Here is a 144,179-nt window from a genome sequence, read left to right as displayed (position 1 = left end):
ACTTTCAAACTATTTGACGTATCCTTATCATACTTGGCAGAAAGTGTGGGTACTATACAGTCTACTAAATTGTGATGAATAAAAGTTTCTAGCTACTACCAGAGGCGTACGACAAGGGATAGTTAATGGTTAACCCTTCCCAAATTCTACGCCACTGAGTGAATTACTATTTTAGCGAAATTTTTCGATTCTCCAATACCTTATAAGTACATAATATACTCTTTACTGGTAACGCTTAAGTCATTAGTTTTCGAGATATTGGATGTTAAAAATGAAACGGCATAGTTATTTTGATTCATTCATTCATTCATTTTAAACTTCCAATATCTCTCAAACTGATGACTTTATCAATACCAATAAAGCTACTTACATACAAAGTATTGGAGAATCGAAAAATTTCGCTAAAATAGTAATTCACTCAGTGGCGTAGAATTTGGGAAAGATCAATCATTCACTATCCCCTGTCGTACGCCTCTGGAACTAGCTAGAAACGTTTATTAATCACAATTTAGTAGGGTGTATAATAGCCACACTTTCTGCCAAGTATGATAAGGATACGTCAAATAGTTTTAAAGTACTTGGCAACAATAATTTTTAAATTTTTAAATAAAACACCCTGTAACTCAGTAAGTAGCCACAAGATATTTTAGTTAAATCTTAATATTTTTAGGTCTACAATCTACAACTTAGAGATTCGATATTCTTAATAAAATTTAGCCCTAAAAGGGCCCGTAGTAATATAACTACAAGGAAAAAAAGAAGAAGAAAAAACGACAAAAAAATTTTGTTAATTAATAAAAAATTCCCAGGAACCCAATTATCGAAACGGAATTTCAAAATACTTAATCCCCGCGACGTTACTAAAAAAACAAATTATAAACTTTGAATAATTTTCAAATGCCAGTTTAGGGGGGAGTTTAACTGAAATTTAAATTTATCAATACATTTGTCGAAAATATACATAAAAATAAAAATAATGAGATCTTAAGCAGGTGAATATTTCTTTGGGAACAACCGCGTTTTTGCAATTGAAAATATAGTAACATTTAAAAAACAAATTCAATATCTCAAAAAATATTAAATATTTTCCGACCAATTTTTTTTTACTTAATACTGGTAACATAGCGCAACTTAATCTGTAAAACAAGATATTTTATAGTGCTTATCTAAAACGCTAAAAATATTTTTTTGCAAATTTGTTTTTAAAGTTTTATATACAATTATTTAAATAAATAGGGGGTCAAATTTAATATAGTAAGTCTTATGTGAAATATTTATCCTTCAACTTTGCAGAAAAGAATCCCATAGACCTTCATTAATAAGTGAGTTACCTCAGCACTTAAAAAAGTATTTTTTTTTTTTGCAAAAATGACCCCTTTTTAATTATTTAAACAATGATCCCCTTGTATGATTTGGATACTTTCTTGAAAATATCTTTTGTACCCACCTAAACTTTGATATAAAATTTGTTTTAACCTGTACGAATTTACATTTTGATTTTTTTTTAATTTTTTTAGGCTATAATTTATATAACCTTTATCCACGTATGTCTTCAATTATTTGTAAGTAAACAATTAAAAATATAGGATATGCAAAAATATAGGATATAGTTCGCATTGTAGGAATGTCTACGACCAAATCACTTCACATATGTTCACAATATGTTTTAACATTTTTTTCTTTTTCAGATTTTACCTAATGCTGGACATCACATCAATGCAGATCAATCAGTATTGTTTAACAAACTCGTCTGTAAAGTATGTAAGCAATGTGATAATTCTGATACGTTTAGTTCCGAAGAAAAAGAAGATAACAAAAATTGTGATAATGAAAACGAATGGGATAAGAAAATAGAGGGACTAGTAGAAGACGACGATTTCAGTGGTATGCAAATAATAAACACGAGACTGTAAATGGAAACCTTAGATAAAATATACGAATCTTCTGCCTAAAAGTATTTTATGATGTCTGTAAATGTTTAAAAATGCTTTATTCGTCTTACATGTGTCGTAAGGTTACTAGTCCAAGCTGTGGGTGAAAAGTAGGTCGATTTCAGGATATAATTCAGGAATTTTTGAAACCTATAAGGTGTTGTAAAGGACGATGCCAGGAATATCTTCTACTAAAATGTAACCAAAAATTGTGTGCACTTTTTTATTTATGACGTTTTTCACTTGTTAAATTTGAAATTTTTAAAGATTTTTAATTTTGCAGCTTAGGATCAGAGCTGGGCAATACCCGGGTACAAGTACCCGAATTTTGTACCCTGAGTACATTTTGGGTACCCGGTACCCGAGTACATTTTCAATAAAGTACTCGGTACTCGTACCCGTAGCATATGGGTAAAATATCCGGTTCCCGCGTTTATTATACGAGTACATTTTCCGAGTACTTTTTGCAAGTATAAACTTGTCGCTGCATGTGGGAGAGCAAATTAATAGCAACACGCAAAAACGCCGTTTTCAGTATCAGTCCATTCGCAAAGTCAAGCAAACGCCTATTCTCTTATGCCATAATAATTACTAATAGCCCTTCAAGAAATGCTCTGAAGAACTGATGAAACTTTGAAAAATTAGTTATCTTAAAAGCCAATAAAATTAATCAGTGAGTGTGAGTGGTGTTATACTGATTACAGTAAAACCTGTGTTACCGGCCACCTGCAAAAATCGGCCACCTTTACGTACGGCCTGTTTCAAAATTCCGCAAACCAATTATATGTAATACAATATACTATATTCGCTTATTTATGACCTACTATTTACGGCCACCTTTATAATACGGCCAAATAATCACATATTTTTAAAGCCCATTTTATAGAAATTGAATGTGAATGTTAGCCAAAATAATTTTGTTAAAATAATTTTGTATATTTGTTGATGGAAATTCCCAGTATTATTTATTAGGACCTATTGTATCTACCTAAACAGGAGAGTAACCTTCATCTGGTCGGTGGTCACAATAGGTTCTTAAAATCCTAGAATAAAATGTCGTAAAAGTGTTGTAAAAGAGAAACGTTTGTCACTATTTATAAGTATGATTACAATTCACAACAGTTGGCCGAAAAATATGGTATAAAAACTCAAATTATCAAAGGATATAAAAAATAAAAGTGGGTTGAAAAGTTCTTTAAAAAAGCTTAACATCAATATGTTTTTCCCGTAGTATAGTTTTGTTTTATATTAGGATATTAAAGTAGTTTTAGTAGTTTCCGACGTTTCCGTTTATGTACAGAATTATATTTGCTTTTATTAACAAAATAAACAAAGTTCCAATTATCTTTTATGTATTTGTGGACTACAAAAACTGGAAATACCGGCCACCTTTCTATATCGGCCAATATAGTTCCTTCATTTTTAGTGGACGTTACTGACAGGTTTTATTGTATTAATCAATGATCAATTTTTAAAATTCTTTTTTTTTAAGTTGGAGTTGTACCTACGTTATTTTATGTTTTTATGACTCATAAATAAATATGTTTAGAGAGGCAGAGATAATTATCAGAGGTACCTTCTTACCTTTTTTCGGGTTCTATATTCAAATGTACTCGAAATAAGTACCCGAGAAATTCGGGTAATTGTACTTTGAGTATTGTACTCTTGAGTACTTTTTTTGAGCAATGTACTCGGTACTCTGTACTCGTTCCTCAAATATGAAAAGTATCCGAGTACAATTTATCAGTACCCGGCCCAGCTCTGCTTAGGATATTCATTTTAGAGAAAAACTTTTAAATGGAAAATTGTAGTAAATTAAGAAACCTACATGGTTTCCTTAAGAAACCTAAAATTTAAGCTATGGTAAGTTGAATTTCGATAATACGTTATTGCAAAACAGCCTGCGAAAGGTCCAAAATGGCCGTTTTTGCAATAATTGCATTATTTGTTGTAAAAATAACTTTTATTTATTTTTTAAGGCTTTAAAATGAACATTATTCAATACAAAACATAAAAAAAATTTGTAGAGCCCGATTGGTTACATTTTAGTAGAAGTTATTCCTGCCATCGTCCTTTACAATACCTGATAGGTTTCAAAAATTCCTGAATTATATCACGTTTTTTCACCCACAGCCTGGGGTATACTTACCTAGGCTTCTAAATGATGTTTTTCCAATACCCGTCCACATTGATGGCTAGTTCAATCGCTATGGCTATGATCGCGCAGCATTCTTCCAAATTCAAACAGTTTAGTAGGTGGTGTTGTCTTGTACCTCTCTAAAGGCACTGTGATCCTCTGTGTAACCCCATTTTTTTACATTATCTCGGGCCTGTTTCATAAATCTAGATCTACCTGAATACTGCAAATTCTTCTTCTTCTTCTTATTCTTCTTCTTCTTGTTCTTCCTAAGGTACCGTGCATTTCTGCATAGGCGTCTAACGTACATTGTCTTGTCAGGTGAGATGTTAGATATTCAGGATTAAATTATTGTGTTTTTAGCATCATTGATGCCAACATCTTTTGATGCCGTAGACCGCTCTTTCCTTCAAGTACCAGTTGCTGAAAAGTGTATCGTTCTCCTCGTAATATGTTCTCTAAGTATGCAGTCTTCTTACTTTTTATATAATAAAAAAGTTCCCTATTCTGGGGGCCCGCTCTTCTTAATACTTCCTCATTTCTGACTCTGTCCGTCCATGCTATTCTAAGCATTCGGCGTGGGCACCACATTTCAAAGACTTTAAGTTTGTTAATGGATCTGGCCTTAAACGTCCATGCTTCCAATCTGTACAAGAGAACAGGCCAAGCGTACCACTTTAGCATCTCCTATCTCAGGTTGAAATCCTACTTGCGATTAGTCAGAAATTTACGACGCCTCAAAAAAGCATTTCTGTCTTGTTCTACTCTGCTCTTTATTTCTCAGCTTTTTAAGTCTCAGCATCCTAACATTCGTTCAGCACACAACCCAAGTATTTAAACTGCCTTATAAACGATTGCTTCTTCAGCGACATACAGCGTTGTGTTTGAATAATTATTGCTACCTCTAATAATTGTTCTTGTCTTCTTGTAAAGCTTCACTTGCACTAGTGAGGTTATTTAAAAGGCATTGAAAATCTTCGATATTATCTGTTATCGCGTGTTTACTATGAAGTTTTCTTAGGACCTTACCCCCCTCCCCCTGAATTTTACCGTTGTGTGGTGTTCGATGTGATTCGATGTTACCTTGCTGACGTCATTGATGTTTTTCAAGACTTATCAGGTATGACGACTATGTTTTGACATATCTATCTAATTCTCCCAGTGATAAGGTTTATACTGTAGTATAAAAAAACGTAAAATTTTGTACAAAATTCGTATGTCACAATAGGTCATTTGGTTCCTTTATCTTCAGTTGAAAATATTTTTTGGTACAATGTAACAAAAGTTCATACTTTTGGACTAAGTACTCTTTATATAGGTACTTATAAAATACATTGATTTGTTAGATTTTTGTTCTTTCGACTGCGTTGGTTAAGAAACGCGAAAAGAATATAGTAATTTTTTTTTGTTCTTCTAATGACCGTGTTTTTCTTCTTATGTTGGTACCTAACCTTAAGACAAATTATTTAAAATTTAAAAAATTAAATAAAATCATCGAGATTTAAATACATTCTAATTAAGGCTTAAAAGTCTGTGCCTGTACCAACCAACCATTTAAGTTTTTTATCGGACCCCAGCTTGGGTTTTTCTTGAAGGCCGTTTAATAGTCCTGTCGCCAGTGGGGGTACAACGGCCTCCTTAATTCAGATGGACTTACCCAAGTTTTTTTATGTATATTGACCCGTAGAACACGAATTTTTTGGGTAACAGTCGATCCGGATGTCGATAAGATTGTTATAAACAAAGAACTTGAGGAATCACATAACAGCGATTTTTCGCCAAATAAAACATGTTTTTGTATTTTTTGGGTCATTCTAAGCAAAAAATGTTTTTACAAGTTTTTTCGTAGCATGCATAGTTTTCGACATAAACGCGGTTGAACTTTCAAAAAATCGAAAAATTGCAATTTTTGAACCCGAATAACTTTTGATTGAAAAATAAAATAGCAATTCTGCTTACCGCATTTGAAAGTTCAAGTCAAATTCTATCGGTTTTGATTACTTTCATTGCTAAAAATTAATTTTTTTATTGTTAAACAAAGCTATAAACACATAGTGATTGAATGATGTTTTCAATGCATTTCCCATTTGAAATCGAACGAGTAGGCGCGCATACACACAATTTCTACGTAGATTACGTACATTAAAACGCATGCATTGGGCACGGGAAACACTATGTGTTTATAGCTTTGTTTAACAAATAAAAACTTAATTTTTAGCAATGCAAATAATCAAAACCGATATAATTTGACTTGAACTTTCAAATGCAGTAAGCAGAATTGCTATTTTATTTTTTAATCAAAAGTTATTCGGGTTCAAAAATTGCACTTTTTCGATTTTTTGAAAGTTCAACCGCGTTTATCTCTAAAACTATGCATCCTACGAAAAAACTTGTAAAACCATTTTTTGCCGAGAATCACCCAGAAAATACAAAAAAATGTTTTGTTTTGCGAAAAATCGCTGTTATTAAGTTCTTTGTTTATAACAAACTTATCGACATCCGGATCAACTGTTACCCAAAAAATTCGTGTTCTACGGGTCAATATACATAAAAAAAACTTGGGTAAGTCCATCTGAATTAAAGAGGCCGTTGTACCCCCCTGGCGACAGGACTATAAGAACTACAATATAAAAATTACTGTGCCTCAACAAAAACATCTTTTGAGTCCTTTGGCTGCCTGGATTAAGACAAGAGAAATTATTAAATGAAAATTTCTCTGTCTTTTCTTCTTCAGTGACCACTTTTTTATAAATTTCTTCATTTGGTAATTTTGCGCAATAAATACCGGTTTGCTTACTTACTTCTTACTTCTCTAAATCTTGGCTTATAAAAATGTTAAGTTTCTATGGATTGATATGTCGATTAGTTTTCATTCGTTAAGAAGTTTCTAGTTAATATTCTGCAGTGTTGTCAGGAAGGTTGCAAATCTTTGAATATTTATCTTGGGTATTTTTGTGCGTTTTTTGTGTGTTGTTGTTTGATCTTGTATTACCTATGTAATGAAACATGCATACTTTTGGCACTTTAAGTTTTTGTTAAGCAAATCTAAGTGTCCCTGCAGGCGGGGATTGTAGTCACCGCCAGTCCCCCTACTTTCATCATGTGTAGGGGGATTTTATATTTCAATGTTTTTCCACATTTCCACTCAAATCCGTTCAGTATAATTACGTCCACTAAAGTAAAACTAGCTAAGAATTTAGGGGACCCCACTTCTGGCTGCCAGTACCAGCCGGCACTACCGTCTCCATCTACAGGGCACATAAAGAAATAAATGAAACTGAAAATTTAAAAATAATAAAAAATATGTTAAACTTAATTTGTTATAGAGAATTATCTAGGAAAATTCTAATTGAGGCTGCGAAAGCTGGTCTTTTGTACAAACGTAATAGCCTTCTTTCGTTAGAATGTTCCTTAAAGGCCATTAAAAATTAAGTAGTATAATGTATATATAGCTTTATTTTTTATATAAAATATTATTTTTAAAATATATATTTATAATTTAATTTAAATGTGATAGTTCCCGTGTGATACATTAGGATAAAACAATAGGGCTTTTCATTCACAGTCGCATTTGTTTCAAGCTTCTGTCATGTGTCACGTAATATGAATATATCTACGTCATACGTTATTTGTATACGCTCTGAGCTTCGCTGGTGTCGCTCCTAGCGGTTACTAATTCAACTTTTACCGGTAATTTTTAAATTTATTATTTAATTGTTATCGCTTATTATTTACAACGCAAAAAAGTAATTAAATTGTAATCGATTTTTTTAAGATTTTTCTAATCATTTTGACGTTCTATTGATAAAATATCAATTTCTTACTTCGGATACTTTGACAATAATCGTGTAGATGGCGCTAAGATTATAATAGATTATTTATAATTAGATATTAGGGAACATTAAAAAAACTTAAATTCAGTATTTAAAACGTAAGTATATTTAAGGTAAAAATATATACCACAGCTTTGACCAACTAATATTGTTTATAATTAATGTTTTTAATTTTAATTTTAAATTAATCACTTTGACATTTATGTCAAATTTCCAGTAAACGTTTACAAACTTGTCACTACTGGCGTTCGCGAATTTGTAAATATCCCCTCTACGTACGAGCTCACAGCGTATACATCAATGATACACACCAAAGACGTATGACGTAGATATATCAATATTATGTGACACATGACAGAGGTCGAAACAAATGACAATCGATGAAAAGCCCTATTGCCTGGATAAACTTATTTTTATTATTGGTCCACGTTTTAACTCTTTCGTATAAAAAGTATCAAAATTAAAACTACGTTGCACATCTTAAATAAACATTAAAATAATACATGTGTTGTTTTATTTAAATTTTAAACCAGTTAAAAATATACTTTGCTAGTAGAGACGGCTTAAGGTCGATTCTCACTATTTATTCTGTTTACTTTCCATACCCGTCCCATACACCTCCCATTAAAATTCGATTCTCACTATACCTCCCGTTTACTTTCCATACACCTCCCATTAAAGTTCGATTCTCACTATACGTTCCGTTTACTTCCCATACCCGTTCCATACACCTCCCATTATATTTTAACCACCATTCTCAGTAGATGTTCGCGTTTACTTTCCGTCGCCGTTTAAATATTGTATTTTGTTCCACTTTGGTAACATTTTATCCAAAGTTTTTGACAGGAATACGCGTATTTTTTGCGGTCTGAAAAAATGTGGACTGAAGAAAATTTAATATGTAGTATATTTGATGGAAATATTATGATGAAAACTAAACAATAGTAATCAGTAAAGAACCATTCAGACATAAAATAGAAATTGATGGCATCAGTATTGAACAATTAGTGGAAAATACCTTGGAATTACATTGTCCAGCTACGGAGACCTGGGCAAAGAAGTGAGAAATCAAGTACAAAAAGCAAATAGACTGCCAGGATGCCTTAATAACACTCACTATACGAAACTTCGGCGAAACCGACATATTAACACTGAGCAAGATGAAGTCAAGAATTTATAAAGTAATTGTAAGATCAATAATGCCATATGCATTAGAAACAAGACCCGATACAGCCACAACACAAAGACTACCCAGATAGCAATATAAACTTGTTTTAAACTTGAAACAAGTTTGATACATCATACATGAAAGTTTGCTACAGGTTTGCGATGGCAACTTTGCAAACTTGCTGCAAGTTTAAATCAAACTTGCTAGTTACAGTGTGACAAACTTGCACGAAGTTTGTTTTTGCAAAACTATGTATATTTATATCAAACTTGATATAACAAACTTGCTGAAGCTTTGTTTTTGTTTTGTTGCATGAAGTTTGTTTTTTCAAACTTGATTAAGGTTTGTTTTAACATACTAGCCACAATTTGAATAAAACAACGTAAATAAAAAATACAATACGATTTTATATATCCATTTATTAATCACTCAACTAAAATACAATATATTGTCTAAAATTATTTATTGAAACATATGTATTCACCACAAACAGGTGGGTCTATGAAAAACTGAAGGAAAGAAGCTTCAGCTTAGTAATTAAAGTAATAGTCTCGGAGAATTGTACGGTAAATGTTGTAAAAAACTCAAAGAAAAATATCAACATAGGATAGGACATAACCACAAATTATCACCGCTTGGCGCTTGGCAGGTTACTTTTCCCGTGTTGCCAGCTGTCGAGTAAGCTTTTTCCCTCCACACACCTTAAAAATTCCCGCTTTTATGATAAAATTCCCCCCTATGCTCCTATTTAAAAAATCTGGAAAATTCTCGCAAACAGGGAAATTTTCCTCCGGTGGCAACACTTTCGTTAGCATGGGCGCGACATCAGTCAGGGTAACGAACGAAACCGAACCGACCGTAACGCGTAAGTCAACCAAATAGATGGCACGCGTGGCGTGGCTTTGCAACTGTAAGCTTGCAGCAAAGTTGCTACAAACTTGAATCATCATCTTTGTCATAACAATATTGCAGCAAACTTGACACAAACTTACCTCGTCATATTTGACGCAGCAATTTAAAATCAAAGAAGAATCAAAATTGCCACAAGTTTACATGCTATCTGGGTACTGGAAACGAGACTACTAGAGATAAGAGTACACCTACTGAGAAGAATTACAGGAAATGTGCTGAGAGATCGAAAGAGAAGTAAAGACATACATTAGAAGAAAATGTAACGTACAATGTATAAACGCATGGACACTAAATAGAAAAAAAAAAGAATGGAATAACCACATAGCAGAATCACAAATCGGTAGAAGTATCGGCCGACCAAGCAGAAGATGGAGTGACAATCTTCCATAGAGGTTATCAATCCGCCAATGAACAAGCAGAATTGCTAATAAAGAGGAAGAAGATATTGGATGAAGAAAATATTTTAATTCCTTGGCAACAGCCGGCCAAAGTAAGCCGTGTTGTCTTTAAATGTATTATCACTGTATTTCTTATTTTCAAAATTATATAAGGCATGCCAGACAAGTTCTATAAATTCTTTGTCGTTCATATTACTCATCTCAACAACTTCGACTGAACCGCGAAGTAATAGCAATATTCACACTATCCATAGCGTAGCCGAAAAATACGTGGCTGATATTGAACGAGAGGCTTCGGGAATGATAGGTAAACGAAACGGAAAGTGGGAATATACTATATGATTTATATTTAATAATATTTTATGTAAACGGTATTCCACGGATATCGAAAGTCAACGGAGTGTATAGTGAGAATCGACCTTTATACGGTCACACTTTGAAGTTTTGTGCTAAAGGACCAAGGTATGCTAAATGCACAAAAAAGCATATCACTACCGGCAGCTACTTTAGCTCCCTCTGCCAACAATCGAGGATGTATCGTCGTAAAGAAAATACAAAAGGTAAGCCACATTCTTTAGACAAAAGCGCAACTGAAACTAAGTCAGATGTTGGTGAAGCGCAAAAAGTTACTAAAAGACCTGGTAGCATCACCAACGAAGAGATTTAAATATGAGCCGCATACGGCTCTAGCATTCATATCAAGAATTATTATTTCCAAAGACCTATTTTCTAAATTATCATCCATCTGTGTTATAGTAATCCCGTGTCTATCCAGAAGTACACCAGTGAGATTTTGTTTTGCTAGTTCTTCCATTTCTTTAACTTTATTGTGTAGATTAAATAGATTATCGCATCTTTTTTTATGGTCCTCAGTTTCTTTGCAGGTCTCTTCCTTTTGTCGCTTTATCATCTTCCTGACCTCGTGGTTAATCTCCCTTTATTTATCTTAAATTTGTTCCATCATATTGAGTATCTCGTCATTCATCCATTCCTCTTTTTTTTTCTTGTGAGAGTATTTATTATTGCTTTACGTGGTTCCAGTAAACAATGTTTCAGTCGATTCCAGTGCTCGTCAATATCATTGGTATTTGTTTGCTAGTGTTTATTCATATATGCGGTTCGTGTTGAAGGCATTATTTTATTTTAGCTTCTTTAGGCTTGCTTGTGTCTGTTGTAGGAATTTGTTAATGTCTTTGTTTTGATGTCCTATCTTTTTTCAATGACTATTTCCCACATAACAATTTCATGTTCTTAGTAGATTCATAGAACATACTTTTCAGAAAAAGTATATACTTAGAATATGCTTAATTACCATTGCGAATGTGCAGAGCATATACTGAGTATATACTACATTACAGTACTTAAACGTTCTATGTATATACTTAGAATGTACCACCGCACTTCTTTTCAGTATATACCAAGAACATACTTTTTAGAAGATTCTAAGGAGGTGCTATAAACCTTCTATTTATATACTTAGAATGTAATATCGCACATATTTTTAGTATATGGGAAGAATATTCCAAGGAAGTGCTATATACCTTCTAGTTATATACTTAGAATGTACTATCGCACATATTTTTAGTATATGGGAAGAATATTCCAAGGAAGTGCTATATACCTTCTATGTATATACTTAGAATGTACTATCGCACATATTTTTAGTATATTGGGAAGAATATTCCAAGGATGTGCTGTATTTCTCCGAAGTATGTTTTCAACATCACCCAACAATCTCATCCTAGGTTCTACTAATATTATTTACATATTCTAATTGCATATGAGAATGTAGTTATTACATTCTACAATATGACGTAAAAAGTACGTATAAAATATATAAACTTTAGTTATGTTATATAGGTACCTATGTATAATAATTATTATATGGGTAAGTAGCCTATATATAAAATATAAGTAATATATTTAGTTATTATGTGCACATCAAAATAAAAATGCTGCTTATATAATTACCTATATAATAGCCAAATATATATAATATGTATGTAAATTACTAAAATTTATAGGTATCTATATACATTATACATACTTTTACTTACTAGGTATTTAGGAAATATTGAAGTACCAATATGAATTTATTATTTTCAAGCTGCTTTCTTATGTTCTTAAAAATGTTTTAGTCCTTGTAACTAGAAATAATTCGTCTTCGCTTCATCCTTAACAGCGTAAACATAAATGCCTAAATGTACTCTGGAAACTATTTTCATATTTTGCCCTTTTGTTACCTATCCCCTTCCCTTGTGCAGGTATAAAATATGCAATGCAAGGGGTCAGAATGACAATGAATACCCGTTTCCGGATTCCCGAAAATTATAGGTAAAAATACTTATGGTATAAACTCAAATCAAAATGCTATTATATTCATTTCAATTGAAAACGAAACGAGAATTTTTCATTTTTCTTCAATAGAATTAAGTTTTAAACTTTTTTACCATACAATTAAAACGGTTTAAAAAAATGAATTAGATAGTTCAGTAGTACCTATCAAAATACCTAAATTTTATTAATTATTCTTAACGCGAAGTTGATGATCTATAGGCTAAAGGCCCCGTCTCACCATCAAATAATTTGATCAAACAGTTTAAGCAAACTTGACGTACGTGAGGAAGTACATCAAAGTGACGTCACAATTGCAGTTTTTTTGAAATTCTAAAAATCTGTGCTCTCACTATAGTCCTGTCGCCAGGGGGGGTACAACGGCCTCGTTAATTCAGATGGACTTACCCAAGTTTTTTTTATGTATTTTGACCCATAGAACACGAATTTTTTGGGTAACAGTTGATCCGGATGTCGATAAGATTGTTATAGACCAAGAACTTGAGGAATCAAATAACAGCGATTTTTGGCAAAACAAAACAATATTTTGTATTTTTTGGGTCATTTTAAGCAAAAAATATTTCTACAAGTTTTTTAGTAGGATGCACAGTTTTCGAGATAAACGCGGTTGAACTTTCAAAAAATCGAAAAACTGCAATTTTTAAACCCGAATAACTTTTGATTAAAAAATAAAATAGCAATTCTGCTTAGCGCCTTTGAAAGTTCAAGTCAAATTATGTCGGTTTTGATTATTTGCATTGCTAAAAATTTATTGTGTTATTGTTAAACAAAGCTACAAACAACTAGTGCGTGAGTGATGTTTCTATGATTTCTCATTTAAAATCGAACGAGTAGGTAGAATAGGTACTAGTGCAATCAAGACTATTTCTACGTTACATGCGTTAAAACGCATGTAAAAGCACGGGAAACCCTACGTGTTTATAGCTTTGTTAAACAATAAAAAAATAAATTTTTACCAATGCAAATAATCAAAACCGATATAATTTGACTTAAACTTTCAAATGCGGTAAGCAGACTTGCTATTTTATTTTTTAATCAAAAGTTATTCGGGTTCAAAAATTGCAATTTTTCGATTTTTTTAAAGTTCAACCGTGTTTATCTCGAAAACTGTGCATCCTACGAAAAAACTTGTAGAAATATTTTTTACTTAAAATTGCCCAAAAAATACAAAATATTGTTTTGTTTTGCCAAAAATCGCTGTTATTTGATTCCTCAAGTTCTTGGTCTATAACAATCTTATCGACATCCGGATCAACTGTTACCCAAAAAATTCGTGTTCTACGGGTCAAAATACATAAAAAAAACTTGAGTAAGTCCATCTGAATTAACGAGGCCGTTGTACCCCCCCTGGCGACAGGACTACTATCAGTCTAGTTTGATCAAATTTTTTGTATTGAGTTGTCTAACTTGTTTGTACTTTATTTAAAATTAAAATTTTTCATTATTATCCACAATGAACACTCAGGATGTGACGTCACTAACTGTCACTTTGTGTCACTAACTGTCAAGTTTGATCAAATTATTTGATGGTGAGACGGGGCCTTAACAGTATTCTTTTTCCTATAGGTACACTGTACATACAGTATATTATTTTTAAGATATTTTAAAAGTATATACAAGTATGTGTTAAGCATATACTTTTGCATATGCTTACGCATATACTAAGAATATTCGATTAAGGTATATTCTAAGAATAAACTTTTACAAACATTCCGAGATACTACGTACACGAATGTGCTCAGTATATTCGGTGCAAGAACATTCTTTGAAGCACATGCAAAGAACATGAAATTTAGAATGTTTTTAATGGTACATGCTATGCTTGTACTACGCATATACTAAAAAGTATATACTTCGACGAATGTTGGTAGGATATGCTTAGAACATGATACGAAAATCATTGTTATGTGGGTTAAGATTCAGCATATTTATTCGACTTATGATAAGTAGTTTTATTTTGAGAAATACTCGAAAATGTTTTTCTTGATTGATAAAATCAGATACGGCCATTCGTGTGCGGTGCACGCGCAGCAAACCTGCTGGGGTCGCACAGTGGTTCCAAATGCCGAAAACGTGGCCATGAACCTTTAAAAGCGTTTATTGTTCATGCACTTCGGAATTACTTTCGTTTTTAAGGGTTTTTGGCATCGCTGATTACGAATCTGACATTATTTTTTCTGAAAATCAAAATGGCGGATTCAACATGGCGGACAAAAATCGAAAATATCAATCAAAACGCAATGTTTTTATTAAATTTGGTAGTTTAAGGTTCCTGATTACAAATCTAACATTACTTTTTTTTAAAAACAGAATGGTGGATCCAATATGGCCGAAAGAAATTCGAAAATTTTATTTTAAACGCATATTTATTTAAAATTTTATATTATAAGGGTCTTTTAAAATTGCTGATTACCAATACATTTTGTTTATGAAGTACAGTATCCAGAAACTATTACTTATGTACAACCGGCCCAAAAATACTCAACAATCGCCAGAATCATGTAATATGCCTCATTTCCCACTTTTATATTCAAACAACTGCCAGCAATGCATAGGCAGCTAAATCAAAGTGATTCTGTATCTTCTTACTATATATTTTAAGATTAATAAAAATTAGTCGCAGAATTTTGTGTTTTTTGAATGTATCTTTATTAAAGTTGAATTATTTCAAGTATATTTTCACTATTTATGCATTAATAAATTTAAGGTATTTATTGTTACTAAATCTTAAGGTAACTTACATCTTACAATACTATATACTTAAAAAAGAAGAATCTACTTTACAGCGATAAAATTGATAAACTATAAAACGTTTAACAGCGTTTTCAATATACGCGTTCTTTTCACTTTCTCTGCCGGCCAAAATACCCTCGTACATGGCTCACTTGTTCCTGAGCTATGAGCCACAATATATCCAGTCTGATCCTTATAGCTGCGTATTACGACTCTACGATAGTATGAGAAAACAAATGTAAACATGAAAATCCCTAGATAGGGACATTTTTCTTCGCCTCATGACCACGTTTTCAGCATTTGGAACCACTGTGGGTCGGTGTTGTCCGCTATCACCCATGTATGAAATAATCTCTTTCTTCTCTTCTTCTTTTTGTATAGACATTACTCTGTTTTTTCAATGCGACTCCAGTAAGTTGTCGTTCCATCGTTTTCATATTGGAGAATCTTCCTGGAGTCTAGCCGTCTTTACTACTCTATTTGTGATTCGACTTATGTGGTCATTCCATAACTCCATACTCTTCTGTTTATTGCCCTGTTCTTAACGTTTTCCACCTTGCATCTCCGTCGTATATCTGTACTTCTAGCTCTGTCAAATAGTGTCTTACGGTCAATTTTTCGAATGGATTTCCTCTCCGCTGTTTCGAGCATTCTTTTTGTCTGTGTCAGATCGTGCGTATGTCGTTATTGGTCTGATGACTGTTGTGTAAATTCTGCCCTTAATTTCTTTTCCGTTATTTTTATTTCTCTATATTGTATCATTCAGGCCACTTGCGGCTCTGTTTGCTGTGTTCACTTGATTATCCACTTCTGTTTCGAGCTTTCCGTAGCTAGAGAGTGTGATGCCTAGATATTAAACTATGTCACTTGTTCTATTATCTGACCCTCCAGCTCCAATTTAATAAATCTATTTAATTTGCTATTATAACCATGCATTTTGTTTTTTTTTTGAGAAATTAGGTTAAATTTACTGGCGGTTATAGTAGATTGGTTCAGCACACGTTGCCAATCATCTTCACTTTGAGATATTAATATTGCATCGTCTACATAGCAGATTATTTTGTTTTTCCTCCATTTGGGATCCTTTTTTAGTTCCTACTTTTTTATTATTTCATCCATGATCGGGTTGATTGAACAATAAAGAACCCAGGGAATCCCCCTATCTTATCCCATTACCAGCTTCAAGGCCAGTTAGTTCATCTTCTACTTTTTCTTTTATTGTCTTGTTCTGGTACATGTTTTCTGTGGTTTTAATTATTCCTAGACTTCCCTAGATGTACCTCTCTTGAGAATAACAAATTAATCTGAGCTAATTAGCAAAATACAAGGAAAAGTTATTTACCAGCAATTTTATTGCTGGAATCGAATCTTATGATTGTATATATTAATAAGATAGGTATGCAAAGTCCGCAGATAGTGTGCTACTTTTTTTATAAACAAAATCCTGCCCGAAAATCGTGTTTTTTCAATTTTTGCTGCATAACTCCAAAGATTTTAACTTTACACCAAAAACACTCAAATAAATATTCACCGTAATTAAATTCTGCATAGAGGAGTGTTTTTCCCGATTTACTTCGACGAAAATTTTCCCCGGAAAATGCAGGTTTTTCTAACAAAATCTTTAATTTTCAACTAAAATTTTAGATAAGTAATTGTTTATCAATAATTAAATAACTTGGCAATATAAAAACTCTTTTTGTATAGATTATAATTCCAGAAGCCGATGGAAATTGAATAAACAGTTTAGCAACAATTGAATTGTTAATTTAAAATTTACGGTCGCTATAATAACCACAATAATTATGATACGGAAGAATAACTATGATTTTTGTATAAAAAGGCACTGTACCTATCTAATGTAGTTTACAGAATTGAAATTGGACTATTTAAGCAGCCTCAGGAATATTTTTTTAAATTATAAACAATTTTTTGGCTTATAAAAAAATAGATTATCTCAGGAAATATTAAATTAAATTAAATCATGAAAACGGTTTCGGAAAAAAAGCGACAGGACGCTTCTTATAAAAGAAAACCGTTTAATTGTGATGATGGTTCCTGAGATACAACCGGTCAAAGTTGACCGGCATTTACGGCAAAGATATAAACAATAGGATCGTAATTTTCAAACCATCACCTTTTTATTTTTGTCCTCTTTCTCCACACCAATTTTCATAGATACTCATACCATATATTATTATAATAAAAACTATCGATAATACGAGTGAAAATTGCCAAAAATAGCAAAATTCCAATCAAAAATTAGGTTGGAGAAAATGTAATCTCAAAGTTCAAAATCGGTATACGTTAAAAAAATGCGTTTTCTCGGCTTCCCATGGAGCAATTTTCTTCATTTTTTTTTTGTTCCCAAGTAACTCGAGTAGAGCCATCTAACTAACGCATTACTAAATGTCAAACTTGCTTTTGTTTTGTTATAATAAATTAATTTATTTATTATAACAAAAATTTTTAATTTGTTTAAATACAGATTGTTTAAATAATTATACAACTTTCAAATGAGAATATTTGTGTTTTTAACATTAAAAGGTACACTTGTAGTAAGGTTACCTAAAAATGTCTACAACTGGAAAAAATATGTAGTTTTCTTTTCTTATAAATAAATTAATTTATTATAACAAAACAAAAGCAAGTTTGACATTTAATAATGCGTTAGTTAGATGGCTATACTCGAGTTACTTGGGAACAAAAAAAAAAAATGAAGAAAATTGCTCCATGGGAAGCCGAGAAAATGCATTTTTTAACGTATACCGATTTTGAACTTTGAGATTACATTTTCTCCAACCTAATTTTTGATTGGAATTTTGCTATTTTTGGCAATTTTCACTCGTAATATCGATAGTTTTTATTATAATAATATATGTTATGACTATTTTAAAGATATGAAAATTGATGTGGAGAAAGAGGACAAAATTATTTTAGAGATGACAACTTTGGCATAGTTCTGATTAATATTCGTTCTATAAGAAATAAAACTGATGAATTATTTTTGTTTCTGGAGGAATTAGGATTTCCCCCGATAGTTGCGGTTACAGAGCACTAGCTTGAAGTCAACGAGCCTTTTTTGTAGAAAAATATACCACAATTGCCAGGTATGATCGTCCAAGTTCGGCTCATGGAGGCACCCTAATTCTTTCTAGAAATAATGATTTTTCTGTGATAACAAAATATGACTTTTTGTTAAGTGAATCCTTCTTTGACTTTTCCTTAGTTTATAATAAAAATCTTAATCTTTACATTATTTGCGTTTATAGATCACCTGACTCTACCGTGGAACTATTTTTTCAGAACCTGCTAAATTTGTTAGATGACCTGCCTCATAAAAGCAGAAAAATTCTATGCGGTGATTTTAACATTAATTATGCTGCTGCTTGTGCTACCCAAGTGTCCCTGGCCAACATATTTGAATCGTATGGTCTCTCAATGCACGTTAATTCTCCTACAAGGATTACAAAAACTACATCTACCATAATCGATTATATTGTCTCCGATTTCTCACCCCTTGATGTCTGCTCTACAGTTATTAATGCGGGACTATCTGATCATGAAGCAGTGTATACGAAGTTTAACATCTTCAGCAAACCCTCCTCAAAAACCCGACATTTAGGTAGGATTTTTTCCACCAGGAATTTTCGTAAATTCCAAAATTTATGCCTAACTTCTGAGTGGCACTTTCCTTCTATAGACGTGGACTATAATTTCAGTGTTTTTCTAGATAAGCTTCTCCGCATCTTCAATAAGGCATTTCCTTTAATCCCTATTAAGCCAAAACATCGGAAACCTTGGGTTACGAAAGGTATTCGCATATCAGTCAAGAATATGCGTTCACTACTATACATCAAGAAATTTACTACCAATGTTTCTGTCACTTAATATATCACGAAGTACAGTACAACATATCTAAAACTGGTCAGATCAGCTAAAAAAGACTATTATCAAAATCGTCTGGGAAGCTCTAAAAGTGTTGCAAAAGAAACTTGGTCTATAATAAACGATCTTCGAAATAAAACTCACACAGCTCAATCATTTTCCCTTCCAAATCCTGAAATTCTAAACGACTACTTCGTTAATGTGAGTAAAAATATAACATCAACTATTCTGCCGCAACAAGATCCCATTTCATATCTCCCTAACTCAAGAAAGGTCTCGAATTCATTCTTTTTAAGACCAGTCGATAACTCTGAACTGATCCAAACAATCAATAGTATCAAAAGCAAATCATCTTGTAGTACTGATGGACTCTCTATAAAAATTTTCTCTAATCTCACAGAAAATGTGTTGGAAATCCTCGTCTCTCTAATTAATGATTCCTTCGAAAAAGGTAAATTTCCAGAGTGCCTAAAGACAGCCATTATTATTCCTCTTCATAATGGTGGTGAAAAATCTGATGCCTGCAACTATAGACCTATTGCCTTACTACCGGTACTCTCCAAAATTATCGAGAGACTCATTAAAACTCGACTTATGTCCTTTATCGTTGATAACAACATTTTATCACAAAATCAGTTCGGCTTTTTAACAAATAATTGTACCACTGATGCCATGTTTTCTGTACTACATGAGGTTTACCAAGCACTAAACAATAATCTTTATACTGCCAAAGCTTTTGATTGTGCAAAAACCCCATCTTGATTACAAAAATAAATTTCTATGGAATTCGAGGTATTTCTTTAAATTGGTTCCAATCCTACTTGAATAATAGGAAACAACTAGTTAGAGCAAATGATACTAACTCTAGTCTCAAAAACATTGTATGTGGAGTACCACAAGGTTCAGTATTGGGTCCTCTTCTGTTCCTTATCTTTATAAATGACATCACTAATTTAAAAATCGATGGGAAAATTTTTCTTTTTGCTAATGATACCAGTATCACTTGGAGCAAGTCAACTATTGCATCTCTTCATGAAACTATAATTTCGGATCTACTGACGATAAAGACCTGGTCTGACTCTAATTTACTCTCTTTTAACGTAAATAAAACAGTAGCATTATCCTATAAAGGAGCTCTTCAACCTTTGCCTCTTAATAACAGCCAGATCAGTACCGTTGATTCTGTAAAATTTCTTGGTATTTTTTTATACAGCAACCTCAAATGGTCCCTTCATATCGATTCGTTAAGTAAGAAACTCGCCTCAGCTTGCTATGCAATAAGATCTGTCTCAAGGAAACTCAATTTAGCATCTTCAAAATAACATATTTTTCGTTGTTCGAGTCTCATCTTCGATATGGTCTTCCTTTTTGGGGTTCTAGTACAGCTGCTCAATTTGATGTTATTTTTAAATTGCAAAAAAGAGCAATAAGATATCTGTTTGGCCTCAGAAGATCTACACATTGTAGAAGTTACTTCAGAGATCACGGAATTTTAACACTTCCATCTTTATATATTCTAGAAACGGTTTGTTTAATTCGTAAACACCTTCATGTCTTTCCAGCAAGGCCCAATCATCTTTACTCCACCAGAAATTCAATCTTTGACATTTATTTACCGATTCCATCCACTGAGTTAGTAAAGAAATCTATATTATATTCCGCAAAGAAACTGTACAACCATCTCCCGTTACAACTTAAATCTGTAACATCTTTCCCAAAGTTCCGTAAAATGACAAAAGCCTATCTATCTAAAAGACCATACTATTTAATAGAGAATTTCTTAATGAATAACTAAGAAAATTGGGTTTCATACGCAGTAGCATAAACTTGTCAGTTCCTTATTTATTTTATTATATTTGTTGTAAGTATGTTCAATTTGCAATTTATATAAATTTTGCAATAAATTTTTTTGTCTTGGCTTTTATATCTTATATTACCTATACTGTACATATATTGACGATTTATCTTATTTTAGTAAATTGTACTTGTTATTTGTTATTGATATTATGTTTTCTTTTGACTGTATGTAAGCTTTGTCCATAAAATTGTAAAAATTTTCAGTGACAATAAAGCATATTTCTATTCTATTCTATAAAAATAAAAAGGTGATGGTTCAAAAACTATGATCCTATTGTTTATATCTTTGCCGTAAATGCCGGTCAACTTTGACCAGTTGTACTGCAAACGCCAGTTAACTTGGCGAGACGCATTGCACAGTGGCTTATGGGATGATCATCAGTCTCAGTGTCGTTGTGCGTATTCGCTGTCGCCAAGTTAACTGGCGCCAGTGTTCCCAGATGACTTTTTTGAGGATCAGGAGGTGTCGCCACGAACGATCAGGAGATTTCAGGAGACTCGCTCGCCTCAAAAATTGGTAGAATTCTGTAGTTTCAGTCTTTACGTTTATAGATTGGCAACTAGATGTCGCCACGAAAAATCAGTAGAATCAGTTGGTGGAGTATTTTTACGTTTATAGGTAGGCATGCAACTCTATAAAATCTGTAAGGGACGGCTGTGGCAACGCTAGATGGCGGCTAAAGCATAAAAATAAAAAAAAATGAAATAGGATAAAATTCTGAAAAATTCAAACTCCATACAAAACCGTTCTTGAATCGTTACGAGCATGCGCAATGACGAATAATGCTGCGCAGTAACACATTTTTCGTTACTGCGCATCCTCGCAATCATTCAAGAACGGTTTTGTATCGAGTTGGAACAAAACCAGATGATTTTCATAATTCCATCACTTCATCAGGAGGTTTAAGGACGCCATCAGTAGATCAGTAGGCGAGGGTCGCCATCAGTAGGTCTCCTGAAATTTCAGGAGGTCTGAGAACACTGACTGGCGCTTGCAGTATCCACAGCAGACCCCGCAGTATCTCAGGGGGTCCCGGTGAATTCGTAACTATTTTAATCCCCCATCCTAATTACAGGCCAACTGGTAACCCTGCCGCGCAGATAATTTTTCGGTAACCCATCAAGTACCGGTAAATTTGTAACTTTCTTTTGTAAGTAGTTACTAACGATGTTGATAAACTAATACTGGTATTTCAGGTATGTACTTGTATAAATTACCCTCTTTGAAGGTGGTGTAAAAGTTATTTATCATTTATGTGTATTGTCTCTTGGACTAGTTACATGAGAAAGTCGAAATAATTTTTTTTTTATTAAATTGAGACAAAAGAAGAATGTAGGTATATAATTTATTTAATTCAAAATACATTTTACTGTTGTCCTAAAACAGAAAAAACATGTTTTATTTGATAAACAACTATTGTTTTTCATTTAATTCAATATTAGTTGTCACCCACCAGCCTCTTAGCAGTTTTAACATTTAATTTAAGCGTAAAGCAATGCTTATTTTTCAAATTCACATTTTTTTCTGTTTTCTGACTACAGTAAAATGTATTTTGCATTAAATAGATTACCTACATTCTTTTTTCTACGGCCGTGCTAAAAGAGCCACTTTCACGCACGTATTTCGTTTCTGAAAGTTGCACTTTCCCGCACGGCATGCGTGAATGTAAATTTTCCCGCATGGCGTGCGGGAAAGTAAAATACCTTGTAATATGGCATTGGAATATATTATAATACATGCAATAAACTAATATTCAGATATTATTTACTAATGCATTTCAAATTTATCTTATTGTGTTCATGTTTTAATGAAATTAGCGCGATTATTTCATTCATAGGAGATTCTGACCAATAGAAAGCTACAGAAATACAAATTAAACTGATAATTTTTGATAATTTCCCGTCGTCAAGTATATTACGTCAGATGCCCTTCGTTGCTACGAAAAAATACATTCAGTGACATTAATCACAGTTAATGTTTTAAAAATGATTAAAATGATGACTTTCAACCGTCAAATACTTATAATAACTGTATGTTTAATTGTAGTCATTTGTATTGTCCTTTTCATGATCATTTTTCAGTGCGTAACAAATGATAGGAAAAAGGGTAAGTCCGTGATAATACACATTTATGACATTTATTCTAACACGACATTTTAGTTAAATCTGACATTTGTCACATTTTATTTTCAATTTGGAATAAAAACAAATCAAATGTGTTTCTTGCATTTATAAAATGGTATGTTCTTTGATTTGTATAGTCTTATAAATTATACAGATGATATTTGTAATATTATTATCTAATTAAAAAAAAATATTTTTTTATTATGGCGCCATCTATCGACCACTAGAATAACTAGAATAAATTTTATAAAAATGTCACCGACGAAATGTAATCACCGACGTGCCTTTTTTTCTGTCACATACAATTTAATGCGTTAGAAAGAAATCGAAAAACTGTGACGCACTGAAAGATGATCATGAGAAATACTGTACTTACATAAATAAATTACAATAAAATTTTGGTTTTGAACAGTTTCATTCATGAAATAATCGCAACAAATTGCACCCGATCCCTAAAATTAATATAGAATTTTTGCCCTCGTGACACTTCGACATTATTTCGCTCGCCTTCGGCTCGTGAAATTAAAACTGTCAAAGTATCACTCGGGAAAAATTCAATAATTTTAGAGCTCCATCTGATGTTTATTTTCTGTCAGTAAACATACATCATCCGTGAATTCTAAATCTTCCAGTTTACTTGTCATATTCTATGTTAATCCAGTTTTTCCATATTCCACTTTCCTCATTATCCAGTCCATAATTAATGCAAATATGCGTCCCTGCTTGACGCCTGTTTCTATTTTTACGTTTTCTGTTATCCTTCTATTATAATCTATTTTTGCTTGGTAGTCTTCATAAAACATTTTGATCAGGTTGACGTATTTTTCTGGTAAAGTCCTTTTCATGAGCATTTTTCAGTGCGTCACAAATGATAAGGAATGATGAAATAATGAAAAGAAAAAAAGGTAAGTCCGTGATAATACACATTTATGGCATTTATTCTAACATGACATTTTAGTTAAATCTGACAGTTGTCACATTTTATTTGCAATTTGGCATAAAAACAAATCAATTGTGTTTATTGCATTTATAAAATGGTATTTTCTTTGATTTGTATAGTCTTATAAATTGTACAGATTATATTCGTAGATATATTATATAATTCGTAAATAATTTTTTATTCGATTATAGCGCCATCTATCGACAACTAGAATAAATGTTATAAATGTATGTAATCACAGACGTGCCTTTTTTCTGTCACATACAATTTAATGCGTTAGAAAGAAATCGAAAAACTGTGACGCACTGAAAGATGATCATGAGAAATACTGTACTTACATAAATAAATTACAATAAAATTTTGGTTTTGAACAGTTTCATTCATGAAATAATCGCAACAAATTGCACCCGATTCCTAAAATTAATATAGAATTTTTGCCCTCGTGACACTTCGACATTATTTCGCTCGCCTTCGGCTCGTGAAATTAAAACTGTCAAAGTATCACTCGGGAAAAATTCAATAATTTTAGAGCTCTTGTGCAATTACTACTGATAATTCGTTGAAATAAAATTATTTTGACATAATATTTAAAAGTCAAATCAGTGGACAATTACAATGGTTTTGAATCGTCGTCAACCTTGTCAAATAATTAATTTGTGTATTTTCACTTATAAACAAAAATTGATATAACTCTATTTTTTGTGGCTTTTTTCCAAACGTACGGCCCTAGAAAAAATATTGTTCTTAACTTATGCGTAAAGTGTCTTCCCCGCACTCGACTGCTTGCCCGAACTCCGCTATCGCATCGTTCGGGTCAACGGTAGTCTCGTGCGTGAAAGTATCACTTTCCGCACGAGTTAGGAAAATAACTATTTCCCCCTACCTGTACCGAAAGTAAACTTTTCCGGACCTGATTGTGGGTAGCAAAGTTGTACTTTTCCTCCCTAGGCTTGAATAGCCTTTCGAATGAGCTACACACACGGCCTCTATTCTCATTTAAAAAAAAAATCATCGATTGCGTCATCACGTCACGATAGTGACGTCATCCATCAAGATGGATGACGTCACTAGTATGATATGTATACCAAAAAATTAGAATTTAAAAATAAAAATCGACCTATTTCGGGATTTATCTCCAGAGACGCCCATTCTCCAGAAAATGAATTTATTTCAACTCAAACGTCCTCACTGTATTTGTTTATAAGCCAAAAAATTGTTTATAACTTTAAAACAGTGCTCAGGCCGCTTAGATAATCCGATTTTAATTCTGTAAAGTGTATTAGATAGGTAGAGAGCCTCTTTATATGTGAAAAAATTAGCAAACTTCTAAATGGTCTACTTTTTGTTCAAAAATTTGAACTTTTTTAAAAACATTTAGATTGCAAAATTATTATGCAAAATCTATCAGGTCGATTTTAATGAAATTTGGTGGACGATTTAAGTATGTTATAAGGATCTTCTATGCGAATTACGAAGGTTCTAAGTGCAACCAAAGTTGTTGAAAAACACTGAATAAAAAGAGGCTTATTTTGCCCCCTTATTTTGTATTTATTGCTATTTTACAGAAAGGGTAATAATTTAAGACATTTTTAACTAGTCGTATATCATACAAAATTCAACTACCTTTATTTTATTTCCCTACGACTTTGCTCCAAAATGAATCGTTTTAAAGTTATAAGCAAAGAAAAATAGAAAAATCAATGTTTTTCGAAATTTTTAAATATTTTAATTTTTTTATTAATGTTCCGGGCATATTTGAGAAGGAGCATAAGTCAATTATTATTATTGAAGTTGTCACCTAACTTTATCTGCAAAAATCCGAATGCCACCTCGCACATTCGCAAATAGACGTTTTTTTACAGATCCGCCCTGGTATATACAATACATATCATATTGTTTCAATTATTTTATTAAGACAATTTAATTTTTGTTATTTTTTTATAGGTACATACATATAATACACAACATGTTTTAAGCAAACCAAGAACCATTCGCTTACATAATATGCTATATGCCCCGTGTTGGCTTAATCCGTTACTGTTCAAATTTATTTATTACCTTTTAACTTATCTACCTGTGGTATTAGAATTAAACAATGGTTTCGAATTCACCTGTATAAAGTTGCGAGTTGGGAGAGTCAGGTAGTAAAAAAGTTACGAATTGGCCGGTGTACATTTTGATTTGAAAAAGTTTGTCATTAAGAGTTACGAGTTGGCGCGTGTCCATCTCAGGAACCATTCATCACAATTAAAAGAAAGTTTTTTCTTTTAAAAGAAGTGCCCTGCCGCTTTTTTTCCAATACCGTTTTCATGATTTAATTTAATGTAATATTCCTCGAGATATTCTATTTGTTTATAAGCCAAAAAATTGTTTATAATTTTAAAATATTCCTGAGGCCGCTTAAACAATCCAATTTCAATTCTGTAAAGTATATTAGATAGGTGCAAGCTCTTTTTATACAAAAATCATAGTTATTCTTATTTATCGTAATTATTGTGGTTATTATAGCGACCGTAAATTTTTAATTAACAATTCAATTGTTGCTAAACTATTCACTCAATTTTCATCGGCTTCTGGAATTATAATCTATACGAAAAGAGCTTTTACATTACCAAGGTATTTAATTATTGATAAACAATTACTTAACTAAAATTTTAGTTAAAAATTAAAGATTTTGTTGGAAAAACCGCATTTTCCGGGGAAAATTTCCGTCGAAGTAAATCGGGAAAAACACGTCTCTATGCAGAATTTAATTACGGTGAATTTTTATTTGGGCGTTTTTGGTGTAAAGTTAAAATTTTTGCAGTTATAGAGCAAAAATTGAAAAAAACACGATTTTCCGGCGCCATTTTGTTTATAAAAAAATAGCACACTATCTGCGGACTTTGCATACCTATATTATTAATATATACAATCATAAGATTCGATTCCAGCAATAAAATTGCTGGTAAATAACTTTTCCCAAAAATGGCCTATTCTCCGATAATCTGTCCAGACTAAATGGAGAACGTCCTTTAATTTGACAATATCAATATAAATAACAGATAATCAAAGTATATAAATAAAAACACATAATATATCAAAAACATTTATTTGCAATCCTTGTACTGTATCACAGCCCTTTCTCCTGACTTAATTTAAAACAATACAATAAAGCGAATATAACAAATATATTAATTATTTATTTGCAGAATCCAATAGTGGCATTAATTAATTGTAAACATTAACTTAAACAGATCATAAGATAATGACGCATTTTTGTCATAGAAAAAATTCTGGTGGAATTCCTTTTATCCGAAGAAATAAAACAAATTACTTGGAGAAAAAAAATTATTGAATGGACAAATTATTAATCTTTTATGCGCTATTTCCAGAGGTTACAACAGTGTCTAATTTTTGATTTTTGACAGTTGTTTAGCTGTTAAGTTTTTTACGACTCCTCTCACTGAACTTGTGAATATTTCGACAGATTCATTGTTGGAAACATACAGTCGGAAAAATAAAAGAATACCCATGAACAATCACATCAATCACTTATTTTGTATTTGCTGTCTTTTTCTATAACAAACGTTTGTTACTTATAGAAAAAGACAGCAAATGCAAAATAAGTGATTGATGTGATTGATGTGATCGTTCATGGGTATAGGGCTTTTCATCGATTGTCATTTGTTTCGAGCTTCTGTCATGTGTCACATAATATTAATATATCTACGCCATATGTCTTTGGTTTGTATCATTGTTATATACCAATAACGTACGACGTAGATATATTAATATTATGTGACACATGACAGAAGCTCGAAACAAATGACTGTGAATGAAAAGCCCTATTCTTTCATTTTTCCGACTGTATAACACAAAAATTCCTATTATTATTACACATTATTAATAGCTCAAGTAAACTTGGTATTGCAAATTTCCTTCATTGAACAAAAAAAGAAGTGTATACTAAACTAAAACAGTTTGGGTATACAGTAACCGCCCCGCTACTAGTCACACAGTTCTGGACCCTTAACTTGTTGCTTGTTTATTTTTAAAATATTTTTGTGATGTATTTGTGTGTGTGGAGAGATATGGCATTAGACAAAGCATATTTTTGCCACAGAATTTTGTTATAAAGATGTTTAAATGTTTATAAACTTAATTAAGATATATATAGATTTGTCTTAAGATTGCTGATATTAAGTGGTAGGCTAATGTTGGGATCAAATAAACCTAAATAGGGGAGTGCATATAGATTTTCACTTCGGAAAAAATCAAACAAGATAGAACTTTTTGTAATTTCATTAAGAAATGTTTAATAAACAACATATCAAAAAGTTCTACTCGAGAAGTGGGTGCTTCATTTTTTATTAAACAAATGAACTACGAAATTAGATGTTTTTTTTAAATAATTCCAAAAATATAAATTTTAGAAAAAAACTGACTTGACCATTGAAAAATTCAAAAAACGTTACAAAAAAACCTAAGAAACTAGAAAAAGAATTTTCTAAAATTAAATCTGTATCTCCTATAATTTTATATTTATAACGCTAAAGTCACCCTTCTCACAAACATTGGCGCACTGTAAACTAACGTACGGCGAAGTGCACGATTGAGTTATTTTAATGTAATTCTTTAACTAATGGATCAAATGAAATTTTACAAATTGAACATGAAAGAAGAATAATTAAGCTATATTATGGTTATAATAGAAAGAAATAAAATGTATGGGCATAAGCACGGTGTGGGCGGAAAATGAGCCTTACACGAATTTTGTTTAAAAATGATTTAAAAATGTGTAACTAATACAATTTTTCTTAAAAATCTCTCAATTTTGCACAACTTACCTCTCAAGCATCGTACTAAATGATGTTTCATTCAAAAAAAATCTTAAAAATTTAATTCAAATGATATGACGTCTCAAAAAATGTAATTTTTGAAATCTTCGTAGTTTTATAGAATTACCTCCACTTTAAGACGGTATGTATTACTCAAGTTTGGCCAGATTTATTACAATTTTATAAGTGCTTTTTTAAAGCTTAGGATGTAATCTTTAAAATGCACTAAATTATTTTACTTTTAGAAATGAAATAAACTATTTCTTTTTAAGAAAATTAAGAAAGTTAACAAAAATGTAATACAAAAACCGAAAATTACCAGCTAAAAAAATGTTTATACAAAGTGATCAAAACTTTTTTCTGTAAAACTTACCTAAAATACAATTAATAATAAGCTTCAACAATAATAAATGTTCAGCAAAAAATTTTTTTTAGCTCTTATACAGTATGTCTGCGTAACTTGGAACCTATTGATAACTTTTTTATTATCAGTTTTACGAAAAAAAATTATTCTTTATAAAATACTCTGCATCGTATATAATCTAAGATGCAATCATCAAATATCAAATTTAATTAATGTTATACGAGGTATGTCAAAAAATATGGATTTTACTCAAGAGTAAAGTACCTTTACATTTCACAATATCGAAAATTGTTATTAAGAAAAGTTGTTTGGAATTGAAAAATTTGTTTTAGTGTTCAATTACATCCTTCTAATTAAAATATTGTGAATAATAAAGGAACTTAACTCTTAAGAAAAATTCATATTTTTTACATACCTCGTATAAAATTAAAAAAAAAAATGATATCTGATGGTTGTATCTTAGATTTTAGACCAGGGAGAGCATTTTATAAAGAATAACTTTTTTTCGTAAAAGTGATAATAAAATAGTTATCATAATTGTAATAAAATAATGACGAGTATCCGTAATTTGAGAAAAAATTGAAAAAATTTTTTCGATTAGAATAATGTAATTGTATATTTAGACTGTTTCTAATTTCAAACAACTTTTCATTATAGCATTTTTTGATATTCTGGAATATAAAGGTACTTTACTCTTTAACGAAATTCATATTTTTGACATAACTCGTATAAAATTGATAAAATTTGATATCTGATGGTTGAGTTTTAGATTTTTTACTATCCAGAGCATTTTATTAAGAATAATTTTTTCGTAAAATTGAAAATAAAAATGTTTTCCATATGGTTCCTAGCTGTGCAGACACACTGTATAAGAGCTTCTGTATAAGAATTTTCAAATTGAAATGCCATATTCGAATTCAGCATAATCAAAAACAAAATATTGATCAAAGTAAAATGATGAATTTAAAGATATTTTTAAAATTATTTGCACAAAACAATTATTATTTAAACAATTAATAAACAATTAGCGGCAAAATCTGCGAGTAGAACTTTTTACTTTAACATGTATATAAACTAACAAAAAAAGTTTTAAAAAAATATAGGCTTGTTTGAATTTTTTCGAAACAATGCATGTTTTCGTTCTAATTGCACTCCCCTAAAATATAAGTTTCGAGTCTGATCCCTATGATTAAGACAATCGAAGAATACACGGTTTAAATCTTAGATATATTCATGATTATACAGACCGAAGGGAGTCTCATAGAATGCAGTCCTATGAAGATGTTTTTTAAAAGGCCATGGTTATTATCTTCTTCTTACTGCGCCGTCTTCTTTCGAAGGTTGGCGATCCAAATGGCAATTGTAGCTTTGGTAACTGCTAAACGAAATATTTCTATAGATTAGCGATCAAACCATCTCCTCAGGTCTTTCAGCCACGATTTCTGGCGCCTTGCTATTGATCTTTTGCCCTGTACTTTCTTCTTCTTTTGGTGCCTATTCGTTTCGAATACTGGCGATCATTCTGGCTATAATTATTTTGTTAACTGATGCTTTAAATAGATTAGTTGTCGTTGTCGAGAAACATTTCCTCAGGTTCTTTAACCATGATATTCTTCTTCTCCCTGTACCTCGCTTTCCGAATACTTTGCCTTGAAGGATTATTTTCAGTAATCTGTATTTAGTGCTGTTTCTTATTATGTGTCCGTGATATTCTAACTTTCTCTTTTTAATTGTAAACATCACTTCTCTTTCTTTCCCCATTCTTCGTAGTACGGTCTAGTTGGTTATCTTGTCCGTCCATGATCTCCTTAGGATTCGCCTGTATAGCCACATCTCAAAGACTTACAAGTTTTTTTCAAGTTGTAATTTACCTTCAATATGATTTGCACGAATTCATATCTTTTAACTCGCAACACATGACATTTTTTCTTTGATAATTCTTAATAATTCATTTTGTTTACTCATGCGCCAAAGTACCTCATTGTTAGTAACTTTTTGTACCCATAGAATTCTCAGCATCCGTCTGTATATATGCATCTCAAAGGTATCTACCTCAATATATCCCTGTCAATACTACTGATGATAAAAGAGATCTTTACAATTTTAAATGTTTGTAATTTCTGATATCTCAGATGTATTTTTTGCTATTCTAACCACTAAAAACTTATTATAGTCAGGGATTCCAGGCCTATTTTCACCATTTACTACTAACAAGCTAATTTTTCGTGAGTAGCTTCATTTTGACGAGACGCCCAACTTTTTTGCTTACAACAATTTCCGTATGTAGTAGATAACAAAGATAGCATGGATAGTCCAGTCGAGTTAGACGAATAACAGGCCTAACCTTGCATGCCGAGCTGCCCCAAATTTTATTTTTCTTATCTTTAGGAGAGTCAATAGTAGTGTAAATTTAAAATCTCAACTGAATTCCGCTGTTGCGTAAGCCGTCATTTTGATTTTAAACGGGAACCGTTTTTGCTCAATATCTCACACGTCATTTTTAATTTCTCGACAAAAAGTATGATAACTAAAATTGTTGAAAATGTGATTTTCTATAATTTCTTTCATTACAATAATTTTTTTCGTGCGGTCAATATTTTCAGGGTTATGGGGGAAAATAATGACAATTAGAGCATAATTATTGAATTATTTTGTTTAATATTGATTCTTGTCGGACTAGCGATACATACCTGTTTTTTTTTGTATGACATTGTTTTATTTGGATGAAAAATACACTAACTTATCAAGTGATACCTTTGTCCTACTGTTATTAATAAAAAAAAATGGTCTTGTGTCATTAACAACTTTTGAAAGTAGGACCAGGACAATGTACCACACAATTTGTAAGACAATGTGAGACAATATATTTTTCATCCTAGTAGTGTAGGAGGTTCATTACACAAATTTGTAAATAACACTAGTACATGGATAATCGCTGAAAGTTTTTTAACTCTAGCATAGGCGGTTCAGATGGTATAAAACGGGGTTTTTAAAAATGTAGCATCCTGTAATTAAAAAAATTTGCAATTGCCGCCGAGTTTCTTCTTAATTTTGATTATAGTTAGGAAAAAATAAGTTTTTTTAAAAACATCTTTTTTAAAAATTTGTCAACTTTGGGGCGTCACCCCCGCTAAACGGTGGGTGATAGACATAGACTGTCGGGAAATAAATAGTAGGAAATATAGTCCTCTTCATTTTACTATTGAATAAATTTTTTGCAAAACGCACAGGAAGGGCTACGTTTCGCAAAAACCACAAATTACTCCTTTTAAAGGGATAAAAAGGGGGGTTCCGGGGCGAAATTAAAAAAAAAGTTAGTCTCATAATAAGTACCCTTGATATACCAGAAAAAAAATAAAACCGGACTTATGTCAATTTTGCCAGGTCCAACCTCCGTTTCCTACACTATAGTCGGGATAGCATTTGACCTTGCATGCCGAGCTGCCCTTTTTGTATAGGTACAGTTTTGTCGTAAAATTAATAATAACGAAATAATTCAATAATTATGCTCTAACTGTCACTATTTTCCGCCATGTCTCAGAAAATATCGACCGCACGAAAAAATTGTAATGAAAGAAATTATAGGAAATCACATTTTCAACAATTTTAGTTGTCATACTTTTTGTAGAGAAGTTGAAAATGGCGGAGATATTGAGCAAAAACGGTTCCCTTTTAAAATCAAAATGATGGCTAATGTAACAGCGGAATTCAGTCGAGATTTTAAATTTACACTACTACTGACCCTCCCTAAAGATTAGAAAAATAAAATTTGGGGCAGCTCGGCATGCACGGTTAGGCCTGTTATTCGTCTAACCCGACTGGACTATCCCTGCTATCTTTGTAATCTACCACATACGGAAATTGTAGGAAAAAAGTTGGGCGTCTCGTCAAAATGAAGCTACTCACGAAAAATTAGCTTGTTAGTAGTAAATGGTGAAAATATACCTGACATCCCTGACTATTATAATTATTAAAAACTTAAAAATTATTGTAAATACTTGGATTTTTAATACAAGCTTAGTAAGTGTAATCTAAGATTATTGTTAATGTATTTTATACGAACAAAATACAATAAAATATTAATCGTTATTTTAGGAATTACATCAGATTATTTTTTAACTACCATAAGAAAAGTCAGTGAAGACATCTAGGAAGAGATATAATAATTTCTATACGAAATATAGAGATTTTGTCCAGTTTTGTAAGAAATTAAAATGTCCAAAATAATGATAAATAAGTTAACTACCTTAAACATGATTATCATTTTTAGTATTATTTACTATTCTTCTATTTGAGAGAATATACAACACTCTAGCCGCAATAGCGTAAAACTGATAGATCTGCAATGACAGTTTTAGGACAACTTATGCCTGGCTCCACCAACAAATCTTAAGCTCCAGCTTAGTCCAGCTTAGCTTATACATCCATCATTTTATACTTTTATCTCTATGAGACGAAGTTTAAGATGCAATCCACTTGACACTCCATTGTAGCAAGCTGAAAATTGATCTAAGACTCAATGGTGCAACACGTATGTTTAGTAAGCTGAGCTTAAAGCACGTCTTAAGCTTAAGATCTGTTGGTGCATCCAGGCATTAATCATACAATTAATTAAAGTCACGATATATAAAATAAATAGTTATTTTTAAAGATAAATTTCCTGTATATAATACAATATTAAATAATCACTGTTTGATATCACTTTCTGGAGCATCTGATTCTACTCTTTTGCCGGATTCTAATGCTAAGGGGCGTTTTTCTTCGGAATCGGTGTAAGCACATGCATCAAGGACTATTTGATTGAAAGCTTCTGGTTTGTCGGCGTAAACGTAATGGCCAGCACCTGATACCACCTGAAAAATAAAGGTTCATATAAATACGTTATACAGGGTGTCCCGAAAAGATTGGTCATAAATTATACCTCAGATTCTATGCTCAAAAATAGGTTGATTGAACCTCATTTACCTATATACAATAGTGCACACAAAGAAAGTTATAGCCCTTTGAAGTTACAAAATGAAAATCGATTTTTTTAGTAAATATAGTCAGTGTCAAAAACGCCGGAAAAGCACGGAGGGGTAGGACAAGCCACCTTTATCCCTGGGGCTTACCCCCCATAACACCTTGAGGCTGAGGTGCCCTCCGATCGCCAGACTAGCCCTTCTAATCCAAGTCGACAATGCCTTCCTCTGAAAGGTCCGTCTCTTCTACCCGGTCTCTCCGTTCACGGACGACGGCCCAGACAAACGTTGCATCCACTCAACCAAACATCAATCAATTCGCCCTCCCTAAATCGGGAAGGTGACTCGATTCCAAGCAATTAATACAATCGTCTCCAGTCGGAGCTAGACCTGGCGAGCCTAAACGCCGAAATGAAAATTGTCCGTGACAAGTACCAACAGGTCTACCTCCGAATGGAGCAAGAAGATGCCAACAATCCCCTGCTTAAACGATACGCTCACGACTTTCCACCGCTTAAAGCTACCAAACATAGCTCACAGCAACAAAGCTCTCAGGTGAAACAGGGAGCAGTTTCAAGAACTACTTCTCAACCCAAACCATCTACTCAAACAACTTCTCAACCTCATCAATCTTCTTCTTCACAAACTCTAAACCCAGTTTCTCAAACGTCAGCAACAACAATCAACAACCTTCAGAATTCGTCTTCCAACGAAGACAACGCCGCTCATATGCAACCGCCGCAGCGAGTTCTCGCCCCAAAAACCAGAACGTAGTCAATGCCATTAATAATCCTACATTGTCCGAGTACCTAATAAAAGATCTGCCAAAAGATCTTTGCAATAAACGTACCTTCTTTCGGCAACTAAATGCCACAAAACTCCTATCAAACAAAATACACTCTTGCAAAGTTCTTTCTCACGGTATCGCTCACTTGCGACTTTTTAACTCCATAAAAGCAGAAGACATCGAGAAAAGTATCCATAAAGCCACAGGCCAAACTATGGTTACGGTCCACAGCCGTAACAAAAACTCAAATTCCAGCAACAGAGAACCTACTTACCTCTTCTGCATAACAGGAATCGATGTGGACTATACAGAGGACAAAATCACTACCTTGCTTGCCGAACAGGAATTCCCAGTCGAAAAACTATGGAGAGTTAAATCTTTCAGACTCGGCAGGGATTCCAAGGTGGTCAAGGTAGTGACAAAATCTCTCGATAAGTACACCACTGCACTGAGCCGAGGCATTACTCTAGACGGAGAAATCTATAATGTCGAACTTCCTCACAGCTCCGATCCAACAATACCTACTCCCAAATATTGCAGCAAATGCTGCACAAACGGACATTCCATCGACGAATGCCCTCAAAAAGCATTCGTCTGCCCTCACTGCGGCGGCAATCACAAGTCTAGTGCCTGCACCAAACAGCAAGAGTCAAAATGCCCTAATTGCAGTGGTGAACACACTGCCTATTCTAACAAGTGCCCACAGAGACACACAATCCCTACCGTACCACACGAGGTACAGCCACTTTCGATCGAAAGATCATTCCCTCCCTTCGATCTACCAACAGAAACCAAAAACATCCTGTCGATCCAGACTGCTTTGCTGCTGAATCTGTTGCCTGAACTTCGTGAGCATATCGCAGCCATCACGGCTAACCTGATTAGCCAAGTCTATGACCACTCCACAGTGGTACATGGACGCGGAAGCTGGGCACGGAGAAGTTGGTTTTTTTGCGGTTTCCCAACTTCATTGCACAATTATACCTGTTCGTCCCCAGAAAATAGCCGCAACTATTTTCAACACTCGAACGCACACTGTCCACGCTGCGCTCAAAACCTCCTGACCGCCGACGAGGGACGCAGGCTTGCCTGTCGTTGTACAATGGTTTATAGGGAGCTAGGTCGAGAGCAAAGCACGGACAGTACACGTAAACGTCAATGGAACCAACATCAACTCCATCAAACTTTCTTCTCTGTTGTCTTGTAGTCTTCTGGACAACACCGTCCGGCATAACTCAGGAACACCACACTTGGCCCAGTGCGTTTTTCGGACTGTTTGCTTTGACTACCATTTTTCTCTCTTCGATGTACAACACAATCATATTCACTACAAACCCTGAAGAGGACAAAATCCTAAACGGGGACACTCATTGTAAGCATTTCCACAAAGCATTTTCAATCTTTACACGCAAATCTACACATTGAGTATATATTCCAATTAAATTATTGTGGCAGCATTAGTTAAACACAATGTTTTTAAAACTTTTTTGCCGCCTAGTACTTTTTCGATAAGCCAGTGTTTATCGAGATATTTTGAATATTTGTCGAATCCACCACATATTTGTATATGGTTAAGTACCATTATAGAGACTTGTTAATAATCTGAAAATTTATTTATAACTTACATTTTTAGGTATATTATTTTGAAAAAGAAGCCACATCTCGATAAAAGGTAACTTATCAAAAAAAGACTAAGAGGCAAAAAAGTTTTAAAAACACTGTGTTTAACTAATGGTATCACAATAATATTTTAATTGGAACTTACACAAACATTCGGGCGGTTTAAAGGAATAAAATCCCCATAAAATTTTTATCTAAATATATTAAAAAAGAAGCCGCATCTCGATAAAAACTGGCTTATCGAAAAAATACTAGGCGGCAAAAAAGTTTTAAAAATGTTGTGTTTAACTAATGGTATCACAATAATGAATTAATTGGAACGTACACAAAAGTTTGAGGGGGTTTAAAGGAACAAAACCCCCATAAAATTTTTATGGGGTGGACAAATTTCACTATAATGTTGTTTTATAAATTTTCCTGTCATAAGAATGATACATGTCCACTTTCAATAAAAAATCTGTAATAGTTTTCGATATATTGAAAAAAAATCGATTTTCGTTTTGTAACTTCAAAGAGCTGTAACTTTTTTATGAGCACATTTGTACTAAGGTAAGTTAGGTTCAATCGAACTATTTTTGACCCCAGAATGTGTGGTATAATTTATGACCAATGTTTTCGGGACACCCTGTATATCGTTAAATCTTCATATCTCAAGTACGAGAAATGATGATAACGTTCTTTTGTTGTTTGTGCAATATCATTTTGCCTAACTCAGACCAAATTATACTAGTTTTCCGATGCTAAACTGCTTTTGTTTACACAGTTTCAGTTGTTTTTACAAAACGAGTTTTGTGTATGTTCGACAAAATTTAAGAAATCTGAGAGCCTTAAGTTCGACAGAAGCCTCATGTATAACTGTTTTAACAAGGATTTTAAGAACAGCAACTTTTCTAAGTACCTGGAAGGATTAAAACGATACAGTCCTTTTCATGAGCATTTTTCAGTGCGTCACAGTTTTTCTATTTCTTTCTAACGCATTAAATTGTATGTGACAGAAAAAAGGCACGTCTGTGATTACATACATTTATAACATTTATTCTAGTTGTCGATAGATGGCGCTATAATCGAATAAAAAATTATTTACGAATTATATAATATATCTACGAATATAATCTGTACAATTTATAAGACTATACAAATCAAAAAAAATACCATTTTATAAATGCAATCAACACAATTGATTTGTTTTTATGCCAAATTGCAAATAAAATGTGACAACTGTCAGATTTAACTAAAATGTCATGTTAGAATAAATGCCATAAATGTGTATTATCACGGACTTACCTTTTTTTCTTTTCATTATTTCATCATTCCTTATCATTTGTGACGCACTGAAAAATGCTCATGAAAAGGACTTTACCAGAAAAATACGTCAACCTGATCAAAATGTTTTATGAAGACTACCAAGCAAAAATAGATCATAATAGAAGGATAACAGAAAACGTAAAAATAGAAACAGGCGTCAAGCAGGGACGCATATTTGCATTAATTATGGACTGGATAATGAGGAAAGTGGAATATGGAAAAACTGGATTAACATAGAATATGACAAGTAAACTGGAAGATTTAGAATTCACGGATGATGTAGGTTTACTGACAGAAAATAAACATCAGATGGAGAACACATTGAAAAACCTATCAAACACAGCTAACAAAGTAGGATTAAAATTAAACATGAAGAAAACGGAAATACTCAGGGTCGAAGAAGAAAATGACAAAATTAAGTTGGACGAGAAAGAAGTCAAAGATGTAGTAAATTGCACATATCTACTAGCAGTTGTACAGAAAGATGATGGAACAAAATCAGACGTCCAAAACAGAATATTTCAAGCTCAATGGGCCTTTAACTCACTATCTAAAATTTGGGGTTCGAGTAGGATAACAAGAAACACGAAAATTAGAATTTTTAACAGCTGTGTAAAAAGTGTATTACTCTACGGTGCTGAAACGTGGAAAAACGATAAACAAGATATAGGTACGGTACAAAGGTTTATAAACAAATCTCTAAGAAGAATATACTGGTCACAGAACATTACAATCACCGAATTATGGGAGAAAACAAGGCAAGAACCCATTCTTGAATCTATAATGAGAAGAAAATGCGTCACACGCTTAGGAAAGATTCAAACAATGTAACGAAACAAGGACTTAAATACGAGCCATTGGGTAAACGAAAAAAGAGGAGGCCAGGCAATACTTGAAAGAGGAAAGACTACGAATAAGTAGGACTAAGCTGGGGAGAAGTAAAAAATAAAGCTAAAAATAGAAAGAACTGGAAAGCCAAAGTGTGCTCTTTTCGTTGAAAAAAAAAATCGTTGAAAAGGACACACTTTGGCTTTCATTATCAGCTGCTAACCCACTGACCCTCACTATTGGCATGTGGAAGGCACTTATGGAATAAAATTATTTCTGTCCTTGTTTTAAATTTTTTAAAAAAACGCTAAGACCCGTCCATTTTTAAATATAAATATACGCTTTTTAAACCTAAATTTGAACAGACAGGGTGATTCACGCAAGTCTAGCATAGTCAATAAGCTTTATTTTTAATGGAACACCCTATATATTTTTATATTTTTAAAAGCTGCGTAACAAATTGATTTCATCGAACCATATCGTGTATGGTGTAATTTGAATAATACAGGGTGAAATTTTGAATTTACAGTGTGTGGAAACCACTTATGGAATAAAATTGTTTGTGTCCTTATTTTAGAAAATTATAAAAAACGCTGGGATACGTCAACTTTTAAATTCAAATATGCGCTACTTAAACATAAATTTAAATATACAGGGCGATTCACGTAAGTCTAGCATAGTCCACGATCTTTAAGTTTAATGAAACACACTGTAGATTTTTATGTTTTTAGAATCTGCTGAACGCTAAACCACGTCACATCAAAAAAGTGTATTATGTATGGCCTATTATGAATAATACAAGATGAAAATTTGAAATTAATTATTTATCATACTTTAAATAATGGTATTATTTTTAAATTAGGTAAATAAAGACATACATTTTCTAAACTAAGTATAAATCTACTGGGCTTTGTATTTACGGTCTTAAATACATAATTTCAAAATTTCACCTTGTATTATTCATAATGAACCGTACATAATACACTTTTTTTAGATGATGTTGTGAAGTAGCTTCTAAGAACATAAAAATATACAGGGTGCTCCAATAAAACTAAAGATCATGGACTATGCTGTACTTGCGTGAATCACCCTGTATATTTAAATTTATGTTTGTAAAGGGTCCATTTGAATTTAAAAGTTGACGTGTGTCAGTATTTTTTACAATTTTCTAAAATAAGGACACAAACAATTTTATTCCATAAGTGGTTTCCATACTTTATAACTTCAAAATTTCACCCTGTATTATTCATAATATACCCTACATGATATGGTTTGTTTAAATCAGGTTGTTAAGCATCTTTTAAAAACAAAAATATACCAGGTGCTCCATTAAAAATAAAGCTTATGGACTCTGCTGGATTTGCATGAATCACTCTGTACATTTAAATTTATTCATTAAACTTAAAAAGCGTATATTTATATTTAAAAATGGACGGGTCTTAGCGTTTTTTTAAAAAATTTAAAACAAGGACAGAAATAATTTTACTCCATAAGTGCCTTCCACATGCCAATAGTGAGGGTCAGTGGGTTAGCAGCTGATAATGAAAGCCAAAGTGTGTCCTTTTCAACGATTTTTTTTTCAACGAAAAGAGCACACTTTGGCTTTCCAGTTCTTTCTATTTTTAGCTTTATTTTTTACTTCTCCCCAGCTTAGTCCTACTTATTCGTAGTCTTTCCTCTTTCAAGTATTGCCTGGCCTCCTCTTTTTTCGTTTACCCAATGGCTCGTATTTAAGTCCTTGTTTCGTTACATTGTTTGAATCTTTCCTAAGCGTGTGACGCATTTTCTTGAGTTGGTTGTTAACCTCTCACCTGATCACAACCTTGTGCTAATTCCGAGCAAGGATGACATACATCCACATGTGATACATTTTTAATCTTAATACATCGACTTATTGTCGATTACTATACAGCTCATAATGTAGCAATAATGTTATTTTGAGGTTTTACACCTATTCAAGTGGCTAGTTTCAATTACTTGTACACTGGACGTTTACACTGAGGATGGTCAGTTTGACCCAAAACGTTTTGTACAACCTCTCCCTTGTGGATGAATTTTAAAAATTTTTTTAATAAATTTATAATATACCTATATACAACAGAAGTGTTTACTTCATTCTACGTTGTCTTAACAAAGGTATACAGCCAACTACAGGGTTTACCCTTGTAAAGTTTTATTTAAATTTATGTTTATAAAGTGCACATTTTTATTTAAAAATCGACGGGTCTCAGCGTATTTTATAATTTTTTGGAACAAGGGCAGAAATAATTTTATTCCATAAGTGCCTTCCACACTGTTATGTTTCTGTATAGTGTGTAAAATCTTGTCGTTTAACGTTGTGGTTTTGTTACGTTGGGTTATGTTAATATAGACAAGACGAAAACAGCGGGTTCGTTTGAAAAAATATTCCGATGAAATTGTTTTGAATCACATTCGTAAGACATCCCAGAATAAGGTTCAAGAAGTCGCCCACGCGAAAAGTGGTCCAAATTGTTTTAAATAAATTGCAAAAATCAATATTTTCAGCCCGGACAAATTTTTTTTAGGTTTTTTGGGCCATTCTGGACAAAAAGGTATCGTGTAATTTTTCACTAAAATTGATCGTTGTCGAGTTATAAGCAAGTCAAAATTTGAAAAACGCCAAAAATGTCCATTTTTAAGACTTAATAGCTCGGTTAAAAATTATTATTATGAAAGTCAGAAAGTGACTAAATCAAAGTTTAAAGCCCTCCTTACATGATCCTGAAGAAATTTGTGTCATTAATTTATTACTAAGCTGTTATTTTTAATTATTAACAATGAGCGGTAAGATTGTATTGACGCGGCTGTAAATGTGAGTGCGTGTAAGATGCACCATTGGACTGTCGGAATGGCATCTCATTCGCATTCACCATTGACGGCCGCCTAATACGTGCATGGCGCTCATTATCGCTCATTATTATTACTTAAAAATAACAGCTTATTAATAAAATAATGTCAAAAGTTATTAAGTAAGCCTTGAAAACCGCCATTTCTCGTTTTTTTCAATTTTCAATTGCTTATAACTCGAAAACAACCAACTTTAGAGAAAAATTATAAGATACCTTTTTTGTCCAACATGGTCCAAAAATTTAAAAAAAAATTGTCCTGGCCGAAAATATTGATTTTTGCAATTTGATTAAAAAAATTGTTTAAAAAAATTTGGACCACTTTTCGCGTGGGCGGCTTCTTGAACCTTATTCTGGGATGTCTCACGAATGTGATTATGCAAAAAAATCTCATGGGAATATTTTTTCCAACGAACCCGCCGTTTTCGTCTTGTCTAATACAGTTTATTTCTTTAGTAACGTCTGATACAATTCACTTACTTGTAATTTGAAGACGGAGTTGAGTCGTTTTTCTTTGAGAATTTCGCCTGCTGAATGGTCCACCCACGACCGAGATCCATATAAGAGAGTAATTGGTAAGTTTTGTCTGAGCTGGTCGATCCGTCTAACCATTGGATTTTTCGCCCATCCAAAATCGGCCATCATGGCGTGATATGCGCCTTCGCCACTAAAAGATAATAAATATTTATTCTCCCATTTCTATCTGTCTTTAGGTACTTGATTTTCTCCATTTTTTACACTTATATCTCTTAACATACGAGGCCTTTTAATTATTTTCCATTTTATATAAGTAATATGATTTATTTTCTCTAAAGCCTATCATTAATAGGGAACTTACACATTTTTTATTACATAATAATGTTCAGTGTTGTTTAAAAATAAGGTTTTCAAAATGTCACGCCTCAAAAACTCATAATAACTTAGAAGTACAAGTTTAAAATCTCCTGTGTATTTAAACTATTTCAAACGACCCAAAAAGCGCGCGAACACTTGTGACGTCACATCATTATATTTTATAATGACATTTATCGTATGTCATTGTAATAATATATACTTGGAGTTTGATACAGTTTATGAAGTAAAGGAAAGAACTATCAAAATATTTGTAAAACTGAGTGTCAGAACGAATGTCAAACCTAATGAATTAATGGCAAGGACTTCAAATACTACAATGATAGGACGTCCAATGAGTGCGCGTTTTGGGCTGCCTGCTATAATTTGAATTTTCTCTCGATTTTAATCGTCTTTAGGGGCCAAATGAATGACAATTTTTTTTCTCTTTGATATATGTTTTAAATTAAGTTCTGTTGTGATTTATAGCATTTTTTTCGAATTTAAAATTTTATGCAAGTTTCCTATTTTTGATTCACCGCGTATATAGTCTCCTCTACCGATAAAATTATGATTCTCGATGATGGCACGTACAAATACACAGCAAACACATTGATACATTAAGTTGATAAACGATTAATTTCTTAATATAGGTCAAAAAAATTATTTGAATGAAATTATTTTGTAAATACATGTTGAGTACGGATAAAAAACGCTAATATTACATGGGTTATGTAAATAGGTTACGCAAATACTTCACGACATAATTATTATAAAGTTAAATTATGTTTTTAAATCAAACGTAGTATTTTTTGAATACAATAATTGATATACAGGTCAAAAAAAATTGAGTCTGTCAATAAATATTTTCTGTTTGTATACATCGAAAATAGGCAGAAATTCCATCAATAATAAATAAAGTTTTCTTTTGTACCTTTAAATATAATGAAATTTACTGTTTTATTTGGGAAATAAAGCTACAATTCTGGTTTGAAATTAATTTATTGACGTTTCGACTTCCACTTCGGAAGTCGTTATCGAAATACAACATATATTACTAAATTAAACAAATTTTGTTTATGTTGCTTGGTAAAAAAATTCTTCTAATAATTTAATTTAATCTTGACACATAGATATTGACAATTCAGACATATATTACCCATTTTAAAGTAGACAACTTTAAAATGATATTGTTAATATTTATGAGTTGCCTTCCTGATACGACGTTATTGGAAGAAGTTCATTCGATTGCATGAAATCAACTTTAATTCAAAAATATCCGGCAGAAAAAATCACAACATGTGATTTGTCTTTAAAAAGACAACCACATGCAATGATGACAGTAAAATTCTCGTGTTAGTGATTCCATAGTAAATCAGGAGGAAAAACCTAGATACTATCCCGACATTGTAAGTATTTGGTCTAATATTTAGTTTACTCTCAAAATTAACATAAAAAATCAAGAAAAAACCGTTTACTCTCAAAATTAACACCAAACTTTGATTTTATACTTGTGTATGTTATTTTAAAATATAAATGATGTATCCTCGATATGTTATTGATTTACTAATCGTGGTATTTTCGTTCTATTGATTCCCTCTTTTAATATAGGTAATCACATCCTACTGCATTCTGCCGAGGAATTTATTTTTTTGACCTTAAATTTAAAGTTTTTTTTTTGTATTCTTCTTTGTGTTTTTGGGTTTTATAATGCCGTATTATAATTAAAGGTAATAAAAAAATTTAATCAAAAATTTGTTTGCTTTTAATAATTACGCTAAGAAATAAAGCTTTTTCATAAAATTTGAATTTTCGTTGTGGTAAGTACAGTTATATTAAAAAAAAAGGGTACAAGTATTAGAAAGGGAAGTTAACGTCATCCTATTTGTGTACAACCGGCTGGGATTTTTGGAGGTTATCAAATGTCATAAGTGATCAAGAATGCAACTCATAGACGTCAAAGACGTTTAATTTGATAGAAGGTTTAACGTTACGTACAATAAAAAATTAATATGCCTCGTCATTTAAGTGAGATTGAAAAGGCTCAAATAATTACGAAAATGGAAGAAGGATGGTCAATTCGTGCGCTAGCAAATTTCTATAATAGAAATTTGAAAACAATCTTCAGAATTAAGCAACGATGGGTCCAACAACAATCATTAAAAAGAAAAGTTGGTTCAGGGCGTTCCAAAGTATCCACTCCTCAACAAGATGCTGTTTTAGTTCAATTCTTAAGAGATAATCCATTTGCGACGTCGAAGGATTCAAGGATTCATACGGGATTTCCTGGTGCCCAACCTAATGTAAGCAGAAGGATCATAGACCAGGGCGCATCTGTAAAAATATTAGTACATTTGGACGTTGAGAGGTGACTCAAATTTTTTTGCAGAAATTGCTTGAAAATAAATCAAATAATAATATTTGAGTTATCCTCCCTCTCAAAAAGGTCCGGAACATTGTTTAAATAATCAAAATGTCAAAAAATTAAGGAAAAATTCGATTTTTTTCTTGGTTTTTGATTATAACTTTAAAAGTATTCATTTTCGAGAAAAGTTGTACTGACATAAAAGTTGTGTAATTAAATTTCCTACAATATAGAATTGGTTAAAAATTTAAGAAATAGTCACCCTTGTTGCAAAATAGCAATAATTGTGAAAAAAACATACAAAAACAAGTATTCGCATTTTACGTTTTTTAACCATTTATGCTTCACTTAGGCCCTTCATATTTCACCCTGAAAAATTTCATGATACAGTAAAACAATACTGTAAATTTCATTAAGATCGGTTCAATAGATTTTGCAATCCAGCTTTCGTAAAAAAAATGCATTTTTTCAAAATGTTACAGGACTGAAAATAAAGCAGATAGCAAGTTGAAAATTTTTTTGCATATAGAAGTGTACTGTACCTTTCATTTGCAATTTTGCAAAATTAAAATCGCTTAACACCACGGCGTCAGGAATTTTTTTAAATAAACATTAATTATTGGTGCTACGCACAGGACAGCGGATAGGTTGCTCTGATTGGGCATTCCAATGACCTTTGATAATGATTGATACATTTTAATTTTTATGACATTTCGATATAAATAAATAAACTTGTATAATGCAAAATAAAAACACATACTCTATCCTTTGAAATGACACTTTTATTAGCAAAAACTTTCTTTGTTCATATGTTTTAACTTAGAGAATAAAAGTTTATTATTTTTAAACATATGCAATTGTTTAAATAATATTTCACAAACAATAATAAAATTAGTTTGATTTTTGTGGAATTAAAAAATTAAAATACAACAAAATATAGAGTAAGAAAATAATATATTAGATAAAGATTGGAAGAAATTTTGGTGGAAATCAACCTGTGTGAATCGAACACCGCTGTCCTGCGCGTAGCACCAAAAATTATTGTTTATTTCAAAAATTTTCTGACGCCGTGGTAATTAATGGATTTTAATTTTGAAAATTGCAAATGAAAGGTACAGTACACTTCTATAAGCAAAAAAAAATTCAACTTGCTATCTGCTTTATTTTCAGTCCTGTAACATTTTGAAAAAATGAATTTTTTTGCGAAAGCTGTATTGCAAAATTTATTTTGCAAAATCTATTGAACCGATCTTAATGAAATTTACAGTATTGTTTTACTGTATCGTAAAGTTTTTCTGGGTGAAATATGAAGGTCCTAAGTGTAGCATAAATAGTTGAAAAACGTAAAATGCAAATACTTGTTTTTGTATGGTTTTTTCGCAATCATTGCTATTTTGCAACTAGGGTGACTATTTTTTAAAGTTTTAACCAATTCTATATTGTAGTAAATTGAATTGTGCAACTTTTATGTCAGCACAACTTTTCTCGGAAATGAATACTTTTAAAGTTATAATCAAAAAACCAAGGAAAAAGTCGAATTTTTCCTCCAATTCTTGACATTTTGATTATTTAAACAATGTTCCGGACCTTTTTGAGAGGGAGGATAACTCAAATATTATTATTTGATCTATTTTTAAGCAATTTCTGCAAAAAAATTTGAGTCACCTCTCAACGTCCATCTCAAAACAGATCCGCCCTGGACTATCAATGAATCTGAATTAAAAAACCGACCAGCTGCTAAAAAACCATTAGTAACTGTTGAACATCGGCAAGCAAGAGTAATATTTGCACTAAACTATATTTACCGCAACCCATAATTTTGGAACAACGTCATTTTTACTGATGAAAAGACTTTTCAGTCGACCTATAACGGTCAAATCCGTGTTTATCGTCCAGCCAATACTAGGTTTGAAGAACGATATATTCACTCTCATAATAAATCTGGACGTTTTTCTGTAAATGTATGGGGTTGGATTAGTATACATGGACCTGGTGTTTGTTGGCGATTAGAGGGAAGATTTACTGCCGACAATTACATTAACGTTTTGGAACACGTAATGCTCCCTTCTATTGAGCAATTGTATCCTAATAATACTTTTATATATCAACAAGATAATTGTTCAGTCCACACTGCCCATGCCGTAAGGAATTGGTTTCAAACGCAAACCTGGAAGTATTGCCATGGCCTGCGCACAGTCCAGATATAAATCCAATTGAAAACATTTGGGGCATAATTGTTAAAAAAATATATAAAAGAAATTTTATGCCACAAAATTCAGATCAATTGTGGGATACAATCTTAGAGTGCTGGGAAGATCTTGATCCAAATATGATATCTAATATAATTCAAAGTATGCCAAATAGACTAAATAAAGTTATAGAAGCAGACGGTTCTATCACCAAATACTAAATTCTATTTGTAACAGTCATTAAAATTATTCTTTATATAATTGTTGAATAAATGGTTTCGTCTAATTAATGCTCAACGCCAATGATTTATATTTTTAATAACCTGTGACATTTGATAACCTCCAAAAATCCCAGCCGGTTTTACACAAATAGGATGACGTTAACTTCTCTTTCTAATACTTGTACCCTTTTTTTTGAATATAACTGTACAAAAAAAGCAAACTATTAGATAAAAATATGTGTTGTCTTTAGTTAGACATAAGCAATCAAAATCAGAGGTGCATACTTAAAATTCATGTTGACCTGTGTAATAAACGGTACATAAATAACTAAAAGTTCCCATAACAGTAAAATCTAACTTAAATAGTTTCAACTGTGATGTATGGGCTGGTTGGATCTTTCGACAAGGCGTTTACCGTGTATATTTCATAATATATAAAATACAGTTGCAAAAAGAGCTTTAAAAACAAATCAAAGTTCTCTAAATCTTACCTGGGATTTTGGCAATTACATTGATAAATATATTCTGGTATTACGTTGGTGTCCTCTAGTGCTATTGCATACTTCTTTGAAATGTCTGGTCTTATGGTATTGATCAGCTTTGGTCCTACAAAAATAATGTTTTTATATACCGTATGAAATACCTACAATTATCGGTTCCATGACATCTCGTAACGCGACAGATCGTAACCCAACAAATGGTAACAGACAATCCGTAACGCCGTCAATTCGTAACGGCGGTAGTTCGTAACATCCACAGTTCGTAACTGTAACTATTCGTAATAGTGTAATCCGTGAGGGTATTTGGCTCCGAATTTCATCCTACTGCATCACTTTACTTGATATTTTCACTGTAAGTAGGAAATAGCTCAAGAAATAAAGTCTACCGTATATCCTATGGCTGTTTTATCTTGGGGGTGGTTCCCACCCCTTCTCGTGGGTGGAAAATTTTTCGGTCAAAATAACCACGGAAGTGGCTAGAGAACCTAATTGTAAGCAAAAACTGTTGTATAATTTTTTTTGAAAACTCAATACTTTTTCAGTTATTCGTAGTTGAAAATTTGCCAGTTTCATTGAAAAATGTCACCTTCTCGGACGGTTTTTTGCGAATACCTTAAAAATTATGCATCTAACGAAAAAAACTATATTATAAAACATTTTTGGAGCTTATAAAAAATCAAAGAGATTCGTTTCTTCATGAGTCTTCTAGTTGTAATACAAAAAGAGATGGTAGGTGAAAAGAGATTTTTTTTGGTGCATGCTCAAATCGGTGTGTTCAACTTAAAATAACAGACAACTGGTCGATTTTAAGGGTATAATGCTAGAAATATATTTTTTTTTTCTATTCTCATACTATGTATAATACCGGGTGGACCAAAAGTCAGTTAACCGTTTTGTATATTAATAAAAGCAAAAATAGCTGAAGTAAAAAAACGTTATTGTTTATTGTAAATAAGTAGGTACAAAAAAGTGCATGCTTTACATTTTATGTTCAAAATGTAAACCACCTTTATCAATACATTTTTGGCAACGCTTATACACAGTGAAACAAGTCTTTCTACAGACTTCCAAGTTGGCACGGAGAACTTCAAATTGGCAAAAACTTTATCTTAAGCACACCCCACATGACAAAATCACAGGGCGTCAAATCTGGCGAATGCGCGTGCCATTCAATTCTGTCTCTTCTCCCTATCCAATCACTAAACTGGATCTATAAACTCATGAACTTGCAATCCGTGATGAGGTGGTGAACCGTCTTGCTGAAAATATCGAATACCTTGTAACTGTGGATTATTTGCAAGGCCCTTCACAGAGCATGATATATTTTCTTGGAGACGCCACAAACTTGCGCGTGACTTTTTTTGATAGCGTTAACTGACTTTTGGTCCACCCGGTATATCAATTATAATTTCACTGTATCATAATGAACTTCATTATGATACAGATTTTCATTACGATACAGATTTTTAACCAATAGAATCGCGATATGGCATTCGCGATGAAGGTGGCACACGCGTAGTGACCAATGGCGAGTCACATACATACGTTTTGACAGTTCTCAATATGTAAACAAACTGACAAAGTACTTAATTTGTTTGCGTTACAAAATTAATAAACATCAATATATATTTTTGTTGTGAATGATCATAGAAAAAATCGTGTATACAACTTGCATTTAATTATCATTATGTAAATAAAATTATCATTATGAAACTCACCGCTAGGCGGCTCGTTTCGTATCCCTCATACTCGCTTCATAATGACCATCATTAAATGCTCGTTGCATAATATACTATTGTGGTGCTTGAAAAGACCTGTAAAACGAGCACTATTAAATGTCGATTACATTAATACTAAGCGAGAAATGGTGCAAAAAAAATTGATGACTTATTTATTTTAAGATAAAATACGAAGTATATTTAACCCCTCACCCACCAGATTTAAATGCATCGTTTTACTTCTACAATACCTTTTATTCTAGTGTTATGTCTATGTTCAAAAGGTTGGGCGGTTTTAAAATGTATAGATATTGATTGTTTTGTATTAACTGAGACCAGACAAGTGGCATGTATAGATATTTTTAAATTGGATGGATATAATATCCATTATAACGAGGGTAATTTCAATCAAAATGACGGTGTGATAATATTCATAAAAAATAACATTGACTACGAGGTGGAAATAGTAGAGGTTAACATTTTTAAATTCTTAAAATTAAAAATTAAACTCAATAACATAATGATACTCATTACAGCAATATACCGTTCGCCTGCAACCTCAGAAAGTGCGTTTATTGTAGCCTTAGAAAGTTATTTAAATATAATAAAAGCAGAACCAATCACATATAACATTATTGTTAGCGATATTAATATTGACATACTTGCAGACGATGAAATCGCTAATACTTATTTAAATTTACTGTTCGAATATAATTTTCATTCATTAATAAACAAAATAACGAGACCAAATAAATCGGGAGGTAGCTGTATAGATCATATGTTTGTTAAATCCACTAAAGAGTCTATTGAAGATATTTGCTCTCCTTTCATTATTACATCTTTAACTACCGATCACTTCTGTACAATAGGAGAACTAAACATTAACATGAGCATTATTTGTAAAAAAAATATTAATAAATTTAAAAATAGTTACATTAATTATAACACATTAAGAGAAATACTAAGAAAGTATGATTGGAGCGAAATTTTCCTTTTAAGTGACGTACAAGATATTGCAACTAAAATTGTAACAACTCTTCAAAAGAAAATAAAAGAATCTACTTATGAAAAAAAAATAAAACGGAACGAAGTTAAACGGAAAAAATGGATAACGTCTGGCATAATAAAATCAATAGACACAAAAAATAAATTATATAAAAAACTGATCCAAAATCCACATAATGAAATTCTTAAACAAGAATACAAAAATTACAAAAATTTTTTGACAAATTTAATAAAAAATACTAAGGCAGAATATTTCAAAAACGTAATTACTAACAAACCCGGTAGTAGAAATACGTGGAAGGTTATTCGTGAACTGACCCAAACTGAGGTAAATTCTGTAGGCGTTAAACAGTTAGTAGAGGGTGACCGGATTATGAACTCTGATTTGGATATCGCTAATACCTTCAATAATTATTTTTCAACTACTGGTGAAAAACTGGCTAACAATATAAAAAAACCGCCATCCAATAATCCGAATAGAATCTCAGTCGCTCAAAGTGCTTTTTTTGATCCAATAACTGAAAGTGAAGTTATAGCGATTATTCAATCCCTTAAGTTGAATAAAGCTCCCGGACCTGATTTATTAAAGGCAGAAATATTAAAAGAAGTTTCAGGAGAAATTGTATCCCCTTTAACATATTTATTAAATAAAATTATAGAAAATGGAAAATGTCCAACAGAATTTAAAGACGCAATTATCAAACCTGTATATAAATCAGGAAATAAGGATTTAAGCCAAAATTACCGCCCAATTTCACTAATCTCAAGCCTTGCAAAAATTATGGAAAAAGCGATTAAAACTCGGATGCTAAAATTTTTAGACCTACATAAAATCATATCTAATAATCAATTTGGCTTTGTTGAAGGCAGAGGTACAGATGATGCAATTGCTTCACTAATGGGTTGCATTTATGATTCAGTTGATAGAGGTAAAGCCCACATTATGTGTATTTTTAGACTTGGCTAAAGCTTTCGACACAGTAAGCCATAAGCAACTCTTGGAAACTTTGGCTGATGTAGGTTTCAGAGGCAACGTATTAAGATTTTTTGAAAGTTATCTAGATAATAGGGTACAAAGGGTAAAAATAAATGAAAGTATGAGTGAGAGAAATGTGGTGAAGTACGGTGTTCCGCAAGGAACGATTCTTGGTCCATTGTTGTTTATAATTTATGTTAATAATTTATTGTCAATTAAATTAAGAGGTAAAATTATTAGTTATGCAGATGACACAGCTGTACTGTATACTGCAGATAATTGGGAGAATCTAAAATTATTGGCTGAAGAAGATTTAAAAAATTGTTTTGATTGGTTTGCACACAAACAACTAACTGTTAACTTCACAAAAACTTTCTTTTTGCCTTTTGGATCTTACAAAACAAGTCTGCCTAACTACGAAACACTAATAATCTCCAATGAAGGATATAAGGATCAACATATTCTGTCTGCTCATTCTGTAAAGTATTTGGGAATTACAATTGATAGTCATTTAAAATGGAACCTACATATTGCGAATGTGACTAAAAACCTTCGAAGTTTACTCTATAAATTTAAATACTTAAGCAATATTTTAGAACAGCGCCTTTTAAAAACTATGTACTTTGCCTTAGTAGAATCTAGATTATGCTATGGGATTCTTGGGTGGGGCGGGGCGTATGGCAATCATTTGGAACAACTAAATGTCGTCCAAAGAAAAATTTTAAAATCAATTTATCGCAAGCCCAAGCTTTACTCCACTGAATTATTATACAAGGAAACTAATATTTTTGATATTAGGCAGCTTTATTTTAAAGCGGTTACTGTATATCAATATAAAAATAAACAAACACTACATTTTCCCTTGCATGAATACTCCACCAGAAACAGGAATAAAGCGATACCCCCTAAAAGTGAAAAAACAATTGGACAGCGTTGTTTCACTTACCTAGGACCTAGGTCCTTTAACGTTTTACCCATAAATGTTCAGAATGTCAAGAATATAAAACAATTTAAAAATAAATTAAAGAAATATATTATAGATACGCCTCTTTCAGTAATACATGAATTAATTGAAGTTAGAAAATAAAACAAGTGTTTGAATATTGGACTCATAGTTGTTGTACTTAATTGTGTTTTTTTTTCTTATTTGTTGCTGTTATTTTTTGGTAAATGCATCGTAGAGATGCTGTATTTTTAAATTTTTTGCAGATTTTGAAATATAATTATTTTCTTTAATTATTTAATTATTCAAAAAACAATGTAATGCTCTTTGCTTTTTCTTTGTTCTCTTATTATTAAGTAATAGATATTATATTATTGTATTGCCTGTGAAAAGATAGTGTGTACCTACTCAGGATATTTTTGTTACATAATGAACCAAATTGACCACTGCACAAGCATTCTGCTTCAAGTGGTATTTTTGTGTTTATTTATAGGGAATTATAATGATTTTAATGTATTACCATTGTATGTATTGTATCTTTTCTCTGAATAAACATTATTTATTTATTATTTTATTATAGTTAAAAAAAAAATAAGATCAAATTATAGAGCACATTTCTAAATTTTCTTAAAAATCTTTCTTTTCTCCATGTAACACGAAAGTGATAAAGAGATACAGTAATGAAAGAAAAACAAAATTGTTATCTGAAAAAAACCTGCATTTTTGTACTGTATATTTTTTTCGTAACTCTTAACATTTTCGAGTCAAATGGAAAAGGGCGATTTTTAAGAAAATCTAAAAATGCGATCTATAATTTGATCTTATTTTTTTCAAAATCCATTCATTTTAAACTCGTCCAACTTTTTGAACATAGAAATAACACTATAATAAAGAGTATTGTAGAAGTAAAACGATGCATTTAAATCTGGGGGATGAGGGATTAAATATAGGTACTTCGCATTTTATCTTAAAATAAATTAGTCATCAATTTTTTTGCACCATATCTCGCTAATGTAATCGACATTTAACAGTGTTCGTTTTAAAGGTATTTTCAAGCACTACAAAAGATATTCGTAGCAGTATACCCTTAAAATCGACCATTTCTATGTTATTTTAAGTTGAACACACCGATTCGAGCATGCACCCAAAAAACTCTTTCCACCTATCATACCTCTTTTTGTATTACCTGTGGATATTACCTTTTTTGTGGAAACACAAGTGAAAAATATAGTCCCGATCCCCAAAAACTATGATGCGTTCATCAAAGTTGTAAAATGAACCTCATGTAAACACATACCCAGAGGATGTCAACAACATTACATATATCTGGTCTGAACGATGAAGCAAAAGACATTATGACAAAGTACACCGAAGAATATAGTAAAGACCCATTTAGCGAAGTTACGGCAGAGATAAGGGAGAGACTGCAGCAAATACTAAGCGCCTCCAGACAAAAACGGTGGAGCTAGACTTTAAGTAAAATGAATATGACGCACAGTAGTAAGCAGGCTTGGAATATGATCAAAAAACTTAATGGTGACCCCACAGAGGTGAAAGAGCCATGTGCAATAACGCCAAATCAGATAGCCCACCAACTACTTCTGAATGGCAAAACAAACAATCGTTGCAAAACGCCAAACATTATAAGAACACAAGACCAGGAAACAACTCTCTTGCGAAACCCATTTACCATCGAAGAGCTTAAAAATGGTATTGACTGTATGAAAAATGGAAAATCCCCTGAGGTGGACGAAATCCTAACAGAGCAGATAAAACACTTCGGGCAAAATGCGAGGCAATGGGTGCTCGATCTATTTAACATCTGTCGCTCTACCTACCAGATTCCACAAATGTGGCGTAAATCAAAAGTAGTAGCCCTTCTGAAACCTGGTAAAGACCCTGAACTACCGAGTAGCTACCGTCCGATATCTCTTCTATGGCATTTATATAAATTGTATGAACGCCTCATTTTGAACCGCATCCAGGAAACAGTAGATGCAAAACTAATCCCACAACAAGCAGGCTTCAGACCAGGTAAATCATGCACAGGCCAAGTGCTGAACCTAACAGAGCACATAGAGGAGGGATTTGAGCAGAGGGAGATAGTGGGAGTAGCCTTGCTAGACCTCACAGCGGCCTACGATACGATAAACCACAGAACCTTGCTAACTAAGATCTATAACACTGTAACCCGACCTGGTAAATATCATTAGATCACTGTTGTGTAATAGACGCTTCTACGTTGTGCTAAATGGAAAGAAGAGCAGATGGAGAACCCAAAAAAATGGCCTATCTCAAGGAAGCGTTCTGGCGCCGTCCCTATTTAACATCTACACCAATGGCCAACCAATGCACCCTCGGACTGAGAGTTTTGTGTACGCTGACGACCTTGGTATCGCCGTAAAGGGGAAAACACTCACACAAGTAGAGTCGACAATGGAAGAGGCTTTAAACATGATGTCAACTTACTACAAACAAAACGCATTAAAGCCAAACCCTACTAAAACCCAAGTATGTGCATTCCACCTCAACAACCATCTAGCTCAGTGGTTTTCAATGTTTTTGAGCCATGTACCACCAAAATGCTTATAATTATTTTTGGTACCACCTAACTGAAGTATCTATGGAGGTAGGTAATTTAATTAACTACAAATATGCTGGATTTTGGCTGTGGTTTCGCGTTTTGTATACCACCGCACCTAATGAAATGTACCACCAGTGGTACATGTACCACAGATTGAGAACCCCTGATCTAGCTCATGTAAAACTGAATGTTTCCTGGGAGGGACAACGCTTGGAACATACTGATAGGCCCAAATATCTTGGAGTGATACTAGACCGGTCACTAACGTATAAATTCCACTGTCAGAGCACAAGACAAAAGGTTTCTACGAGAAACAACCTTCTCCGGAAACTTGTAGGGAGCAAGTGGGGTGCAAACCCCCAGGTCTTAAAGTCAACAGCTGAGGCCTTATGTTTCTCAACAGGGGAATATACTTGTCCCGTCTGGGGTAGATCTAGACACGCCCAACAAGTCACCACGGCGTTAAATGAAACATGTAGAATAATTACCGGTTGTATGAAGCCTACCCCTCTACCATTATTGTACCGGGCAGCTGGATTCGCATCACCAGACGACCGTAGAGGCGCCTTACAATATGTGGAGAAGTTCAGGCAAACTTTCGATGAAAGGCACCAATTATACGGGTTTGACGAATCGCCAGGAATCAGCCGACTTAAATCAAGGAAAAGGTTTATGAGAAATGTCAGCGTCGAACCACCCGAACTGTTTCCCCTACATCCAGAACGACCTAATGGAATGAACCTGGACTGGAAAACATGGCGGACACTCAACCGAATACGCACAGGTGTTGCCCCTGTAAAACAGAACCTTATTAAATGGGGCATCAAGACAGATAACGACGCACTTTGTGAATGTGGGGAAATACAGAGCGTGGAGCATCTGAGAGTGTGCAAACTTTGCCCATCACAGTGCACCCTCGATGATTTATGGCTCGCAAATACAAAGGGTGTAGACGTAGCCCGATATTGGGCAGAAAAACTGTAGTCGGATCCAGACACGAAAAAGTAAAAGTAAGTTTGTATTACCTATAACTAGAAGGTTTATGAAGAAACGAATCTCTTTGATTTTTCATGAGCTCCAAAAATGATTTATATAGTTTTTTTCGTTAAATGCATAATTTTTAAGGTATTTTAAGGTATAAATTATAGAACAGTTTTTGCTTAGAATTAGGTTCTCTAGCCACTTCCGTGGTTATTTTGGCCAAAAAATTTTCCACCCACAAGAAGGAGTGGGAACCACCCCCAAGATAAAAGCGCACATCGGCATAGGGTAGACTTTGAATTAGGAGATAATTAGAGGCTATTCCCAAAATTTCATTAAAATCCGTGCGGTAGGATAGAATTCGGAGGAAATATCCTCTATTTGCTCCGATTGACTGGCGTATAACGAAAATATTTTGTTTTTTTTTTAGCAAATTTAGCATTACTGAATGGATATAATGTAAATATGACAACTAAAGAATATTTTTTATAAACAAAACGGGATAATTCCCGAAAGTTGGCTGTATACCATCTATGCTTTTTCTCCTGAGGATCTTTCAGTGCGTCACAGTTTTTCGATTTCTTTCTAACGCATTAAATTGTATGTGACAGAAAAAAAAAGCACGTCGGTGATTACATTTCGTCGGTGACATTTATAACATTTATTCTAGTTGTCAATAGATGGCGCTATAATCGAAAAAAAGAATGTTTGTGTACTTTGTACGCACGTAAGAAGTTATACTTCTATTATATGATTTCAACGAAATCAATATACTTTAAACAGTTTCTCTACTACTTTCCAAAAATTTTTATTAAAACAATACCAAAAATTAAGAAAATAAAAGAATAAAACATACACAAACACATTGAAAAATGCCACAAATGATTTCTGAACAATAATTGTTGCCAAAAATTTTAATTAAATACGTATTTTCTGAAAAAAATTATATAATAATATACTTACAATCATAAAATCTATAAAAAAATAACAACTTGCTTGGGGCTTGAACCCACTTCACGTCTACCACGCCGTACGAGAGTTGAAGCGATTTCCCACTACACCACATTCGCGTATACGTCATGTGGGAATATACACAACCTAAACGTTTACACCATAAACTTTTTGACATTTTGTTTATTTATATGAATCAAATTATTAGTTTGATTTTTGTCGAATTAAAATACAACAAAATATAGAGTAAGAAAACGATATATTAGATGAAGATTTGTAGAAAGTTTGTTCGTAATCAGATTATGTAAATTAAAGCATTGCCTACTAATGGGTAACTACATTATTTTTTCTGAAGATAATTTTTTATTGGAATACAACTAAAACATTTAGAATTACGTACCTGCGGCTTTTCAAAACTATTTAAAAAGTCACTAGAATTATAAATTTGATTTTATTTCTGTCCTCACAACAATAAAAACTAATACAGTAGACTCGCGATTATCCGAGACTCGGTCATCCGAGCCCCTCGGTTAACCGCGGCAAAAGTCATAACTGGTGAGTTACAATTTTCAACCTTGGCGCAACATCGCCGCCTCAATATCAAAAAGAGGAATAAAGTTCATGCAAAATCAAAGACTTTTTAAACAGTAATATTGATAAGGTAAATGTTTTTATCTTTTATAGACAGTACTGTATTAATTTTGTCATTAAAATATCCACAGTTATGACTATTTACGTGTTTTTCTATCAATATAACCAATCTCAGTGTTAACCGAGTTTTTCCGTATCCGAGGTAGTCACAGTCCCAGTTACCTCGGATAATCGCGAGTCTACTGTATATACAATATTTTTGTTTACCGATAACTTCCATATTGAACAATTATTGACAGATCATTTCAACACCCAATCAGAGCCCGTATAACGACTAATACCATACTGTCGGTGTGCGCATACGCGCAGATCAATAAAATTTCACCCTCAATGAAATCGCGCCTAAAGCGTATAATTTCAAAAAATTATTTACTAATTACATAATATATCTACGAATATAATCTGTACACTTTATAAGACTCTATACAAATCAAAGAAAATACCATTTGATAAATGCAATAAACAAAATTGATTTGTTTTTATGCCAAATTGCAAATAAAATGTGACTGTATTGAACCGGCTATGTTTCTAATGTCCTACTAACTGTACGAACCGGCTATGTTTCTAGGTATTATGCACATTAAAGGTTCTAATGTCTTACATAAGAAAATAAGAAAACAGTCATTACCTTATGGCTACGGCTTCCGAAGTCTCAGTAATTACACGCATCGATTGAAGTCCCCTGCGATAAGACACCACCTTTAGCATCCGTCACTTATTGTTCCAATTCTACACTCTAGATTAGACTATTGTTTTAAACTTTTACGCACTACCGGCAACTTCGGAAATGGTTAGTACGGTACTGCGCGACCCCGTATTTTCTCCTTTTATCACTATTGAAAAAATTCGTACTTTTTCCGCAAAGAATTAACCAGTTTACCCGTAACTTAAAAATTACTCGTCGTTCGCTCGTCGATCACGCACACGCCAAGAAAAAAATTCAAATTGTCATTCCTCGACGGTAGTACAGCACACTCTGCCCCAAAAAACCAAAAACATCGTTAAGATAAGTATTCGAATCTGTTCCTATATTATTAAAAGTTTTTAACATCGAACAAAAGAATAAACTCATTAATTTTTATCACCCCGAAAAAAGGTTCAGCCCTCGAAACTCCCATCTGTTTTATCGCTTGTTAGAAATTTTTACTATCAGTCCAGACGAAGCGGTATCGGATTACGCGTAAGGAATTTCGAAAACCCGACAATAACATATTGACTTCGGTGATGGCCATAAAACCATAGACGTTACAGTGACAACTGTCAGATTTAACTAAAATGTCATGTCACTAAAATGTATATTATCAAGGACTTACCTTTTTTTTATCATTTGCGACGCACTGAAAAATGCTCATGAAAAGAAGCATAGTTAAATAACTTAACGTGAAGTAAAAACTCCCTGGTATAGGAAATTGGTATAAAATATTTTAATGATTGGAATAATGATACAAAATCCAAACGGATTCAAAACGTTTTTGGACTTATCAGCCCATCATCAGTGAACCTAAAAGCAAGTAATCCCACTTAAATAAAATTGAAAAAGGGGTGAAATTTTGACTGTTAAAAATTGAAAAGTGTGGTTAAGATTACAGGGAGTAAGTAATCTTAACCACACTTTTCAATTTTTAACAGTCAAAATTTCACCCCTTTTTCAATTTTGTTAAGTGGAATCACTTGATTTTAGGTTCACTGATGATGAACTAATAAGTCCGAAAGCGTTTTGAATGTAATCCTTTTGGATTTAAAAAAAAAATTGAATTCATCATTAAAATATTTTATACCAACTACACCAGGGAGTTTTTACTTCACATTAAGTTATTTAATATATTTTTAAATTTTTTATCCTAAATTATCACTTTAATTTGGTAAAACTACTGTTACAGGTAGATTATATTTATTTTAAGACACAATTTTCAATATATATTTCTCTCCGAAATATGAAATATGTCGAAAATATTTATCCTGAAGCTGGTTCGTTAAATTGATAAACGTAATTTTAATTGCAACTGTAGTGAGAAAGTGGGTACAGAAATATTCAATTTTTACTTACGAATAATTGTTAGTTATTCGATGTTACGAATAATCCGGTCAACTTAGACATCAAAATGCTTGGCAAATAACAAAAATTGCCGGAGAGCAAAATTTTGGTGGAGAGCTAGGGTATAGCTTAACAAATAAAGTTTAAAAAGTCCCCATCGATCCCATGTGTGCGTCAAAAGTTATTCGGGGTCAAAGGTCAAATTTTAAGATTTTTTGGATTTTTTTCGAAAACGGTAAGTTTTATTAAAAAAAACCTTAAACCAAAGTTGTAGATCCTAAAATTCTCTACAAAAATAGTCCTTACTATTTTTTTCCTAAGAGTTGCCATTCCTGAGATAACGCGATTCAAAGAGTCACATTATACATGATTTGCACACGTTTTCACACCACCTGTGAGGTAGTGTACTCGGCGCGTTTTTTTTACCGTGGTTTCCCCTGTAGGCCTACTCCACTAATTTGACAATTTTAGGATAATTTAAGGAAACAATACCGGTCAAGTTCTAGATATTACCTTATTATTGATATTGATTATTAGGTTAACTATTGTTTTGATTTCTTTAGATATTTTAATCAGATTCATATTCTTGAAAGTCTACTTCAACAGTCAAGTCTTTTTCGATTTCATCTTCGTCCTCTTCCTCTTGCTGGATGTTCAGAAATTGTTCAAATGTGACTGAGTCATTGGTCTCTTCATTAAAATCACAGGAGTCTTCCTCTGTTGTACTAAACTGGACATTTGAGCAAGACTGACCTTGGCAGTTGGTACACACTAGAGAACACAGCAACCCGACTTTTTACATCCACATTTGGCACTACAACCTTTTTTGCAATTGCAAAAAATAGTGTTAAGGAGTTTTTCTGGAGCAGGTGGGAGTAAGGTTTTAATCGGTTCCAGAGTATTATCTATTAATTTCCAACCCCAGTCTTCTGGATTCAGTTCATTGCCTAGCCATGTTTGAACTTGATAATATACTCGATACAAATGTTGAAAAGCAGATACTGATGTTGGAGGAAGACATGATAGTTGTACTTGTTTCATGTTTCGCGTATTTTTTACAAAAGTTAAGTATCGGTATTTATCAAGACAAATAATTTTTGTTGGAGCTCCATAAACCGCAAGAAGAAAACGAATTCCTTCCGTAATTATTGTTTGCGGTGTAGAATCAAGTTCTGTAAAAACTTTACAGCAGTCAGTCAAATCTTTTTTTTTTTCGAATAATTAAGTACTGACGTTTTGCCCCTTCTGTACATTGCGGACGTAGTGTCGCAGCCGGTTATCGCATGTAAAAATAAAATGTACTTTTGGCATTTGGGATAAGCCGATAAACTATTCGAAGAATATATCTCTGTTCGCTGTTGAGCCCTTCCAGGTTTCAGAAAATAAATAACTTTATCTACTGGAGTCCTTGCAGTAATCAGTACCAACAAATCAACACCTTCACCAACTACAATTGTTGTGTTTGTTGTCTTAAATTTTTCAATTGCTGTCTCAATTATAAGGACATCTGCGTCATTTTTAGCTTATTTCACTTCAATATTCGCAGCTGTTAATTTGTCAGTTAACATTTCAGCCTCCTTTCAGCTTTCTTCTTGCGGTTTATGGAGCTCCAAAAAAAATTATTTGTCTTGATAAATACCGATACGTAACTTTTGTAAAAAATACGCGAAACAAGAAACAAGTACAACTATCATGTCTTCCAACATCAGCATCTGCTTTTCAACATTTGTATCGAGTATATTATCAAGTTCAAACATGGCTAGGCAATGAACTGAATCCAGAAGACTGGGGTTGGAAATTAATAGATAATACTCTGGAACCGATTAAAACCTTACTCCCACCTACTCCAGAAAAACTCCTTAACACTATTTTTTGCAATTGCAAAAAAGGTTGTAGTGCCAAATGTGGATGTAAAAAAGTCGGGTTGCTGTGTTCTCTAGTGTGTACCAACTGCCAAGGTCAGTCTTGCTCAAATGTCCAGTTTAGTACAACAGAGGAAGACTCCTGTGATTTTAATGAAGAGACCAATGACTCGGTCACATTTGAACAATTTTTGAACATCCAGCAAGAGGAACAGGAAGAAGATGAAATCGAAGAAGACTTGACTGTTAAAGTAGACTTTCAAGAATATGAATCTGATTAAAATATCTAAAGAAATCAAAACAATAGTTAACCTAATAATCAATAGCAATATCAATAATCAATATCAATAATAAGGTAATATCTAGAACTTGACCAGTATTGTTTCCTTAAATTATCCTAAAATTGTCAAAACAGTTAGTGGAGTAGGCCTACAGGGGAAACCATGGTAAAAAAACGCGCCGAGTACACTACCTCACAGGCGGTGTGGAAACGTGTGCATATCATGTATAATGTGACTCTTTGAATCGCGATATCTCAGGAATGGCAACTCTTAAGAAAAAAATAGTAGGGACTATTTTTGTAGAGAATTTTAAGATCTACAACTTTGGTTTAAGGTTTTTTTTGATGAAACTTACCGTTTTCGAAAAAAATCCAAAAAATCTCAAATTTTGACCTTTGACCCCGAATAACTTTTGAAGCACACGTGGGATCGATGGGGACTTTTTAAACTTTATTTGTTATGGTATACCCTAGCTCTCCACCAAAATTTGGCTCTCCGGCAATTTTTGTTATTTGAAATGTCTATATAGACCGGGTTAGAAGTGTAATTGACGGTGTTTCGAATTGTCGTGTTATAGACTGGGAGATATTATACCTACAGAAGTTCAGCCATGATTTTCTGAGTCCTGCCTTTTGCAATACTGGAAGGGTCGACGAGGTACTTACAATTTGTGGAAACATCCACAAATTTCCTGTGACATTTTCCTGTACAAATTAGATTTTCCCAAAAAATCAAAATAGAGTTTTGCAGTGAATTTCTGAGTCCTGCCATATCCGTAGAATGACAGGATACTATGGATATTATGAAGAAAATTTTTTGGGTTGCAAACGGGTTAACGGAGTATATGTGTATATAGTATTTTTACTACAAAAACGTTATTACGTAGGTCAAAATTTTTGACGTAAGAGAACTGTCAAAACATTAGAATGTGACTTTTCATTATTGCCGTGTTTATAATAAACATAGCAATAATGAAAAGTCACATTCTAACGTTTTGACAGTTCTCTTACGTCAAAAATTTTGACCTACGTAATAACGTTTTTGTAGTAAAAATACTATACAAACATGTAAGGAAAATAATGAAATCTTCATGATCTTCTAGGTCCTGCCAACTAAATAAATTAAACATATTTATTTTAAAATGACCAAAAAAAATGTTGGCATGACGTCTCCTACTGTTTAAGTATACTTGTACCTTGGAAAATTCTGCGGAAAATTTTTACCCTGATTCCGTGATTTTCTGAGTCCTGCCTTTAAAAAGTTATAATACTCAAATGCAATCAATACTTTTCGGTACTCGGTAGGAAGATTAAACGGTTCTTGTAAGACGAGGAGTCCTAGATTTGTAAGAAAATTCGTGAAAAATTCCACGATTTTCTGAGTCATACCATTTTGCATATTATGTTTCAAGAATCTTAATATAAGTCTATTTACAAAGAGCCTGGTTTTATAGTTATTTCGTACACAGGGTGGGGCATTAGTGTGACAAAGTCCAATTACTCGTTTGTGGTAAGAGATACGAAAAAAAGTTATTGGGGTAAAACGTGTGGCAAAGATAGGACCATAATTTAAAAATATTTTCTAATATACAGGGGTACCCGTATTGACAGGGTGACACAAACTTATGTTTTTTAATGGAACACCCTGTATATAATTTTAAGACGGAATGGGACGTTTCGGCGTCGCCGTTTCGGCGTGGCCATTTCGGCGTGGCCGTTTGGGCGTAGAGCCGTTTCGGCGTAGGCCGTTTCGGCGTAGGCCGTTTCGGCGTCGGCCATTTCGGCGTCAGAAATTTTATTTTAGTTGACTAAATACCTACATTGAGGTTTATTGGTCAGGCAATTTTTTGGAAAAAAATCTTTTAATATAGTTATTTAAATACATTGGAGTTCATTGGTCACACAATTTTAACATTAATGGTCAAGTAGAAAAATAAACTAAATATATTTCTTTTATAAACATTTTGTTATATTTTATTCTGCAAATACCTATATTGGATTTTTTATTAATGCATATTAATAATAATTGCTGTTCTCTTAATTGTCCCAGAGCTAATTAGATGATAACTGACATTTTTCAACTTTAATTAGACATACATTATATGGTATATAGACGGAGAATTTTAATATTGTTAAAATATCTTTTTTAAGCAAAAATATTTGCAGAATGTATATTTTTAAAAAAAATTAAATTATACAATATTTTCTTGAAAGGAATCTGCTTTTAAAATATTTACCATTAGTTAGTATAATAATAGTTATCCCTATATTTATTGCAGTTTCTTCGAAAATTTAAATACAAAATTCTATAAATCACATAATAATGTTATTAACATTTCCTCGAAAACTTAGGTAAAACTTCAGGTAAATTATGGCCCTCCCTGCGGTCGGGCCATAAACTTTACCTTCAGGATTAAATGTACTACTTCAGTCCCGCGGTATATAATGTACTATTATTAGGAAATACCTCGAACAGAGATCAGTTTAAGAGTTTATGTAGTGTCTTATAATATTTCATAGTAGTATTTATACGATATACAGACGAAGAATTTTTAAGCTATGGAACGAAAAATTTTATCGACCAGAGGAAGAGAGAAATTTACCACTGATGGTTTCATGTATGTTTTTGACGCTGTTAGTAAAAGCGATGAATCCCTAAAATTTTGGAGGTGTGAGAGGAAACAAACGTGCAAAGCAAGAATACATACAAGAGATGGTGAAGTCATCAAGAAAGTAAATGTTCACACTCACGACTCCTCGGCGATGGACGTGGAAGTAGCACAAGTTGTTACAAAAATGAAAAAGCGTGCTACAGAAACAAACGAAGGGACAATAGTGGCAATCAATGAGTGCCTGAGAAATACAAGTCAAGCTTGTCATGGTCGGCTCCCAAACACTGGCGCGATGAGAAAATTCATCAGACGAAAACGTAACGAAGTTCATGCAGCCCCATCAAATCCGACAACTGTTGAAGAGTTAGTAATTCCCGAGTCTTATCGTGTTTACACGTTACAAGATGGTGTAGAAGAAAATTTTTTATTAGCAGATGATGGAGAAGGATTGCAAAGAATTTTGATTTTCGGGAGAGAATCGTGGCTGCAACATCTACAGACCTCAGATGTGTGGTATGGTGACGGTACATTTGCTATAGCACCATCTCTATTTTTACAAGTATACACAGTTATGGCCACAAAATATAATGGAGTCCATCCAATATTTTATGCCATGCTGCCGAATAAAACAAGATCCACATATACCCGTATGTTTGAATTGATCAGACAAATTGTACCAAATTTGCAACCCAGAGCAATCCATTGCGATTTCGAACAGGCGGCATTTAAGGCAATGGAAGATTGTTTTCCAGGCGTCGACATCAATGGATGTTTTTTCCATTTGGCACAAAATATGAAGAAACAAGTGGCTGCTATGGGATATACGAGAGAGTATAATGCTGATCCACAATTCGCTTTAAATTGCAGAATGTTGACAGCATTAGCATTTGTTCCTATCGAACATTTAGATGATGCCTTTGCCGTTCTAGCGGAAGCTCTACCTGCTGAACACCAACCACTTGTAGACTGGTTTGAAGACTACTATATTGGACGTATGAACAGAAGAGGAAATGGCAGAAGACCAAGTTTATTTCCCCAAAGGATGTGGAACCTCTACCAGAGAACTCTGGATGGAGAAGACCGGACAAATAATCACGCTGAGGCCGCCCATAGAAGACTCAAGATGGAATTGGGAGCAGATCATCCAACCATATGGAAATTTATAGATGGCCTGCGTCAGGTGCAGAAAGGTCGAGATGTCTATTTCGAGCAACTTGTGGCAGGTAATCTCCCACCATTGAAATTAAGAAAATACAGAGACGCAGATGATCGCATTTCACGGCTTGTGGGAAATTTTGATGCAAACGGGGATGTTTTAGAATTTTTAAGAGGACTAGCACATAATTATAATATGTAAGTAGGTACTTTATTTTAATTAATATTTCGTGAATAAGTTTTGTAGGTTAAATATAAATGTCTTGTATGTAAGTATAAATGTTTCAGAATTTTTAATTGGACTAGCACATATCTAATTATAACATGTAAATAATAACTAAAATAAAATATTCATTTTTCCAAAATCTTGTTTATTCATTTATTTATATATAATATCTACAGCTAGAAGCCAATTACAGATATTACATTAACTATGAGCTAAATAACAAGCACACACACATAAGTATAAAATTGACATATACAGTCAAACCCGCTTATTGGAATAGCCTTCGTGCCGATCAAAAATATTCTTATAACCGGGATATTCTAATAACCGATCATTGGTGGCTAGCCAAAATAAGTGTACCGAATATGTATTATGTATATTATGGTTTTAGTTCTTTTTATGTGAACAATACACAGTAGTGTGACTATTACTTATTTATTAAAAAACACAAATTACATTATATTATTATGTGTATGCATAATACAGGTAATTAATACGAAATGTATGCAATATACATGTAGGTATGTAAATATTTTCTTATTATTTTGTCTTGAAAAATAATATGGGTAAATATTGTAGCTTGTTTTGTTTTGTTAGGTACATAAAATACTAGTCACCTGTTTTGTTGTTCTAAATTTAAAAAAATAGAAAAGTTTACATTGTATTGGGCCTCTATAAAACTTGCTATAACATTACAAACGGTTACCATGGCCGAAACTGTTTTTAAACCTTTTATAAGAAGCAGTGGGTGGTAATATGGTAGGTAGGTATAGCAATTAGTAGACCAAAATATGAAATCGTTTTACGACCTGTAAAATACGCTGTACGCCGGCCTTGTCGGCCATCGATTGAATTGGTACTCATAAACAGTAGTAATAAAGCATTATTACCTGACACACCCAAAATATACAAAACAGCACCACAGGCCTTCAACGGCCTTGGCGAGAAACCGTAATACCCGACATAATTTTTAGGAAATTATAGGTAAAAATTTATTCATTGGCGTGCAAAATATTCCATTAAACGGTATATTTTATTAAAAAGTATTACTATAAACGGATAAATTTATTAAGGAATAAATGGAAACGTTTCGGGGCCTCGAATTTATATTCCATAAACCGGGATATTCTTATAACCGGTACTCTAATAAGCGGGTTCGACTGTACAAATCTACCATTAATATTAAAATTTTGTGATCAATGGACTCCAATGTATCTACTTAAATAACTATATTAAAAGATTTTTTTCAAAATAATGTCTTACTAATAGACTCCAATGTAGGTATTTAGTCAACTAAAATAAAATCTCTGACGCCGAAATGGCCGACGCCGAAACGGCCTACGCCGAAACGGCTCTACGCCCAAACGGCCACGCCGAAATGGCCACGCCGAAACGGCGACGCCGAAATGTCCTAGACCCATTTTAAGATTCCTAAGATACTTTTAAGACAATTCACATAATCCAAAAATGCTAGAGCTCTTTGAAGATGGCGCCTTGTAATTAGTTTTTTTATATCTCGAGAACGCTTCCATTTTGATAGACAAAAACTGGTCTGCCTTATCTTCCAGAAATAAATCGATTTTATCAATTGCGAATCTCTAGTACCGGTCATAGGAGTCCGTTTTGGGTAGGGCAACGGTTATTTTATCGCATAACTTTTTTGTCTTTAATTTTTAAGCATTCTTGATACTAGATTATTAAATTGTGAGGTATTCTAGTACTAAAAGATACTCTTGCTTTAAATCGGTAGAATGCACCGTTTTCCAGAAAAATCGATTTTAAAATTTTTCGTACTTTGAATTTGAAAAAAATTTGAAATGAAATTAAAAAAACGGTGTATTTACCGACTTAAAGCAAGAGTAACTTTTAATACTAGAATACCTCATAATTTGATACTCTAGTGTCAAAAATACTTAAAAATTAAAGACCAATAAGTTATGAGATAAAATATCCGTTGATCTACCCAAGACGGACGCCTATGATCGGTACTAGAAATTCACAATTGATAAAATCGATTCATCTCTGGAAGAGAAATAAATGTACCAGTTTTCGTTTCTCTAAATAGTTTTTTTTAATTGTTTTTCAAATTCAAAAAACGAAACAATTTTCAAATCGATTTTTCTAGAACCCGGCGTATCCTACCGACTTAAAGCAAGAGTACCTTTTAGTACAAGAATACCCCAGAATTTAATAATCCAGTGTCAAAAATGCTTAAAATTAAACACAGAAAAGTTATGCGATAGAATATCCGTTTCCCTACCCAAAACGGACGCCTATAACTTGTACTAAAAATTGACAATTGATGGAACGATTTATCTCTGGAAGATAAATAGGTGTACCAGTTTTAGTTTTTCTAAATAGAAGCGTACTGGAGCTATTTAAAAAAAAACTAATTACAATACGCCATCTTTAAAGAGCTCTAGCTTCCTTAGGAAGCATTTTCGGACAAGGTGAATTGAGTTAAATTTTCTTAAAATTATCTGAGAAATCTCCGGTCTTCGTTTGTTAGGAGAGTTTCTGGACACCCTGTATAATAGGTACATGCCCTAGTATAACCAATCTTCTTCTTCTTGATGTGCCTATCCGTGACGAATGTTGGCAATCATCATGGCAATCTTCACTTTATCTGCAGCAACGCGGAAAAGCTGCACAGATGTTGTGTTGAACCAGGTTCTGAGGTTCTTTAACCAGGATGTTCTTCTTCTTCCTGGACCTCGCTTTCCAAATATTTTTCCTTGCAGGATGGCTTGTAGGAGGGCATATCTGGATTCATTTCGCATAATGTGTCCAAAGTATTCAAACTTTCGAGATTTGATGGTGGTTAGTACTTCTCGGTTCTTCCCCATTCTTCTAAGAACCTCCTCATTTGTCACCCGATCAGTCCATGGGATTTTAAGAATTCTCCGATATAGCCACATCTCAAATGCTTCCAATTTTCGGCACATATCCTCGTTCAAGGTCCATGATTCAACACCATAAAAAAGGACAGAGAAGACGTAACATCTCAGCATTCTTACTTTTATACCAGAGGAAAGTTGTGGCTCTTGAAAAACGCCCCCATACGGTTGAAGATTGATCTAGCTTTTCCGATGCGCGCTCTTATTTCTTGGTTATTGGTCCATTCTTCATTTATTATGGTGCTGAGGTAGTTGTAGTGCCTCACTGTTTCTACAGGGGTTTGGTTGATATAGAGTTGACCTTCTGTTATCTTTTTCTTGCTAATGATCATAAGCTTTGTTTTCTTTATGTTTTTATTGAGTCCATATTGTTGACTGTAATACGTGATTTTGTCCATGAGGACTTGTAGGTCTTCTAGGTTGTCCGCAAATACTATGGTGTCATCTGCATACCTGATATTATTTAGCCGGTACCCGTTTAGTAGAATACCTTTTTCAGTTTCGTGCAAAGCTTCGATAAATATTTTTTCAGAGTAAAGATTGAAAATTAGGGGGGACAAAATGCAGCCTTGCCTCACTCCACGCATGATTTTGACATATTCGGTGAGTTCACCGTCAACTCTGAGGTTTGCAGTCTGATTCCAGTAAAGGTTTCAAATTATTTTCAGATCTTGGTTGTTAATTCCTGCTTCTTTTAGTATTTGCATCATCTTGGCGTGTTGTACTCGATCAAAGGCCTTCTCATAATCAACCAGACATGCGTATACGTCGCAATTTACGTCTCTGCATCTCTGGAATAAGACTTGTATTGAAAACAAAGCCTCTCTCGTACCAACAGCATTTATGAACCCGAACTGGTTGGGCGAAATTTGACTTTCACATAGCTTGTAAATTCTAGTATGGATTACCTTTAGGAACAATTTTAGGAGATGACTCATCAGGCTTATCGTACGGTATTCTTCGCACTTTTTGGCTCCTGGTTTTTTTGGAAGTGCAATAAACTCAGACTTCAGCCATTCTGTTGGTATTTGTCCAGAGTTGTATATGTTGTTGAATATCTTTGTGATTATTGCTATTGATTCGTTGTCCATCAGTTTGAGTAGTTCTGCTTGTATATTATCGGGACCTGCTGCTTTGCCATCCTTTAGCTGTGTTATGACAGAATAAACTTCCTGCTGTAATATTCTTGGTCCATCATTTACCTCTTCTTCTAGCTCAAAGGTGTTATCTCTTTGGTCTTCAAATAGTTTTTCTAGATATTCTTTCCACGTTCTAATTTTACTCTGTTTATCTAAGATGATGTTTCCGTCAGAATCAGTTAGATTTCCTCTCTGTTTCCGTCTTAGTCCACCTGTGAGTTCTTTAACTTTCCTATGTACATTGTGACTATCGTACTTTGATTGTAGAATCTCAATTTCTTGGCATCTCTCCATTGCTTCTTTTTCTTTCGCTTCTCTAATTTTCCTTCTTATTGATATATTGATTGTTTTGTATGTGTCGGGATAATATTTTGCATTTCTTCTTTCGTCCATTAGTTTCAGGATCTCATCTGTCATCCATGATTTCTTCTTGGTTAATTTATCTGCCTTTAAGTGTCTATCCTTTACATTTTGAACTATTTCGGTCATCTGTTTGATCATTTTGTTCTTCGTTCGATGCGTCACTAATTGCAGTCACTTGCTCGTTTAACGTGGCTTGGACCCTCATTTTCGTGTCAGGGTCTTTTAGCATACGTAGGTCGTATGATTGTGATTTCTTTTTCTGTACTATTTTGAGTTTGACGCGAAATACTCCCACCAGTGGAACGTGGTCCGTCTCTAAGTCTGCTCCAGGATAAGTCTCGACAGATGTAAAGCTGTTTCGGAATCTTTTGTTTACTAAAATGTAATCTATTTGATTTCTAATAATTCTCCCGGGTTTGTCTTGAGGGGATTTCCATGTGTACAGCTTTCGAGGTGGTAATTGGAAAAATTTGTTAGTGACAACGAGTTCTGAGTCTTCTGCGAATTTTTCTAGGAGGTCTCCTCTGTCGTTTCTGACTCCAAGTCCATGTGCGCCGATGTACTGCGTCTTATCTCCAGCTCCAATCTTGGCATTAAAGTCTCCCATAATGATAAGAACTTCCTGTCGTGGAATTTTCTGTATAATTCTGTTGATATTCTCATAAAACTCAATAGCTTCTTCCTCTTCTTTGTCTGCAGTGAGAGCATAAACTTGGATAATATTTATATTGACGGGGTTGGCTTGTACTTGTAGTAACATCACTCTCTCTGATATTGGCGTAAAGTTAGTAACGCATTTGGCAACTTTGGGTGATACGATAAATCCGACTCCATATTCATGTGATCCATCACTTTTTCCCGAGTAGTAATACCTTGTGATTTTCCACTTGTATTTCCCCAGAATCTGGCCATCTCATTTCTGCTATTCCCATGATTTCAATATGCATTCTCTTCATCTCCTGTATTGCATTGTGGATTTTTCCTGCTTTATATAAGGTTTTGACATTCCATATACAGATCTTGATATTCTTTCTGCACTTCAATTTATTATCTTGTGGTGAACTCAAAACTGTCCTCCCCGGAGAACCGAACGGAGGACTTACTCCGGAATTTATTTTAGTGTTGAGCATTACCATGATTGATTGACTAGGGCGTATCGCTCTGGATCATTAATGGGGTGTTTGCCCTACTTGTGCTTCCCCATCCTTATACCGTTGACCAAATATTTGGTTCATCCGCCTTCGGGGCCGATTTCACAACCTCAGGACAAAAGGGTGCCCTACCACTTACCAACTCATCCGCCCGAAGCCGTTGGTCAGTAAGTGGAGGATTGCTTATACCGGCAATCTTTCGGTGAAGAATATGTAGTAGAAAGAAATATAGCGACCCGTCTGCCTTCGGAAACCTAATCGCCATTTGGGGTCGGAAGAAACAAAAGTTAGCCAAGAGAGGCTGATAGGAAAGATTAAAGACATTTCACTCAAGACAAGTTGAAAAAGAGCAAAATGTGAAGGCCCTTATGATCCGCCAGGTGCGTTTCATAAGCGTATGAGTATTGATATACCTTGTATTCCCGCTCATACTTCGGGGTGTTGACTACAGACTGTATGGCTCGTCCAGCATGCCATAAGCGTATGAGTATTGATATACCTTGTATTCCCGCTCATACTTCGGGGTGTTGACTACAGACTGTATGGCTCGTCCAGTATGCCATAGCATGGAGGGTGCACGCCATTTTAACAATGTGAACACCCCAACTACATGGCCTGACCACAGTATAACCAATAAATTGTAAAAATTATTTTGATTTTCTTCCTATTACTTTTATTGCGTTAACTTAGATAAAAATATGATTTAATCGCTTAAAATAAAGATGTTACAGTTTGGTATTAGATTTGAAAGGTGTGTAAAAAATCCGAGACATTACCCAGGAAAATAATATTTTAATACTGTACGATTGTTTTAACGATATAAAAATTAATTTTTATGTATTAAAGATCTTTGCGGTTATCCTGCCACGTTGTAAACGGTTTTAGATTAGTGTTTTTTAAGCATACTCGACATGGCATGACTCAGAAAATTGTGGTAATATGAATATGTTTTTATAACAACCTGCAATAATTTTACAGACTTAGCATTTTATTTTTATATACGAAATAACTATACAACCATCCTGCTTCATTGTAAATATATTTATATTAACATTCTTGAGATATGTGGAAAATGGCATGACTCAAAAAATCGTGTAACTTTCCATGAATTTTTTTACACATTTTTAAACTATGTATAGTGAAAAAGGTGTAACTAAACATCCTGCCATTTTGAATAATGTCTACTTAAAGTATTTATTTTATAATAAAATTTATTTTATGACTCGGAAACCAATCAACTCGGAAAATCACGGAACCAGGGTGAAAATTTTCCAAGGGACAAGATCAGTTAAACATTAGGAGACGTCATGCCAACATTTTTTTGAGCATTTTGAAATAATTATTTTTAATTTATTAAGTTGGCAAGACTCAGAAAATTATGAAAATTTTTTTATTTTCATTATATGTTTGTATATCCTATATACGCCCTTAGTCCTTTTGCAACCCTCCTGCCAAAAAAATGTTCTTCATAAAATCGATAGTATCCTGTCATTCTATGGGTATGGCAGGACTCATCGCAACTCCCCATTTTTTTCCTCATGGAAAATCTAATTTTCACAGGAAAATGTCACAGGAAACCCGTGGATTTTTCCACAAATTGTAAAAACCTTTTCTAACCTTCCAGTATTGAAAAGGGCAGGATTCCGAAAATAGTAGTTGAAGTTCTGTCAATATCTCCCGGTTTATTACGAGATGTCTTGTCAAGACAATAATTATCTTATACTTACCAAACGGTCCAGCCACCCGAATTCCCGCGAGAGGATTAAAGGGCTTCAGAACATAGACTACCGTTTTGATCCAAAGGGGAATACTATTGTATTCTCGGGGGCGTTCCGGGAATCCCCAAGGATCAGCCAGAATTAGATGCTTCACTCTCTTGGGATACGAAATGGAATAGGATGCGGCTAAGAAGCCCCCCATACTGTGACCCAACAGGATGAAGTCTTTTAATTTCAGTTCCTTGCGCCATTCTTCAATGGATCTTATCATTTCGTTCTCGGCTTCTTTGCTAGATTGACTGAATGTAGGACGACTCGAACGACCAAATCCTATTGACAGAAACAATTATAAATTATTAACAAGTAATTGGACTTCGTAAGTCCTAGGTTTTCACCCAGTGATCGAAAGTAGAACCGGCATAAACGCACATGAATTAGAAATAATTATAAAGGTTTTAAAATTGACCGCCAATTGTGACGTCAGACGTAGGTAGTCCATTATCAGTTATTTTTATTTATAGTCCAAGCTGTGGGTGTAAAATAGGTCGATTTCAGGATATAATTAAGGAATTTTTGAAACCTATCAGGTGTTGTAAAGGACGACGCCAGGAATAACTTCTACTAAAAGGTAACCAAAAGTTTTGTGCGCTTTTTTATTTATGACGTTTTTCATTTGTTAAATTTGCAATTTTTAAAAATTTTTAATTTTGCAGCTTAGGATATTCATTTTAGAGAAAAACTTTTAAATATAAAATTGTAGTTAATTAAAAAACCTACAATTTGAGCTATGGCAAGTTTAATTTCGTTAATACGTTATTGCAAAACAGCCTGCGAAAAGTCCAAAATGGCCGTTTTTTGCAATTGCATTATTTATTGTATAAATAACTTTTATTTATTTTTTAAGGCTTTAAAATGAAGATCTTTCAATACCAAACATAAAAAAAATTGTAGAGCCCGATTGTGGTGAACTTCTTGCTTAGGTATTATAACTTGTTTATCCCAAGGGGGCAAATGTCGAATGCTATAACTTTTTGAACAAAAATTGTAGAGAGTTAATTCAAGATCCACTCTCCTTCTAAATACTTATATTTTCATATTCTGATGTAAATAAATGCGTAAAGCATTTTTCAACCTCTTATTTCGGGTTTGAAAATAAGGGGGCAAATTTCGTAATAAACATTTAGAACTGAAGCCGCCCCTATACACCTTATAAGTTTCTAACTTGCAGATTATTGTTGCTAAAGACAAAATAAAGATTTAAAATAATATAAAAATGTTCTACGACCAACCGAAGCAGAGTTTTGTTTTCTTAAATCGTAGTGACGTTATTTATAACCATTAAGAAATTATTTCACAGTCATTGACTAAAGAAAAACATATTATTTTAAAATAAAAATTATTTTAAACGAAAATTACATTTTATTATTAAAAATAATTTTTAAAATGTAGTGGAGATTTATTTTTCTTTACGAATGTGATTTATTGTGTCGGTTGCCCCTAGCAATGGTTAGCAACTTTTTGCTCCAAATTTTAAAGCACCTCTTAGATTGACATGAAATTTGGCAAACACATTGATAACATGCCAAAGAATAAAAATGATTGGGTCTCTGTGTACTTTTGCCCTGGGGGTGAGTTTCACCCCTTATAAGTTGTGAAAAAATATACGTTCAAAATAAGTTCGGAAATGGATAAAACAACTAATTCTAAGCTACTTTTGTTCTACAGCATTTCTTCAGTAAGTTAATACTTTTCGAGTTACTTGCCAGTAAGTACGTTCATTTTTCAACAAAAAAAAAACATGTTTTTAGGCCGTTTTTGGCAAATAACTCAAAAAGGAAGTATTTTATTGAAAAAATATTTTTAGCAAAAATATAGCCCATTAAAAATTAAAAAAAAAATGATGTATGTTATGAACTCACTAGACCCAGCAGACGCAAAGTTCTAGCTAATGAAAAATAGGTTCATATCCGTCAAATTTCAAAGTGAATATTTCAACGTGAAATAATCAAAAAATTATGCACTTTTTTAAGAAAACTCATTAGAACTTTTTTAAAGTGTTTAACAAAATATTATTTTCTGTTTAAAAAAGTTTCTAGTATCAAAAGTAAGCAAGTTACGCTCAAAATAAAGTTGATCTCTTTTTTTTTTGTCAAAAAACTCGGGAAAGTCACCCCCTAATTACCATCTTAACCTTTAACTACCAGCGCATCAAGTTATAACATAACTACACGCGTGGCGTATTTTATACGCTACACGAAAATACACTTAAAACCAGCGGATTTGTTTATTTTTTTTTAACACATTAGTTGTTTGTTATAGACCTTATTCGGCATCAGCGAATACTTGCGAGTTCCTTCTCAGTAAGCCAATTGGGATTTATAACTGGAATCAGATTCCATGATAATGGCCAAAAAAACAATTGAAATATTACTACTTATATTACTATAATCGTGGCGTACATTGTCCACCACCGCAAAACAACAAATAATAAACTGTAAATTACGATCTTACCAGAACGCCGATTATAACGACACTAAAACCAATTGTAATTGATAGGTTAGATAGATAAACAAGGTCAAAAATTAAATTTTTAAATATATTTGCAGTAGAATTCTTATATCTGGCGTACAAAATACGCCAGTGCGTGTAGTTAAAGGTTAAATTAAATTAATCGTTACCGCTTCACAACTTACTTTGCTCATATATTATTTATATGATCTGTAAGTATCATCGGTTCAAATGGATTATTTACAAAAAAATTGGCTTTAAAGTAAATCTGTTTTAATTTTTAATTTTGAAAAAAAAAATGTTTTTTTTTAAATAACTTAAAATTTATTAGTGTGACCAAAAATCACAAATAGTAAAAAATGTAGTTTTTGATATTCTGAATACTTTGGATGTTTTGTATTTTTTTGTAAGACAAACATTGGTTAAGATATGGCTGTTCTAAATTTGCATACACTCGTGATTATTGACTAGTTCAAGGCATTTCAACTACAGCCCCTTCAAAAATATGCACTTTGAACCGATGAAACTTACAGGCATTAACGATACATACACGAGTAAAACAAATTATGCAGTAAAAAGGTTTAATTTCATTTTTGATGCTAATTAGGAGGTGACCTTCCTGAGTTTGTTTGCCAAAAAAAAAGAGACCAACTTTATTTTGAGCGTAACTTGCTTACTTTTGATGCTACAAACTTTTTTAAAAAACAGATACACATATTTTTTAAAAAATTAAAAAAAGTTATAATCATTTTTCTCCACAAAGTGCATGATTTTTTCGTTATTTCACGTTGAAATAATTCACTTTGAAATTTGACGGATATGAACCTATTTTTCATTAGCTAGAATTTTGTTTCTGCCGGGTCTAGAGAGATAAATCATTTTTTTCAATTTTTAATGTGCTATATTTTTGTTAAAAATGTTTTTTTTTTCATAAAATACTTACTCTTTGAGTTATTTGCCAAAAACCGCCTAAAAACCTATTTTTTGTTGTTGAAAAATGAAGGTATTTACTCGCAAATAACTCGAAAAGTATTAACTTAGTGAAAAAATGCTATAGAATATAAGGTGCTTAGAATTAGACATTTTATCCATTACTGAGCTTATTTTGAACGTATATTTTTTCACCCCTTCTAAGGGGTAAAACTCACCCCGGGGCAAAAGCACAGAGGCCCAATATCATTTTTATTTTTTTGACATGTTATCTATGTGCTTGCCAAATTTCATGTAAATCCAAGCGGTGCTTTAAAATTTGGAGCAAAAACCGTGATTCAATACTGTAAGTTGCTAACCGTTGCTAAGGGCAACCGACACAATAAATCACATTCATAAAGAAAAATAAATATCCACTACACTTTAAAAATCATTTTTATAAATTAAATGTAATTTTCGTTTAAAATAATTTTTATTTTAAGATAATATAAGTCTTTTTTAGTGAATGACTGTAAAATAATTCCTTAATTGTTATAAATAAAGTCACTACGATTTAAGAAAACAAAAACAATTATCTCGGTTCCAGTTGGTCGTAGAAAAATTTTATTTTGTTTTGAATCTTTATTTTGTCTTCAGCAACAATAATCTGCAAGTTAGAAACTCATAGGATGTATAGCTTCAGTTATAAATGTTAATAAGGAAATTTGCCCCCTTATTTTCAAACCTGAAATAAGAGGTTGAAACATGTTTTACGCATTTATTTACATCAGAATATGAAAATATAAGTCTTTAGACAGAGAGTGCATCTAGGATTAACGCTCTACGATTTTTTTTTCAAAAAGTTATAGCCTTTGACATTTCACCCCTTGGGATAAACAAGTTATAATATCTAAGCAACAAGTTCACCAATCGGGCTCTACAATTTTTTGTGTTTAAAATTGAAAGATCTTCATTTTAAGGCCTTAAAAAAATAAATAAAATTAATTTATAAAATAAATAATTCAATTCCAAAAAACGGCCATTTTGGACCTTTCGCAGGCTGTTTTGCAATAACATATTAAGGAATTAAACTTGCTATAGCTCAAATTGTAGGTTTTTTAATTAACTACAATTTTCTATTTAAAAGTTTTTCTCCAAAATGAATATCCTAAGCTGCAAAATGAAAATCTTTAAACATTGCAAATTTAACAAATGAAAAACGTCATAAATAAAAAACCGCATAAAATTTTTGGTTACATTTTAGTAGAAGTTATTCTTGCCATCGTCCTTTACAACACCTGATATGTTTCAAAAATTCCTGAATTATATCACGATTTTTTACCCACAGCCTGGGGTATTATTGATATTAGAAGTTGAGTGGTAATATTCGCACAATCATGACGTAGATAAACTAGAAGTCAAACAATTAGGAATTCACGTCATAGATTTAATGACATCATAATCCAGCGGTATACGCTCTGAGCTTCGCTGGTGTCGCTCCTAGCGGATTAGTAATGCCACTTTCACCGGTAATTTTTTAATTTATTATTTAATTGTTATCGCTTAATATTTACAACACAAAAAAGTAATTAAATTGTAATCGATTTTTTTAAGATTTTGCTAATCATTGAAACGGGCTGTTCTTTTTTAATTTCTTGGGGTTGAGAGCGGACTGTATTTCTAATCGGTTGGAACAGCCACGGTGAGCAGACCTAGAATCACTATTCGGTGTAGGTATCTGCTCGTTTGGGGTAGAATTAAAAGGATGGCTAAATATTATGCCGTTTTAATCAAGCGAAGAAAATTATGACAATCAAATCAATTTACACCGCGTCGGCCAAGGTTTTTGTTTGTATTGAGCGTTGCTATGGGACTAAAGCCGCGTTCGCTCAGCATGTAGGGACAACGCATTAACCATACCGCCGCCCTTGAAATAATCTTGGATTATTTCAATACATTAAGTTATTAAAATAATAGATTGGACAAAGTCTTGGCCGAGGCTATGCATATCAACTATAAAATAAATAGAACAAATTGGTTATAAGCATAAAAACAAGGTACGTTTACAAAGGAAACAAAAATGAATAAAATGAATAAAAAAGTTCGTTTGATATAATTTAGTTATTAGAGAGTTTTAGTGTCCATTTCGATGGGTAGAGGACAAACTTTAGTTACACTGCGTTTAACTATTCCATTTAAAGTTAATACACTAACAACGCGCACAACACCGTCCTTGCCAGGATGAAGTTCACAAATACGGCCTCGAGTCCATTGATATACAGGAGAATGTTCGTCTTTTAGAAGAACCATGTTGCCTAGCAGATTGGGTGTGTCTTTCTCAAAGCGCCATTTGTAGCGTTGCTGTAGTGTATGTAGGTATTCTGTTTTCCATCTAGACCAGAAGTGCTGGAGCATGAGCTGCAAGTGCTGGTAGCGGGATAATCGGTTTATGGATCCTTCTAACTTTAGATCAGAGACCATGTTTATAGGATGCCCAATTAAAAAATGTCCGGGCGTCAAGGCTTCCATATCGTTAGGATCATTGCTCAGAGAAAACAGAGGCCGGGAGTTCAGTACTCCTTCAATTTGCACCAACAAGGTATACAATTCCTCGTAAGACAATGGATTAGTATCAGTTAGGATTCTACGTAAATGAGTTTTTATTGACTTTACAGCACTTTCCCATATACCGCCAAAATGAGGAGATTTTGGGGGAATGAAGTGCCAATTAATTTTGCTTTCTTGGGAGAAGTTTTTAATATTGGAATTTGTTAAAATATCATGAATCTTTAGTAGCTCGTTGTTGGCTCCAACAAAATTACTACCGTTATCAGAATAAATATCAGTGCAAAACCCGCGTCTAGAAGTAAAACGCCTTAGAACACTAATGAAACATTCAGAGGTTAATTCGCTAGCTAGCTCGATGTGCACCGCTTTTGTAGCCATGCACACGAACACACAAATATATGCTTTACTCAAGCGACGATTACGAAACTTTGATTCTCTCAAGAGAAAGGGTCCAGCATAGTCTACGCCAGAGCGGGTAAAGGGATGAGACATAGTGATGCGAGAAGGGGGTAAATCTCCCATTAGGTTTTTGATAGTTTTAGGGCTGGACTTAAAACAAGGAATGCATTTATGTAAAACCTTTCGAACGGCATTTCTTCCATTCAGGGGCCAAAATTTTTGACGAACAAATGATAACGTTGCTTGAGCTCCTGAATGAAGGTTTCGTTTATGCTCTTGGGAAATAATGAGTTCAGTAAAGTGGGATTTGTCCGGAAGTAAAATCGGGTGTTTGGAAAAGTATTGCAGATCGGCATTTCGCAGTCTTCCACCAACTCTTATAATATCATTTTTGTCGATAAAAACATGCAAGAAGCTAAGTTTACTGGAAGGCATCACTTGACCTTGCTTTTTTAGAATTTGAATATCTTCAAGAAAATTGCGAGATTGAATGTGTTTTACAAGAAGTATTTTTCCCTTTTCGATTTCATGATCGGTCAGATCACCAAACATTCGAGACTCTTTGGCAAACTTGAGGTTTGATATAAATCTTAGACAATATGCGGTTACATTGATGAGCTTAGAATAGCTGGAGAATATTTCGATAAGAAGGGAAACTGCATCAGATTTGATTTCCTGGGTGGACAATATAATAGATTTTGGATTTATTTCTGGTAAATCCTGATCTAAATTTTTTGTAAAGTTAGAAACGTGATTAGCTGTGGACCAGGTCTCATTTGGTTGAGATAAGAACGTGGGCCCATGCCTCCATAATTCAGAATTATGTAAATCAGTGGGAGTGGCTCCTCTGGATAAGATATCAGCGGGATTAGAATCGGAGCGTGTATGATACCAATTGTCAATGCTTGATAATTGTTGTATCTCTGATACACGGTTACAGACAAAGGTTTTTAAAATACGAGGTTCAAGAGATAACCAATTTAAAACAATTGTGGAGTCGGTATAAAGGTAAGTTCTTTGAATATTGAAATCCAAAAGATCAGTTATCTTTTTAGCAAGACGAGCAAGAACAAGAGCGCCACAAAGCTCAAGTCGAGGTAATGAAATCGCCTTTAAAGGAGCTACGCGTGATTTAGCGCAGAGTAAATTGCTGAGTATATAGCCTTGTGGACTAACGGATCTTATGTAGATGCAAGCGCCATATGCGTTAATCGAACTATCTGAAAACCCATGAAGCTCAAAGTTTGAGGAATTTTTTGAAACAACTTGTCTTCGAATATTATATGCATTTACAAGTGAAAGATTATCGATAAAATGTTTCCAAGTCTTATAAATCTCTGAGGGAACCGGATCGTCCCATGCAATTTTAAGGATCCATAATTTTTGCATTAAAACTTTTACTTGGATAATCATGGGTCCAAGGAACCCCAGAGGATCAAAAATTGATGAAATGGTTGATAAAATCGTTCTTTTTGTTACTAGAGTTGAAGGAGGTTTTATTTTAGATTTAAAATTAAACGAATCGGCTTGAGAGTTCCAAGATATGCCAAGAGCCTTATTATTGGGTGAGTCTGATATAATATATTCAGCGTTAGAGTTTTCTAACTTTAGATTGGGCAATATAGCGTCACTATTTGAGACAAATTTCCGTAAAACGAAACCAAATGAACCTAAAATGGAGGTTAGATTTTTACGAATTAAGATTAATTCCTCCTCGGTGGAGGCACCAGTCACTACATCGTCAACATAAGTATCGAGTTCTAATATGTTACTTTCAATTGGAAAATCGTCTTTTACCAAAATTGATATTTCTTTGAGACACCTTGTTGATAGGTAGGATGAACATGCCATGCCGTAAGTTACGGTATTTAGCTGATAAGTGGAAAGTGTTTCCGTAGAAGTATTTCGCCATATTATGCGTTGAAGATTACGTTGTTCAGGATCAATCAGTATTTGGCGATACATTTTCTCAATATCGCTTGTTAAAACAAAATTATGTTGTCTAAAACGCAGTATTATAGAAAATAGATCGCTTTGTACAGTAGGTCCTATCTTGAGTACATTGTTCAAGGATAACCCTGTTGAGGTGGGAGATGATGCGTCAAACATGATACGGGTTTTGGTAGTTAAACTTTCTTGCTTCTCGACAGCATGATGTGGTAAATAATAAGATATTATCGAACTCGATTTGTCCGTCTGTAGACCAATGGGAGACATATGTCCCAAAGTGATGTATTCTGACATAAAATCGTTATATGCTTTATTTAGCAAAGGGTTTCTTTGAAGTTTCCTTTCGATTGACAAAAATCGTTTTACAGCGGAATTATAAGATTCACCAAGTTGAGTAATTTGAGGTTTAGTGGACAGGCGCACTTGAAAACGACCCGTGTTGTCACGTATTGTGGTAGATTTGAAGTAATTTTCACACTCTTCCTCTTCCTGAGTATACTTAGAAGAAGAAGACAAGTTATAGTTTTCTTCTATTTTCCAGAAGTTTTCAATGCTAGATTGGAGCTGGTCATTAGAAGATGTTAATAAGCAAGAGTCAATAGTTGTGTTCAAAGAATAAGCACTCGGAGGGACGGGACCGCTAACAATCCATCCCAATTTGGTTTGTTGCAAAATTGGTTGATTTTTATTACCTCTGATTTGACCTGAGCTTAAGATATTAAAAAACAATCCTGCTCCTATGAGAATATGTACTTCAGAGGGGTCATAAAAATTGGGATCAGCAAGAACAATATTGTCAGGTATATTTAAATGAGTAGTGTTGATATAATGTTGAGGCGTTAAATCGGTAATACGATCGATAACAAGAGCAGGCATTTTAAATGTATAATCACCGTTTAAGGATTTTACTTCTAAATTTACTCTTTTGGTTAAGGAAGTAGTTGATAAATTAATTCCCGAGATTGGCAAGTCAACATGTTCGAAAGTAAGATTTAATTTTTCAAAAAGTTCCTGCGTTATAAAGTTGGATTGACTACCACTATCTAGAACTGCTCTGGTTAGTATAGGTTGACGATTTTTGTTAAGTGTTTTCACAACGGCGGTTGATAACAATATAAACGAATTAGGGCTTTGATTGGTTGAGTGCAAGTTACAAGAGGATTGGGAAGATGTGGAATTATTTGGTTGGAGAATTGCATTTTGCGAGGTGGATGCAGAACCATTAAAATTGTGGGTTGGCGAGGTTTCACTCGTGCTACTGATGACTTTATTTCTATGCAATAGGCTGTGATGTTTACCCTGGCAGGTTTTACAAAGGTGGGTAGATTTGCATTCACTAGATTTATGACAAGATCGTAAACAGTTGGTACATAAAAAAGCCTTTTTGGCCTCAGAAAATCGATCAGGTACAGACATGCTATGAAACTTGGTGCAAGAATAAATGAAATGGTTATCGGCACATAAAGGACATTTATTTTTGTTTTGAGCTAAAAGTGAATGACTATTCGATTTAAATGGCTGTTTAGGAATTTGATCGTATCTTTTATCATTTCCCCTTGAGTTTAGCTTACATTCAATAAACTCCAAAAATTTACATCTATCACTTAAAAATTCAGTGAATTGACTAATAGTAGGTGATTGAATATTTTTGGTAACCTTTTCCCATTATTTACGAGAGGTTAAATCTAGCTTTGAGGTTAAAAGGTAAATCAAAATAGCATTCCATTCGGAGACTTTTTCTCCTAGGTTCTCTAATGATTTGTAGTGATTTATAAACGTGTCTGCAAATTTTCTTAGAGCGTGAGATGATTCATTCTTAACAAGGCTTAATTCAACAATGGACTTGATATGAGCATGAGTAATGGCTTTCTTGTTCTCGTAGCGCTCAGTTAGTAATTTCCAAGCGACATCGTAGTTTTCTGCAGTAGCAGAAAGGGACTTTATGATTTGAGCTGCTTCGCCTTTTAAACTACCTTTGAGATAATAGAATTTTTCAATATTCTGAATATTAGAATTTTTATCGATTAAGGCTTCAAAGGTTTGTTTATAGGTTACCCAAGTTTCATAGCTTCCTTGAAATTCAGGTAAAGGAATTGGGGGTAAATAGGTATTTACATGATGATTAGGAGGAGTGATTGAAGAAGGCTGTGCTAATGGTGGAGTTGGGGGCTCAAGAATGAATTTTGCTTTGGCCATAGAGGCATAATATCTGGTTTCGAATTCATTTCTTTCATCTTCTTGAAGATTAATTTCAGGAAGATCACTTGTTAAACAAAGCTGTTCAATATCACCTTGTATTTTTTCAAATTCTAGAGGAAGATTTTTTAGAGTATCCAAACGAATTTGTAAGTCAATACGACTGGTGCATGATAACGGAGTAACGCATTTTTTTACAAAGTTATCAAATCTGGTTAAGGAGGCTTTAATTATACCACGACGAGCTACTAAATATTTAAGCTTATCTTTAACGTCTTCTTCTGCCATGGTTTGATTAATTTAAAAACGTTAAACAGTAAGCGTTAAGTCGTAATATATAACTTGATGACCCTGTTTATACAAATCAGGTACGCCTATGGCGAGGCAAAATGAATTAAAATACTTTAATCAATTTTAAAGGAGGTTGGTTGCGCCTATGGTGAGGCAAAATAAAATTTAAATATTTTAATTAGCTTTAAAAGCGTTTGGGTGCGCCTATGGTGAGGCAAACTAAATTTAAAATATTTTAATTAATTTAAAATAATTTGGTTGCGCCTATGGTGAGGCAAAATAAAATTAAAATATTTTAATTAGCTTTAAAAGCGTTTGGCTGCGCCTATGGGGAGGCAAAATAAAATTTAAAATATTTTAATTAGTTTTAAATGAAATTGGTCGCGCCTATGGTAAGGCAAAATTAAATATTTTAATTATTTTTAAAGAATTTGGTTGCGCCTATGGTGAGGCAAATGAATGTTTAAACGAGTAAGTAACTTTAAAATTATGTTATCCACGCCAATGGTAGGCTTGAAAAGCTTAAGTATAAGCTCAAAATGGGTAAAAAAGGCTTTATTTAAATTTGACGATTATTTTTCAGTTAAAATATATGTCAGGAACCCACTGTCATCCATTGACTTTAAAAAATGTGTATCTCACGCTAATGCAAATTAAAGTTATACAATATGTGAGGAACTGACCTGTATTCTTCGCTCTGAGTTTACCTGACGTGGTGCTAACTGGGTATCCTCTTCGTAATCTAATGGACTGGGAATCCGGTTCGAAGATGACCATGAAACGGGCTGTTCTTTTTTAATTTCTTGGGGTTGAGAGCGGACTGTATTTCTAATCGGTTGGAACAGCCACGGCATTGATTATAAATATTCCTCTAGATAGCTCACCTCTTGGTAACCGAAAGACGTATCAACAACTAGATGGCGCTACTCGAAAACCGTATCGAGATTTCTCATTCCCTCTCTGACTTGCGAGGAGGTAGGAGTAGTGTCAGGGCCGAACTTACCCTATAGGTAGGGTTACCATAATTTATTAAGGCCAAATCCGGACAGGCTAGTCCAAGGGGTTGTAGAAAATGTAAAATATGAATTTGACTGTGTTTCTACCTCTACATTTTACATGTATATGCGAAATGCATGTGGCACAATTAAAAGTACAGCTGTTTCGTTAGAATATGCAACTAACATCGAAAATCTCTGCCAGTTTAAAATACACATTTAAAATACACCTATGTTTTAACATAATTTAGGCGTAAGGTGCTGCGCCGAATGAAATTTCCCACCGTTGGGCCTAGTATTTTCCATTTTTTTAGTAAAGAAAAAAATCCGGACATTTCTCATATCCGGACGCCAATCCGGACATGTCTTTCAAATCCGGACTGTCCGGACGAAATCCGGACGTAAGGTAACCCTACCTATAGGTGTATTATCTGTGACAAGTTATAGCAAAATTTAAAAAAGGACTCACATTTTAGATAAAATGGCCTCTGTAACGCATAAGTGTGTTTACGCGGGATGTTTTAAAAGAAACGATGGAACAAATAATAATATATCTTTCTTTAAATTTCCCCTGAAAGACGTATAGTCCATTCTTTCACGGTTTTTGGTCTAAATTTTAAAGAACCGCTTGGATTGACATGAAATTTGGCATACGTATAGCTTACATGTCAAAGAGAAAAAGTGATATTGTGCCGATGTGTGCTTTTTCCCTGGGGGTGACTTTCACCCCCTCTTTTGGGTGAAAAAATATATGTCCAAAATAAGTCCGGAAATGGGTAAACTGACTAATTTTAAGCAACTTTTGTTCTATATAGATTTATTATTCTATTAGTTCTATTAGAGAATTATGACAGGTGATAAATAGCAGTCTGATTTTTGCATGAGAGTTTAATCTCTGTTCGGAGAGTTTAAGTCTGTTCTGTCGGACAAAATAAATGTGCCGTTTTCGTGGTCTGACCGTTCCAAATTTTTAAGCTGTTCCACAATTAAAACTGCCCCTGTTCCAGTGTTCCCATATATCAAAGTTTGTCCGACTCGACACCCTTAAGCTATTAACAAATTTTCAGCTTGCTATTAATCAACTTTTTTTTCATACGCGGGATCCAGACCTATAAGTATTTTGTCGAAAAAAACGTTCTTAGCAAAAATATAGCCTATAAAAAAGTAAAAAAAAATGTTGTACGCGTTAGGCCTCTGGATCTCGTAGAACCAGAGTTATAGCCAATGAAAAATAGATTCATATTCACCAAATTTCAAATAGAATATTTCGACGAGAAATATCCAAAAAATTAAGCACTTTTTGGGGAAACCCATTATAACTTTTTTAAAGTGTTTAAAATTTTGTTTATACAAAATTTTAAACATTTTAAAATTTAAAATTGTAAATTAAAATTTAAAATTTTAAAATTTTATACTTTATTTTTGTTTTTACAAAAAGTTTCTAACATTAAATTTAAGCAAGTTACGCTCAAAATAAAGTTGGTCCCTTGTGTTTTTGTAAAAAAAAATCGGGAGGACCACCCCCTAATTAGCAACTTAAATGAAATTAATCGTCACCGCTCCAAAAATTATTTTACTTATGTTGTGTTTATATGATCTGTAAAGTAAAATTTTTAAAAATTTAAATTTTGAAAAATATGCTTTTTTTCAAAATAACTTACAAAATTGTTAGAGATACCAAAAATCTCGAAAAACAAAAATAGTCTTGATTAAGATTTGGTGTTTCTAAATTTGCATACATTCGTGATCAGTGACTCGTTCAACCCCTTTTAACTACAGCCCTTTCAATAATAAGGACTTTGAACCGATGAAACTTACAGATCATATAAACAATATTGTAGCGTGATTAGTGTAATTACTTCTAATTACAATAAAACTAGCGGTTCGTAATTTATATACGACTTTATTTTTATTCATACAAGTTTACTTTACAAACTTTAGCTTAAGACTAAACTCTATTTACAAATATGTCCTATTTATATATGCGATACAGATATTCCAGAAATATCTATATATCTCCAGCTATGTCCATGTGACCGCTTGCACGTCATCGGCGCTGCATCGGCGTATCTCGAAACATCGATAGTGTTCTGTCTGTCCCGAGACGGGAGCTGGTATACGAGGGTAGGTCAATAATTATTTTGTTACACTGCTCCCCTCTTAAGATCTGAGCGTCCCGATCAGCAACTCTAGATGGCCCAGGATGGCGGAATCTACAGGATTCTCCAGCTCTGCATACACCCCTAGAAAAGAAGTAACAGTCTACTGTCTTTGAAGGGTATGACATCTTCGGGTTCATGCAACACACAGTAATCCGTACGCCAGTTTCTCTGAAGATCACTTCCAGCATGCTTCTCACAATCTTCCAATCCAGATTTTCTACTGCATGGCCAATTTTTGGTAAAGCCAAATCTTTGATGTCATAATTACAGACCATTTTCTTCAAATTAGTTAGAGCACGCCATATGTTCTCGTAGCTTGGCGTGTCCGTATAAGACATCCTGGTCACTATATACAGCAAAGATCGAGTACCATCTTCCAATCGCAATACTCTTTCAATTTTAGGTTGTTGATTCCTTAACTCGTCCAGGCGGCCGAACTTTCTATTGAATACGGACGAGATTCCTTTAGTCATCTCGAGGTCTTGTGCAACACAGTGGGCTAGAGAGACGTTTTCTGGAACACCAAACAGATCTTGCTGAACTTCTGTGGTCACGCCGAATCTAGCACTCTTTCTTTCTGCGTAATTTGACATAAATTCCTTAAAACTTGGCTGTGGTGCATCTTTCATCTCCTGTTGGAGGACTCGGGCTTCCTCTGTTTCATTTGAGCCAGCATATGGTGCAAGACGATTTATGTGAATAACTTTTGGTTTACCGTTTGGTAACTTCTTAATTCTGTATATTACGTCATTTATTTTCTTCTTAACTTCATACGGACCTTCCCATTGTCTTTGCAGTTTAGGACACAGGCCTCGACGACGTTGTGGATTATAAAGCCAGACAAGATCACCTACTTCGAAGCTTTCATTCTTGCAGCGAGAATCATATTGATCTTTCATTCTGTCACTGGCTATCTGGATGTGTTGTCGGGCAAGTTCATGAATGTTGTTCATTCGTAACTTCAGGCGGTCTACGTATTCTTCGCCTGCAACATATTCCTCGGAAGGTCTGCAGCCAAACTCTAGGTCGCAGGGCAAACGAACTTCACGACCCAACATCAGGCAGGTTGGTGTTTGACCTATAGTTTCATTCACGGCCGAGCGGTAGGCCATCAGGAATAAATGAATGTGTTGGTCCCAATCTCGCTGATGTTCAGATACAACTTTGGACAAGTGTTTACCCATCGTTCGGTTCATCCTCTCGACCATTCCATCTGATTGAGGATGCAGGGGTGTTGTTCTGGTCTTATTGGCACCAATCAATTTACAAACGTTTTGGAAAAGAGCTGACTCAAAGTTTCGCCCTTGGTCGGAGTGGATCTCCAAGGGAACACCAAATCGGCTGAAGAATTCTTTAACAAGTACCTCTGCAACGGTAGCAGCTTCTTGATTCGGTAATGCATAGGCCTCGGTCCATTTCGTAAAATAGTCCATGGCTACCAGAATGTATTTATTTCCAGCATCGGTTTCTGGAAATGGACCTGCAATGTCGATTGCTACTCTTTCCATAGGACTTCCAACATTGTACTGTCTCATGGGTGCTCTCTTTTTACCAACTGGACCATTACCGGATGCACACAGTTCACATTTCCGGCACCATCTTCTTACATCATCTTTACAGTTCACCCAATAGAACCGTTCTCGAACCTTTTGCAGAGTCTTCGTAATACCAAAGTGTCCACCTGATGTACCGTCATGCAACTGACGCAATACTTCTGACACTTTACTTTTAGGTACAATCAACTGAAGCTTAGATTCTGTACCATCATCGTTCTCAAAGGTTCTGTACAGAAGATCATCTTTTAGTATCAGGCAATTCCATTGGCTCCAGTAGGCCTTGACTTCCGGACTACATGCACTAATGTTTTGCCAACTAGGTCTCTCACCTCGACGCATCCAATCCAATACTCTTTTTATACATGGATCGTCTTCTTGGGCTTCTTGTAACTGTTGTGGCTGCCATTGCTCATTAACGACGGTGGTTCGTCTCACGGGGCAAAATCGTTCCTCTAATTTGGCACAGTGATTACAATTTGCACTGCATGGTCGTCTCGAAAGGGCATCAGCATTTGAATGAACTCTTCCGGCCCTGTGTTCTATCTCATAATCATATTCTTGAAGTCGTTCTAACCATCTTGCCATCTGGCCCTCTGGATTACGGAATTGTATGAGCCATTTTAGAGCAGCGTGATCTGTTCGAAGAAGGAACTTTCTGCCGTACAAGTATTTATGGAAATGTTCGCAAGCCTTCACTACACCCAGCAGTTCTCTTCTGGTAACGCAATAGTTTCTTTCTGGTTTCGACAGGACTTTGCTGAAATAAGCGATGACTTTTTCCTGTCCATCCTGGATTTGTGAGAGAACAGCTCCTATGGCACTGTTGCTAGCATCGGTATCCAAAACAAATTTTCCTGCCTGTCCCGGGTAGCTTAATATCGGTGCACTGATCAGAGCCCTTTGTAGTTGTTCGAAAGCTTTTTGACACTCCTCACTCCATGTATATTCTTTGCCCTCCTCCGTCAACTTTGTTAGGGGCTTGGAGATATTGGCAAATCCTTTGACAAATCGTCGGTAATATGTACATAGGCCAAGGAAACTTCTAATTTCATGTTTATCTTTTGGTACTGGCCAATCTTTAATTGCATCAATCTTTTCAGGATCAGCTGTTACACCATTACTCGATACAATATGTCCTAAGTACTTAACTTCTCGTCGAAACATGTGACATTTCTTCGGACTTAACTTCAAGTTCGCTGCCCTCAATCGTTGAAAGACGTCTATTAGATTCTTGGCATGTTCATCAAAGGACCTTCCAACCACAATTACATCATCCAAGTAAACCAGGCATGTTTTCCATGTTACACCTCTTAAAACTGCCTCCATTAATCTTTCAAATGTGGCAGGGGCATTACATAAACCAAACGGCATAGCCGTAAACTGCCAAAGCCCTGATCCTATCGAAAATGCGGTTTTCTCCCGATCGGCTGGCTCCATGTCTACTTGCCAATATCCACTTTTTAAATCGAGTGTGGAAAACCAACGAGAACCGGAGAGAGTATCCAATGTATCGTCTATTCTGGGCAAAGGATAACTATCTTTTTTTGTTACCGCATTGAGCTGGCGGTAGTCGATACAAAAACGCGTTGAACCATCTTTCTTCTTTACCAGAACTACTGGTGATGTCCATGGACTGTTCGATGGTTCAATTACCCCTTGTTTGTCCATATCCTTGATAATCTCTTCGGCTTCATCTCTTTTCGCAAATGGAAGTCGTCTAGGCCGTTGTCTGATTGGCTGAGCGTCTCCGGTATTTATTTTATGCGTTACTATGCTTGTTTTTCCCTTATCCTTCGTGTCAATAGCAAAAACATCTTGATACTCTATCAGCATAGATGTCACTTTTTCCGTTCGTTCATGATCAAGATCTTGGCATCTTTCAATGATCATCTCAACAAGCTCCTTTGGATACTTCGCCTTCGATGATTTCTCATTGGTATTCACAGAGCAAATTGAAGCCACGGGAACACACTGCCCGATCAAAGCTCCTCTACTTAACTTGATAGCAGTTTCCCTTAAATTCATAACTCTTACAGGGATCGCATCTCGAACTTTTACCAAAGTTTTCGCCGTTAGGAACTCGACATTATCCACATCTTCGACCATCCTTAAACTTCCCTCTCGGCAGTGTCCATCAAGCATGGTCATCAGAATTTTCTCACTATTACCGGGTATGGTTACGTCGCATGTAGTAAGTAAGCGTATGACATCTTCTTTGTCGTCGTGAAAGGGCAACTCTTCACCATTGATCTTGAGAACTCCATTTTGAACATCCAATATTGCCCCCACTTTCCTTAGTACGTCCATCCCCAATATGAATTCGTCGGAGATCTCGGCAATTAATACTTGATGTTCAACTGTGGTCTGGCCAATGGATACTGACATATTAGCCTCGCCATATGTATTAATTAGCTCACCAGTCGCTGTTCTAAGCTTTACTGTTGCAGGTGATAATTTATTATGGTCTCGTACTACATCTGGACGTGCGATAGTTCTCGTTGCACCTGTATCCACCAAAAATGATCTACATCTATTACTGATACGACCTTCGATGTATAAGTTGTGGATTCCACCGGAGGACGTAAGGTTGACAGTTACTATGGGGGCTCTAGTTCTCGAGGTCGGCAGTTGCCCCTTGGTGTCGACCCGCTCTAGTTTTCCGACGGCTGTACGATCTTCTTACAATTACGACGAATGTGGCCTACGTCTCCACAATTCCAACATCTAGGCTCGCGTCTCTTTGGCATCTGATTACTTAATACTCTCCGTATAATTTCCTCCAGACGTTCATCGTTGTGTTCGTCACTTTCTTCAATGGTTCTTACTCTATGGCCTCGTGAAGTTTGACTAGCCGTTTCGTGTTCCAATGCAATAGCAAGTGCTTCATCTAAAACTTTCGGTCTTGCTAGTCGTAAAGCTTTCTGTAGTTCATTATCTTTCAGCCCATTGACGAAGGTATCTACTGCAATTTCTTCTAAAACGCTGTCTGGCACCTCTGGATAAGCCAACCGCACCACACGAGCCACATCTGCTTCAAATTCTTGCAGATTCTCACTTGCTCGTTGACTTCTACTTCGCAGTTGTGCTTTGTATACTTGTTGTAGATGGGCATCTCCATAGCGTTTTTCTAGACGAGTGAACAAGGTCTGGTAACAATTTTCTTGACCCTTGGGAATTGACCTTAATATATCTGCAGCATCACCTCGTAAAGCAGCAGTAAAGGAAACAGCCTTTTCTTGTTCGGTCCAATGATTGGCGGTCGCAATAGCTTCAAATTGTTTAAGGTATATGGACCAAGAGGACTTTCCATCAAATGGTGGTAATTTGAATCTCATATTATGCGACGTTTCGTCTCTCGGTAGTTCATCTTTCACCACAGGATCTAACGCTGCTGCATTAACTGATGGTAGTACTTTTGTATCGGTTATCATGCTCTCTAGTTGTTTGATCTTTTCTTCTACGGTCTCTACACTTTTCTGCATCTTATCGAATGTTCTAGAAACTTCTTCAAATTTCTCGTCGTTCTGTCTACAAACTTCTTCAAGTTTTTCGTTGTTTTGTCTACAGACCTCTTTAAAAGTTTCGTCAATCTTTTGCGAAACACTTTCGAATTTCTCATTGTTTTGACTACATACGTCTTTAATTATTTGAGAAGTCTCATCGAATCTTTGAGAAGTCTCGTCGAATCTTTTAGCAACATTTTCGAATTTATCGTCGCTTTTTCTAGAAGTTTCATTGATCGTTTCAGAAACAGTTTTTAATTTCGATAAGATTACTTGTTCTGCTGACTGGAAGTGGAACGTCTCTGGGTCATCTCCGTTCTTCGTGAGGACATCCTTGAGTCGTGCTTGTAGGACTATCTTGCACCCACTGCTGTCTAATTCGTACTCTTCTAATTGTTCACGGAGCTGTTTTATGGTCAGTTCTTGTAGCAACATCTTTGGTCGGCACACACGTACTTTTCAAAATGTCTAAGTCTTTCCGAATACCGAACAATCAACGCACTTCAATTATTCCCGACGAATAAAGTTCAAAAGTCTTTTTTTCACTTTTCATTTATTTACACTCCACACCGTTAACACCACTGTAACGGTTATTTACTGTAATTACTTCTAATTACAATCAAACTAGCGGTTCGTAATTTATATACGACTTTATTTTTATTCATACAAGTTTACTTTACAAACTTTAGCTTAAGACTAAACTCTATTTACAAATATGTCCTATTTATATATGCGATACAGATATTCCAGAAATATCTATATATCTCCAGCTATGTCCATGTGACCGCTTGCACGTCATCGGCGCTGCATCGGCGTATCTCGAAACATCGATAGTGTTCTGTCTGTCCCGAGACGGGAGCTGGTATACGAGGGTAGGTCAATAATTATTTTGTTACAATATATACACAAGTCAAGAAACTTGTGAAGTCGTAACGATTAAGTTCATTTAAGATGCTAATTAGGGGGTGATTTTCTCGATTTTTTACCAAAACCAAAAGGGACTAACTTTATTTTGAGCGTAACTTGTTTAATTTTGATGCTAGATTTTTTTTTTATAAAACAAAAATGAAGATTTTTAAACACTTTAAATAAGTTGTAATGAGTTTTCCCCGAAATGTGCTTCATTTTTGGTTATTCCACGTTAAAATATTCCATTTGGAATTTGACGAATATGAACCTAGTTTTCATTAGCTATAACTCTGCTTCTACTAGGTGTAGAGACGTGATATATACACCACTTTTTTAAATTTTTTACAGGCTATATTTTTGCTAAGAATGTTTTTTTGACAAAATACTTACTATTTGAGTTATTTGCGAAAAACCGTCTAAAAGCGTGGTTATTTTGTTGAAAAAATGAACATAGTCACTGCCAAATAACTCGAAAAGTATTGACTTAGTGAAAAAACTCTATGGAACAAAAGTTACTTAAAATTAGCCAGTTTATCCATTTCCTGACTTTCTTTGGACGAATATTTTTTCACCCATAAGAGGGGGTGAAAACCACCCCCAGGGCAAAAGCACATATCGGCACAATATCACTTTTTTTCTTTGACTTGTTAGCTATGTGTATGCCAAATTTCATGTCAATCCAAGCGGTTCTTTAAAATTTAGAGGTTTTGCAATATTTTACCGTTAAAGAACGGACTAGTAGAGCGCACAAAAATTTGGCAAAAAAACTGCGGAAATATTGATATTATATTGATGGATATCAGTGACCTGAAAGAGAGGGTAATTTGCCAGCATCATTATGCAGTGGAACATATTTACCAAAGTGGCCAAACAAAGTTATTAAGGAAAAATGCTGTTCCTCTAAAATTTGCACAGTTAGCAACTGATTTAGGTGAGTACTCAACTTTGGAAATATTTTTATGTTTGCCTAATGCGCTTTGTCAATGAGAATAATACTATTAAAATATATTTTATATAAAATCAGTTGATATTGAGTGATTTATATATTTTTTATACAATTAAATCAAAAGAGATTTTTTTTAAATATGAATGCGTTGTTAGTATCGCTCCAAAAATAACGGAGATGCTTGTTTTGCTTTAATTAAAATTATTACACATACATTTCAATGATTACCTATTTTAGGTGATACCCCACCCGTATTATGCTCTACATACGTTTATTGCGGTACGAAACGTAAAAAATCTACAAGTGGCGATTGTATGGTTAGGTCAACTCCATCGTCTAAGAGATCAAGTAGTAGTCTCAGTGATAGTTCCAGTTTTGATATTAATTTGCCCACAAAACTTGAAACTGAATTGACGGAGAAGGTAAAAAAATTGGAGTATCAAGTAAATGCTTTAAAGAAGAAGTGCCGTCAGAAGAACAGTCAGCGTTGTAGAAGAACAACAAAAAATCGGCAACCAAATTCATGATAGAGGTACTGTTAGAAAATAAAAGCATATACGTGCACACTTTTGTTAATATGCAGTTTTCACACAAAACTCGGTTCACAATGGAGTCACAATGAAAAGGATTTAGCTCTGGCCATTTATTATAAGTCTCCTAGTTGTTAAAAATTTTTAATTAGATCTCTTAACTTTATCTTACCTTCACTAAAAACAATTCAAACTTGGTTGCGTGTCATAAAATTAATAACTGGTTTAAACATTTCCTTAATTGACAAGTTGAAGAAAAAAGTAGAGACAATGGATGAGTGGAAAAAAATTTGTGTGTTAATGTTTGATGAAATTTCTTTGAAAAAACAATTGGAGTACAATAAATTAGATGACATTGTAGAAGGGTTTCAAGATTTAGGTGCTTTACGAAGAACAGAACAAACAAACTTGCCAACACAGGTCTGGTTTTCATGATGCGCAGCTTGCTACATAAGGCTACGCGGCTTGCTACAGGTGGTCCAATACATAGCGACAACTTAAAAAACATTGTAGTTGAAGTTGTTTCAAAATTACAAAATATTGGGTATATACCAAAAGTGTTGTGTGATCAAGCATCTAATAATAGAGCTTTATTTAAGCTGTTAGACGCATGAAGGATCAGCCTGCAATAGAAATAGGAAATCAGAGGATTTTCACTGTGTTCGATACACCCCACTTATTAAAAAGTCTAAGAAATAATTTTCTTAACAAAAAGTTGACGTTTTTTGCCGATTCTAAACAAATATCGTGGCAAGATATTGAATACACATACAACATCGATAGAACCAGTGTGAGAGCACGATGCATGGTGAAAATGACAAACGTTCATATAAACCCTAATAATTTTCAAAAAATGCGTGTAAAATTAGCAGCACAAATTTTTTCCAACTCAATTGCCTCAGCAATATCAACAGCAATGTCTGTAGGGCAGTTACACACCAAAACGGCTTCTCTTACTGCCGAATTTTTGAAAATTATAAATAATATTTTTGATGGTCTTAACAGCAAATATTGTAGTGATAGTAATCCAAACAGAAAGCCAATGTCAACTTTAAGCAAGTCAACTGAAAACTTAAAAGCAGGTTTAGAATATTTTAAAAAAATAAAGTTTTTGAAAATCAAATAGAGAGAAATAATATTCACTGTCTACACGGCTTTCAGTGGACCATTTTCTCAGTTTTATGTTTGTGGAAGGAACTTCAAAAATAATATAATGTGTCATATCTTTTAACATCTTTTCTGAACCAAAATCTTATAGAAAATTTTTTCTCTATTGTGCGCAATAGAGTTAGTCTAGTGCGTTCATAAAAAACATGTGTTTTACTTAATAACAGGCGGTAGCTGGTTTGTCTTTAGTTTCATGCGTGGAAGAGAATGATGCTAGATCAAAAGTATGTGTTTTATCTCGTCAGGTATTAATGACGCACGGGTAAATAATCGTGGACTCAACTGAATGTTAAACTACACTATTAGCTTTAGTTTATATATACAGTAGATATTAACAAGTATTTTATAATATCAGGAAAACAATATCAGTATGTCTTAAAACATTGGAATCATATGGAAACTTTTTTATTCAGTTTAGGGAAAAATGTATTATTGATAAAAACTTGCACGTCCTAAAACTCAAAATGAAAGAATCAGATGTCAAATATTATGAGTCGTATACCAAGTTTGTTAAAAAATATTAATTCTTCTCAAGAGTAATATACCTTCATTTTTAAAGTACTTTCATATAAACATGAACGTGGGTTTTAATTGTTCTCGACTTTTAATAATAAAATGTTTCGATATTGTCAATAATGAAAGTACTTCTTGAGAACAAGAAATAATAAATATCTTTTTTTCCTAAAATTTTAATTTTACTATCTTAGTTTGAAAAGAATTAACATTCAAATATACTTATTTACTTTGTTTTGAAATATGATCTAATTAGTGATGTTTTAAACTTTCTAATCCTGTCTGTTTATCAGCTTTTACCTATTGTTCCTAGGCAGATGGCCCTCAACTATTTATATGTTGGAAATTCCCTGTCATTTTATCAGTATATATGTATACCAAATTTCATGCCAATCCAATGGATTCTTTAAAATTCGGAGGTTTTGCAATATTTTACCTGGGGTGAATGGGTTAGATCTGGAAAGAAATTCTGTATATCAACTTCAAATAGTTTATTTCGCATTAGTTCTGAAAATATCATTCTTTTAGCCCAGGAACCGAAGCATTTCACCTCGCAATTTTTACAGAATGGATCGATTTGCTTGAAAATTTGAGAATAAGTAGTGGATAGTTCAAGGATCAAAATCTATATGATGCCGAAAGGCGCTTTTACCATGGGGTCGGTTGCAACCCCATCTTAGGGGTTGATAAAGTTGATAAAAACATTCATTCTAAGCAAAAAATGTTACATACTGTAACAAAATAATTATTGACCTACCCTCGTATACCAGCTCCCGTCTCCGCACAGACAGAACACTATCGATGTTTCGAGATACGCCGATGCAGCGCCGATGACGTGCAAGCGGTCACATGGACATAGCTGGAGATATATAGATATTTCTGGAATATCTGTATCGCATATATAAATAGGACATATTTGTAAATAGAGTTAGTCTTAAGCTAAAGTTTGTAAAGTAAACTTGTATAAATAAAAAATAAAGTCGTATATAAATTACGAACCGCTAGTTTGATTGTAATTAGAAGTAATTACAGTAAATAACCGCTACAGTGGTGTCAGGTGTGGGGTGTAAATAAATGAAAAGTAAAAAAAAAGACTTTTGAACTTTATTCGTCGGGAATAATCGGAGTGCGTTAATTGTTCGGTATTCGGAAAGACTTTTGAACTTTATTCGTCGGGAATAATTGAAGTGCGTTGATTGTTCGGTATTCGGAAAGACTTAGACATTTTGAAAAGTACGTGTGTGCCGACCAAAGATGTTGCTACAAGAACTGACCATAAAACAGCTCCGTGAACAATTAGAAGAGTACGAATTAGACAGCAGTGGGTGCAAGATAGTCCTACAAGCACGACTCAAGGATGTCCTCACGAAGAACGGAGATGACCCAGAGACGTTCCACTTCCAGTCAGCAGAACAAGTAATCTTATCGAAATTAAAAACTGTTTCTGAAACGATCAATGAAACTTCTAGAAAAAGCGACGATAAATTCGAAAATGTTGCTAAAAGATTCGACGAGACTTCTCAAAGATTCGATGAGACTTCTCAAATAATTAAAGACGTATGTAGTCAAAACAATGAGAAATTCGAAAGTGTTTCGCAAAAGATTGACGAAACTTTTAAAGAGGTCTGTAGACAAAACAACGAAAAACTTGAAGAAGTTTGTAGACAGAACGACGAGAAATTTGAAGAAGTTTCTAGAACATTCGATAAGATGCAGAAAAGTGTAGAGACCGTAGAAGAAAAGATCAAACAACTAGAGAGCATGATAACCGATACAAAAGTACTACCATCAGTTAATGCAGCAGCGTTAGATCCTGTGGTGAAAGATGAACTACCGAGAGACGAAACGTCGCATAATATGAGATTCAAATTACCACCATTTGATGGAAAGTCCTCTTGGTCCATATACCTTAAACAATTTGAAGCTATTGCGACCGCCAATGATTGGACCGAACAAGAAAAGGCTGTTTCCTTGACTGCTGCTTTGCGAGGTGATGCTGCAGATATATTAAGATCAATTCCTAAGGGTCAAGAAAATTGTTACCAGACCTTGTTCACTCGTCTAGAAAAACGCTATGGAGATGCCCATCTACAACAAGTATACAAAGCACAACTGCGAAGTAGAAGTCAACGAGCAAGTGAGAATCTGCAAGAATTTGAAGCAGATGTGGCTCGTGTGGTGCGGTTGGCTTATCCAGAGGTGCCAGACAGCGTTTTAGAAAAAATTGCGGTAGACACCTTCGTCAATGGGCTGAAAGATAGTGAAATACAGAAAGCTTTACGACTAGCAAGACCGAAAGTTTTAGATGAAGCACTTGCTATTTCCTTGGAACACGAAGCAGCTAGCCAAGCTTCACGAAACAATGGAGTAATAGCCATGGAAAAAGGCGATAAGAGAAAAGATGAACGTTTGGTGGAAATGGTACGGAGGGTGATTCGTGACACGATGCCGAAGAGACGCGTGAAGAGGGCTGGAAGAGTTCGTTCAAATATAGATGCTTCCTCGATACGGCCATGCGGTGAAAGTTGTAATCACCGGCTTAGAGTAGAGGAACAGCGTTGCCCTGTGAGACGAACTACCGTAGTTAATGAACAATGGCAGCCCCAACAGTTACAACACGCCCAAGAAGATGATCCATGTATAAAAAGAGTATTGGATTGGATGCGTCGAGGTGAGAGACCTAGTTGGCAAAACATTAGTGCATGTAGTCCGGAAGTCAAGGCCTACTGGAGCCAATGGAATTTCCTGATACTAAAAGATGATCTTTTGTACAGAACCTTTGAGAACGATGATGGTACAGAATCTAAGCTTCAGTTGATTGTACCTAAAAGTAAAGTGTCAGAAGTATTGCGTCAGTTGCATGACGGTACATCAGGTGGACACTTTGGTATTACGAAGACTCTGCAAAAGGTTCGAGAACGGTTCTATTGGGTGAACTGTAAAGATGATGTAAGAAGATGGTGCCAGAAATGTGAACTGTGTGCATCCGGTAATGGTCCAGTTGGTAAAAAGAGAGCACCCATGAGACAGTACAATGTTGGAAGTCCTATGGAAAGAGTAGCAATCGACATTGCAGGTCCATTTCCAGAAACCGATGCTGGAAATAAATACATTCTGGTAGCCATGGACTATTTTACGAAATGGACCGAGGCCTATGCATTACCGAATCAAGAAGCTGCTACCGTTGCAGAGGTACTTGTTAAAGAATTCTTCAGCCGATTTGGTGTTCCCTTGGAGATCCACTCCGACCAAGGGCGAAACTTTGAGTCAGCTCTTTTCCAAAACGTTTGTAAATTGATTGGTGCCAATAAGACCAGAACAACACCCCTGCATCCTCAATCAGATGGAATGGTCGAGAGGATGAACCGAACGATGGGTAAACACTTGTCCAAAGTTGTATCTGAACATCAGCGAGATTGGGACCAACACATTCATTTATTCCTGATGGCCTACCGCTCGGCCGTGAATGAAACTACAGGTCAAACACCAACCTGCCTGATGTTGGGTCGTGAAGTTCGTTTGCCCTGCGACCTAGAGTTTGGCTGCAGACCTTCCGAGGAATATGTTGCAGGCGAAGAATACGTAGACCGCCTGAAGTTACGAATGAACAACATTCATGAACTTGCCCGACAACACATCCAGATAGCCAGTGACAGAATGAAAGATCAATATGATTCTCGCTGCAAGAATGAAAGCTTCGAAGTAGGTGATCTTGTCTGGCTTTATAATCCACAACGTCGTCGAGGCCTGTGTCCTAAACTGCAAAGACAATGGGAAGGTCCGTATGAAGTTAAGAAGAAAATAAATGACGTAATATACAGAATTAAGAAGTTACCAAACGGTAAACCAAAAGTTATTCACATAAATCGTCTTGCACCATATGCTGGCTCAAATGAAACAGAGGAAGCCCGAGTCCTCCAACAGGAGATGAAAGATGCACCACAGCCAAGTTTTAAGGAATTTATGTCAAATTACGCAGAAAGAAAGAGTGCTAGATTCGGCGTGACCACAGAAGTTCAGCAAGATCTGTTTGGTGTTCCAGAAAACGTCTCTCTAGCCCACTGTGTTGCACAAGACCTCGAGATGACTAAAGGAATCTCGTCCGTATTCAATAGAAAGTTCGGCCGCCTGGACGAGTTAAGGAATCAACAACCTAAAATTGGAAGAGTATTGCGATTGGAAGATGGTCCTCGATCTTTGCTGTATATAGTGACCAGGAAGTCTTATACGGACACGCCAAGCTACGAGAACATATGGCGTGCTCTAACTAATTTGAAGAAAATGGTCTGTAATTATGACATCAAAGATTTGGCTTTACCAAAAATTGGCCATGCAGTAGAAAATCTGGATTGGAAGATTGTGAGAAGCATGCTGGAAGTGATCTTCAGAGAAACTGGCGTACGGATTACTGTGTGTTGCATGAACCCGAAGATGTCATACCCTTCAAAGACAGTAGACTGTTACTTCTTTTCTAGGGGTGTATGCAGAGCTGGAGAATCCTGTAGATTCCGCCATCCTGGGCCATCTAGAGTTGCTGATCGGGACGCTCAGATCTTAAGAGGGGAGCAGTGTAACAAAATAATTATTGACCTACCCTCGTATACCAGCTCCCGTCTCCGCACAGACAGAACACTATCGATGTTTCGAGATACGCCGATGCAGCGCCGATGACGTGCAAGCGGTCACATGGACATAGCTGGAGATATATAGATATTTCTGGAATATCTGTATCGCATATATAAATAGGACATATTTGTAAATAGAGTTAGTCTTAAGCTAAAGTTTGTAAAGTAAACTTGTATAAATAAAAAATAAAGTCGTATATAAATTACGAACCGCTAGTTTGATTGTAATTAGAAGTAATTATAGTAAATAACCGCTACAATACATTTTTTTGATAAAATTAATACTTTTCGATTTATTCGCTATCGAAAGTGTTGGTTTTATATAGAAAAAATCAATGTTTTTCGATATATACTCATTTACCATTCACTCAATTTTTGCCGTAGAAAAAATTTTTTCAAAACAATTTCTTGGGAATTAAATAACCTACAATTTCATATAAAAACATTTTTTCGTATATCTGATGCTAATCTTTCTATTTTGAAGAAAATGGCATTTTTTACCAAACTACAAAAAGTCGTTATTAGCTTTTAACTCTAGTTTTTTAAAAACTAATCATTCTAAGCCAGTCAAACTTTTAAAATCTATTAATAATACATAAATAAAGAAGAATTAATAAGGCCAATGACTAAAAGCAAAGCTAACTTACATTATTATGCTTCCAATTGGATTTCCTTTTTTTTTTTGAAAAACATATATTGATTTTTTAACCGTAACCTTTTTAATTTTTATCTTAGAAAGTTTGTTAAAAAATAATTTTGTAGGTTTTTACAAGATCTATAAGACTATTAATACCAAATCCTTTTAAAATCCTCAGTCGCAAAAAGTGGTGACTCTGAAAGGGTTGGTAAATGTGATTTTTGCATGTTATTACAAGTTTTAATTGTCAATAGCACACTCAATTTTTACCGCAGAGAAAATTTTTGCAAACCACGTTCTTGGGAATTAAATAAGCTACAATTTTATATTTAAATATTTTTTTGTATCTCTGATGATAATCTTTATATTCTGAAGAAAAGGGAATTTTTTACCAAACTTCAAAAATTCGATATTTGTTTTGACTCCATTTTTTAAAAAACTAATCATTCTAAAGCCAGTTAAACTTCTAGAACCTATTAATAATACATAAGTAAAGAAGACGAAATAAGGTCAATGACTAATTTTAATTAGGGTGGTGATTAGGGGTTTGCTTTCGATCACTTTTTCGCTGAAAAATATAGGGTCTGACATTCTTTTCATTCTAAGCCACCTAATTTTTGAGCTAAAGACTTTCTTTTTATTTCTGAAGATAGATATTTTTAAATACTTCAAATTAGTTTAAACAAGTGATCCTCGAAAAGTGCATAGTTTTCCCGTCTTTTGACTTTGAAACTACAATATTTAGCATTTGCCGAAGAAGAGCTAACATATAATAAAGTATAGCTCGATTACTTTTGATCTTAAAGAAAATTTAAAAAAACGGTTTTGTTGATTTTTTCAAAAGGTACATTTTTGTTAAGAAAAGTTGTTTTGATAAAACAAAAACTTTTTGAGTTATTTGCAGAAAACTGATTAAAAACATTAATTTTTTTAATATAAAACTAACACTTTCGATAGCGAATAAATAGAAAACTATTAATTTTATCAAAAAAATGTATAGAACATTTTTTGCTTAGAATGAATGTTTTTACCAACTTTTGCGGTCAAAATATAATAAAAAATTTCACCCCCGACATGGGGTGGCAACCACCCCCATGGTAAAAACGCCTTTTGGCATCATATATATTTTGATCCTTGGACTATCCACTACTTATTCTCAAATTTTCAAGCAAATCGATCCATTCTGTAAAAATTGTGAGGTTTTGTCCTATTTTAAGCGTCATTACTTGGACTATTTTACAAATTGCAAAAAATAATTTACATGTGAATTATCACTACTAATTTTATTATGTATTTTCTATTTTGTTGTTTTTTTGTAGTGTATTAATAATTAAATAATTTTTAAGAAACCTCTTCACTATTTTTATTAATCAATTTTTAGCGTTTTATCTGAAGTAAAATCGGAATTCCAAAATAGAGATTACAATCGCGTTAAAATTATTTGTTAAAATGCTGAATACTACCCTTATATCGTTGTCTATTACGCCAGCCAAGCGACTCAAATTTATTTTTCAATCTTGGCAAAAATTTCAATAAATGTCGCCACCGTCCAGCCAGTTAGTACTTAGACTTGAGGGGCAAAGAGGTGTAAGTGGGCGGAGTTTAACACTGAATTCGGTTTTACCTAAAGGTGAGGTATCTATGTACTTATTAATCAATGGCCACGGTGAGCAGACCTAGAATCACTATTCGGTGTAGGTATCTGCTCGTTTGGGGTAGAATTAAAAGGATGGCTAAATATTATGCCGTTTTAATCAAGCGAAGAAAATTATGACAAGCAAATCAATTTACACCGCGTCGGCCAAGGTTTTTGTTTGTATTGAGCGTTGCTATGGGACTAAAGCCGCGTTCACTCAGCATGTAGGGACAACGCATTAACCAATCATTTTGACGTTCTATTGATGAAATATTAATTTCTTACTTCGGATACTTTCACAATTATCGTGTAGATGGCGCCAAGATTAATAGATTAATTTATAATTACATTTTACGGAACATTAAATAAACTTAAATTCAGTATTTAAAACGAAAGTATATTTAAGGTGAAAATATATACCACAGCTTTGACCAACTAATATTTTTTATAATTAATGTTTTTATTTTTAATTTTAAATTAATCACTGTGACATTTATGTCAAATTTCCAGTAAACGTTTACAGACTTGTTACTACTGGCGCTCGCGAATTTTTAAATATCCCCTCTACGTACGAGCTCACAGCGTATAAACTTAACTGCAAACAAATTCAACAAATTTTTCCTCATAAATTAGTTTTTTGCTACCGTCAAGTTTGGCAGGAGAGCGCTGTTGCCAAATAAAAAACACATATTTATTTACCAAAGCTGCTACAGCCTACACTGTTTATCTTTGTCGAAGAGTGTGAATCAAAGAACTATCTTTACTATAAGTTTCAAACTGACGTTGTCCGATATAAGGTTATGTAAGATGTTTGTTTGTTTATTTTTTTCTTCTTCTTTTATGGTCTTTCTGAGCTGTGCCCATTTAGCCAGCAACACTTCTTAAAATTAACGCCCAATTAAACCTACCATACAACAAGATAAGGATAGGGCAGGAAAAGTGAAGTTGGTGAAAAAATAAACTGTTGTTAAAATATAAAGTAAATAGATAAAATATAATTTGAAAGCAATAATTTGACATTACATATATCTAACCTCCAATATTATGACAGACGTCAGTAGTTACCATTTACCGTCTGACCAAATATAATAATGACGTTATTTATAAGTCACTACTGCTAGCCAATAAAATGCTCGTTGTAATTCTGATGATTCTCTATATATTTTTTCAAATTTAAAATATGGCAACAATTGGAAAATTACGTGCATTCCTTATTGTTTGACTTCTAGATTACCACATTTTGTTCCAATATGTATAATTTAAATAAAATTGATTCCAAGGGTATTTATTATATTCGATTATATGCAAACTGTAAATGATGCTTATCTTCACAGTGTGATAAAAATGTCACATAAAATGATGGGGTTTATTTCAAATATATCTTATTTTAGAGCTATACTATAGATGATACGATAAGATTTTATCTTTGTTACATTATTTCAAAAAAGCGTGTTATATACTCTTGACATTAAAATTCGTAAAAAATTGTGTAGAAAAATAATTATTTTTTCTTTTGCTATATCGATAATAAAACTATAGTTTAAGTATATCGATTTGATAAGATAATATTTTTAATGAATCAGCTCTGGGTATATTCTGCCTGGGTCTGAAAATTTTTTTAATTGCATGTTTTTAATTGATTAATTCCTCTAATGACATGTCTGCCTTTCTTTCTTTATACAGGGCGATTGATTAGTGTGATAAAGCTCCGTAGAGCCGCTATAGTAACAGATAGCAATAAAAGTTAATAACAAAAATTGTAGCCAATTTTGATTCACATTACTAAATTAGGTGTTCGATAACATAGCGGCAGACCAAACTTATGGTTTTTTAAATAGAACACCCTGTATTTTATTTTATTTTCGAAATCCTGTTAACTTCTCCATCACAAAAATATAAAGGTTTGTTATGTTATACAGGGTATTTACAAAGTTATAACAAATTTTATATGAAAATCGTAACAAGTTCAACTCCATGTATAAATAAAAATAAGCACAACAGCAATGGTTTATTGATGCCATATTTTTTTATTTATTGTCAAAATTTTCAAAAAATAATTGATATTGCTAATTTTCTTTATATCAAATACAGGATGATTCAAAACACAAGTACATTATTTTCTCAGTAATTTTAAATGGAACACCCTGTATTTTATATCACTATTGAAAAGTACTATTACCGTACTTTAATTTTTATCATCATCATTATCTCTTTGCCTTATCCCTATGCGGGGCCGGCTTCTCTAATTGCATTTCTCCACACAATTCTATCTTGGGTCATATCAATGTTAATCCCCTTTACCAACATGTCCTGCCTTATCGTCTCCCCCCAGGTTTTCTTTGGTCTTCCTCTCCTACTCCTGCCAGGAATCTGCACTTCAGCTATTCTTCGTATTGGGTGATTAACGTCTCGACGTTGAACATGACCAAACCATCTTAACCTATGCTCTCTCATTTTGGCATCAATTGGGGCCACACCTAGACTTCCCCTAATGTACTCATTTCTAATTTTATCCTTCTTTGTGACTCCACTCATCCATCTAAGCATTCTCATTTCCGCCACATGCATTCGTTGTTCCTCTTTCTTTTTCACTGCCCAACATTCAGTTCCGTGCATCATAGCCGGTCTTATGGCTGTTTTATAGAATTTTCCCTTCAACTTCATTGGAATTTTTCTGTCACACAACACACCACTCGCTTCTTTCCACTTCATCCATCCAGCCCTAATTCTACTGCATGCATCTCCATCTATTTCTCCATTACTCTGTAATACCGATCCTAGGTACTTAAAACTATTGCTTTTCACAATCATTTCACCATCCAAAGATACCATTTTATTTGTAGTAACTCCATCTTTAAATGAACATTCCAAATACTCTGTTTTTGTCCTACTAAGTTTTAAACCTTTTTCCTCCAGAGCTTGTCTCCACTGTTCCAGTTTTTGTTCTAAGTCTCTTTCACTATTTCCTATTAACACTACATCATCAGCATACATTAGGCACCATGGAATACTACCCTGTAGTTTCGATTTTATCTGGTCCAAAACTAATGAGAATAAATAAGGACTAAGCACCGAGCCTTGGTGCAATCCTACTTTCACCTGAAATTTATCAGTCTCTCCCACACCTGTCCTAACACTAGTCGTTACTCCCTCATACATATCTCTCACAATCTTTACATATTCGCCAGGGACTCCTTTCTTATTGAGAGCCCACCACAGAATCTCTCGAGGAACTCTATCATATGCTTTCTCAAGATCAATGAATACCATATGAGCGTTGGTCTCTTTATTCATGTATTTTTCCATCAGTTGCCTTACAATGAAAATTGCATCTGTTGTTGATCTGCCCTGCATAAAGCCAAATTGATTATCGGATATTTCGGTTTCTTCACGTATCCGTCTATCAATTACTCTCTCCCATATTTTCATGGTGTGACTAAGTAGTTTTATAGTCCTGTAGTTTGTGCATTGTTGTATGTCTCCCTTGTTTTTGTAGACAGGTACTAATATACTGCTTCTCCATTCGTCTGGCATTTGTCCAACTTCCATAATTCTGTTAAATAGACCTGCTAGCCAACTTATTCCTGTCTCTCCCAATGCTCTCCATACTTCCCCAGGAATATCATCTGGTCCTACTGCTTTTCATTTGTTTATTTTTTGAAGCGCTTGAGCCACTTCCTCGTTTGTTATTCTGGTAACCATTGCTGTTACTGTCTCCGTTAACTCGACAGGCTGTCTGTCAAATTCTTCATTTAATAAACTGTGAAAATACTTTCTCCATCTCTTTTTGACATCCTTTTCGTGAATTAGTATTTTATTATTTTCATCTCGGATACATCTAATCTGATTAAAATCTCTTGCTTTCTTTGCTCTCTGTTTGGCTATTTTATATATCTTTGCTTCGCCTTCCCTGGTATCAAGTTGATCGTATAGGTTTGAATACGTTTCTGCTTTAGCTTTTGCTACTGCTACTTTCGCTTCCTTTTTGGCGACCATATAGTTTTGAAGATCTATATCCGATCTGGTTTCTTGCCACTTTTTATATAATTTTCCCTTCTCTTTTATTTTTCCTTGTACTTCATTTGACCACCACCAAGTCTCTTTATCCTCAAACTTCTTTCCTGACGTTTTCCCAAGTATTTCAATAGCCGTCTCTCTAATAATATTGGCCATTTTTCTCCAAATTGTGTTCCAACGGCTTCCTTTCGTGTTCCAACATATTTTTTCTACTATTCTTTTCCTGAATAGACCTTTCTTCTCATCTTTTAGCGTCCATCACTTGATTTTTTGTGGTCCTCACCGTACTTTAATTTTTATATAACATACTATATGTCTAAATTTATGAGTTTTCGAGATATTTTCATTTTTCAGAGAAAATTATTAATTAGATGTCTAAATTTTTCCAAATTTTAAGTAAGCCATGAGATGACTGAATTTTCGAAAACTGACAGTTGTTCATCATAATAAAACTGTTTGTATATGGTGTTATTAAATAGTTGAGATGAATTTTACTGTTGATGAAATGGTAGATATGATCTGGATATTGGGGGAGTGCAATAAAAATGCGTTATTATCAGTAAGAATTTATCATGAAAGGTTCCCTGAAAGACGACAACCTACAACAGCAAGCTTTGAAATATTGAAGGATCGGTTTAACCGCACGGGTTCAGTTATGCATGAAAAACACGAACGAATAAAAAGAATTGTAACAGAGGAAAACGAAATAAATGTGTTGCTGGCAGTGACTGAAAATCGAAATCCTTTATTCAAATAGAAATCCTACTAACAATAAATATAAAAAGCTTAATTAAATGTAATATACAATATACAATACATGCAATATACAACACATACAGACTTATTAAAAATGATTTTTTAACCAGGTAAAACATAATATGTTTTTAGTAATTTTTTAAAAGTTGGAATTGTCACTGCATTCTTAACACTGGGGGGAAGGTGGTTTAATTCATTCATACATTTATAAAACAAGGATTTCATTGTAAGTACATACTATGTTTATTAGTTTTTTGAATGTCAAAATCTTCAATATTTCTCGTGGTATATGAATGAACTTTGACCCCTCAATGTAACATATTCATTAAAATATGCCGGCAACATTCCTTTTTTTTTTAAATTTAAATCCACATACAAGTATACGAAATATTTCCAAAGAAAAAGAACTTACTACTCTGTGCAAAGAATAATTCTTGCAAAAAAACAGAATGTAGCCTGCACTACTGCAAAAAAAATTAATTCAGGAAGATTTTGAAAAGAGAATATTATTTTGTGAATGGGCCTTAGATAAAATCAATCAACTTCGATAATGTACTATTTGGAGATGAAGTTACGTTTCATAAAAACGGTTCAGTTAATAGGCGTAACTTTCATTATTACGTCACAACTAATACATACCACATATTTACACACAGTCAAACTAGAAACTAGACAGTCGCTGAACGCGTGGGGAGGTATTGTTGGTAACTATGTCGTGGAACAATATTTTTTTGAAGAAAATCTATGTAAATGGTGAAATGTATTTAGATTTTTTGGTGAATCAATTGCCCATATTGGGAAGACGTTCCACTTCGCATAAATACGTGAAAAAATGTGGTTTTTGAATGACGGTGCTCCTTTTCACTGTAATGAATTGATTCAAAGTAAACTTGACGATCGGTTTCCTAACAGATGGATTGGAAGAAATGGATCAGTTCGTGGCCTCCCGGATCACCAGAATTTAATAAACTGGACTCATTTTTTTGGGGTTACGTTGAAAATGAAGTTTATAAAATACCTCCAACAATAAGAGATGAAATGAAAAATATAATACAAAGTGTATTTCGAAGTGTTAATTTACAAATGCTTCGTAGTGTTAGTAACTCATTCCACGACCGTTTTTAGGCGTTCATATATGTGTTAGGAGGTTATTTGGAGCACCTTATGTAAATTAAATATTTAAAATACTTTATTAAAAGTAGCTTTTAATTTTTTTAAAATGTTGTATTTTGTGTTGTTTTTTTTTGTAAAATTTATTACTGATAAATAATTATTTTTCTTTCTTTATTTGCTACATTGTTACATTGATTACCGGATTAAACCATTCAGGCCGATTGACGTAATGGTACGTTATTCAAAGAGAACTTTGACAGACGGGTACCGTACATGTACTACTTTGTATGCAATAACTTGGGACGGCTGCCGTATAAAAGTTTTACATCTTTTGCAATTTTTTCTGGACTGATGCCGTACATATACTGCTGTATTATACATCAGACTTCGCCAAATGTCGTAGATGTACAGCCGGTTCCTAAAAAAACTGATACGACTCTTAGTAAGATTTGATCATGTTGAGCAGTGTATTTGATTGATCTGACATTATATTTATTATGACAGACAAATAATAAAATAAACAAACAATAAGCAACTGATTACATATTATGTTAATTCATAAATTGTACTAATTATTAAGGTCTAAATGTTTATATTATTTTGAATTCCTGTATTTTATAAAGAGTATATTATAAATGATAGTTTTTACATCAAATAGATCACATAATTATTGTAAACGTGGATTATACAACAAATTATACAACAAATACACAACAAACGTCGATTACGTTACGAGAGTACTGTCATTTGAATCGTAATATGATTTTTTTCGAATCATGAAAAAACTAATAAGTATTTTAGAAAAATTTAAACGCAGGATGAAAGATTACATTATTACCGAGGGCGGAAAGCCCCTTAGAATAAACAATCAGTTTCTATTGAATGAAATATTTGAAATTAAATATCACACTTCTCTTTTATTTTCAGCCCTGTAACTTATTAAAATAAATATTATAGAAGTTTTCAGGGACTTTCAGCCCTCGGTAATAATATAGTCTTTCATTCGGAGCTTAAATTTTTCATAAATATTTATTAGTTTTCTCAGGATTCGAAAAAATGAATACCTACAATTAAAATACATTGAGAATTTTGACATGCGTCACAATTTTGCATTAACTCAATGTAAAATTCTAAACTGTTGAATTCCAGCTTCCCTAATTATTTGACATCAAAAGACATTAGAAACTATTTGTAGAGTATTGAAAACAACTGTTAAAATTGGTCTACATAATTAAACATATTCCAAAATTTTGTAAAAATGTAATACATTTCAGTTTTCAGCCCAAACTTAGGCCACACACAATGCAATAATGTTCACATTTTTGAACTGTCAATATTTTTATTTTATCATCTATTGTTTAAAAACAATACAGTTGATAAGATACCCTCAGCTGCGGAGAAAGTATTCCTAATAATAAAGATTTATAATAAAGTCTAATAACCGTGGAACAGAATAAGCTATCTGACAAATTTTAAGATTTGGCAGTGACATTGACAGTATGTAAATATTTAGTATTTATCCTTCAAAATACACTGCTCAATTTTCTACAAAATACGCTTCAAGAGTCGTATCAGTTTTTTTTGGAACCAGGTGTACGTCAGTAACATTTTCTTTGAAAGAGTGCTGTCGCACCTGTACGGCAGTTGGAAAACACATTAGTCTCAGTACGACCGACGTACAGGTACGACATTTATTATTTTTGGGGTTGTAAATAAAGAGCATTTGTAATTAATATGTTTCAATCTTGAATAAGTAAATAAGTAAGTAGCAAGAAACAAAGTATAAAAGCAAAGTTTTTAGATAGACTTTCTAAAAACGCATAATTCTCGCCTGCCGTTATAGTACGGCAACCGTCCCCACCCGTTGGATTCCTGACACCGTCCTAGACAGAGGCGCGCGATAAATCGGTCCGTCCTGAATTGGTTAATAATCAGTAATCGTAAATTGTCAGTTTTAGACAATGCAGTCATGGCTTACTTAAAATTTGAAAAAAAGTAAACATCTAATTAATAATTTGCTTTGAAAAATAAAAATATCTCAAAAACTAATAAAATTATACTTAGGGAATGTTATAAAATTAAAGTACGGTAAAGGCAGAAACACACTAGAGAGGCGCGGAAGCGACTCCACTCGTCGCATACTAGTCTAGCTCAGATTATTTACATTGTTTTTAATCTTCATGAACGCATTTAATGAGAATCTTTAATGAGAATATCAAGTCCTCTACACTGTTCTGTTTGTAACGGTTCACGTTACGAGATTAGATCTTTAATTATTTTTATAATTATTTTCCCTCGGTCTCTCATTTAAATTCTTTAATTTCTCGTAAAGGACTTCTTACGTGACGTCACACGTCGGGGCCGACGGAACAATTGTCGAATCGTTCCGTGACATTTAATTCATGTTCTGTGGTCGTTTGAGATGATCCTCTTGGAAGGGGAGAGAGAAGTTCCGTTTCACGTGGCACTTGTGGTTGGGGATTCAACGAGCATGGATGGGTGGCGTGTGCAAATAGTAGGTCAAATTTAGAGGTTAGACCTCCAATATGTGAATTTTGGAGTTTGGATCACCAAAAACTTATTTGGGGACGGAATAAGTAATTAATCCAATGGGATTTCTGCACAACATCATCGTATCACACGGTAAATAGCAATATCTGTTTTTTATAAATAGTTTTTATAACCACCTGTTGTCACTCTTGTTCCAGGTGACAAAATATATATTCTTTCTGATGTGTGTGATGTGTAAATTTAATCAGTGAATTGTTCTTTTAATTATTCTACTATCTATAAGTAATATCTTTTAATTATTCCCATATCTATAGATAATATTCATCCAGAGAAAATTCTAATAGTTTTAATTTTTTTTGGTTATACTAAAGTAACTTCCAATATCATTTATAAGTACCCTATAATAATTCCTTTAAAGAAATCATATTTATTCCAAATCCACGTGGCTGTAATTAGAAATTCTCACATAAAGTTGTCAAGGTTGTCTCATTCAGTAATTTCTTGTGCCTAACTAATGAGTTTTTTTTCATTACTATCTATCCAAAAAAAACACTTTCCTCGTTTTTTTTTCCTTTTCTTTGATTTGTTGTACACTTGAGAAATTGAAATAAACGGGAATTATGTTTTTTGTAGCCACCCATGTAAAAACTTAACAACACCTCGAAACACCGTGAGGCCAATCTCCAACCATAAGTCGCCAGGGAATACATATTTTTGGGAACAAGCTTTTTGGGAGCATTCCAGCTCCTTTTCGTCCTGCCACCTGGGCCTACGGAGGGCATGGGGCGCATCATCTTGATGCTCATTTCTGAGGATGCAGCAGCAGCCTCTTTAGGAGTCGTTTGGGAACATTTAGTGTTGTGCATTAAGTAACTTTTGGTTTTTATAGTTTAGACATTTGATTTAATGCACCATGTTAATTAAATTTTTTTCCAGATTTAGTTTACCTCTGGTTTTTTTTTAATATGACATATTTGTATATTATTGTATTTGGTTCCCAAATTTTGTATCTACGGTAACTTCTTGTGCACAGGAATAAGCCTAGAGAAAATTAGGTTTTTAATACTTTATTATTGCTTTGATATTGGTTTATGTAATTCGGGTAAATTTATTTTGTAATATTACTTGCTTGTTTCCCAAATATTTTATTGTTATTCGCTTTATTTCGATTGTTCGGTTAATTCGTCGTTACTTTATTTCATTGCATTTTCTCGGTTAATTTAGGTCATCGTTTCGGTATTAATTACTTCATTACTATCACTTTATTCATTTGTATATTTAACTTTATTTATTCATTATGGTATTTTCTCTTAGTGAGGCTTGGGCCTATTTATTTGTAGTATTTTCATCTTTGTCAGTTTCATTTAGTTGTACGTAGCGGGCGTACTATAACCATTTGGTAGAAGACTTATGTAATTTTGTACCCTATATGTGAGTGAGAGGTACTTATACCTGTAATTTTGTAACAGATAACATTATTGTTGTTATCTTAGATATAATTTTTGTATAACTTATGTCATTTTAGAGTCACATGATATGCACTTTATGTAACTCAGAGATTGTCAAAGATCTAGCAGTTATTTTTTAATAAATATTTATTTATTTTGTATATCAATTATTTTATTACTCCTTTATGTTCATTATTACAGGTTTGATATATTTAATATTTGACAGCAGTATAAGATACCTGGGAAAATGATCGAAGATCATTTTCATGGCGCCCATGATTTGTTAGATTTATTTATCTTGTTCGTCTTTAGCAATTATCCATCTTCGTTCAGTTTCAGTACATTATTCTTATTTTATTATTTCATCTTTTAGTCATCATTACTATCTATATAGAGCTACTGTTCTTCGACAGGCATTCAAACGAGCCGTATCCATCCTTGAGTGTCAAGTTGCTCTCTTGCATCTATAGCTAGCCAACTCTATTCAGTTTGCCTCTGTCTCTTCCCACTTCTACTTCTATCCCTTCTAATCCCCCTTTCTTCAGTACTACTGCAAAGTAGTATTTTTTATTTTTTATTACTTCGGCTTCAACGCTGAAGCCCCTTCATTTCTATTTTCAATATAGACACAACTATTGAGTGATAAGTAGTAATCATTTTTTTCATTACTTCTGTTGGAGTATATCACTCCAACAGAAGTTCACTTTTGTTACATGTTCGCGACGAGTCGCATCCGCGACTCTCTGCCTTATGGTGCTTTAGCTATGCGATTCTGCCTTATGGTACTTTTTATTAGTGATATAAAATACAGGGTGTTCCATTTAAAATTATTGAGGAAATAATGTACTTACGTTTTGAGTATTCGATATAAAAAAATTAGCAATTTTTTAAATTCAATTTTCAAAAAAATCATTTTTCAAAATTTTGACAATAAATGAAAAAATATGGCGTCAGTAATCTATTGTGCATATTTTTATTTATACAGTGAGTTGAACTTGTTACGATTTTGGTTATAACTTTGTTATAACTTAAATTGGTTATAACTTTGCAAATATCCTGTATAGTATAACATAACAAATCTCTATATTTTTGTGATGAAGAAGTTAAGAAAATTTCGAATATGAAATAAAATACAGGGTGTTCCATTAAAAAAACATAAGTTTGGTCTGCCACTATGTTATCGAACTCCCTGTAACATTCTAACTAATTTTGTAATGTGAAACTCAAAGTTGGCTAATGTTTCATTAACTTTTATTGCTATCTATGACTTTAGCGGATCTACTGAGCTTTATAACACTAATCAATCACCATGTATACTGAATACCGTAATTTATTTAGAAGAATATGTAACTGTTTGCTATGGATGAATAAATAATTTAAAAGCAAAGCTTACCTAATACATCTATAGCATATACTGGTCTCGTATTAGCAAAGGCGTCGAAATTCAAGCACCACAGCGCAACGCCTGATCCCAAGCCATGTAGGAGCACCAAGGGAGTTTTTTGAGACTCTGTGTTAAAGGAGAGTGTCCATATCTTGTCAGCAGGACCTACAACTGGTCCGATGTCTACATAAAATCCTTTGTATGGGACTTTCAGTACTGAAAAAATAATAAAATTTCTACATATCTGTCAAAATATTAACTTTAAACCAAGATATATGTACAGTAAGCGCCACGCTACTAGATACATGGGTAGGTATCTAATTGCTATGCTTATGGGCTAATCCGGTCCGTCCTCAGATGTGACTTTCATCCTTGTCATGTTACTGTCAAGAAACTATTCAAAATAATTGTTTTTCCATAAAAAGAATACATTAATTAATAGTATTGTTACTCTGCTTTAAAACAATTTTATTCAAACACCAAGAATATTTTTCCCCGGAAGCCGTCTGTTGTGAACCGGTTGTACTGCAGCCACTTGGCTTATTGTACATCTTCCATTCGTTTATGACACCCATTCCAGAATTCTGGAACCCTGTACCAGCTTGTACAGGTCTAGTGGGTGGGTGCCATATATATTTGGAGTCACTTCGACGTCTCCGAAAAGTGTTTGCCGCCTCCGATCCAATGCCTAACAGTCCCATTGTATGCAGGTGACCTATAACTGGCGCATGTCCAGTGAGGAAACCTGTTATGACTCTGAGCTGATTCCTGCTTGTTTTCAGCAGTAACTCAGCCCTACTAGCATATGTCCGTCCGATATACATCTTGCCATGTGTTTGACCGGGTACACTCTCCCAGTGTGAGTTGTGTTGACTTCGGATCCAGGCTTTTTTCGTTCGCCGACGGTGCTTTTTGGCACTCCCACGGCCGGCTCTGGACCCAGGTATTTTGTAGCTGATGCTCTCTTGGCAAGTGCGTCAGCTCTTTCATTGCCGTATATGCCCCGATGATCTGGAACCCATACCAGTATAACATATTATGTTGTGCCAGTCTGTCAAGTTCTTGTCGACATTCCCGCACCAGCCTAGAGTTCACCTTAGGGCTTATAAGAGCCCCAATGGCTGCTTGGCTATCTGTGCATATAACTAAATACAATATTAAAAAAACGAGCCTGTACCGCCACTAAGAAGAACAAAAAAATACACTTTCTTCAAATAAACTTTTTAATCCCCTGCCTAGATTTTGTGTCACATTGGATCTAGTAAAAATCGATTTTCTATAAAAAGAAATCAAACATATAAATAATCCCGACGCACTGTTGTCAAAGTTTCGCAGAACTTTCGAAAAAAGGTGTGCTACTATCTCCCGAAGTTATATTGATGACGCGCTACTGTTGGCTCTTAATATTCAGTTTGTATACATTTTCTAAGGTTCTAAACGTCACTAGACATAAAAATAAACATTGCAACAAGTGAAGGGTCCATGACTGTAATCGCTTAATGTTCCTATGTATCTAGTAGAATGGCGGTCACTGTATGTGGCTTAAATGTTGTATGGAAGCAATTTGACTAACATATGGTTAAGAATTTAGGAATGTTTATTAATATTTTACGTCGTTGGAAGCCAAAAAAGTAGATTAATAAGATTTGAGACCATATTTTATACCAGCAACAGCCCTATGATACGCCAAGGATCAGCAAATAAGACAAGACTCTACTAATTAACTTCGCCTAGTTTTGTCGAGTTAGTCCCAAATTTTATTCTGTGCAGTGAAATATAACTACAAATTTGGAAGATTTAAGTTTTGAGATCGATAACTCCAGTCATACTGAAAAGAAATACGACGTAAATGTAAACATAAAACAATTCACATATGATTCACAAATACAAGAATGAGGGCAAGAATATGGTATGACGAGGAATGTCGGAAACAGCTCGACAAAAGATAAACAGTAAGGAGATATGGATACAATTACAAACAGACAAAAGTAAAATGGAATACGACGACTGCCGAAAAGAAACAAGAAAAATAATACGCACAAAGAAAAGAAAGTATGAACAACAAAAATATGAAGCTATGGAGAGAGACCGTCCCAAACCAGGCCCCAGAGAATTCTATAAAGCAATGCCCTCTGAGAAAAGAGGACATAGAACCAATTCTATCCCTACACTGAGAGACAATCAGGAATCAAGGCCATATGATAATCGACGGTAAAGAACTAACTGAAGAATGGAAAGGGTATTTCAGGGATCTTCTAAACATCATACAGGAAGAACAGCACAAAGAAGAGATCTATATCACAGCGGACATGCCCGTCAAAAATCCCTCTTTTGAAGAAACCCAAAAGGCCTTAAATAAGCTGAAAAATCACAAAGCGTCGGGTACGGACGAGATACCAGCATAATGTCTGAAATATGGGGGAAACAGACTAGATCGCCAAATCCACCAGTTAATAACGCATATATGGTTAAAAGAAAGGATACCAGTAAGATGGAAGGAAAACATCTTAGTGCCCATTCACAAAAAAGGGAACAAAACAAAATGCTCGAATTATAGGGGAATTTCACTCCTAGTAATCTGTTGTAAATTTTTATTTCTTGGAGTTATAATCCTGTATGTATCTCATGAAAATTTTTAGTTAAATCATTTACAGAACTCTCCTTGCACATATCATAAATTATTGAATCATGTAAATGATTAATAAGTGTAATTTAGTATAAATTAGTATACTTTATTCTACTTTGACGAAATCGCAGTCATTAACAATCAAATCTAGATAAATACATAAATTATTTATACCTACCAAGGTTATTCAATTTTTTAACAATGGAATTTGCTTATAGAATTTTTAAAACATAGAAGCAAAAACAATGAAATTATTATTAATACAGATCGAGGCAGATAAAAGTATTTACCTACAATATTACATTTTACGGATTTGATCTGATGAGTGAAACGCAAGCTGAAACTTGTTTTAATCGATAGATTATGATGTCAATAATATTACCTATATATAAATATTATATATAGTCGGCCCCCAGTCCAGTGGAACCCCGATAAGTCGGCCCCCGATAACCCGGAACTCCGGCTAACCCGGACCGATTTTTATCAGACAAACATTTCAACAATAAAAATGTATTGCTGTTACAAAATCTCGTGAACCTAATTCATTCATTTGGTGACGTCAATATACGAACGAAACGATTGATGAATCCGACATTACTGAAAATATCAGGGTGCAGATGGGACCCTGTCGCGCAATTCGCAGCAAATAAAATAGTCGTATGTTTTTGGCTTCATTTTATTTCGGTTATACATACGCATTTTCAAGGTTCACGAGGTTTTGTACCAACTCTATGTAATATAATATTTGAGAGATAATGGAACCGGATTGAACTACATATACCATAGTAAAAATTACTCATGGCACACCACATTCATTGTCGAAAACAACAGGTATTATCCTTTATTTGAAACTGTCTTAGTTGAAACATTGTTTAGAAAAGACTATTAAAATTCTTTTTTTAACAATGGTCTTAGTCATCACTGTTATTAAATAACATAACATCAGAGACGGTATTGTGTGTAGTAAAGTCGTGTTTTGTAATCGTTCGTAAATTTATTCAGATTTTGTGTTTGCGTGTCTTTTGTCTATAAGGGCAAACGTAAAAATGTTGTAGTGACAATGGAAAAGAAACTAGAAGCATTAAGTAGAATTGATAAAGGTGAATCTTGCAGCATTATATTATGGTGTCGGTACATCTACAGTATCGGATTGGAAGAAAAATAGAACTAAAATCGAAGAATTTTTTTTTTCAAAATGATAACAAAAGACAATTTGGACAATCGGTGCAAAGCTAATAAAGCTAAGAATGAGACTTTTGACGACGCTTTGTATGTGTGGTTTTGTGTGGAATGCGAACGTGGTTTACCAGTGTCTGTGTGACAATTATAACGGAGTTTATCTGTAAGCATACCATATTTTATTAATTTTTACCATTTTCTCCGGCTAACCCGGATTTTCGATAACCCGGATCGGCCGCGGTCCCAATTAATCCGAGTTAACGGGGTTCCACTGTACCTATATATAAAATTTAACAGAAAATTTTTCACGGCAACCTATTTTTTGATAACAATGTATAAACAAATTAAGTATAATTATACAAAATTGCTCTTTTGACGTTTCCAAATTCATCATCCAAATCATGAATTTGGAAACAAACTGTCTCTCAAATTCAATATATGAGACTGAATCTCAATAAATATGGTGAGAATGATGTTTGTTAATGTTTCCGTGTCAAAAAGTCAAAATTACTCAAATAAATGTTTTGAGTTATCGAAAGTTTCGTATTTTGTGGTAGAAACCGTCTTTTTTTTACTGTACCGACTAAACTCATATCCCAAGAATTCAATCTACGAACCAATTGTAGTGTAATGAAGAATAATTATAATTTGTCCATGGTCACGTTTCTACCATATCCTTTGTATGGATTCACCAAATGCAAAACCATGTTTTTCCCAACATTTACTTGTCGTTCACCACCTGGTGGCTTTCCAGTATATAATTGTCCTGGTTATGAAGTTATGGGTAAGCAGTTGATGTGTTGTATGCCCAAAAATTCTTAATACGGTTTGAACATGATCCAGTGCCACGGATTGGAGCAGCTTCATATGTTACTGGACATGTTCAGAACATGCTCAATAGTCATCAAAATGAATAATTATCAACAGTAATTGGAAATGATCTCACTACATGGTAGCACGAACCAGAGGAAAAGCAGTTAATTTCCACAACTCAATCACAGTCAGTCAGTATTCGGAAATTTTGCTATCTGATCAGTATTGTAGTGTTCTGTTGTTTGTTGACTTTTGCTGGTGATTTCTATCTTAGAATAATATCGCACATTTCAGCGTAATTAGGGATTAGGGATGGAGGCATTCGAAATGTGGGTGTACCCAGTGGCGTAGCGTAGTGGGGCGGCCCCGGGCGGCAGTTTTTAGGGGCGGCAAAATTTAACAATAAATAATAAAAATATTTTGTAAATATTGGAACCATTTTATATTTTTATCGCAACTACAAATTCGGACCGACTGAAAGGAGCACGGAATTTTTCATTACTTGTTTTCTGATGAATTCGAGTAAAAATATTTACAAACAAGGGGACTTGACATAAGATTGTGCGCTCAGAAAGTAAATGCTCTGCAGATGATATTGACAGAGAAAAAAGAGAAATGGGGAAATGCCGCTGTAGGTTTTGCAAAATATATGTGTGAAGAACTTGGAATTTCCATAAAACCTCGGAGGCACATAACAAGAAAGCATATTTTGATGACGGAACTAGAGATACTAACTGGTCTTGTGAAAATGAGACAAAACGAAAGCTGTTTTCTTCGTTAGATAGAATTATTGTAGAAAATCGTGAGCGTTTTCAACAGCTATTTTTTTTACAGAATTTAACGGATAAGTTTGCTTATCTAACGCCGGCTATATTATTTGATACATACAACACTTAATATAATCTAGAATTTAGACTACGCATTTGACGATATTGACGAGCAGGATTTCAAGATGGAAAGACCTCGACTGCGGACTTTCGTTGCTGCTACAGGCAAAGAAAATAAATTGATTAATGCAGACTCACTTGAATTATTTAAATCCAAGCTGGAAGATACTCTGCCAAATATTTTAAAAATGTTCCGAATATTTTTCACAGTTGCTATAAGTAATGCCAGCTGTGAGAAGTTATTCAAAATTGAAATTGATTAAAAATTATTTAAGATCGACAATGAGTACTCTAAGACTAACTAATTTGGCTATTTTGTCTATTGAGCAAGAGGTGTGTGATGCGATAGACATTGACGGTGCAATAAAAGACTTTGCTCTTAAAAAAGGTAGACGTATAAATTTTTAATTGAAGACGGAAGTTATGTTTTTAATTCTAACAAATAGTCATATTACTTTTCAATAAAAATAAAAATATGTATATTATTATAGTATGGTTCTAGTTCTAATTAAAAATTGATTTTATTTAATCTTGTCGATCTTCACGGTGTACCTAATCTTAAGTGATAGGATACGAAACGAGCCGCCTAGAGGCGAGTTTAGTATAGAGTACGAGTTTCGTATAGAGTACGAGCTTCATAATGATAATTAAATGCAAGTTGTATACACGATTTTTTCTATGATCATTCACAACAAAAAATATATTCAAATTTATTAATTTTGTAACGCAAATATATTAAGTAGTTTGTCAGTTTGTTTACATATTGAGAACTGTCAAAACGCATGTATTTGACTCGCCATTGGTCACTGCGCGTGTGCCACTTTTATCGCGAATACCATTTCGCGATTCTATTGGTTAAAAATCTGTATCGTAATGAAAATCTGTATTATAATGAAGTTCATTATGATACAGGTAGTGAAATCATAATTGATATATACAGTTATGAGCGTGCTAATAACCGGCAAAATAGCGCAAAAGATGGAAAACATATTAAATTGTGAGATAAAAAGAAATAAAACTAGTGGAGTTGTTAAATTTAGCGATAGTAACATTTAAATTGACATTATATTGATTGTTTCCCACCTTTAGACGTATCAGAGGAGTATGTCAACTAAAACTGTCACTGTGACTGGCATTCCTCAAATTCGTTCGATACGTCTAAAGGTGGAAAACAATCAATATAATGTCAATCTATAAGTTACTATCGCTAAATTTAATACCTCCACTAGGTTCATCTCTTTTTATCTCACAGCTTAATATGTTTTCCATCTTTTGCGTTATTTTGCCGGTTATTAGTGCGCTCATCACTGTATATTATAGCTCTATGAGAATAGGGCTTTTCATTCACAGTCATTTGTTTCGAGCTTCTGTCATGTGTCACATAATATTAATATATCTACGTCATACGTTATTGATATAACCAATGATACAAACCAAAGACGTATGACGTAGATATATTAATATTATGTGACACATGACAGAAGCTCGAAACAAATGACAATCGATGAAAAGCCCTATAGAAAAACGCGATTGTAATAGTATATTATGCAACGAGCATTTAATGATGGTCATTGTGAAGCGAGTATGAGGGATACGAAACGAGCCACGAGCTTCATAATGATAATTAAACGCAAGTTCTATACACGATTTTTTCTATGATCATTCACAACAAAAAATATATTCAAATTTATTAATTTTGTAACGCAAACAAATTAAGTAGTTTGCCAGTTTGTTTACATATTGAGAACTGTCAAAAGCGTCAAAGCGTTTGTATTTGCCATTGGTCACTGCGCCTGTGCCACCTTCATCGCGAATGCCATATCGCGATTCTATTGGTTAAAAATCTGTATCATAATGAAAATCTGTATTATAATGAAATTCATTATGATACAGGTAGTGAAATCATAATTGATATATTATAATATGAGAATAGAAAAACTTTTTCTGTTTTTAATTTGACAGTTTTTGGACAATTATATTTTAAAATAAACGGGCAATCCAAATCAATCGTTTATAGGTTGGTGCAACTGGACATTAGATAAACTTTTTTATTTAAAATCTAACCTGTATAATGCAAAATAATGATGACTGTTCTCGCCGAAAAGTTCTCTATAATTAATGTATGTAATGTGTAGTATACATTAAATTAAAATACCTAAATAAGAGGGCGGCAAAATTGTCTTCCGCCCCGGGCGGCCGACACTCACGCTACGCCACTGGGTGTACCGACGTATCCTCAAAATATCCTGGACGACTCACACCACCAACGTATAGGTATTGCGCCGAATAGGAAAACAAAAAGAAATCTCTTTCACAATTAAGAAACGGAAACTTGAATACCTCGGTCATATTATGAGACATGATAAACATCATTTACTCCAACTGATAATACAGGGTAAAATAGAGAGAAAACACGGACCCGGAAGAATATAACACTCATGGCTTCAAAACTTACGCCAATGGTTTGGACTAACATCGATCGAGTTATTCAGAACCGCCGCAAACAAAACTAAAATTGCTATGATGATAGCCAACGTCCGCAACGGACAAGGCACATGAAGAAGAATTAGGGATTTGAAAATTTGTTTTATCGTAAATATTTTCCTAAAGTTCGCTGCACCAGAAGTTTTTGCGTAAAATATTCTGTCGGGACAGCTGGTGTTTCATGGAAAGACGCATTTTGCCATACAGATCCATCTTTTCAAGCCAATTTCAAAACAATATACGTCAAATTCTCTTTCGTCCTCATAGACATCATAGATCTCTTCATCTTTACTGCCTTCTTCATATTCAATTGTGTGCTCTAATTCTGAGTCTGACTATTCAGCTGCACTTTTGTGTGAGTCCAAGGTCATTTGCCTGATACCTGTTGGGTATGACAGACACTTCAGCACAAAAAAGTGCCTTCCAAATAAAAGCATAAACAATGAGCACTGATAATTTAGATATGACATCATCACACATGAAGTGGAACTGGTGCAATATATATCTACTTAATGGAGCAATATCCAAATTTTTTTAGAGATAATAGTGGACCTTGGGCAAGGCGAAACAAAGAAATTAAAATAAAATGGATGATATGGCATATGTTATAAAAATAGTTAATAGGCCTGGATTCCGCATACCAAAAAAAAAGTTTATTAATAGCAAGCTGAAAATTTGTTAATGGCTTAACGGTGTCTAGTCAGACAAATTTTAAAGTATGGAAACACTGCAACAGGAGAAGTTTAATTTGTGGAATGTGATTTTAATTGTGGAACATGTCATCCTGACAATAGAGAACTTGCATAAAATTTTAAATTCGAAAAAAATGGTATAAATCACAACAGAACATAATTTAGAACCTGTATCAAAGATAAAAAAGTTTCGTTTGTCTTTCGTTTGGCCCCTAAAAACGACTAAAAATTCAACTTATACCAGCCACCCCAAAACGCGTCGTGACGTCACAGGGTTGTATGTTTACATTCTACACCAATTGTATATATAATTTTAAATTAGACATTATACACGTCAGTAAAAAATACAGTTATGTGACGTTAAAAGTGTTTTTGATCGTTTGAACTATTCATAGAAAATTTGTACTTTTACAAAATGGTTTTATTTTCGATAGTAAACCTTCTTTCCTTTCCTTCAAAAACTGTATCAAACTCCAATCTCAACAAACTGGTATATATTATTACAACGACATACGATAAATGTCATTAGAATATAAATATTTTTCCTTTATTCCCCGACGACGAGCTGAAAAAATACCCAAGTAGGTGGAGGCCAATAAACTAAAGAAGAAGAAGAAGAATATACGTAAATATAACCATAAACAGAACCACATAGTTAAACTATGTGACGTCACGGGTCGTTTGAACTATATATATGTATATGTATCGGTTTTAGAACGTCTTTCGACGTTGTCCGATGCCTAACTTCCACGTCCTTCTATCATCCCATTGGCCATCTCTAAGATCCCTTGCACTCATTGCTTTGGTTACCCCTTCGTTCCATGTCTTTTTGGGCCTTCCTCGTTTTTTGCGGTTTGGTGGTACCCACTGCATGATCTTTTTGGGCAATCTTGTGTCTTCCATTCTTTGAAAATGACCATACCAAATCAACTGTTTCCTCTCAATGTCTGTTGTTAAGTAGCCATCTATTCCAATTCGTCGTCTTACTTCCTCATTTCGAACTCTCATATACCTAACGATCTTCTAAACACATCCATTTCTACAGCTTCTAATTTTTTTCTGTTGTTCTCGGTTATTCTCTAAGTTTCTGCTCGGTAAAGTAGGCTGCTTTTAATAAGTGTTTCATAGATATTGTATTTTCGCTGTATTCCTATTTCGGAGCTCCAAAGTATTCCATTTAGGCAGCCAATTGTTCTTCTAGCTTGTGTTACCATTTTCTTTATTTCCTCATCGTCTTTTCCCGTTCTATCGAATATTACTCCCAGGTACGTGTATTCACTACAGGATGTGATTTGTTCATTATCCTCTAGTTCGATATTGGATAACTCAGCTCCTATGGGTAGGTATTTAGTTTTTTCCACATTAATTTCCAAGCCCCACTGTTCATATTCCTCCTTTAGTTTTCTTGCCATATACTGTAGGTCGTCTTTATCATTAGTTATGATCACTTGGTCATCAGCAAATTGTAAGGTATATAAACAAACCTCTCCGAGGTCTATACCCATACCGTGGCATTTACGTTTCCACTGGTTTAGTGCTTTTGCAACATATATCTTGAACAAAGTTGGTGAAATACAGCAGCCCTGCCGCAGACCCTTGTTAACTATGAACTTTTTAGATAGTGTGTTGCCAATTTTTACTTGTGATGTAGAATTTTCATATAGATTTTTTAAGGCGTTGACTAGAGTGTAGCTGATGTTAGTTTCTTGTAGTGATTTCCACAATTTAGTCACAGGAACGCTGTCGTATGCTTTACGGAGGTCAACAAACATGAGATGGGTCTCTTGATTGGTTGCTGATTTTTTTTCAATTAATTGTTTTAGGCAGAAGACATTATCTGTGCAAGTCCTTCCAGCGCGGAAACCAGCCTGTTCTTCTTCTTCTTGTTCCCTATACTCCATCTCAATGAGATTTCTAAGAATACGCCCGTACACCCGGCTTAGTGTACTAGTTACCGATATTCCTCTGTAATTTGAGCAATCCAACTTATTTCCTTTTTTATGAATGGAAGAAATATAAGCTACTTTCCATAAACTGGGTGGTGTGACACCGTTTATATATTTGTTCATACACCAAGTAAGTGCTTGAAAGAGTTTATCTGTGCCACATTTTATTAATTCGGCAGGAATATTTTCTGGCCCTGGAGCTCTACCATTTTTTAGTTCATTTACAGCTTTCTTCACCATATCAACTCCCACTACTATCTCTTCGCCTTCAACGAATACTTCTTTGGTGATTGGGTGGTATATTCGGCTCTACTTTCTGTTAGCAAACTCTCGTAGTATTCTTTCCATTTTTCTGTTGATATTAACTGAATAGAAGTAGTATTTCTTTCTGTGTTCTTTATTTTGTTTAAAAATTTCCATGTCTCTGAACACTTCCTTCCGCCTATATAAGTGTTGATCTCTTGGCATTTCCTATCTCACATTTCTTTTTTTGCTGCTGTTACTGCTCTTCTTGTTGTTCTTCGTAGGTCCAAATATTTGTCTTTGTCTACTTGATGTTTAGTACTTAGCCACCGTGCGTACGCTTTCTTTTTCTCTATTATTAGCTTTTGTATGTCTTCGGTCCACCATAGCTTTTTACTGTGGCGTTCGGATTTTAAACCAAGCGCTTCTTTTGCGGCTGTTTGCATACTGTCTATTATATTTTTGTACACTTCTTCCACGGATACATTTTGGATTATATCTTCTAATTTTTCATTTAGTCTTCGTTGATATAGTGTTCTCGTACTTTCATGTTGTAAGCTGTCCAGGTTGTAATTTGCTGTGTTAAAAATTTCTGTGACTTCTGGTGGTTCTTTTGTTTTCTTGGATCTAAACGGAAAAACTATTTCGGACTTTACCATAAAGTGATCCGAATCACATGATACTCCTCTATATACTCTTGTATCCATTACTTGTAATGTTGTATTTTGTTTTGTAATCACGTAATCTATGATCGATTTTAAATTTCTAGTTACCTGAATCCAGGTATATTTGTGTATCTCCTTGTGTTTAAAAAACCCATGTTATTTTTAGCTGATGGTTTTCGCATATTTGAATTAATCTTTCACCATTGTCATTTTGGGTTATTTCTCCATGTGGACCTACCACTTTGTTGTTTACCTTCTGTCCGACTCTACTATTCAGATCTCCTGCTATGATCACTTCCCTAGTACTTCCAATTTTAGTAATTTCGTCATTGATTTTCTCAAAGAATTCGTCTTTAACAGCATAAGGCTGATCATCAGAGACTGCATATATACCGAGAATAGTGACAGGTTTTTGGTTAATTGCCATGTTGATTCTTATGATATTTTCATCTACGGCTTCAAAATCTGTTATTTTGCGTTGATGTTTTTTATGTATCATTACGGATACCCCTCTTTTTGCTCGCTGATGTTTCTCAACACCACTATATATATATATATATATATATATATATATATATATATATATATATATATATATATATATATATATATATATATATATATATATATATATGTACATAGTTCTTCAATATCTCTGTACCACATCCTTTCTTCTTTGTTTGTCAAGATAACTATGTCCATGTTCAATTTGGTAATTTCTTGGATGACTTCTTCCACCTTTCCGCTAATGCTCTGTACATTCCAAGTGCCAATGTTCATTGTCCATTTTCGTAGCTGTTGTCGTTGTCTGTTTAATCCATCCGAAGCTCCGAGGCAACTTTTAGGGTTTTTGGTAAATTCGGTTTTTTATAAGTGACAGGGAACCAACCTGACGTCTCAACACCCAACCTGGAGGACCAGGTAATTTTTTGTTTAAGGTATTCTTCCTTTAGACTGGTTGTCTTTCAGGACTCTGGAGACCAGTCTTCCCCTTTAGGAGTGCGTGCCTGGTTTGGACGTTCTGAACGCAGTTTGATAGGTTGCGCGACATATACATGCCCCGCTTCCCCCACGTCCAGACGGCCCTTGCCACTCACCCACGGACAAAAGGACTCCAGTCTCACGCGGGGTGATTTGGAGGTGGGTATCGGGGTTTGGTCGTTGAGGGTTAGGTGTCGATAGGATTTCAAGGAAGAGGACAGCGGAGTGCTGCTGCTATTAGTCGCCTTTTACGATCAAGTCAGGAGATACTGTGGGTGAATTCTACTTGGGCGGCCCGCATCCCACACGGGGTCGTTTGAACTATTTTAAGATAAAGAAGACTTTAAATTTGTGCTTCTAAGTTATTATGAGTTTTTGAAGCGTGAAATTTTGTAAATTGTGTGGAGAAATGCAATTAGAAAGCCGACCCCGCATAGGGATAAGGCAAAGAGAATGATGAATGATGATGTCATCCTGACAATTTTATGATTATGAAAGGCTAGCAAGTTGTTTTTAAGTTTATTCAATAGCAAACTTTATATAATATATGAAAAAATGTTTGTCCGACAAATATGTTTGGCATTTTAATAAGTCTGACACGTAGAATATGTCAAATGACAGGAATTATGTTGGTGGTAAACAGCAGTCTGATTTTTGCATGAGAGTTTAATGAAAGGATAACAAATCAATTGGAAGTTCTGTCCGACAAAATACATGGGACGTTTCCGTAGTCTGACGTTTGAAATCTGTAACCTGTTCCACAATTAAAACTTTCCCTGTTCCAGTGTTCCCTTACATTAAAGTTTGTCCGACTAGACACCGTTAAGCTATTAATAAACTTTCAGCTTGCTATTAACAGAGACAGATTTGAAGATTGTGGGTAGCCCCTGGGCTATCGACAATTTGGCACCCTCCCCCCGCCATTTTTTACTTTTCTACCAAAATTTTCTGCTCCCTGAATTCTGCCGCCCTGGGCTATAGCCCATTCAGCCCATATGTAAATCCAGCCCTGGCTATTAACAAACATTTTTTTGGTACGCAGGATCCATGCCTATAAAATAAAATAGGTAGATTAAAGTTGCACAAGATCGGATGTATTGGAACATCCATGAGACCCAGCTTCAGCAGCAGATATTGTTACACAGCATTGTTGCTATAATATTGATATTTTAAATATTGTTAATTTAGATTAGTGATTGATGTACACCCTCATTAAAGCCCTGTTTTCCTCGAAAGCGGTACCAGAGAATTGCGGCCGCAATGTTGCGGCGAATGACGTAATAAAAAACTGTACCACGCAAAATAATAGCAGTGGTTTTCGAGGATGCGTTGGAAACCACCGCTTGCTGAGTTTACACATTTCATTGCTGTAGTGAAGAACTTTGAATTTTTCACCGCAATCTGATGTCATTCATCGCAGTGTTGCGGCCACAGTTTGTCGGTGCCGCTTTCGAGGAAACCAAGGCTAAGAAATCTGATAAAACTTTCTTTACTTTTTTCTTTACAACAATATTTGTAGATAGCCTTACAGATTTATGAAATCCATGTATGAGGTGTTTAATGATTATATTTCCTGGGTTTGAAATAAAAACTTCTCAGATGATCTAGAAATCCCATACACAAGTGCCAGTATAGAGCAAGTCATTGAATATTTAAAACACATAGAAATCATTTAAATGTAAAAAAGAAATCTTTTAGGGCAAAATTCAACAGACAATATAAGTACCATCTATATCATTAGAGACGACTATATCATGACCTTAGTGCCTATTATAGTTCAAAATTAAAATAATTTTTATACTTACTTAATATTTAAACATTGTTGTTCTGAAGCTATTTCCTTGTGGCATTTTTATAATTAAGTATTTTCGATGGTAAATAAGCCACAATTTTACCAAAAAATGAATTTATTAACGATTCGACGCCCAAGTCGGGTGTCATTGTCAAAATACAAAATAATACTAAATAAACAAAAATGTTCTTGCTTAGTAAAAAAATTCTTCTAATAATTTATTTAATCTGACTCATTTATATCGGCAATTCAGGCATATATTATATATTTTAAAGTAGAAGACTTTAAAATGATATTGCCAATATTGATGAGTTGCGTTCTTGGGACGACTTTACTGAAAGATAGTTCATTCGATTACATGAAATCAACCCCAACTCAAGAATATCCGCCACAAAAAATCATAGCATGTGATCTGTCTTTAAAAAGACAACCAAATGCAACGATGGCAGTAAAATTCTCGCGCTAGATTCCATAGTAAATCACGAAGAAAAACTAGGAAAAAACCTCGTGCTACTATCCCGACATCGTAAGTATTTGGGCTTACATTTAATTTGCTCTCAAAACTAATACCAAATTCTGACTTTAATGTATATATGCTATTTTAAATTATAAATAATATTAATAATACATAGATATTATACAGTGTGTCCACAATTGGAGTGCCCAAGAGGAAAAACTTTTTTATTTTCAATTTTAGCGAAAAATGTCATTCTTGATAAAAAGTTTTGCTTGTTCTAAAACCCCATAAAACGAAATAAAATTCAAGTGTTACAAATCCTGCTTAATTTTGTAGTCAATTTTATGTAAATCCCTATAAATTTCTGCACTAAGTTCGAAATCGTAACAATAATCTAGTGTTGCCAAGCTACAATGTAGCTTAGTAACTGTCGACTTCGATAAATAATTTGCGAATTGTCATTATTTTTTGACAATGTTAAGCATTCCAAAAAAAATTTATCTTGTGGTCAATTTTGGAGTGAATCATTGTTATAATTATTGGACTAATAATTATTTAATTATTAAAAATTTGATGTTTCAAGGAGAACGAGAAAGTTTGGTTTCATAATCCAAAGAAGCGAAATGGTTGTTCTCCCAAGTTATTATTGTTACAATTTCGAACTTGCTGCAAAAATGTATAAGGATTTACATAAAATTGGCTACAAAATTAAGCATGATTTGAAAAACTTGAATTTTATTTCGTTTTATGGAGTTTTAGGACAAGCAAAACTTTTTATCAAGAATGACATTTTTCGCTAAAATTGAAAATAAAAAAGTTTTTCCTCTTGGGCACCCCAACCGTGGACACACTGTATAAATAATACTAAAATATAAAATATGTGCTAACTCGATATGTTAATGACTTACTAATCGTGGTATTTTCCTTCTATTGACCTCCTCTTTTAGTATGGGTAACCACATTCTACTGCATTCTACCGAGGAATTTGCGACACAATTGTTTTCATTTAGCATAATTAGAGCCGCTTCTTTGATTTTTCTCTTTTTACTATCTGTTTCTTTTAGGACTATACTTGAATCTCTCCACTGAACTCTATGTTCATTATCCCATGCATGTTGACATATTTGAGATTTATCAAATTCTCTATTTTTAATATAAGATTGATGTTCACTTATTCTAACGTCTAATGGTCTTGATGTTTCACCTAAATAAAATTGTTCGCATTCACAAGGTATTTTATAAATACAATTCTTTGTTCTTTCTTGTTCATTGTTAGGTTTAGTTTTAGATAGAATAGATCTCAATGTGTTTGTTGTTTTGAATGTTGTTGAAATGTTGAATTTATTTCCTATTGTTTTAAGTTTCTCGGATAGTCCTTTTATACAGGGTGTAACAAAAATACAGGTCATAAATTTAATCACATATTCTGGGACCAAAAATAGTTCGATTGAACATAACTTACCTTAGTACAAATGTGCACATAAAAAAAGTTACAAAAGTTTGAATTTACAAAATGAAAATCGATTTTTTCCAATTTATCGAAGACTATTAGAGATTTTTTATTGAAAATAGACATGTGGCATTTTTATGGTAGTAGTATCTTACGAAAAAATTTTAGTGAAATTTGGACACCCCATAAATATTTTATGGGGATTTTGTTCCTTTAAACCCCCCCAAACTTTTGTGTACGTTCCAATTTAATTATTATTGTAGTACCATTAGTTAAACACTATTTTAAAAACTTTTTTGCCTCTCAGTACTTTTTCGAAAAGTCAGTTTTTATCGAGATATTTTGAATATTTGTCAAATCCACCACATATTTGTATATGGCTAAGTACGATCATGGAGACTTGGTAATAATATGAAAATTTATTTATAATTTACATTTTTAGGTATATTTTGAACCATATTAAAAAAGAAGTAATATCTCGATAAAAAGTGCCTTCTCGAAAAAATACAAAGAGGCAAAAAAGTTTTAAAAACACTGTGTTTAACTAATGGTACCTCAGTAAAAGTTTAATTGGAACATACACAAACAGTTGGGGGGTTTAAAGGAAGAAAACCCCCATAAAATTTGTATGTAAACATATTAACAAAGAAGCCGCAACTCGATAAAAACTGCCTTATCGAAAAAATACTAAGAGGCAAAAAAGTTTTAGAAATATTGAATTTAACTAACGGTACCACAATAATAATTTAATTGGAACGTACACAAATGTTTGGGGGGGTTTAAGGGAACAAAACCCCCATAAAATTTTTATGGGGTGCACAAATGTCACTATAATTCCTTTTTAAGATGTTCCTGCCATAAAAATGCCATATGTCCATTTTCAATAAAAAATCTCTAATAGTTTTCGATATATTCGAAAAAATCAATTTTTATTTTGTAATTTCAAAGGGCTGTAACTCTTTTTATGTGCATATTTGTACTAAGGTAAATTAGGTTCAATCGAACTATTTTTGGTCTCCGAATATGTGATTTAATTTATGACCTGTATTTTCGTTACACCCTGTATATGGTATTGATATTTTCCTCGTATTATTTCTTGTGGATGTTATAGGATCCCGTTCTACGTTGTTCTGTTCCATTCGATCCAATCTTAACAATTCCTTATTTATAAACGATAATCATTTTTTAATAAAACAGATGTTAACAAATGTTTTTCTTCTAAAAATGAATTTTCGTTAGAACAAGTAATTTTGGCTCTATCATATAAGGATTTAATTATTCCCTTTTTAACGTTGATATTGTGATTTGATTTGTAATTGAGATATCTGTTGGTGTGTGTTGGTTTCCTATACACTTGAGTTTCATATCCAGTATCCTTCTTTGAGACTAAAACATCGAGGAAAGGCAGAGTGTTATTATATTCCTTTTCCATTGTAAATTTTATTGTCTCTTCTTGATCGTATATTTAAACAATTGTTATATTTAAACGATTAATGTTATATTTATGTTATATTTTGAGATATTCCTAATTAAAGATTAAAAATGTTCTCAAGTAGTGAATAGATATTGTAATATTAACGAGTTTAGTGTCATAAAAATGTATGGAAAAATTGATCCAGTTCTATTTATGGTCTGTAAAGTGAAATAAATTTAATGAAAAATTCTTTATAAAAGGTATATAAACGAATTTTTTATTAAATTTATTTATGATTAATGGGATACATCCAGCTACAGGAAATTCTTCCTTGTGGATTCTGTAATCAGACTTTCGCCCTTTAAAGCTGAAAATGTGACTATGGGTTTTGCTTAAAATTTCTTCAGTAACCTTGTGAGGATGGTTTGTATACTTTCACCTTTATTCATGACATAGACCCCTTTATCTTTGAGATATTTTTTAAGGGTTATCAGTCTTCAAACAAGAAATGTTTGATCTTCTGCGAAAAGTTGAGTACGAAAGCAATAAAGTTGGTCTGAAAATCAATAAAGCTAAGACAAAAATAATGGTGGTCGACAGATTTGACACTATTCAACTGACTAACATATTACAGGAATACCAGATAGTAAACACCTTTGTCTATCTCGGGTCTAGTATAACTAACGATGGTAACTGTGAAGCAGAAGTTCGGAGACGTATTGGTATGGCAAAAAATGCGATGAGTCGCCTAACTAAACTTTGGAAAGACAGATCTCTCTCTCAAAATATCAATACGAGACTGGTGAATGCCCTTGTATTCTCAATATTTCTATACGGAGCAGAGACTTGGACTCTTCGCGCATGCGAGAGCCAAAAAATTGATGCCTTTGAGATGTGGTGCTGGAGAAGAATGCTGCGCATACCTTGGACAGCTCATAGGACAAACGTTTCCATTCTAAACCAACTCAATATTAAAAAAAGGCTGTCCACAATATGTCTGCAACGAATTCTGCAATTCTTTGGTCACGTGGTTCGCAGAGGTGACGACAGTTTGGAGAGATTAATTGTTTCTGGAAACGTTCCGGGGAGAAGATCAAGAGGACGATCACCAACTAGATGGTCTGACCAAATAAAGCATTCAGCTGGAAACTCATTCTGCGAAGCTCTTAGAGCAGCTGAAGATAGAGACCAATGGAGAAACATTGTTAGGAATATTGGAAGAAATCACGATCCTCAGTAATGGGGAAACGACAGGAGAGAGAGATCAGTCTTCGATTTATAATTTAATGTAAATTAATAAAAGCTGCTTGATATACTTGCATTTCCTTAAACTGCAGTTCTTTCTTGTCAAAAAGCCTTACTTTGTACTTAAAAGCATATCGCACCCTCAGTGCAAAACTGTTGTTAAGGCTGTTTTATCGGTGCACCAAAACCTAGGGACAGTGTTTTCTCTGTTATTTACCGACAAAATGTCTCGAAATTTGGACACGTTATTCGAAATTATGTTGCCTTTAAAATGATGGTTTTACTTTTTTTATTTTTTTGAAAATTCTGTTGAAAAATTGGATTATAATGTTTAACGTTCTATTATAACCAAACTTTTTACGCCCATCACTTGGAAGAGTTTTTATTCTGTAATCGTTGATTTTTTTTTTCACCTTTCTGTGTCCAGTAATAATCGAGAAAAGCGTGTTCCAACTTTGAAGAAAATTGCTAAAAAATACTAAAATCTAATAGTGAAACGTGTTACTCATCATTGGCGCTTAGTTTCATCGTTATCACCTTCGTGACGTCAAATCTCATGAACGTACGGTCAGTCGGTCAGTTCGCTTGAATCAGAATCCATTTCCAGTTATTCATTCTTGTATTTTCTTCATCAACTTGCTTATTGTTCACAGTATTCTTAGTTATTTTGAAAACATTAAAGTTCTTTAGTTTACGGGTATTTTTAAGTAATATATTATTAGTTTAGTGGTATAAGTTATAAGTTCTTTAGTTTACGCGTATTTTTAAGTATTACATTAGTTTAGTGATATACGTTAACAAGATAAGAAATGAGTGCCAGTAAACGTCCTAGGCCAAGGAAAAGGAGAGGAATTGCACTACAGTAAGTATTTATTATTTATTACGAGTATTTACAACCGTTTTTAAAAGCTTTTATTTAACTTGACTTGTACGCTCTGAGCTTCGCTGGTGTCGCTCCTGGCGGATTACTAATTCAACTTTCACCGGTAATTTTTAAATTTATTATTTAATTGTTATCGCTTAATATTTGCAACGCTAAAAAGTAATTAAACTGTAACAGATTTTTTTAAGAGTTTGCTAATCATTTTGACGTTCTACTGATGAAATATTAATTTCTTACTTCGGATACTTTCACAATTATCGTGTAGATGGCGCTAAGATTAATTGATTAATTTATAATTACATATTACGGAACATTAAAAAAACGTAAATTCAGTATTTAAAACGTAAGTATATTTAAGGTAAAAATATATACCACAGCTTTGACCAACTAATATTTTTTATAATTAATGTTTTTAATTTTAATTTTAAATTAATCACTTTGACATTTATGTCAAATTTCCGGTAAACGTTTACAGACTTGCCACTACTGGCGCTCGCGAATTTATAAATATCCCCTCTACGTACGAGCTCACAGCGTATACAGTGCGGTGGAATAAGTGTTACCTGTCAAGTAAATAATGTAAGTGAATAAGCTGTCAAATAAAAAAAAATTAAATACCTAATACGCGAAGAAAATACTTTTAAATTAAAACACACCGATAATTATTTTTATCAAGTTATAAGCAGCAGTAATATTGAACAGGTGTTTATTACTATTGGCAGTGGTCAGTCTATGGCAATATTTGGAACTGTCTATATTCCACCCAAAGCGGAACCAGCTGTATATACCGAATTCAGTGAAAGTGTTGATGAAGTTAGTGAGAAGTATCCAGCTTCCAAACTATTTTTGTTCGGAGACTTTAATCTGCCAAACATTATGTGGTCTAATGATGAACTGTCTTCCAATGTTACTTTTGGTCAATATTGTACTCCTAATGAAACTCAATCTGCTTGGATATTGTCAAATCTATGTAATTTTCACAATTTATTTCAAATCAACACAATATCCAATTCTCGTGGGGTTTTATTGGACTTGATATTTGCTAATGACAGTTCTATTCAAGTTATAGCTTCTGATGAGGAAATAGTTCCATTAAATAGGCATCATCCTGCCTTGAACATTGCCATAAAAGATTTTCTTTGTAGTAATGGCTGCTCAACAAACCTGAACAGCTCTTACTATTTGGATTTTAATAACACTGATTTTAATGCCTTGAATGATTACCTTTCTTGTGTTAACTGGGATCAAATTCTTGAAAATCAAAGTCTAGATAAAATGTTAAATACATTCTATGAAGTCATGTACTGTGCTTTTGAAATTTTTGTGCCAAAAAAAATAATGTCAACAAAAAAGTTTCCAAAATGGTTCTCGCCAGAACTAAAGAAACTAGTAATTGAAAAGAAGTTATCACATTTAAAATTTAAAGTTAGTTCCTCTCTAAATGATTATAATGCATTCTCGAGCCTTAGAAGTAAATGTAAAGCTCTAACAAAAACTTGTCATAATAACTTTATAGAAAAAACTGAGAATTCCATTCATAGTAACATTAAATCGTTTTGGTCATTCATAAATTCAAAACGAACGAGGACAGGTTTACCAAATGAAATGTCTTTGAACAATATCACGTATACAACTCCAAGTGATATTGCAAATGCTTTTGCATTATATTTCTCATCAGTTTATTCTGAGAAAGTAATCAGTAAACTTGTTTTACCTCCCACCACCAATATAACGATTAATTCATGTAATATTACAATATCTCAAGTATATGAAAGGATGATGACGTTAGATGTGAACAGAGGTGCTGGTCCTGACAAAATACCTCCTATAGTTTTGAAGAAATGCAGTTTTATTTTGGCCAGACCATTGTGGAAAATTTTTAATTCTTCATTGTATACTGGTTACTTTCCTGATCCATGGAAATTAAGTTCTTTAACGCCAATACATAAAGCTGGTAGTAGATCTGACATTACAAATTATAGACCGATTTCTATATTAAGTACCATTCCTAAGTTATTTGAAAGCTTAGTGTCCGACTGCCTCTCGGTATGTTTCAAATTGTTTCCAGTAGATGAGCAATATGGTTTTCAGAAACACAAATCATTGGAATTAAATCTTCTTTGCTATTTGGATGCGTTGTCAAGTGCTTTGGAGGGTGGGTATCAAATTGATTCTATTTATACATACTTCTCCAAGGCATTTGACAGGGTAAATCATAACATCCTATTGTCTAAATTAGAAGCTGCTGGAGTAGATGGAAAACTGCTTGAATGGCTGGAACGCTACCTAATAGGAAGGCGCCAAGCAGTAAGGATCCAGGATTGTCTATCTCAGGATGTAGTTGTCAGTTCTGGGGTCCCTCAGGGTTCACATCTGGGTCCGCTATTATTTATTATATTTATAAATGATATTGCAGATATAAACTGTGATAAGCTTTTGTTTGCGGATGATTTAAAAATCTTTTCGAAAATATCTAGTCCTGACGATTCCGAAAATCTGCAATTTCAATTAAATAAAATACAGAATTGGTGTAAAGAAAATGAAATGGAGCTAAATGTCAAAAAGTGTCATAAAATTAGTTTTTATCAAGGTAGAACGTGTATTCCGTTTGAATATAAACTTGATAACACACCACTAGATTGTGTTAATACAATAAGAGATCTTGGAATACTGTTTGACAAATCGCTAAAATTCGCAGATCATATTGATTCTATTATTTCAAAGGCTTTACAGATGCTTGGCTTCATGAAACGAAACTGGTATGATTTTAAAAGTCCCAATACCCTAAAATTGTTATACTGTTCTCTTGTTAGACCTTACTTGGAATACTGTTGTAGTATTTGGTCACCTTACTATAATGTTTACGCAGAAAAAATTGAAAAGGTCCAAAACAAATTCCTTAGGTTTTTCGGATTTAAAATTAGAGCTATTACTGGGAGTAACAGGTTTTACAGTTATGACGAAATTAGAGCATTTATAAATATCAATACCCTGGAAGAACGTCGTTATCACCATGATTTGAAAATTCTATATAGTTTGTTAAATGGTACAGCAAATAGTCATTATTTATTGTCTAAGTTTGGTTTTAAAGTTCCTTCATACAGTACTCGAAATGCAGTCGAAACCACTTTTCATGTACCATTTCATCGATGTAATTATGGCCTCAATGAACCTATAACTGGAATGTTACGTCTAGCAAATCAAAATACCGAGAGGCTTAATTTTAGTTCCACACCCAACCAATTTATACGCGACTTACAACAAATTAATATTGCCTCTTAATTGTTTTGTTATGTCCACCTTTACCAGTCTGTTTCTAATTTGTTCTGTATGTAATTTATATTATTTATGTTAACTCTATTTTAACTATTATATTTTATGTGTTATATATATATGACTTATATTTAGTATACTAAATTGTTTCAAAATTTGTAAACAATTGTAACTGTGGAATTGTGAAATTGGGCTTGTCCTGTGGAAATAAAAAACAAAACAAAACAAACAAGTTCAAGGACAGCTAGCAATAGCTCAGAAAAAATATTGTTACTTTATTGTTTGGACACCTATGGGTTTCATTGTTGATAAGGTACATATTTATATTAGTTTATAAACGTATTAGAAACTTTTTTTTCTTGTCAGAATTTTTAAAATATTCAAACAATATTTTTATGATTACTATTATTATTATTTATGTATCATTATTTATCGTATACCTACTTAATACTGATACCTGCACATACTAGACTACACAAACTAATTTAAATATTTTCTAATTACAGATAAAAGCCGAGCCGGAATTTTGGAAGCAAATATTGCCAAAATTGAAAAAATTTTATATTGAAAATATGGTGCCACATATTTTAAGTAGTTACATAACAAAAGTATTTTCAGATTACTTCTAATAACATACAAAACAGGGTGTTTTAAAATAAGACAGAATCGGCTGTTGGCCGATTTAAGTGATTTTTTTAATATGTTATAGCCTTATTCTTCAACAATATTGCTGTAATAATATTATTGCTAAATAGGTAAGTGTTATTTTATACCGGGTGTAACAATGATAGTGTGTTTTTTCCTCAAAGTTCGGAACACCCTGTGGAATATTCTAGCGTATATAAAATATTGAAATTAAAACTCAACTGTAGCCTTAGGCTTTCTTAACATTTTGCTTTTTGATTCATTCGCTTATGTTGGATAATAAAAAAGTTAGGTATTTTAACAACTAGCAACGTTCTTCATCAATACAGGGTGTTTCAAAATAAGTGCGACAAACTTAAAGGGGAAATTCTGCATGAAAAATAATGACCGTTTCATTTATAAACATATGTCCGCAAATGCTTCGTTTTCGAGATACGGGATGTTGATTTTTTTTTACAAACTGACGATTTATTTACTGCTCTAAAACTGGTTAAGATATGCAAATGAAATTTGGTGGGTTTTAAGAGGTAGTTATTGCGCATATTTTACATACAATTAAGAATTTTATATTCACCATTGGCGTGCATACGGGTCATATTACCCGGTCATATTACCCGTATGCACGCCAATGGTGCATATACAATTCTTAACTGTATGCCAAAAAATGCGCAATAATTACCTATTAAAACCTACTCAATTTCATTTGTATATCTCGTGCGGTTTTAGAGCAATAAATAAATCGTCAGATTGTACGAACAAATTCAACATCCCATATTTCTGAAACGAAGCATTTGCGAACATATGATTATAAACCTAACGGTCATTATTTTTTCATGCAGAATTACCCCTTAAAGTTTGTCGCACTTATTTAGAAACACCCTGTATTGATGAAGAACGTTGCTAGTTGTTAAAATACCTAACTTTTTTATTATCCAACATAAGCGAATGAATCAAAAAGAAAAATGTTAAGAAAGGCTAAAGCTAGAGTAGAGTTTTAATTTCAATATTTTATATATGCTCCACAGAGAATATTCCACAGGGTGTTCCGAACTTTGAGGAAAAAACACACTATCATTGTTACACCTGGTATAAAATAACACTTACCTGTTTAGCAATAATATTATTACAGCGATATTGCTGAACAATAAGGCTATAACCTAGTAAAAAAATCACTTAAATTGGCCAACAGGTTTAGGAAATACGAGACTTCAAAAATGACCAAATTTTTAGGTGGGCCGATTTCTATGCACATAAGTTTATATTAAAATAATGTATACATATTCCATTTAAAGGACTTTTTCCTCACAGTGTGTCGCGTCGCCTCGAAATACTTGCCAGATAAATACATTTACTATTATGATGGTTTGGCAGGTACCAATTTTTTATAGATAAATAAAAATATTTTTTGTTTAATTTTTACTAGGCTAATATCAGTTTTCTCTAACAAATAAATAACTTCTTGAGATCATTTTCAAGCTATAAGTGCGAAATTGGTTATTTGTTTGTGACAACAAATTGTAATTTTTTTTATAATAATATTTTTATGTTATTTTAAATTTATTATAAATAAACACCATGATGTTTTTTGCAGTCACGTTTCAAAAATTTTTATTCAATACTATATTTAGCTAACATATTATAAATTAAAAATGTGATAATTCTTTTTAAAACATTATCTACGATAATCAATCTAAAAAGGTATTCCCGACAAAACTAATTTGAATGGAGAATAATGCATTTTGTTGTCATTAAACTACTTGTCCGCCGGCGCCACTGAGTAAAGATCGAATTGTAGATCGCACTCCCTACTTCAAATCAATTTCAAGTAGGGAGTTACGTGGGTCTGACGTAAGCAGTGTAGAAAAGTAAGTGATACGCCCATTTCAAATCGCAGTGTGCCTCAACTGATAAAACAGCCTTAAGTCAAAAATTTTATGAAAATGAAGTAATCATGGCATTCACCTGTAAACATGCACAACTATCCCATGTAAAACTTTAGTAACCTTCAAATGCTCAACGGGCTAAATATCACAACTCTCACACTGACATTAGCACAGCGATAAAGGCACGAAAATAAACATAATCATCTTTATCTTGAAACTTACTGTTTTGACTTAATGCAGTCTTGCACTGAGGGTGCGATATGTTCCAAATTTGCTGATGAAAGTTTCCTTGAACACCTTTTTTGTACATTACTTATGCTAATGAATGAGGCCACATAAATAATGTTTTTGTTCATTTCGGTCACACATTAAATTGAAATTGATAATTAAATCATGTTTCTGCATATCAGTAATTATTATGTCAAAACACTTCAGTTACACAATTAACCAATTTCATAAGTATGGTTTTTTTTATTTTCTTAGCTGCATGTTAATGCAATCAAAAGATTTTCATTTATTAGATTTGTTTATTGATTCAGTATTCGTGTGTCCCCATCAACTAAATTGGTGGGACTGGGGACACATGAAAATAATGAAAGACAACATACTGGTGAAGAAAATATGGAAAGCTAGGATACAAAAGAAAAGAAATAGAGGAAGACCTAGATAAGATTGGGATATAGCAGTTGCCAAAACCATTTAAAGGAAGGAAAAAACAATAGCAGAATCAAGCAGATTAGCATACAACAAGAAATAATGGTCAACATTTGTACACAAGTGAAAAGATGTGTCAGTCCCGACACTGAAAAGTAAAAGGGACCCAAAAGACTATTTAATGGCTTTTCCATACAACAATTATTTTTATCAGCGTTTTTAGTGACAGATGGGTTTTTGGTTAACTTCAAGTGCACAGGGTAAAACAGCAGATACAGAACTATAAGATGTATAACTGTTATTTGGGTATAATGTGACTGATCGTTTTTCCCCTTATTCTTCATATAAAATAGGTCATTATAGGAAGCTAAATAGCTAAAGCTTTAAAAATTATAAAAAGAATTGTACTTACTGCTTAAAATTCTTTTTTCTAGCGCTCTTAACATACTTTCTGAATATTTATTCCATGACAACCAATTTGGGCTCACCCAACTGAAAGAAAATTACATTTTTGGATTAATCCACAACACTTACATAATATTGCCCTAATCTATATATAGTTACCTTAATACTGTAATGGCTACTACATAGTATACTTTTGAAAGTACTTTAAAAAATGGTGTGACCATTAAACAAAATAATTTATTGACTAATCTCATCTTCAACAAGATATCTTTAACAACCTAATCTCAAATTCTAATAGGAAAACGTGAAGACTATGTTGATTTACAATAAAAAAAATAAGGAACAAAATTTCACCTTTCTTCCTCACATTTTTCTGAATCACTTTCTTTTTGTTTCACTAACATTTCCTACTTATTGTAATTTAGATTTCTCTATGTCTGTATATATTTTGATAACCTATACTTAACTGACTGTAAATAATAAAAAATAAACCTATTTATTCCTGATAACTGGTTGAAGATTAGCGCATATATAAATTAGTCATCACTACTTTGTTCTTTAATCATAATTTTAAATGAGAAAATATTTGATAAATGCAAAAAAATCATCAATCCTTGAACCTTGCCTTGAAAAAATGGATTGTCAAAAAAACTCAATCTGTCAATCTCAACTCAATTATTCTGAATCCAATACAAAACAAAGCGAAAGCACAACACACGCACATACGTCTATCCCGGGAACACGAAGTACCAAATGAGAATAGACGAAGACGGATGACAAAACAAAAACAATGTATCGAATGTTGACATTTAAGTTACTTGATTGTAGGCAATACACATTACAGAAAATTTTAAAACACCAATATTTTCTAATAATAAATGGCGCAATTACATAAATTTCTACTATTTACGTATTAATATTTCATTATTTAGGCAATTAGTTTAAGGTTATCAACATAACATACATGTTTATTTAAATAAAAATAATAAAGACTATTGTTTTATTAAGGACGAGCGGCGGTTCCTGGGTCAATAATAGATTAATAAGGGACTACATTATATTAGTCCGTATTACTTTGTAAATTGATAAAAAAAACAAATTTTAAATATTGTTAAAAAACTTATAATTTTTTTATACATTGCTAAGAAGAGAGCCGGCCATAACGGGCCTGCAAGCGGGAGCCTCTGTTTGGGGGCGCCAAAATGAGCTTTTTTGCCGGTGTTATACAGTGTGTTTGGTAAAGAATGGGCCATAGCTTAACCTTAGATTCCTGAGCTTAAAATAGGTCGATTTAAGCTAATTTACCTTAGTACGAAAGTTGATAATAACCGAAATACAGGGTGTCAAAGTTAAACTTTTATTTTATTTATTCTTGAATATTTCCTAACAGGTATGGGATAATAACACGAAATTTGGAAAGCGGGGGTTTTTTGGGACAAGAAATCTAAATTCGCCACCAAAAATGATGTATTATCCAAAGGTCGCACATACACGCCAAGGGAGTAATGAAAAAAACTAAATGAGCGCTGAAAGGCATATATGTGACGCCCTGTGGATAATACATCATTTTTGGTGACGAATTTAGATTTCTTGTCCCAAAAAACCCCCGCTTACCGAATTTCGTGTTATTACCCTATAGCTGTTAGGAAATATTCAAGAAAAAATAAAATAAAAGTTTAACTTTGACACCCTGTATTTCGGTTATTATCAACTTCCGGACTAAGGTACCTAAGTTAGCTTAAATCGACCTTATTTAAGCTCAGGAATCTAACGTTAAGCTATGGCCCATTCTTTACCAAGCACCATGTACCTACAAATAAAAATACTAATTTAAAATAAGAGGCACCTTATACTCTAGCTCCCCAAGAGTGGTTAAGAAGATTTGGAGGTAGGTATACAAAAAAATGTTTTTAGGCACTTTTTTACTAGTGAAGAAGGCTTCACCTCAAAGAATCATGTTAATTTGGTAGATACAGTAGAGCGTCGATTATCCGAACATCGATCAACCGAACGACCGCTTATCCGCACTCCCGACTTGTCGTGTAAAAACTCAATTAAAAATGCCTAAAGGTAAGCGTATTGTTTTTTCTATGAAAAATAAACATGATATTAACAAACGGTTAGAGGGAGGTGAATCTGCAACCAATTCATCCAATGAATACAAAGTTGGTAGGCTGGTAAAGGGTAACGGATAAAAAACAAAAGACGGACATAAGTAACTTTATGTTCCGGCTTAATTCTTCTGACGGATTCACAAATCGTAATACCGATAACACTTTACTTAAATACGGATTTAGATGATACCGTATATAAGCGGTTTACTTAAAAAAAATCCCGGGGAAAACCTATTTCTCTTCTCTAAATCCAGGGAGTTTTAGCTTTGTTGCATGTAATTGTGATGCCAAGCTGACACCGAAAATCAAATTTCATATTTTTTAATCCATTCTGAAATAACCATTCATACAATACAGCACTTTTTTTATTTCTATCCTATTTGTCACTAAAGATATACACGTATGTATGTAAAGATGTATGTAAATAAGGCTTTCATTCGCGTATGGATAAATAGTATTGCTATATCAATACAGTTCGATTATCCAAAAAAATCGATTTTCCGAACACCCGTCTCCCAATTAGTTCGGATAATCGACGCTTTACTGTAATTATCTTTCCTGTAACATTTTTTTTAATTTCAAGGGAATTCAACTCGTGAGACTTTATACTAAAGAATAAATCTTTAAAGTTATTTATTTTTGTATTGTTATGGCGTTTATACGCGATTTTATAAACAGTTTGAAAAACCCTTGTATTGGGGATGAATTTATCCCTGTATTAAAAAGGTGGGGTGGTTTTTTGTTTAACTTTTTAGAGGTTTATTTAGAATGCAGTCTTATATAGGGTGTCCCAAAAGTAGCGGGATGGTTGAATATTTCATGAAATGAACATCTAATCGAAAAACATCCAATGTAAAAATAAGTGATTGTTAGATATAGAAAATTAAATTAAAAAATGGAAAGGATGGACCATTAAAAAAATAATAACAAAAAACAAAGCTGAAAAGATGTTTGATTTAAATTATAATAATAAACATTTAAAAATGGATTTATAGAAAAAAACGCATTTCAGTTATTTGGTTCTAGGGAGTGAATAACCAG

At 33.6% G+C, this 144,179-nt stretch overlaps 2 protein-coding genes across 6 annotated transcripts in view; one reads left to right on the top strand and one right to left on the bottom strand.

Moving 5' to 3' along the window:
- LOC126890800 ((Lyso)-N-acylphosphatidylethanolamine lipase-like) overlaps positions 1-8,403 on the top strand; it is a 169,438-nt gene extending 161,035 nt beyond the window's left edge. For all 3 annotated transcript variants that reach the window (XM_050659990.1, XM_050659991.1, XM_050659989.1), the window contains exon 6: positions 1,689-8,403. In XM_050659990.1, the coding sequence (XP_050515947.1) occupies positions 1,689-1,913 (225 nt within the window). In that variant the 3' untranslated portion in view covers positions 1,914-8,403. The remainder of the gene's footprint in view (positions 1-1,688) is intronic.
- An 18,945-nt stretch (positions 8,404-27,348) lies between these two features.
- Positions 27,349-141,763, bottom strand: LOC126890802 (1-acylglycerol-3-phosphate O-acyltransferase ABHD5). Of its 3 annotated transcripts, none has more exons than XM_050659994.1 (7): positions 141,650-141,763; positions 141,032-141,111; positions 114,417-114,623; positions 73,188-73,508; positions 47,923-48,037; positions 42,306-42,492; positions 27,349-34,310 (listed from the first exon to the last, which is right to left on the bottom strand). In XM_050659994.1, exons 2-7 carry the CDS (start codon positions 141,063-141,065, stop codon positions 34,143-34,145), a joined length of 1,032 nt encoding a protein of 343 aa, XP_050515951.1. In that variant the 5' UTR covers positions 141,066-141,111; positions 141,650-141,763; the 3' UTR covers positions 27,349-34,142. The 3 variants fall into 3 exon arrangements, with proteins under 3 accessions (XP_050515951.1, XP_050515949.1, XP_050515950.1); XM_050659992.1 differs by lacking the exon at positions 141,650-141,763 and adding an exon at positions 141,184-141,641; XM_050659993.1 differs by lacking the exon at positions 141,650-141,763 and adding an exon at positions 141,379-141,640.
- Between the last annotated feature and the right edge of the window lie 2,416 nt (positions 141,764-144,179).

Source organism: Diabrotica virgifera, chromosome 8 (assembly GCF_917563875.1).
Source record: "Diabrotica virgifera virgifera chromosome 8, PGI_DIABVI_V3a".
Classification (NCBI taxonomy): Eukaryota; Metazoa; Arthropoda; class Insecta; order Coleoptera; family Chrysomelidae; genus Diabrotica; species Diabrotica virgifera.
The sequence above is the reverse complement of the archived record's forward strand: the minus strand, read 5'-3'. Positions and strand labels throughout refer to the sequence as shown.

What these genes read in the sequence shown, in the direction of transcription:
- LOC126890802 (XM_050659992.1), bottom strand. Translation starts at nt 141,278, where the DNA reads ATGAGATTAGTCAATAAATTATTTTGTTTAATGGTCACACCATTTTTT. An exon ending in TGTAATTGCCAAAATCCCAG is followed by an intron (nt 42,493 to 47,922) that starts GTAAGATTTAGA and finishes ATTATCTTTTAG; the next exon opens with TGGCGAAGGCGCATATCACG. An exon ending in ACTCCGTCTTCAAATTACAA is followed by an intron (nt 34,311 to 42,305) that starts GTAAGTGAATTG and finishes TTTATTTTTCAG; the next exon opens with GTGGTATCAGGTGCTGGCCA.